This window comes from Phymastichus coffea, unplaced genomic scaffold, assembly GCF_024137745.1.
Source record: "Phymastichus coffea isolate CEN01 unplaced genomic scaffold, Cenicafe_Pcof_1.1 PCOF00124, whole genome shotgun sequence".
NCBI lineage: Eukaryota > Metazoa > Arthropoda > Insecta > Hymenoptera > Eulophidae > Phymastichus > Phymastichus coffea.
The window spans coordinates 8774-130674 of NW_026706935.1; the positions used below are offsets into that span (position 1 = coordinate 8774).

Here is a 121901-nt window from a genome sequence, read left to right on the forward strand (position 1 = left end):
TCAATCTGTTTTTGTTGAAATCTACCCTTGATGATGAGCTGACTGTTACCGTCTACGGAACCACTTGTACCCAACTCGGCCAGTAAGAAGTCAAGCAAATGTTTCGGTTGTCTGTGAAGCGTTTTGCAAATCTATAGGGAAAAGAAATAAGTGAAGATTTTGTAAAATGATATATCGACAAATGGTAAAAAGGGAAATATTACCTCGGTAAAGTTGGAGAAAGAAGTCTTTTTGGTTCCGATTCGAACGACTTGAGGAGGTCTCATCACAAACTTTTGTTTTTTGCCAGCAACCATATCAGGATTCTTCTCCTTCATGATATTAAATACTCTGTCAAGTAGTTCATCATATGTATAATCTCTATCAGAGCCAACCCACTGACTAGATTCCTCTGTGGAACAGTAATCATTCGTTAATGTATTATTCTGAGATAAACGTAAATAAAGAAAACATCAATCTAATCTAAACATATACCAATAATTTTTGTACACTAAGCTAATTTTTTATTTACTGATATTCTGTCCAAAGATGCAAATTACTACAAGTATTATTACAAAATTATATTTGATATCTACTTTTGAATTTTGTAACAAAGACAAAAAACTACGTGCATTATTAAGATAAGAAACTTAATAAATTGATAATACTCATAATGTACTAATTTTTCAATGTGCAAATGCATAATATATCTTTCTGTTCTTTGTTTTCTTACCATAAACTACACTTCTTTGAGACTCAGTGCAGCATGTTAACAGATGACGCGAATAGTCAGCATTTAGGCGCTCGCATTTTATGATTAAAAGTCCATATATAATTATATAGGTAGTTACCATTTTCATTCGCTTCAGTTTCCTTCCTTTCTTCTGACATCAGCTCATCAAGATCCTTTTTTTTTTTCTTTTTCTTTTTTAGTCCCATTGTAAAGTCAAGAGTTAAGTTTAAGTCTTCAACTTGTGGTTCTTCAGTCTGTGACTCTGTTACTTCCTAATGATTTAGATGGATTATTATTACGAATAATAATAATAATTATTATTATCTAATAATTATTAGAATAAATTATTTGTGTTTGTTTAAATTTAATAGATTTATCATGACAGTTTTTGAAGTTTTCGAAAAAGGAATCGTTCTTATTACGTACTAGAATTTTATCAGGAAGGACTGCATCAAGTTCTTCTAAAATGAACTTTTTCTTCTTTTTCTTCTTTTTTCCAAAATTTTCTAAATCTAAAGCTTCATCATCATCAGCAGGAGTTGCATCAACTTCTATGTTTTCCTTATCATTGTCTGCAGTTTCATTTGTAGTATGACTGCCTTCTGCAATAGCTGCATCTAAATCAAACCCACTCTTCTTTTTTTTCTTTTTTATCAATTTAGGATCAAACATCTGAAAATGGGACAATTCAATGTAACACTTTGTCAAAAGATTAATAAAATAGATTTCCCATATAAAAAAATGTAACTTGAATTATGTATTATTATGAAATTATAAATAACTATGTAATAAAAATTAAACAACTTCCACAATTTCAATATTATTTTAAGAATTATTTTTATAAGTTATTACTAAAAGTCAAATATTTTACTTCAAAATCATATAACATTGTTCCAGACTATCAGATTGAAGCATCAACTCAAAACTTGAGAAATCAAATAGAATAAATCAAGAACTGGCATACATTACAGAGAAAAATTAAGCATCCTGTCACGAACAAAATATAACTGTGTAATAGAAAGTTAGAAATGATTTGCAAGCATTGGCGCAGCGTGGGCGTGTTCGAAAGAGAAAATAATATAACCCGGTTGCTCGCTCCGTATGTGGAAGGTCGTAATGTTTAGAGGTTGGGTTTTCAAAACGCTCGAATTTTTGTTATTGCAGACGTGCGAGGCAAGTAGAAGATTGGGAAAGTTTGCGAAAGTACAGAGCTCATTCTTTTTTTTAGAAAGCAATCGTTGCAAGGGCGATTAAGCATACACGTGTATATGTACACATGGTGTCGTGCTTATCGTGTCCATGTTTACAAGCTGCCAAATAGGTGTTGTCTAAATTTGAGGCGGAAAATAAAACAATTACTACCACTCACCGACTCATCTTCCGTCATTTTGCTAATATTCATTCATCAATACGCGATCGAAATGATCTAAAACACTAATAACCACTGTTACTATCAGTATATTGTCATGCGGAGCCAGATCACGTCACTCGGTCAAATGTCAGCCAGGTGGTGGTAGGCTTCTTACGTTCCAGATGGCACCAATGTGGCCTTTATCATGAGTTGAGCTTTGGCGCGTGATTTGACTTGGCTCTGTTCAACATCGACATAGCCTTGGTTGATTCTTTGGCTTGTGTTTGGGTAATCGGATTGGTTCTGTTTTTGGAATTCTGTCTTGACAACCCTTCACATCCACTAAAAAGCAAACTCCAACTGAGGGAGTATTAGAAGGAGAGGGAAAGTAGTTTTATTATCATTGAGTTATATTCTACTGTTATTAAGTAGCTTGTCAGCGATTTGAGAGTTTTTGTGCATCAAGAAATGAAAAAAGAATGGGCGGGCGAGTCACTGTTCCGGTCAAGACTGGTGAGAGCGAATCCATAACGGCGGAGTGCTGCGCATAATAAAAGACATGTTCCAGCGAGTGCGTTTGGTTGTCATATGACGAAGCTTGTGGCTAGCCTCGTTGTTTTTCTTTAGGACATCGTTCGCGTGCATACCGGTGATCGATCGCAAATTTTGCGCGCCAATTTTTCTATCGTCTTTATTGACGAGCTTCAAGTCATCTTGAGCTGGAACTGATTAGGTTTATCATCGAGGCAAGCAACTTTAATTTTCGAGTTAGACGTACTTCGGTTAATGCGTGCTCTTATTTTTGGTTAAGCCTCGGCTTATTGCAATTATATGACGATGGGGCAGAGGAGGTGATTACTTTCATTTCGCGCATTTTAAAAGGTTCGGGATTACTTAATTTTTTCACGACAGAGATGGAACTTTTGTTAATTATTGGTCTCGTTTAATAGTTATATTCGATACTAGTGAAGAAAGTAATTTCAGCCTTGGGCGGACGTTTGCGCCCGAGCGAAGCGAGGATGAAGAGGCCACACGAGGCTGAAATTACTTTCTCGCACATGTGTCGAAACGTCTGCTCCTCTGATGAGAATGATGAATAGTATAGCTGTATATGTTATTGCTGACGACCTAATTCATTAACCAAATAAGAAGCGTGACCTCACAACCAGTGTCAGATGTAGATATACTGACTATGGAAATGTATAAATTAATAAATTTACTAGCTTTCAGGATATGCGAATACTTTTATATTTATCTATTATATCATATTGTACATTATGAGTTTGGGGACTTTCTACATAAAGAGACATCGGGTATCGGCCACATATCAGACGTGTATACCATCGTGGATAAAGATTGTCAAATGACATTATTTTACTAATAATGTTAATTTAGTAGATCTATATTTTTGTTATCAAAAAGTCGATCGAAAGCAACTTTCCATAATAGAAAATAATACCTATAAGGAATATTTTGCCGAGGAAAATAAAATTTGTTTTGTTAGAATTATATCATCGATAGTTTTGACATGCTTATTTTGTAATTTCCGCACATTAACACGAACGACTGAAAAATACAAACAAACAAAATTGAGTCAAAGTCAACGTTGCTAATTGAAAGAAACCGAAAGAATAGCCTAATGATACTTAAAATAAAAGTATTGTGAATTTGAAAGTAAGCGCAGGTATGATTGTTCACAAATTCGTCATAATTACGCAGCGAGCGCACAACGAGCCTACCTTCGGTTCGATTGTATTCACGAGTGCATTGTTCGCGAACGCTTTAGTCGAGAAGTGGGCAATGTGAGCGCCGTATGGTAATCCAAGAGCCGGCGGCGTGAAAAATCGATGTCAGCACTTGGTCAAACGATCGATCGACGTTGATGGTAATTCGCTTTCCCATAGCATGTCGATGTATTGATCGTTGTCGGATCCACAACCTGGTGCGCAATGCTGCCCGCACTCTTGCCGCCAGCGCGAAGGGGCTGGAAGATTTACCACCTGCTCGGCGTCGGGGCACCCGATGCCGCAAGTAGTCCGACGACAGCCGGTACCGTCAGACGTGAAATTTCGCGTGGCCTTGCTGACCTGGCGGATGTGGCACAAACTTGATGCACGTTTGTTCGCTGATGTGGGCCATCCCTTCCATCGTGTTTTCTTTTCCTAATTGTCTTTCCGTAACGACAATATTGAGAGCCACTTGTGACATAAGTTGATTGCATTGCCTTTTTTGAGTAACAGCTGTTTACAAAGATTAATTGTAAATAGTAAATATTCATGAACAATCTTGAAAACTATGTTCAAAATGCATGGGTTTGCCCGGGTTCGTCTTTGGGGGACGAAGCTTGGAAAATCAATTTCTCTAATCAGGCTCGTAAGAAACACGTCCGACAGGCCACAATGACGCTCGAGCCGTAACAATGTTCCCATTCGACTTATTTGCTGGAAGAATTATGTCGTCCTTGTGATAGTCAACCAGTTCCTTGGGATTGACACTTAAATTTTTATTCCACCCGGCTACTTTGGCACTAGTTTTGTGACTTGGGGATTCGGCGATGCGATCTCCGTCTTGGTCTCAGACAGTCAAATATACTTACATTTTCCTTGAATATTTTAGACACACAGTGACGTATCGCGAAGGATCAGCATTCAACGGAACCCAAATAACTAAAAAATTTTCAAATTCTCGTTCAAATCTAGATTCACTGATCTTACTTGCAAGCAATATTCTTTAGAATAATTTGAGGGAAAAATTTCAACGTTAGCTAAGGAAAAACTGCAGTCTTAAATTATCCGGCCAACTTGTCCTTGGCATTCGCGTCATAAAAAAAAACGACATCAGTCACGAATCTACTCAAAAAAAAGCATGCGCATTACTATATTTTCCAACATTGTTTGTCGGCGAGAAGTCTCTCCTGTGCCGCGAGAGTAAAAAGCCCGCAAAAGGACGCCGCGACGAAAACGCGAGGCCCGAGGTTGCTCGCCAGGAGATAAATAGAAGTGGCGTAGCCCGCGCGCGCGAAGAGAGAGAGAGAGAGAGAGAGCACGTAATCGCGAGGCACCTGTCTATATTGCGAGTCGCGAGAGAGAAAAAAAGGGGAGCTGCGCCGTTTCTCTCGGCGCTCTGCGGCTTATCGATTCGGCGGGCGTCGAATGCAGCACAGAGGCTACTCGCTCCCGATGGCGCGGCGCGCGCCACTACGCCGCACCGCCGCCGTCGGAGGAGGGGAGCTCGCCGGGGCCGAGCTCGCCTTCCTCCCCCGACTCTCGAAAGCTCGCGTGCGCGCGGTTAGTGACCGTTACGAGGGAGGTGTGCGCGAGGCGCGCGCCAAATTTCACTTGGACCGATTGCTCCGTTGCGCCGCGAAGGGGAAAAGAAAATTCAAAGATTTTGCACCCCGAACGAGGCACGTTGTTTTCTCCACGATCGCGGGAACTCGTTCGCTCGTCTTCGATGAAAAGCGTTCTGAACTTGTGGCAATCCGCAAGATAGCTACAAATACAGTGATCCGCGTTTCATAAGTACCGACAATATAGAAAGCTACAGTGATGATATATTTGTTAAGGAAGCAACGTTTCTCAGTTAAAAGTTAAAGAAAGGTTACAACGTCGGAGTCGACGAGATTCCAAAACATTAACGAAGAAAAAGCAGTACCAGAGACAAGTATTTAAGCAAAACTGTTGTTTCCAAAAACTTCAATTGATGTTTCAATACGAGTCACGTTCAGTTTACGCGCTAGAAAAAAATGAAAATTCGATATCGATTTTCTCAAAGTATCTTATTGCTGCGCGCGTGCATCGATGCTCGCAATAAGCTGGTGCGAAATTTCAAACCCCCGACGCAATTGCGAGATCTCGGTCACAAAGCCGGTCAGGTCACCGTTACCGTAAGAGTGACGACAGTGTCGCAGCTTCGCGAAAGCTCTTGCGGCAAGAGAGAGAGGGAGCTGCAGCAGAAGTGAGACGGTGATAATGCAGCAGCAGCAGCAGCAGAGCGAAGCTTGTAATCAGTGCACGAGAAGCGCGCGGGAAGAGCTTACCTCTGATGGGCACTCCGCTCTCGCAAACACATACTCGCGAGCCGACTGGAATGATAGGCGGCGTTGCAAGTCGTCGGTCGTGTCTCAACGAATTCATCGCGAGCTCATGGGACATTCGGGATGAGTCGCCGTGAAGAGAATCCGCGATAACGAGCGAAAAGGAAAACAAAAAAACGACGAAAATGCCAAAGCCGACGAGTCCGCGTTGGAAGTAACGGGAAACGGAAATCGAAGGGACTTAGTTGACAAAAGTAAAGTAGCATCGTAAAAATGTCAGGCGAAGATTGTAAGTCGAAGGGTTTGCTTGGCGCGGTGGCCTGTCGCTTGGCTTGAAAGCTTGCAAAGCATACCTGGCTGCGCTATAAGCACACATTGCAGCATCTGCACACGCAGCTGGGCGCTGCTGTGCGAGCTCGCGCGGGGAGAGAGACAGCGGAGCGGATCGCCGCCCACCGACGGCGCAACGAAGGGAGGCGAGCGGCCCCCGCGTCGTACGCGTAGTGCGCGAGCTGGTCTGCGTGCCGAGCAGTAGTGCCGCCGCCACGGGCCGGCGCGCGAGCCAAGCGTACGATCACGCCTGCAGCAGTGCGCGACAGTTGCCTCGTACGACCTCGCCTCGCTAGCTCTCTGCCGCGGTCGCCTCCGCTCGAAGCCGCTTCTCGCTAGGTCGCGTGCCCCATCTCGGCGGGAGCGGACGACGCAGCGACGAACAAAGGTGCGCGAGGAGAGGCAGCGAGGCCTGCGATATGGACTCTTCGCGCGCCAAGGTATACCGAGCCAGTGCGGGCGGAGGGGGGGGGGGGAGGTCAAAGAAAAACGCGTCGCTCGCGCGTCTCTTCATCTCGTCCTGCGTCGGTGCTCCTTGGTTCCCCTGCTCTTCGTCGTCTCTTTTCGCTGCACCGTCCCTTCGTCCCGATTCCGCTCGACGCGTGCGATCCGTAGCGCTCGCAGCTTTTCCTCTCGGATAATGGGCTGAGCCGGCGGCGGTCGTGCGCGAGGACAGCGCGCGGCCCGACGCGTCGATTGCGCTCCGTCGCCTCGGAGCGTGCCGCATAATTCGAAATCGATCGTCGGAGCCCGCGAAGACGTGGGAAGCGAGCTTAGCTCGTTGCGCGATCGCGTCCCTCGTCCGAGACGACTTGCCGTGACGATCGACCCCGCGATTGTCGATTTTATCGCCAAGCGAGCGTCCGGTTTCGGATCGGAACGCCGACCGCCGGCTAGCTGCGCGTAATCTCGTGGCGTTGATTGCATCGCGTAAATCCGATGAATTTTTCGAACGCGACGTCAACCGAGCGCGCTTGTCCGCGAAGAGCGGCGTACGCGAAGAACAAAGTTTTCAGGCGACGCGTCATTTAATCTATAATTTTTCCTTGTGAAAATTCGACGTAATATTTCGGATCCAACGATTTCGAAAGTTGTAATTTGTTGGTTAATCCGACACAAAACAAAATTGCATATCAACATTACTTTGTCACTGGACTTCGGGCTGTCATTGACAAAAACAAATTATTTAACGACGTAAAAAATAACGCAATAGGGTTCGAGTTCGTTTAGCAAATGTCAACGGGAAAATTCGTGTTTTCATTGCGATTATTTGAAAAAGAGTTTGCCTTTGAATATGATCCTCCGATTTCATTGACACGTAGCAACTGGTCTTATCTCATTGAGGTAAGCGAGAAAGCTTGAGCTTGCATCGTCTACTTGCAACGATGACGAGATAATCGACTTGCGATCGTCGTGCTGCTTTGAAATCGACGCGGCTGAAAATCTCTCATTGCTTCGACGTGCAACGCTTGCGTAATTTCGAACTGAGATTCGACTGCATTATAAACTGACGATCGACGAGCGCAGCGTGGCTGTATCGCCTCTTTTTGTTCTGCCATGTTCGACGAGTTCGCCTGCGTCGCAAAGCAAGCCGGTCATTTCGCGAAGAGGACGCGTGCTTCCGGTCGAGGGAGCGCGAGAAACCGCCGTGCACGAGTCTCACGCGAACGATCGCTGTTCCAGTCGTAACCAGCAAGCCGGACAACCTGAGCGGCGTCGACATGGCGGTCGACATCCTGGACGTGGACCACTTCGCGGTGAGCGCGATCGTGACGGTCGGCATGCAGCTGATATTCTTCACGATCGCCGCCACCTTCCAGTTCGACAAGGTCACCGACTTCGCCGGCGGCGTCAACTTCATCATCGTCGCCCTCCTTACCTTCTTCCTCGGACAGGTCGGTAAGGTGAGTCGGCTCGCGACCATTGCGGTGCGCCTATCTTCGCCCTTTCGAAACAAATAGCTCTGGTTATATACGTATCCGAACTGACAAGTGAGAGAACTCGTGCAAAGCATCTGTAATTAGTCACTTTCTCGGCCATTATCTCTTGTCTTGTTGATTTTTTCTTTTCGCCTGTTATCTCCCTTCTCTCTCTCTCTCTCTCGCTCGCTCTATCTCTTTCTCTACTGTACACACACGTAGACCTGCAGCGTGGGCTGCAGATGCGTATCTACTGCTAAATTTTATGCATTCCAATGATAGCGACCGTCACGAGTGTCGACGCTAAACCCAAATACATTTGCAGCTTCGTGGCTCGCGCACCACCTTACACGTTGTAGATTCGATCGACATGATTGATTGCCTTTCTCTCTCTCCCTGCGTATCGCGTTGCAAATTAGATATATTTCAATTTTCTAGAACAGCCGCATCGATCGAACAGAGTGCACGCGCCCCGAAAACGAGAACGAACTTTTTTGATTCGCGGAGACTATCGAAGTCAATGCCTATAGCACTCATAATCGTAAATATAAACCGTTTTCCGTTTCCAGAAAGTCGCAATACCCTCGGTACGGCAGATGAAAAAAAGAGAGAAAGAGAGTCGGTTTTTCATTCCGAAACTGTCACGGACAGTAAACTTGACCCGATCTTTGAAATATATTAATCGTCGGCTTTTTTCCTCCCTTTTATCGCGTTCCAATACTCGAGATAACGGGCTCTGATCCAAAGTCTAGTGCCAACCGGCAGACTTTTGCGAGTCGCTGTCTGTAAATACATAGAATTTACGTAGTTACGTAGTACATTTGCATAAACTAGCTAAAGTCGATATTAATTCGACGATTGAACCTGTACTTTCTTACATGACATAGTATGTAGATGAAGTTATGATTGTAGATAGAATGTTTATCATGACATTTTTTAACAAATATATGTTATTACTACACAGAGCTATTCAAGTAGAAATTAGTAATTGTCGGAATTCAAGCAGATGATTTTCCGTGCGTTGAATCGTTCAGTCGGAGTGCTTCGTACAACGTCAGGTTTTAACCAAAACTCGTACGTGTTATTCAGATTTTTCCTCTTACAACAGCTAATCCTATAATAAGATTGCTAATACATCGAAATATTTTGATTATATTTTAACGCGATACGATTTTAATTTAAATAATGAACTGTGAGAATTCAATTCGACTAAACAGTCAGTGAAAAGATGCAAACATTTCGCAACAACGAAAAACAACATTATCGCGCTTTCAGCGATCACTTTCGCTTTTTTTTTTCTATAGAACAATATAACATCAAAAAAATAGAATGGAGAATTTCATTCAAAGACGTTTGTTAATATTTCCATTTTCATTATACTTGCTTGGTTAGAACCTGAATCAGTAGACGATAATATAAATTAATAATAATCCGAATATCAGAAAATTATTTTGCTGATTTATCTACACTTTTTTTTAATCATTTCCACATAAAACATTTTTTAGTTATTACTATCCAGCTCATGCTATTGAATTTATTTTTCGACGTAATTATTAATTTCTATTTTACACATGATTGCATTGACTTTTGTCAATAATTACATCTGTAAAAGTTTGCATCCTTATTAATTGAATTGATTGTAATGTATTTAGATGAAATATTTTCTTCTTCTGAGTAATTATTTTTATCTAATAATATTTTTTTTATCCGTAAAGACACAATGTTTAAATTTATCTCACAAGTATCGCAGATTAGTTAAGTGTAGAAATGAACAACCTCATTTCATAGTTTTTTTCTTTAGTTATCACCATTGCACTTTTCTAGTTTTGTTGTACGGAAGTATTTGTACGAAATAGTAAGTACCGTAAAAATAAACAAGAATAACAGCTCGTGGTTTTAAGTCGATACATTCGCAGAGGAGTTTATAAGTACACGAGCATTTTGTTAAATTGCTACGAGACTAGTGCATCAAAACTATGGAATACCTTATAAAGCAATGTGGACGATGCTTACTTATCGCTTAATTATGTAAGAAGATGGTTGCTATATTGTAGTTTCGCTACACAGTCCAAATGTAATTTGAGCAAATGTAAATATGCAAATCCAAAAGCATCTATTTTTAGATTTCAATAAAAGTTCTACTTGGATCTCCGCGGCACGGCAACATTGTGCACGGAAACAATTTTCTCTGTTCAAGCGCAATAAAGATTTGCACGTTACATCGCTTCAAGTTCCACATACTGTGCAAATAAAAAAATAAGCAAGCATTGTCGGACTGAGCGAGGATCCTTGAGAAAAAAAACAAGCTCTGCTCGATTCCGATAATTGAAATAGGCGAATGCCCTTAGATGGAAGTGCGCCACTCAACCTATATTGTACGAAAGAAAAAAAAAAGAAAAAAGAAAATTGATTCCGAGAGTGGGAGTCAATTTCGATACGAAACGCTGCGTTCAATTAGCTAACCTTTTGCAGACCTACGACAGTCGCCAACTTATGGTGACGATATTCGTTTGTCTTTGGGGAGCCCGTCTCTCTGCTTATCTGCTCTACCGTATTATCAAAATCGGAAGGGACAAGCGCTTCGATGACCGACGGAGCAACGTCATACGCTTCGCTGTTTTTTGGACCTTCCAGGTGATCATTATTTTTTATCCCTCAAGCTCGGCGCTGCAACCCTGTTGAAGCTTCCGGCCGATTAAGACATTTTTATCGGTTCAATATTCATCTATTTGCAATCTCTTTCGCGTTTATCACCGTGCTACGTATTTTCGTTGATATTTATTAGTCAATAAATGTAAATTGCAATTTCATTTCGAATTCTGCGTTGATAAAATAGTTTGTCGTAAAGACACTTTTAGACGAAGCGGCATGAAAATTCCGTTTTCATTAGCAGTTCATCATAAAATTATTTTCGCCAATCTTTTCCTCGGCGCGATGTTATCGAAAAAATTTATAACCATGTCGTTACCGTATAACACTCACCTTCACGATTACATGCATACGCGATACAACGGAAACATAAAAAAGGCCGAAAATCGATCGGCGCACGCAAGCACATTTTCTGACAGCGCTCTTGCAACTTGGCGTGCGCAGGCACTGTGGGTGTACATCGTGAGCCTGCCGGTGATAATAATCAACTCGCCGAGGCACAAAATACCGCCGGCGCCAAAGACAATGACGACCCTCGACAGCGCTGGTACCGGCCTCTTCATCGGCGGACTCTTAGCCGAGACTTACGCTGACTTGCAGAAATTCGTCTTCAGGCAGGACCCAAGCAATAACGGCAAATGGTGCAACGACGGTGAGCGAAAGTATTTTGACTGCTCGCGGCAACGACGCGAGGCTAATGGCCGTGTAACCCTGTTTCTTTATCGATAACGAGGGCGCGAGTGTTAACGTTCAATTTTCGAAACGTCGGCAGGCAATTCAATCCTTGTGGATTTAAGGCCGAGCTTTTTCCCGTAAGCCCCCCCCCCCCCTCACCTTTCCCATGCAGTTTCTTAGCCAACTGAAATATATACAGCAAGGGCGGGAAGCCTGTCGCGTCTTCCCTCCAATGCTTAAGCTCAACATTGTTGGTACTTGAATAAACGTTATAGTCTAGATTACGTCGAACCAATTTTTGAGAGTTTTATCTAGCCGGCCTCCTCGTAAGAAATCAACGACTCACACAAGGAATAGATTTAAAATAAATTATTAAAATTATTTAAAAACGCAGTCTACAAAGGATTGTGATGCAAAAACCTAAAATAACCTTTCGTAGATTTGATTTATTGAGTCTTCTTCCGCGATAAGTACTTTATCGGTAAAGCTTTGCACGAAAATTGATCGAGGTTGGGAGTTACGCTTGTTCGGCTACAGCGTGCACTATTATTTACTTTCGACACCAGTGACAGCTCAAAATCGTCGTTGATACTTTTTTACGATTAAACCGCTGGACAGAATGCTCCATGTAATTGTTTAGCCGTTATCGGGGCTATGACAATTGTCAATATTAATTGTTTCAAGTAGCAAGTCTGTTTCGTTTGGAGGTAAAACGCGACATTTTTCCCGTCTACAATACACGTATAAATATATATACATTTTTTAGATAGCTGCAAGAATTGTATGGGAGGGGTCTTGAACAAAGAGAAAAAAAAACTTCCACGGAAAAAAAAAATAACGGCGGGAAAACGTGCAATTTATTATTATCGACTTTTATCGAGCAAACAACAAGCCCCGCAATCTTGTTAAAGAGGTAGCAAGACAAATTGCCGTCACGCGCGAGCAAAGAAAAAAAGTGACTTCCTCCGGCGGCCGACGTTGCATAAGCCCTCGCGGCCACACCTCGACGGAGCCATTTTTTTATCCAAAGCAGAGCTCGAAAGATCGCGAGCCGGGGCGTAGACGCCACTTCGATAAAGTGTCACCGGTGTAAAGCTGCGCATCGAGCGAACTCGGCGCCCGCACAACGCGCCCCGTTCCTCGATTGTTCTTTCCTCGATCGCCACTGCGCCCCGACGTTCTCGAGAGTGCTTGGCGCTCTGCCAGACACTGCGACACTCGCGCGCGGCGCGGATGCGTTCAAACTGTTGAATCGATGCTTCGCGCAGGTCTGTGGAGTATGTCGAGGCACCCCAATTACTTCGGCGAAATCGTCGTCTGGTGGGGTATCTTTACCATCTCGCTCAACGTCATCGAGGGTTTCGAGTGGATTGCCATTGCCTCGCCCATTTTCACCACTATCATCATACTTTTTCTCTCGGGGATGCCGCTGTTGGAGAAAGCCGCCGACGAGAGATACAGGGAGTGAGTAATTTTGCCAAACTTCAAACGAATTTTTTTCTTTTTTACTCGCGTTGCATTCTCAAGAGTGCGTTTTTTTTTTTTTTTTTTTTTTTTTTTTTTAATTAAGAAGTAGACACACGCGCATTGCTTCTTTTAAGTAAATGTTTGATTATGTTCTTGTTTGTGTCAATTAGAACAACAATATTCTTGAAAATAGAACAATTTTTATTGGAAATGAGATTTTATCGTTCTTGTACAATTAGTGGTCAATGATTCTAATTTAAGAAACAAACACAAAACGAAACTTCGTTATTTTTGAGAAATTTTTCTTATTAATGGAAGTATTTTTTAAAATAAATACCAATTACTTTATTATTTTGAGAAAAATATATCTCATAGGAAATGAAATGGGAAATATTTTTCATTTTATTTCCGCTATTGAAATTAGGTTATCATTTCGTAGAAATACGAAGAAATCCTTGTAACAAAAAATGTTTCTAGCTGAGAATTCATTTTTGAAATCTTGTTTCATTCTTTAGAAAAAATTCTTGACGCCCGTAATTTCGCAAATAACTTTGTTGAAAAAAAAATGCTCTCGATCGGAAGAAAGAAATATTTTTTTTTGAAGAAATGCAGCCATGAATTTTCCAAAATGCATGTATCTTTCAGCAACGCGGAGTATCGCTACTACAAGCAATCGACTTCGCCGCTGATTCCAATTCCGCCGGCGTTTTACGGAGAGGTGCCGTGGTTCCTGAAGTGCTTGATCTGCTGCGAGTTCCCGCTGTACGACTCGTTGGACGTAAAGCCACGCGCCGCCGTGACCGAGTCGACGTCGATAAGCCTCGCCGCGTCCACGTAGCTATAAGCGTGCGTCGGGCTCCATCGTCGTGGCCGACGCACGTAAAACTTGGAGTGCAGCTCTTTCGTCTCTTCCAATGCTACGCATTTTTCTCCTTTGTTTTCCTTCGCAGTCTTCCCTCGTCGATCAACCATTGGAGCAATGTCGTTGTGTGCGGTAAAGCATTCGACTATTTGCCGATACTTTATCTCTTGCATGCCTCTTTCTTTTCGCCACCGAACAGCCCTATAGAATAGTTAGATTAGTAATATTGAATGTGCCCTTCGCTGAAAGCGTATTTTTCCTATATCGAACGCGGAATATTGAAAAAAAGTGCCACACATTGTGCATCTTCTCGCGTGGATCGATATTCAAAGATGACAAAGGAGACAGTGCGTTCGTTTTTCCTCCGCTTTCAACCCAGAATAAAGGCGCAAAGAGAGAGAGAGAGAGAGAGAGAGAGAGAGAGAGAACTTGTCGCGAGAGTTCGATCGTCGAAAACGAGGGGAACGAAGATGAAACAAATCCACGCGACTCCCGCAGTCGCTCGCTCGATTTCGATGCGAAGACTCTACATCTATCAGACGATTCGACTACTATACATAGACGACATGAATACTTAGATGCCAAATTTAAAAACTGCCTGTTATACATTCACTTTTACTCTTCAACTGCGAACTGTACACGATATGAGTGGACGGTGCGAGTTCCCGCGAGAAGTGTCCTCTCTTTCGCGAGCACGAAGACGAGGGTGGGGAAAAGGAGAAACAATGTAACTATGTATGTGATTCGTACCGAGCCAGAGACTTTAGAGTATATTCATATATTAAGAAACGGTCCGCGTGAAATTCTCTTTATCCTCTGCTCTCGTGACCCCCTTTATTGGCACTAGCAGGGCAGTTCGCGAAAAATCGAACGCCACGATGTGTCCTTGCCACCGCTCTCGGTGATGCACACGTCTGTACCCGCTACCGTAGATCCAAGAAGCTAATGGGATCTCATTGGGAATCTTTGTTTTACCGGCGAGCATTTTGGCCGCGATCGTTTCGAGATTTACAAATTTCGTCCACACGATAATCCTAGAAATAACGGACAGACAAAGGATTCCTGCAACTTTTCACGGCGGCCACGGTCGTCGTGCTAAACTAATGTACTGCTGACTCTATCGTTTATCGCTTCCAAAGTACACGCGTAAAAATACGAATGTGCAATTAGCTCGAAGCTTCCTAGTGCCAACTGTGAACTATCTCCGCATAAAAGAAAAATGAGAAGAAGGAAAAAAAAAGCAACTTCACCGAACGCCCCCGTAGAGTGTACAAGCGAACGCGTTTGAGGAAGCGAGAGACTTGTTATTTTTTTTTTCGTTCTTTTTCTAAAAGTATGCGCGCGCGCGCGCGCTAAACACCGTCACGCACGCTCTCGGTGTCAAGGAAAGCAATTTCCTCTCGGCTGGAGTGCGAAGAGGAGAAGAGGTAGCGCGCGCGCGCGCGCGAGAACCATTGTACCTGCGCGCATCCAGTTTGGCACGAGCCCGGAGCCGCCCGCCGATCGCGCCCGACGCGCGACGACTCCTGTCTGTGATAGACGCTCGCAAGTACCTGCACGGCTCGCGCGCCCCGCGGCCAACGATCGGCGGGCAGCGTCCGTCGCGTGGCCGGACAGGAATAAAGCGAACCCCCGGCACCCGGTCCCGCGTAATCGATCGATATCCTCGCGCGAGAAAGAAAGTACATAGCGTTTAGTCGTGTACTTCATCCTCGTACATAGTCGAGAGAGAGAGAGAGAGAGAGAGAGAGAGAGAAGTACGCGCTGGGCGTGGACAAGGGACGAGGGGGGAAAAATAAAGTTTGATCAGTGGCCTTTTTGACGAACGTTGTTTCTAACGAGGAAATCATATACCTCGACCGAGATCGCACGGCTGGTAATCGAATTTAAGCTTCCTTTCCGCGACATCCGTCAAGTTTTACCGAATGCCTATCCGGCAAGCGTTGATTTAGCAGGCTGTAGGTAGAATTGAACTCAGCAGACAAACTTTTTAATACTTATACACGATATAAACAACTTCAGTAACGACTTGACAAAATTAGTTGAAGTTATCTCAGAATCAGTATTATAAACAAAAAAAAAAAGAAAAATAGCCGTAGAGAGTAATTTGGTTTATTGCCAAGCGTTGTATTATACGCATATTTCTGAACGAGAGTCGAATCAAATGCAAAACCGTTCTTTTGGTATTCCCAGCTTCGTTAGTGGTTACGAAAAGGCATCATCGCGAGGGAAATAAAAAAAAAATTTACATCGTCTTTAGGGCGTTAGACGGACAGCTAATACGATTTGATTTCAATCGAGCGAAATATATACTCAGCAGCTACTCTTTTTCTCGAGGTAGCGGCCGCTAAATAAAAGTACCTATGACACATATCTCTAGGGTAAGTAGCGACTTTTACCACTTTACGATTAGGCCGACCGGGGGAAGCGAACGTGAGACGCGAATTTTAATTACTCAAAGTTATGATAGCGAGTCACTGTTGAGCCCCCCGAAGTAGCGAGTGTACCGGGTGATTTTTGGATCGACGACCTTTCTAACTGTTCACGCGTAAATCAAAACCTATTGTTCATATAGCGACTCATTTTGAATTCCCTTCAGAAATTTCAATCGAAATGTTTATCCGAATAAAACAATTATAATTTCTCATTGACTATTCGTGATTGAATAGTCTTAATATTCTTAATGATTAACGGCAATTTCAGACTTTTCAATCACACTGATGATAATAATGATGGATTACAATGATTTTTCCATACGATACTATTGAACATTGACAAAGACCTTTCTTATAAAATAGATAAGGCAATTTTACTAAAGGCACTAATATTTAAAAGATTACAAAAAAGTAAAAACGGCAAAACTAGCTGCAGAGCAAACAACTATACGAGGAATGTATTAAAATCAAACCAATGATCAATGCAAAACAACATTTCAGTTGTAATTTAGTTATAAATTGCAGCAATTGTGTAGCGTTAAAAGTGTATTTTCTTCGCGGCAGTAAATTATAAGTAAGTATCGCTTTTTACGATGAACAAAAGATGTATTTTTTTAAGCAATCAACAAACTGTTTTCGAAAGATTTTAGCGGTAAGGAGCGTTGTATTTTATGTTGTACCTGCTAGTATGTAATTTATGCATCTAACGAATTGCAGTAAAAAAAAAAAAAAAAATAAGAAAAAAAAAAAAAATTCTTAGGTCTTAGCACTTCTAGATGCTCCGTCTTGTTGGGGCTACATTTTATAAAGAGAAAGAAAAGTAATTAAAACAAAATTTATGCACACGAATAATGATTATATTTATATACAACGATTAAAGAGCTGTTGTATATACCAGAATATTGGAAATAATTGTAAGATTAACATTTAGCGAAATAATCAAGAGAATTTGTACATAACAGCTACACTGTTAAATTTTCAAACAAAGAAAACATTTGGATTCTTGTAAAAGAGTAGATGAACATCTTAGATCTTTCATCGTTTTGAAATCTTCCCTCGATAATGTAAGAAATTAGACTTGCAGGATTTCGCATAATCTCCTAAGAAAAGAACTATGCAACCAACAGCGTCCGATCAAACGATTACTTTCTTTCGAAATAATACACTGATTTTATGCCAAAAAGTGAAAGACAAGCAAGTCCAGAGGTGCAAAAGCGCACTTGAAAGAGTGAAAAGTTCATTCCTCTGTAACTTGACCTGTAACTAATAATAAACGTACCTTAAAGTTCTGATTCATTGTCTATCGTTATTTGTATCAAATTTTTTCATTAGATAAATTCCTTAGGAAAAAATTATGGAGCACTCTGGATCATCTAGACATAAGCTAATCGGAAGATGCAAGAGAGCAGATCCAAATTAGACCCAATTGGACATCGCGTCGAAATAATCAACAAAAACGTTGCAGCTGGGGAATGTCATTTAAATTTGCAAGTCGTTGACGAAAATTTTCTGCAAGCTCTGAACCGTATAATAGCTTCTTTATCAAGTTTTTTAGCAGCGTTTCAAAAATAAACTAAATTTGGGGTCTTGTATTTTCTAAATTTCTACATCAGATCCGCTATGGCGAAAGTAGTCTAACTATAAGTTTCAAGATGGCTGCCAACTTCACTCCTGCACTTCCATATTTCGTAATTATTTTGCATTTGGGATGTCGCAGTTCAATAATTAAATAGTTTTTTGCTCTCCATATAAATTAGTTTATTCAAAAAAAGGAACAATAAAATAATATTAAACGCATGCAGACTTTTATTTCTTCGATTCAGATGTGCAACAACAATCTTAAGCCGTTTATAATACTGGCGCGCAGCTTGACATTTCCATGTTGACGACACTGAGGGCTAGTAGCCAATGCATCCCCACACCAAGTACAGACAACGCGATCTTTCTGATTTACACCGGAAAACATATCCACTTATTCCCGTTTAAACCATCACAGTCGTATGACGTCATATTGTTCTTGACGGCGCTGTGTACGTTGGCTGGAAAAATTCATCTGTGTGATATACTAGCAATCGTTCGCGTAGTGGGTTTTCGCAGTGAAATAGGTGACCGGTCCTTTAGATTCACGCCTGGAGCTACTATGTGATGGCATATATAATGGAAATTAGGTACGACCAACCGATATAGATGCTACAACTCAATCAATTCGCACGCCAATTGACTTTCAAGTCATTAAGTGCCGCGTAAGCAACTGATATTTCAACTGATATTCAGATATGTTTCTACGGGTCTTTAAAGGCGTATAGCTTCAGGAGCTAATAAAACGAGCGTGCGAGTCCGTTAAACGGAAGTGGGGGGTGCGCATACCTGGCACCGATGAGGGAAAATCGTCAAAGCGGACAGTTGTCCCGCGGAGCTCAACAACCTGCCAAAAGTAACAGACCGTCGCGGCCGATGTGAGAGCGTAACGGCGCGCCATCGGTGGCCAATAAAGAATGACTTCCGCACCGTGAGTCACGAATTTCCATTCGCTTGCTTTGGCAACGCTCTTGTCGCTCGTCGCGCGTTCCGTGGCGCAAGTCAGTAGAAGCCGTGGAAAGCGTCGACGTAACAGTTGCGCGGCGATTGGCATTCGTTGTAATTAGCAGCCTGAAATTGCTGTGATACATAAAGTTGCCCCCGTCGGTCTCAAAAAACACTCGAGCTCCGAGATGTCCTCCGACGCAGTCTTGAAAGTCGTTCAAAATTGTATCATCGTGAAATTTTCGTACACGGAATTTTCATTGCTAACGGCGTTCGATTCCTCGTGATCTTAGTCGTTCGGAATCGCGCGTCGCGCTAACTTTAAGCGTGCAGTGATTTCGTAGAGTGCAGAGCTATGATTTTCGGACTCTTGCACGATTGGAAATTGTACAGTGGCTCGACCCGTCAATACGCCGCGCACAAATCGATCCAGTTGCCAGAAAAATTGCAATTTTTTTAACGAATTACTTTGGGTTTCTGTGTAGTTATAAATAGGGAGAGAGTGAAAGCAGATGGTAGAAAGGCCAAGTGCTACAAGGTTGTGCGCTTACAGGGTGAATCGAATGAGGCAGACAGGAAATCGCCAAAACTAGAAGCTTCGTTGATCGTTAGGTTATAAATATGAGATAAAGTCCATCTTGTTGAATATAGACAAAACGATTTCAACTTAATTATTGCATAAATTGAATTCCTTTCAAACATCAAAGTGACAGAATAAATCTGACTTGTCGCGCTTCAAATCTATAGTGATTTGGACAATCCACGTCGTTGGCGAGCTGATTTTTCAACGTTGGAACCGTTAGTTGCAGGACACACTTGGCGCTGTATCTGCTACTGGCAACAGTCGTCGCGGAAAACACTACAACGCCGCTGGCAGATTCAAGGAACGTTTTCCAAGAACTCTTCAAGATACCCGTGTACCGCGATTACAAGACTCGAGATATATTGAGCGACGGCAATTTCATCGAGCTAAAGCACACTTACGACTTATCTTGGCTGGAACCAAGTGGCTTATGGATCAAACTCATAAGCCGGCAGACCAACAGAACGATAAGCGAATGCCACCTTCAGAATGCGCTTGTACAACGCTAGCCAACAGTCGGCTCCGTCGGATTGTCGAGAATTGCTCGGCCTGCCGAACTTTGTTGACAGCGTCGTCCCTGTCGTATTGCTGGAGAAGGAGGCAAAACAGCTACGAGGACGACGCTGCGATCCACTGCGCGGCGTTCCGAGAAGACGGCTCAGTGGCCTTCAATAGGACCCTAGGTTATCCGGGCGGCACCCAAATTTGCCACGTACAAACCATTGCCAATGGCTTGATTCTAATCACGTCCGGCTGCAGCTCGCTCGAGCACGACTGTTACACCGTCGACGTAGCAGTGATTAGGGGAGACTTTGAACGCGCCCGCGACAATGGCAGCTGCTCGGGTTCGCATTCCACCTTGTGCTCGCCGCGACATGAGCCGATAGCGATCAAGCGCCACCGATATAATTTGGAATGCGAGGTATTCAGCACCACGAATTTCCAAACTCGCGTCGACGTACCTAACGATTCGATCCAAGTAAACTACTTGTGCGTCCGTGGCACCTATTTACATTATTCCAATTTCTCGTTGATTGAATTTGAAACTGGTTATTTTTCATAAAGATAAATCTAAATCTTTTAGGCGGACTACCGTAAGTGTCATTATTAATAACATTTTTCCAAGATGTACATTTTACCATGACGCGGTTTGACCGCAAAAGTGTTCTTTTGATGAAATGTCCAATTCGTCGTCAAGATTTGCACGTATAACTAAAACTTATGACGGTCGGTCTAAAAATGAGATTTTTTTAGACAAACATTTTTACGACATCTGCGTCCTTTTTAACAATATTTCTCAAAGACCCTCTCGGCAACCATGAAAAGGGTCTAAAAACATAATGCATATATATTTTGGAATTGTTCGATTGTTGAGAACAAAGAAGAATTAAAAAAAAAAAAAAAAAAACTTCCATTTCGTAATTATTTTGCACTTGCGATGTCGCAGTTCAATAATTAAATAGTTTTTTGCGCTTCATACAGATTAGTTTATTCAAAAAAAAAAGGAAAAATAAAGTAATATTAAACGCATGCAAACTTTTACTTCTTCGATTTAGATGTGCGACAACAATCCCAAGCTGTTTATAATACTGGCGTGCAGCTTTATTTACGATACAGTCGACGATTCCCATCTCGACGACACTCGGGAGTAGTAGCCACTACATCCCCACACCAATTAGAGACAACATGATCCTGATTTATACTGGAAAACATCTATTTATTCTTGTTTAAATTAGGACAATCGTACGACGTCATTGTTCTTGACGTAGCTAGAAAAATACACCTCTGTATATTAATAATAAAATAATAATACCAATAATCGCCTGAACAGTGAGCTTTTGCAGCCAAGTAAATATAATTGGTACCTCAAATTCGCATCTTTCAGGTATACAAGTAACATGGGTTCGTCGAAGAACGCATCAGTCGAGTAAATTAACTTGTTTCGGTCATTGTACTTTCCGCAATCAATTCTGTTGTGATAGGCAGTATTATGGATTCAGCGAAAAGTCAAGCCAGCAGAAGCAAATTGTAAATTTCAATCGATACTTGGCAGTGATACTAGTGTTTCCAGCAGATCTCTTTAGAACGGCTCATCTTGAAATCTCCGAATGACAAAATCTTCGAATGCGTATGTTTAACCCAACCCGAACCCAATGAGATCAACGTTAAATACAAACTTGTTCTTAGTTGAAATTGATTGAAATCACGAGTTTCATGCAAAGAATAGCTGTACCAGCATCGATGAAAGGGGGCACGGGCCTTTCTCGTAAAAAAAATTAACGGCAATATCGATAGGCTTCGATGAACAGGTCCAAATGTCAGCTGGCGTAGTATTTTCTGCCGTCATCCTAACCTCATGACACGTGCAAATAAGCAGTCTCTCATATTCGACATATCAAGAGATATACAACAAAGATATACTCACAAATAGATTTCGTATTCATTCAGTCGTCTAAACGAACTAAAGTTTGTTGCAGCAATGTTGGACCGGTTTGCTACACCGAAGACACCGTCGATGTGGGTCCATGAATTCCATTGCATTTCCAACTTTAACGCAGTTACTGCTGCGAATTTAATTCTAAGTAAAGTAAGTTGGCGACGATGTCAAATTCAATCAAAAATTTTAAGTCCTGTCAGTCAACCATTCGCAATCCGATCCCGCGTGGAGTACTAGCCAGAGATACACGACGAGTTACGTATTGAAATCTTTCGGGATCGGGAAATGAGTATAGCACTGAACAAGTAGTAATTCAAATATTGATATTTGACTCACTCTAACATTCATACGAATACTTCACTGACAAATAATCAGTATGTTCTCTGACATCTCAATGCTTCGATTTTATAAAAAATTCATCTTCAGAATTCAAAACCTCTTGCCCTTTGCCCTCGCAAAAAAACAATTTTTAATAAGAATTAACTCTTTTTTTTTCTCTCTCAAACCTTACAAATACATTTTTTATGCAAAGTATGTTATGTTATCATACTCATCGCTATCATTATTCTATTAAAATTTTTTAAATCCTGGTAGATCTATAGCAGCTGAATAATACGTGTTACGTAGATACAATTATTTTTTATTGATTTTTGAACTGTAGGTCCAGTCTAATGTGTGTAAAACTTTTTCCTCCTGCACCATTTCAAAAAATGGTGGGGGAGGTGGGTCTACATATTTATGACTAAAGGAGGAATCAAACTAATGCGCACAGGTACTCGATGTACCTCTGCATCGTTCCACGTGGACGTAGTTCTTGAGGTCACAACAACAATAATAAGAATTATTTTATTTTCAAATTCGCTTGTTTTTTTCATTTTCCGAATTTATAAAATGAAGGTATAACCAAGAGATTATTACAAAAAATAACAAATGACAAGCGATATGGAAAAAGTTGATTACTGTAGAACTTTTTGAATACCGCCAGTATTATATTTCCAAACGTATGACTTGAAAATCCAAAAACATTCTATTTCTAACTTCTAAGAGCTTCCGAATTTGAAGAGTACACGATGTGAAATACCAGTTTCTATTAGCGTAAACCTAGAGACAGGTGTGATCTGCACAATAAACAAGCCTCTAAAGATTATTATTTATAAACACATTTTATTCGTCCGTATGTATATCATTAATAAATGCTGATATAATAATGACAATGAAATCATGTATAGCGTCGAGCATAAAACGAGCAGTCGTATCTTATAATTTTTTATATATATTTATATTATATATATACACATATATATATGTATATATATATATGTAAAATTGTCATTAATATTACTCTTATAAGATTCTTTTTGTTGCCTTACTGTAAATGGGTGGTGCCTAACTACTCTGTGCTTACTTATTTGTTTTTCTTTTGCAGTTTCGGCAGTTTCGTTTCAGCTCTCAAATAATGCCATCGTTGCGATGTTAAGCTATCAACAATCGTTCAAAAACTGCTCTCATCTCTCCCTACGCAATCCTCTACACAATGTACGATTTCTAATCATTTTTCCGCGCTCATATTTTTCATCGATCGTTTTAATAATAATCCTTTAAGATGCTTAGATACAATAAAGTATGTCCATTTGCGCAAGTTTTGCTCCATTGAAACAAAAATGCGACTTACACTTTCAATTCCCCTCGCGAGTTATCTCTTTTTCCGTTTTTTCGCGTCTTCCCTAATTTTTTTCCTATTACTGCTAGACAGAAAAATAATGAATTTGACGTAGAAACCGAAACGCGCCGCGAATAATATTATCAAACGTTCTTTCAGTAATTCGATGCGTGAAAGACACTTTGTATAATAATCGTCACCTAAAGGTTTGTTGATCGCGTTCAAGCGCCCGACTCTAATCATTTAACTCGTTTTTTTTCATCTTCGAAAGTGGCCGCGTTTTAAAAGCGCCGTTAAATGTTCGCCTATATTTTAAATAAATACCAGAGTATTTGTCTTTTTTAATTAAAATGACATATAGATTTTAACAGTTAAATCAGTACTTGCAGTTATTTAATTATAATAAATATGTGGATCGTGTTTTATTTTGGTGTGAATATATATATATTTATATATATATGTGATGACAGAGCTGGTTGACTTATACTTTATTTATTGTTCATTAATAATCGCGTTTCAAATTGGATACATTATACAAATGTGTGTAGCATTCATTTTTCATTCCGTAATAATCTTCTTAAATTCACAAGTTCATCGCGTGTATATTCCATATTTGTTTTTAAATCTGTTGTGGGCTGCATTCGCCTGTACATAATGCACATACAAACATACAATATGACGTATTTCTATAATATACAAATAAATGTAATAATTATAATTAATATTTCGCCGACGTCGCACGTTTTAAATGGCCGACGACGCTTTGTCAGATTTGTATAAAAAAAGACGTAAAAAAAGGACTATAAAGTTACAAAAAGACGGGAATGAATTTGTTCCATATATTTCTTTTTTTCTTTTTTTGTTAAATCTTTTGATCGGCTACGAGAATGAGAAAATGGCTTCGTGCCGCGTGTGAGAACATGTATGTGTAACGCGTGGCTGTGTGTGTGTGTGTGTGTGTGTGTGTGTGTGTGTGTGTGTGTGTGTATGTGTTGCACATTTATAATAATGAGTTCAAGCGCCAATGCAATATGAACAACGAGCGTCGTCGCTTTGACAATCAAAAATTTTTGAGCGCCGCGCCGAGCCGAGGTCGCCTGATATATCTCGTACTAGGCGTTGGTACCTGTGCAAAAAAGGAGATTGTTCTATGTCCATTTTTGCGCGGGTAGATGTACCTTGTGTTTCTTTTTATTTGTTTTATTTTTTTGTTAGCTAGACTGAGAAAGAGAGATTGCGCAATGCAAACAGAAAGACAATCGGGCGTCCATGTCTCGGCACTAAAAGGCGATATTATGGATGTTACAATGTTGCGTACGCGCGCTCTACTGTCGCCTTTGTAATGTACTTGTCGCGTTAATGTGACTTTGTCTAGAGAAAAATGCACTAATTCAAAGTATAAACAATCACACTTAAGAAATATACGAAGGTTGATTTTTTCTCGAAGGCTGACTATCTTCGACGAAAAAAAAGCATCGTTCTTTCGTCGCTGTTGTCGCACCACAATCAGTAGACACGCTTAAGAAATGATAAGCCAGCTATCAACTTCCGCACCGTTTTAAAGTTTCTTTCACACGTATACGCGAACAAAAGTACATTACAAATTTTTTTTCAATACCAGAAGCGCGCGCGCTTATTTATTTATTTTTTGTTCGCGACGCTCACAAAGACTCAGTCGCGAGCCGAGAGACTTTTTGTTTTCGTCGCATCTCGTGCTCTTATTCTACAAATACAATAGCATATCTCATCTTTCTTTCTTTCTTTTTGTCATAAAATTTCATAAACTTCTGCTCAATCCAATCAAATGTTTCTTCATTTTTTTCTTTTTTTATCCCTATAAACTAACGCGTCTGACAAAATCCTTCGATGCAATTGTCGACTCTTTAAATCATCACAGTCTAGCCCGCTACTCAATCCTCAAATTCTTTTTTTTTTCCATTTATTTTCTAATTAATAAAGCATATTTAGCGTGTACATGTGTAAAGGGTATACATGTGTAAATGCAAAAATGCGTGTTTGCGTGTCGTCGCTTCGTCGCAGACGTGCGTTCTTCCTTCTTCCTTTTCGCGTATTTTACGCACCTGCCTTATTTACGTTTGAGTTAGAGTTTTTTTTCATGGACTAGCGAGGCTAATCTGCGACGTTTTCTCAGTTCTTTCTCTAATAAATATACGCTGTTGTTCTTTTATTTCTTTTTTTTTACCATTTGCGACAAGATCGTGATATCGACGAGAGAGATTATATTCATTTGTAATAATTTGACGATTGAAAAAATAATTGTAGACGCACCGGAGGCTAAAAATCTTTGTTTTTATTTTTTTTTTTTGGAAGGGTGATTCGCTTCATTTTGTTAAAAAAGTCTATTACAATTGTTACTTTCGTAGAATTTGTTATTTTTCATACAAAAAAGCATTTCTTTTATTTTTATTTACCGAGTATAAAAAGATTCGTCGTCTGGTAACTTCGTTCAGCAAGAGACCGAGTTTATATATTTTATCGTCGTGTTGTTCTTGTTTTTAGAAAAAATGTTTCTTACGTACAAAGGTAATTATAATTATATAATAATGATATTTTTCGAGAAAAAGTTTTTTAACCTCGCATCACATATTGTAAAACAGCGAATTTCCCCCCACATTCCCCGTTTCGTCCTTATAGCGACACAGGCTATTGCATTCGTTTAATATTGCAGTTATACACACTATGGCTTTTTTACTATAATGACTCGAATTAAAGGATAATTAAAAACATGAACATTTAATCAAATATCCGCCAGAGGGAGAGAACGGAAATTGATGAGAAGGAATAAAAAAAATCTTTTAGAAGTCTCTACGCGCGACAAAAAGAAAAGAATACTGTGAGAGTTTTTTGTATTTCCGCCTCGTTTTGTATGTTATTACAATACGTATGTGTGTACATAAATATATACACACATGTATACACACACATATATATATACACATATATATATACATATACGTGGCGATATAAAAAAATTGCAATGCATAAAATTAAACAAATAGAAGAAAAAAACTTACAATAGTACAAAAAAATAAAAACACAAGTTTTTTTAGAGCGGCAGTGAGAGAGAGAGAGAGAGCAGGAAGAAAAATCAAATTCTCTTCCTACTCTCTCCTCGTTACAAAAACTCCTTAATTATATATCATTTTTTATCTTTTTTCCTCATTTGATCGTTATGAAATCATAAAAAAAAGGAGAAAAAAAAAATAAAACACACATACATGTTTTTATCGAGCCCCTCCTCTCGATCTTAAGATTAATTAGAGAGCATCGAGTATATAAAATAGTCCACAACATACACTAAATATAAATTTTCGCTCTCTCTCTCTCTTTCTCTCTCCTCATAATCTGTCTCATTAAAAATCTCTCTCTCCTCCGATACACAATAGTTGGGCCGAGTGAATCTCGGTCTAGCGTTGATCAACTTATTTTCCTTCCTTTTCTTTCTCCTTGTTCTCGTCGACTTCCTTGTCCTTCTCGACGTCTTTTTCTTCCTTGTCGGCTTTTTCCTTATCACCTTCTTTTTCTTCCTTGGACTCCTTGGTCTCTTTAGCATCTTCTTTGCCTTCCTTCTCTTCTGTCTTCTCGGGTTTCGGCAGATGCGTGTTCATGTCGAGGGTCGAGCAAATCTCTTCCCAGTCGGGGAAGCAACGTTCCTTCATCCTGGAGCAGTGGCCGACCAAGTTTGCGCAATTATCTTGCATATAATCGCGGAGAGCGAACGACACCTCCTTGTCGATGTACAAGATCTGCGCAAGGTTGGCGAACGCGACAACGTCCAGCTATAAATCACAAAAGTGAGAGCCAGCTCGTTAGTCATTCTACATATGTACTGTCTAAGTCATTATATTCGTATTAAGGTTTTGAGCTAAACCATTATCTCTGTGGCATACTTTAATTAAAGCAAAAAAGTTATGGTTTTTCATATCGGTAATCTTGTTCGCTTGGATTATAAGCGCAGAAACTTCTCCCGTTAATTCTTGAAGTGAGTTACACCGTGGAAAAGAAAAAGTGTGTGCGCGCGCGCGCGTACGTGTACGTGTGCATAGATACAAGACTATGGAAAATTTTTTTTGAGCACATCCACGGACCTTGGATAAAGTATCTCACTTAATTTACTCTTGATCTACTCTTGAATTTCAGAGTCGCGTTGTTAAATCCACTGAGGTCTGTCCGCGTACGCCAGGTGCCGCTCGCGACATTTGTTAATGAAAAGCGATACTGACCATAGTTGGCTCGTCGCCGAAGAAGAACGGCTTGTCGGCGAGCATGTCGCAGAGCACCTTGAGGTCGTCGCAGCCGAACTGAAGCACCTCCTCGGGCGTGTGCACGCCCATGCCCTGGGCCTTGACCTTCTTGGCACCCTGCAACCAATCCAACTAACTCTCACTTATGATGACCACCACGCTTCATTCTTAGCGAATTGTCGACACAATTTGTGCTCCGCTGACCAATACACTAAGCCCCCTTTCCCTCCGCACCACACGTCCCTTTCTTTTCTCATTCTACCTCACTGCTTCGTCCCTTTTCTTATCTTTCTCGTCGCTGCGTTTACGAGCCGTGCCGACGAATTCTTAAGTTTGCTGCGTTCTCAAAGAGACTTTCTCGACTTGAGAAAAGTCGATTCAACGAGAGTGCAGAAAACGTAGAAAGTTCCTTGTACTGTATAGGTCGACAGTAAGACACGCAGTGATACTACGTTAAAATGTGAGGTTTAGTATCATACAACAAAAATGTACTAGTAATAGTCTATTCTAGCCTCATGCTACAGCTAGCTAGCACGGTAACAATTCTTTGGTGCTAATTGTCAAAAATATCAAAAAAGTTATTCTGTTTTATCGACTCGTTTTACGTTATGCTATGAAAAAAACACTACACGGCAGATTTTGTAGATTGGAGCTGCTCGTTGTCACGCCTCTGCAAGTCGTTATCGAAATTTCACACTGGCGTGATACAAATCCAATTTACAATTCAGCGTGTGCCACAAGTCTACTGTTGTAATCAACAGTTCCACGCAAGGAGCAACCGAATCGTCGATAAAACAGAGCTCGTCTCTGTGAAAAGGAAAAAAAGAAAAGAAAAAGGAAAAGGCGCTCGAAAGAAGGAGCGAAAAAAAAAAATAAAAATAAAAATGAAGAAGTGGCAGTGGCACTCGGTATATGTCGGATAAAAGGTTCTCTTTGGTTTTGGTGCAACAAAAGTCTAAGGAAAACCATCGAAACAGAAAGCTCGCCAAGACTGCCGGTCGTCGGCCGATTCTCACCTTGCGTCCAAAAGTGAACTTGAAGAAGAAGTTTAGGATGCTGTTCGGGATGCGAGTGCCAAGGGTGTGCTGGAGATTGACCTTGTAGCCCTTGAGTATGAGGTCGAGGTTCTTGGTGCGCCAACACGCGACCACCCAGACCAGGTGGTTCTCGATCATCGATATCGTCGCGTGAGATATGGACTTCTGCTCGGTGCTCAGACATGCGTCGATGTCCTTGCCGAACTTCTGTCCCAGCTCGCGCAGTATGATCTTGCTGTCGGCGATCTCCTCGCCGTTCAGCTCGACGAACGGCAAGTTGCCCTTCTTCGAGCGGAACTTCATCTTGTGGTCTACGTTCTGCAACAAGAGGCAAGCGAGTTGACGCGCTGCCCCGTGGTCCGGGGCGAGCGCGTCGCGCGCGATATTCCCGGAAATCCCTCCTTTCACGCCGGATCGTCGGAATCCCAGACGTGCCACAACGCCGAACCACGGGTTATTTTGGAAAGCGCACGTTCGGCCGCCCCACGGCCACGAATATTTCTGCATAATGGCCATTCTTCCACCGCCTGTGGATATTTTTGGGAAACACGTGCGCGTAACCTAGCGGGGGGTGAGGGGAGGAGATCGTGAGACGCGGCTTGCTGCTGCTGCTGCAAGACGTTTGACGAATCGCGCACAACAGGGCCAAGATCGATGCGCGCACACGCCAGTCCTCGTGTGAAAAGCGAGAGTCGCAGCCGCGAAGCCAGCGCGACGTGGAGGGATGGCGTCACGCGTGCGTCTTGCCGATCGACGACGACGCCCTTCTGTCTCTCGCCTCGCTTCGTCCGCACTGGGAAATGGTTTTACTCGGAGTTCTCGTCGGCGCCCGCCCTCTCGGCGGCGAGCCAAGGGGACGCGGCGCGCCTCTCGCCGATCGCCAACGATTCGTCGGCGCTTCTCGCGACTCGAGCTGTTTGCCAGATATCATTGACAGATCGCAGTCCGTGACCGGCGGCAGAGAGGACGACGCTGAAAAGAAACGGGGCGGTGTTCCTCCCTGTTTCCATCTCTTTCTCACTATCTCTCTCTCTCTCTCTTGCGCGAGCATCGGAATGAAAAAATCGTTCGGCAGCAATAAAAGCCGGCGCGCATCAAGACATTTTGCGACAATGGAGAAAAGCACTGTACAACTGCACACAGCGCCGGCAGTAGGGATAAACATCGAGAGCGAGCGAGTTGAGGCCGATGAACTTCGATTCTCTCTCTCTCTCTCTCTCTCTCTCTCTCTCTCTCTCTCTCTCTCTCTCTCGCTCTCTCTCTCTCTCTCGAGCGCTCGCGGGCGCGCTCAGCTTCCGTCGCTTGGCAACACACGCATCCATCCCCTCCCCGCGCTTATTGATCGCGCGGGATGCTGCTCTGCTGCCGACGCGACGCGCCACGCCGACGCGATTTGTTCTTTTCGTTTCACGGGACGACCCCCCCCCCCTTTTTTTTCCGGTGGAACGACCGTTACTTCGGTTACACGAACGTCGGTAACGCGCGTTTTTTATTTATTTATTTCTTTACTCATAAAGCTGGAACGTCGTGTTCGAGCAATCGCGTTCACACTTTAATTAAGAATCCACTATCACTTTTTTCCTTTCGAATTTGACGAATGTGTCGCGGGCGGATGTATTCGAAAGATGCTCTCCCCCGACGGCATTCACGTTGGCGGCGACGGGGACGGTGCAATCGAAGGCTCGCGTTTGTTTATCGGTTTTTGCAGGCGGCTACCGATTTCCGGCGATAAGAGAGGCGAACGGGCGATGATTCGAACGAGATCTCCGCATCCGGCCGACGGCTGAATGGCTAGCGACGCGCGCTTTCAATTGGTTCGGGCGGCGGCCGCCATGGAATGCGCCCTCCCGTATATCCGCCGCGCCGCTGCAAATACTGGAAATAGGCAGGCGGCACGTCGGCACCGGTTCGCGATTTGGCGCGCGGTGATGCCACGGTGGCACCCGGCGACGAGGTCAAAGTATCCAGCCTCCCACCTCCCCACCCCCCCAGGAAACCGATGCGGACCGGCCGATGAATCGCCGACGACGCTCTGCTTCCCTCGCGCCGAACGGGTTGAGAGCGCAGGCAACTGTCTCCCGCGTTCTCGCCGAGCTGCACCTGCAACGCGCCAATCTTGTCTCCTCGAAATGGACGCGCAATGCAATTCCAGATACATTATTTTCCCGGCCCCTTAGATTTGTCTTTTCGCCGCGCGAGAGGGAGAGAGAGAGAGGGAGAGGCGCAATTGACGAGCGTTGCAGAAGTGAGAGGTTGTCGCCGGCGACGCCGAGTTTATTGCACCCGACATTCCTCGGCTATCCGCGAGAGCGCACGGAATTATTGCCGTTTAACCCTTCGCCGACTTTGTTTGTGCGCGCGCGAGGAAATCGGCGAGCCGCTCTCGTTCTTCGGTGATATCGACTCGAGTGGCTCGGCTCGCCGGCGCTGTTCCGGCGCGCGCGGAGTTGCGGACACCGGATCGGCGCAATCACTCTTCTCTATCTCTTTCTTTCTCTCTCTCTCTCTCTCTCTCTCTCTCTCTCTCTCTCTCTCTCTCTCTCTCTCTCTCTCTATCTCTCTCTATCTCTCTCTCTCTCCTCTCTCTCTCTCTCTCTCTCTCTCTCTCTCTCTCTCTCTCTCTCTCTCTCTCTCTCTCTCTCTCTCGTCGAATTTCAATCGGGGAATCCGGAACGCGTAAAAGAAATTAATTTCAAATCACCCGCATTCGTTTCCCGAAGGGAATCGTCGGCGGGGAAGGAGGAGAGCCACGCACTCGACCGAAAGCCACCACCCACACGTGACGGCGCGTGGGACTGACAGTCGGTCGATTTCATTGTGTAAATCGGCAGAGAGAGAGAGAGAGAGAGAGAGAGAGAGAGAGAGAGAGAGAAGAGAGAGAGGAGAGAGAGAGAGAGAGAGAGAGAGAGAGAGGAGAGAGAGAGAGAGAGAGAGAGAGAGAGAGAGAGGAGAGAGAGAGAGAGAGAGAAACGGATGTGTGCAATGGCAATTGGCTCCGGTCGGCCTGGAGAGCGCCCCGGACGACGCGGGACGTCAGCAGTTGGCCAATCATCGCGAGCAATTTGCGACGATTCCGCATGATTTCTGGAGAGAGGAGAGCCGACACTTCTGTTCTCGCGCGGGCGCGCGCTATTTGATATTTTTATCCGCTTACTTCGGCGGCGCCGAGAGGGAAGGGATAATAAGGCGCAATTGGGAGATTAATTAATCAAGAGAACTTGAATTGGACATAATGCAGCATGCCGAACCCCACCTCCTCGTACCCCACTGACGAAAGAATTCAAGTTCGGTGCGCGCGCGCGCGCAATTGGTTAATTACGAGCGACGAGTCATATTTTGATTCGACGAGCGGGGTGAACGAGGGTCGAGTCACGCAACTACCGAATGGCGTTGAAAACGAGCCGAAGCCGAGTAATCGACAAGTGCAGCGCGGCGATGGAAGCGGAGAAACGGCGCCTGCGTACCTATTGCAGGTCCGCCGAGGAAGGTGCGCACACGTTCGCCGACGCACAGGGGCAACGGATACCCGCCGCTCTTACGAGCGAGCAGGGCAGGGGCACTCGCCTGTGCCGTCCGCTTTGCATTCCAGCCGTACATCCGCGCGCGCTCGCAAGTCGGCAATCGCATCTTGCAGCGCGCGGCCCTCGGATTTGTCGCCTGGAGCCGAGATCGACGGTGGATCGCAAAGCGCTCGGAGGGTCCACGGTTCGCAGCCGAGCGCAACCGGCGAGGCCTACTTCGGCTTCTTCGGGCCGAGCTGCAGTTTAGGACTCGGCCGAGGCTGGGCCACGGCGCGCCGCTTGCAAAACTCGACGCCCACGGTAAACGCGCGCGCTTTCGGGGCGTACTGCGCAACGGCGGAGGAGCCAAGTGAGCGCATCTCTCTCTCTCCTCTTCTCGGATGGCGCAAACCGGACGGCGGCCGACGCAGCCCCGGCCGATTATTACGTGGCGCAATAGTTTTACGGGCGCGCGCGAGCTCGCCTCTCATTTTTTTCGGGGCGACGATTCGCGAACGGAATCGCCCCGGCGAAACAAACGAGCGAGCGCGCTGTCCCCGTTTCCTCTTTTCCTTTCCGCGCGGCGAAAGCGCGTCGGCGCAAAACGGAAAGAAAGCCATTAGCTGTTAACACGGTCGCTGACGGCGAGAGAGAGAGAGAGAGAGAGAGAGTTGTAACTCCCCTCCTCCGTCCTCCCAGCTGATTTTGCACGGCACTTCTTCCTGAATCGCGAAAACGACCGGCTTTGCCTTCGCCCGACGCGTTTATTTGCCATCAAGTTTGTCAATCGAAAGTGATGCCGTTTCGAGGAAGAAGACAGCCGTTCGGCGACCTTGGAGAGCGCCGAGTGTTTCTGCGCGTGAGCAACGCAAACAAGTGTGCGAGAGAGAGAGAGAGAGAGAGGAGAGAGAGAAGAGAGAGAGAGAGAGAGAGAGAGAGAGAGAGAGAGAGAGAGAGACGGACGATCGCGTTCACGTCAAATGCGCTGCAATGAGTTAAATAGTCAAATATCGAAGAAGAGTTCGACGGGCAAAAGGAAACGTACGACGGAACGTCGCTCGCTGCTGTTCGCGCGGAGACGCGCCGACAACGAGCAGTAAAGTTGCATCCGCAAGTCTATAGAAGGCAACACCGGAGGCGCGAGAGACTCGGCTTTATGAATGCCAATGCGCGTCGGCGACGAGCAGCTCGCGTGTGGAATGCAGCACGCACACTTGCGAAAGCCATGGCGCGTACCGTTCTTCGAAGGCCTTCGCACGAGAGCGACTGCTTGTTTACGTCTATTGTCACACTTCTCTCGTCGCGCCTATCCTACGACGACGCCAAAGAAAAAAAAAGTCGTCAATATCGAGGCGCGTGGCAACTCGTGCCTCGTCGCTTCTTTACCCCCGACGCAACGGTCGCGTGCGGGTCGCTTGGTCGTGGATCTCCGATCGCGTAGGTGACCCCCCCCCCCCCCCCCCCCCCAACTAGCTCTTCAAGAGGCCGCTCCAACGAGCGCGCATGATTTACGCGATAATTCCAGGGACGATTCGTCATCCGCCGATTTTTCGCGCGGCTTAATGGCTCTCGGAGAGCCAATTACGATCCGTCGAAAAATCCGGTGCATCTGGCTGGCTCTGACTCTCTCTCACTCGAGGAAATCTAAAGTAACTAATCGACATCGCGCACCCCCATAAATCATCCGTCAGCACGGAAGGCAGCGCGAGAGCTTGGCGCACCTGGGGCTCGCAACGCGAGCGACGCGAAGTCGGCGGCGCGAGAAGCAGCATCGGGGAGCCGTTTAATTGGACGGAGCGCGCGATAAGCGCTCCGTTCGCGCTTTCCTCCGTCGTGGCGCGATTATAATTGCGCGGCCACCTAACCCACATCGCCGCCGGCAGCTGCTGCCGAGAACGGGAGCGTACCGGCCTCTCCGGAGCGCTTCGTTGCGTTTCGCTCGTTCGGCATGCCCAATTGAACTCTTTTACCACCGCGACACGAAAAGAAAAGAAAAAAAATAGAAAAATAGAAAACGAAAAGCAAACCAAATACATAAATAAAAATAAAATGACGTCCCGGTCGCACATCGCCTCGCATTCGGAGAATGCATCGAACGTAGCGGCAGCGGCGTAGCGCATAGCTGCGCGCATAATTTGCCGTTACACGCGCGGAGAGAGTGAGCGAGCGTAAATACTTGCGGTCAGCTGTCAGACGCGGATGGACAGTCTCACGCGGAAAAGAGGTCTACTCGCCGATACACATGTATATATGCATGCGCACAAAATTGTGTTGCCGTACAGCACTAAAGGACTCCGCTGCTCGAGTCCCAAGGCTCTGCACTATATTTATACGGCGTCGTGAGAGAAGAAAGACATCCCTTTTCTCTCGACTTTGAGCTTCTCCTTTGTTTATTCCAACGTCTGGATTTTCTCTTGTCCCCCCCCCCCCCCCAGCTGTTGATTCTTTTTTCCATGAAAACGCACCGAGGGTTAGACTTTCTATTAAACACAGAAAATATGCATCGAGAAATCATTTGCGGGATAGATCGTATCGTAAATTTCTAATGCGCGGTTACATTCAGCCGATCCGCGCTTTTACAGCAACATAAACTTGCGCGCGCGGCGAAACTCGTTAGAACAGCCGCAGCGACGCGATACGCCGTTTTCCTCCGTGGATTTCCCTCGCACGGCTCCGACTCCGTCGCGCCTGCCCCGCCGAGAGCGCGCCGTTGCCCCGGCGAAACGTTTGCCGAGCGGCGCGATTTCGTTTTCTCGATCCGACGACCCGCCGGCGTTCCGCGAAAACAGTTGCTTGTGTGTACACGCGATACGCGTCGGAATGATCGCGAGCTGTTGCCGCGGCGTTGAATTACTCGTGGCTCGCTCGGGTTACGCTTACACGACGATGCAAAGAAAGAGAGAGAGAGAGAGAGAGAGAGAGAGAGAGAGAGAGAGAGAGAGAGAGAGAGAGAGAGAGAGAGAGGCAAATCGCGGCGCTCATCGGCGACGGTTTTTAATCAGCCTCGCGGATCAGCCGTCCGGAAGAGGAACGCAGCGAGGACGTGTTTTCGCTGTTGGCGCTCGCTTTCGCAATAGGAAATTTAGTCCCTGTGACGATCCGCAATGTGCGATCCCAACAGCGTGCGCCACGAATGACCGCGTCCTCGCGAAACGCCCCGACGACCGGCGCAAGAGAACGACGCTGGCGACGGGAGGGACGGCTATATATCGCCAAGCGGTTCGCATATCAATATTACTCCCGTGACACACGGGCAAGGAAAAAAAAGCCGCATAAACGGCGTTACTTGTTCGCCAAGGCCTCTCGAACATAAATAATCGTCGTGGTAGTCGTATGCACCTTCTCCCTCCCCCCTCTCCCCGCCGATATAAAGTGCCGTTCAAGGCTTCGCTTTAATATCTCTCTCTCTCTCTCTTTCGTAGCAGCAGCAGCGGCGGCACGAAGGTCGCGCCGTATCGCATCTCCCGATGGCGAGAAAGGGAAGAGAGAAGGAAAACCTGCTGGCGCGCCGCGAGAGAAAAATCCGAGCGATGCGCGTACTCGAGCGAGACGCGCCTTGGAACATTTTTGCAGCCAGCCCCCGTCGGCCGGACGGCCAATTCAAATTGCATCGCGGCCAAGTTCTCGCGAGCAATTCGATCGACGACTCCCCGTCCGATCTGTCAATTAGCCGGACTTCGTCTCGCTCCGGAGAGGGATAATCTGCGCATAGCTTGTCTAATAACGTGTTGATAGTGCTGGAGCGGCGTGCAAGAGCAGCATTACAAACAACTCGAAGAGATCTAATCCCGAAAGAAAAACCATGCATACCTCGATCTCCCATCTAAAGCGATCTTTATACGTACACACAACGCTCGTATATTTTCTCATTTTCTCCCTCGCGCATTAACGTAACAAAATCAGATCACGAATGCGCCTCATTTTTGTTTTATCTTTTTCTCGAAATCCCGTTGCAAAAGGTATGTGTACACCGCGAACTCTCGGCTTCGCGCGGCTCTTGCACGCGACGCCATTGTCTCTCGTGGATTTCACAATGATTTTCAACGTATGATTTACTGCAAACGAAAAAGATTTCTATAAAGCGTCTGACGTCCATCGGCGCGGGAAACATTAATGACATACAGAGTGCGCGGGAAGAAAGCGGAGGTGCCAGTATGCGCGCAAAGAAAACAGCTGCGACGAAGCTTCGTACCAACGACTTTACGAAGTCACAGATGTGTCGGGGAGAGAGCGAGAGTCGAGAGCACGTGTCTCGCCCGACGCGCGGAATAAAAAAAAAAAGCCTTCGGCGGAATTCTAATCAGCCGGACCGTTTTGACTCGATCGCTTTGGAAGAAAAGACGAGCGTCTTTCGGTACTCGCACACGCCTGTCCGTTCGCGAACGCGTTACTCCGAGAAAAGAAGGAAAAGAGAAATTAGATTGCCCATTGAGCGAAGCTCGCTTCCAACTTGAAAATAACAATGGAAACAATTAGAGCGCAGCCTCTACTCGTTGTGCAATCTACGCGAAACGCACTTAAAAAAAAAAAAAAACAAAAACAAAAAAATTCTTTACGCAATGAAAATTCATCTCCGCACCCATCACTCGATATGAAACTCGGTGTTTTTTTTTTGCGCGCGCGGGCGCGCGCTGGCATTCCTCCTGCGCTACGTCGCAATCATTCGAGCTACTGAGTCGTGAAGCTTTTGAAGCGAGCCCGTACTCTTGCTTTTTTTCTTCTCTCTCGTCGTCGCGTTTAACGAATGCCAACGGCTGTGCGTTTTATCTCCTGCGCGCGCCTCCGGAAATAATCTGATATTAATCTCGTGAACCCTCCCCCCCCCACCCTCGAAAATAAAGCAGAGATATGACCAGCAGCAGCGACAGCCGCTCGGTTCTCAGAAGCGGGCGTCGTCTTCTCGGCCGATCCGGCATTATCAATTAACGTCGTGGCCTGCCACAAAGTCGCGACTGTCGTCGTGGCCGACCCCACAGACACGGCGCGATCCATTCCGTTAGCGGTGCGGCGCGCTGAAAAATCGGAGCTGTCGATAAAGCGCCTCCCCGGCTCTCTTGGGAGAGAAAGAGAGACGTAACTGTGTTCGCGCGGCGAGAGAGCAACGGGACGGCCAGACGAAATTCCGCGAGAAACGTCGATCGAGGATGCAATTAAAAGTCGGGGCGAGCGCCTTGGCGCGGCCGTCTAACGCCGCCAATTTCCACAATTGGAGCGCTCTCGCGGCGTCGGGGCCCGGCGGCGCTGCGCCGCCTCGGCCGCATCGTTCGCGATGCCGATATAAATACCCTCTTTGTACACCGATAGCAATAACAAGGGCATGCGCGCGAGGGGGATCTCCCTAATGAGGATAAATAATCGGTTTTTCTGGGGAAGAGGGAGAGAGAGAGAGAGAGAGAGATAACAAGCGATCTTTTCTTTCTTCGCCACTGCTGCCTACGGCATATATGCGGGCTGTTTGTCTTCGCTCGCGCAACAGCTGCGTCAACGAGCGAAAGCCTCATTTGGATTTATCGAGTCACACGGATTATTAGTCAGAGAAGTGTACGTGGAAGCGAGGCGATTCATGAATGACACGATACGAGCGCGTCCGAGTTATCGCTTAGAAAATACGTGGCTATTGACTCGCACTCGTCCCATTGACTGAGTAACGATTTGTTGCGAACGTCCGGTGCTGTAGAACGGATAATGAAAAAGAAAAAGAAAGAAAAAAAAAAGAAAAAAAAAAAAAAGAATAAGAACATCAACTTAGAAAGCATGGAAATGAAAGTTGCGCACAACCACTGCTAATTTCACTTTGCACGAACAATGCGCGTATATATATATGCACAGAGAAGTTGTAGGCCAACAAGCTCGATTCCCATGACTAACCATCGGCGCGCGCAGCCCATCCCTGCAGTTCGGCGATCATTATCGTCTCCCCCGAAGCGCGAGCGAGGCGTTCCGCTTAGCCGCACTCTCGCCAAACAGAAAGAATCGGAGTTTCTGGGTCATCGGCTGCGGCTCGAGAGTTTCGCCGAACAGCGCGGGCATTATTTCGCACGCGTGCAACGCGATGAACTTGATTTGCCGAGAGGGAGAGATAAAGGACAAGAGCAGTTGCGCCGAACGAAAATCACGCGAAAAACTCGCGCTGTCGGCTGTCGCGGAATGGCCAAAACATCAAATAGTGTCGATGACACCGTCGGACGAAAAAAAAAAAAAAAGAAAGAAAGAAAAAACCACAACAACAACAACAACAACAACAACAATAATCGAAGCGTGCCGCGTAACTACGTTCGCCGAGAGCCAATCGATAGATCGTTTCATAAAAGTCGTCGGCGCGCAATGAACATTGTTTCACTAGCGCCCGAGTATCTTTCTGCGCGGCAATCGACTTGTTTATCGGCGCGGCGGCTCCCCGTCGCCGCCGATTTATTATTAGCCGCGCGAGGAATGTTCATTGGTAGAAATACGCGGGGCATCGACAGCGTTGAAAATGCCGCGACTCGCGCGCGCCTATTTCCGCGTTGCGCGAGCCCAAATGTTTTCTTTCCTCGTGGCAGGCGCCTATATCGACGGTTTTAGATAAACGCGCGCGCCGAGGACGCGGAAATGCCGAACGGAAATCTCGACCTCTCTCGAATTTTTCGTTTATGACCGTTTAATAGCAGACTCGGGCGAGAGCGATTATCCCGAATTTCGCGGAAACGATTCTGTGCGATGGCCAGTAAATCGCTCGCTGTCGTTAAAACGTTAAACGTCATCGTCCCGATTTTGTTTTTTCCCGAAAATTCCCCGAGGTATGCGCATTACCGCGTCATCAACACAAGTCAAGAATCTAATGACTCCGAGACGGCGTGTAACCCAGTGAACTCGACGACGATCAGCGGGTAAATTGGTCACGTAACGAGAGCCTCGCGTACCGCTACGAAAAAAAAGAAAGAAGGCAAGCGTCTGCTTCCGGTGTATGCGCCGAGTCGTTGGCCTAATCCGGCGTATCACCTTTGTCACGATTGTTTACATTCTATGTACAGCAGTCGGGGCTGATCACTTCACGCGCTTCAGATTCCTTTCCGAACTTAACGGACGTTTTGCAGTTCTATGAACTCGCGATCCCGGAAGAGACGATCAATTTAGAAACAGTGCCCTGAATTCGTTAGCAACAATATCGTACGCCGGGGATTTGCCGAAAGGAGGGCGAGGAACTTACCCTGGGGTGCTTTGAGCTTCGCGGGAATATGTATTACGAAATGGTACTGCTAATAAAGGTGACTTGGGACACTCGCGACGTGGATAAAAAGCTAAATTTATTACAGAGAAATGCTTGGAAAGGTAAGATGGCAGAGTCGTAAATGCCGCAAGGCATAAAAATAAAGTAGAAACTTTTTCTTCGGTAATCTGTTCAGCCGCGATGTTCACACCCTCTCAAGGCGATTCCGCCCTCGGAGAGAGAGCGGAGAAGGGGAGGGGAAGAGCGAGCGAGAGAGAGAGAGAAAAGTGCCCCCGCGTGCAATAATCGCCTTCTCCACTATCGAGCGAACTTCCGAGAACTCTGGAGGTGTGCCATCGCCCCGAACCTTGTTTTCTCTTCGTTATTATTGCTATTCAATGGCAGACGAATTTATTGAATTATCGTGCGCCGCTGAATCTCCACGTGGCTAATCAGACCAATAGACGCACGTGAAAGCGAGCCAGATTTTCTACCTGCAATTAAAGCTGCCTTTCGCGACGTCGAATGCGATTCAGCTCGCGAACTTGCCGCCGATTAATATTATTCATACGTGTGAAACCTCGTGAAAGCCGCGCGTTCGCGCTTTATCGACTTTTTGCCGTGGCTCCCCCTTGTTTTACGTTCTCGTTTTATCAAGTGTAAAACCCAGTAGCGACAATATATCCGATCTAATGGCGCTTATTACACGCAAAGATTGAAGTTACTCTCGAGTGCAACGTCGACAGAGAAAAGGTCGAGGAGAGCAAGAACAAAAAAGCGTTAATCTCCATATTCCCACGGATCATCAAGATTAGTCGAGAGCGATTAGCCTCCGCGGCGACGCACCGAAACTTTCGAGACCCGCTGTCAAACGTCGAACAACCCGTAATCTGTTCCCCACTGAAAAGGAGAGAAAAAAATATCACCCCTCGCGCGCAGGAGCAGTGGAAAATTTCCTCAAGCGCTTGAAAATAATAATCTTATCGGCTCTTCTCTTTTCTTTCTCTCTCGGTGTCCCACGTCGAAGAACAATGGGAACGTACATATCGGAAAAGCGATTTCTCGCCGGAGCTCGAAGGCAATCCTCGGGCAGTGCACTTTCGGCCTTCGACCCCCTTTTCTCTCCGGCAGTTTCTTCACTTATTAATACCCGTGCCAATTGAAAGTTAGCGCCGCGAGCGAGCGCCGGCGTGTTTCGTGCCGCGAGCGATCGATAGGCGTGAATATTCGACGACCCAGATGTTACGTACGCACGCGAAGCTTTTCCGCCCGCGAGTCTTAGATCCTCGGGTCGCGCGCGCACCGCGACTGACTCACCCACCCTCTCGCCTGCACACGTACGCGAACGGAAAACGAAATTAACCGCATGACTCATCCCCCTCTCGCGAGCTCACTTTTTTTTTTCATCAGTGACAAGTTGAACAATTCATAAGAGGAGCTGTCTGTCTATAGCCGTGCCGCTCCACAATCCACGGTCGATACAATGCTCTGTATCGACCGCCGAGATTGGTCATCGTTCGCCAAGAGAGCATCGCGCCTGTCAATAAAATATATACGCGAGCGGTCAACAGGTCTGCATTTGCAGCAGCAGCAGCGCCGACGCCTAAAAAGAGAGAGAACGAATGAAGAAGCTAGTACCTTTTTCCCCGAGCGACCTTCTCGCTCTCTTGTGGAAGAGAACGAGCGACGCCGTCGCCTCTTTCTCTCCCTTCGCACTCGCACACCTAAGCAACCATTCCACGCACACACGCTCCACACATACACATGTATCATGGCTACGAGAGAGAGAAAGAGACGGAGAGCGCGCGTCCTGCGCGCGCACTACGGCTGCGATCCGTGCGGGTACAGCCTGGCGAGCAAGTTTTCGACGGGGGGCGCGAAAGAGACAACCTTCGCTAAAGATTTTCTCTCTCGAATCTCCGTGTCTTATTTCGCTTCTGGAGCAAACAAGAAAAAACCGGATGCGCGCGTGCGACTGATAATTTTGGAACAGGAAAGTCGAATTTTCATTTCGAGAGTGAATAAAGGTTTTCGAGAGCAAGCGATGCAAGCAAGTGAATTCACGACTGTGAAAAGTTGAAAAACGTGAACGCACGCGGGGCGGGACGTTCTGCTCTCAAATGTCAACGCGAGAAATAAAAAAACTACTATCAGCTTAGGACAGGAGGGTTGGCTGTGCGTATAAAGACCGAATCTCGTTTCTTCCGACAAATTCGTCCGAGCAACAAGTTTTGTCTGCTCGAAATCCAGAATCGCGACGGAAATTGACAGTTGCAGGTGCGCCAGTCAGGAAGGAACACGTGAGGAGCGAGTCTCGCGTACGGGAACCCCCGCGAAGAAGCCGCCCTCGCGCCATTTTCACATGCATACGGCAGAGAGACAAAAGAGCGCTGATATACGATTCGCGGAGGGTACTAACCTCGAACTTGATGCCGTTGAGTCTGAGCCAGGTTTCGACCTTGAAGCAGAATGGCGAAAGGCTCGGTAAAAGTGGCGTCCTGGGGAACTGATAGAGATAGACGATATCCTTCTCGAAATTGGGCTTGTGGACTTGGGGCGCCTTGGCCGCTTGGGTGGCGTTGGCGTCGGCGGCGGCCGAAGTTACCGCTGCCTCAGCTTGAGCGTCCTCGGGCTTTTTCTTTTCAGAGTCTTCTTTTTTTTCATCCTTAGCCGCGTCCTTGGCTGCCTCGTCTTGCTTGTTATCGGGCGGCGTCTCGTCTTTAAGCGCATCCTTCATCTCTTTCATATCTTTTATGTCCTTATTAGTCTCAGCCTGTGGCCCGTTGTTCTCCGTTTCCGTGGCCATCGTCATCGTGTGCTGTTACGCGATTGATTTGCTAAATACAACAAAAGCTGCCGAAGCTCTATCTGATAGGAGGGAAACAACCACACGAACGTTCAGGAGTCGTTACTTGCTTGCCGCCGATCAATCAAAACGACTGAAGTCAAAGGGGGGCGAGATAAAGAGAACGAGGAATAAAAAGCGACGAAGCGGTCTGCTCGAATGGATTCCCAGACGACACTGACTGAGAGTATGTGCGCGGCAGAGTAGCGTGCGGTGCGGCGGTCGCGACGCCGCCGATCAGCGCCGGCCGGTTTCTCCCTCTCTTTTTCTCTCCGTCTCCGCGCCCATCTCTTTCTCTCTCGCTCGTGTTCTCTGGTCGCGAGTGCAACTCGCGTCGGGGATGCCGCGCATGCGTTCGCGACCCGCCACACCCCAGCAGTCAGGACGAGAGCAAGAGAGAGAGGCAAATCGAGAGCGAGTGAGAGAGAGAAAGGTAGCCATCTTTAATTGGCCGCCACCCCGTAGTTCTCTCGCTCTCGCTGCTGCACGTACGTGCGCGATTCTGCGTGTGTGCGCGCGCGCACAGCGACGCCAAGCCAAAGCCTTCATATGTTACATGCTGTCGCTTCTCTCTCTCTCTCTCTCTCTCTTTCATTCACTCTCACTCTTTCTGAATTTTCGCTTGATCTTCAATTATGTTGGAACTACTCTGAAATAATTGAAATTTCATGTTTTCATTGAGTAGATCTGATTAGAAAAGTAAACGTCGAGAAAACGTTTTGTGAGAATGTTCACGCCATTCGAATATTGATAAATGGCTTATCATTGTAGAGTTATTATTTATAAAAGCAAGCATAGTTCAATAGCCTATGGATTCCATTGTACTGTGAAGGCGTGTTGAAACATTCTCTTTGAAAGAGTTTTAGCAAACATCAACACGTAAATCATATTGTTCTGCAGGTTTTCCAAACAATAGGCATGGCAAGTACATCGCGAGGAGCAAGTATCGATTAAATAGTCGATAACATATCCATCTCCATGGGCGGATAACCAAACTAGTTATGTCAGTTTCCAAGCTCAAATAAATACTTCCCAACATGGAAAAGAACGATTTTGAAATCCGGCGATTTTCTCGCTTAGGCTGCTGTGCGCTGTATACCCCCTGTGGCGACGACCGACAGAAAGCATGAGAGAGAGAGAGAGAGAGAGAGAGAGAGAGAGAGAGAGAGAGAGAGAGAGAGAGAGAGAGAGAGAGAGAATGAACGGTATCAGCGATGCACTCGCTTAGCTTGCTTATACTTGCGTTGCGTGCATGTGTACCCACTTACTGCTTGTCGGCTGAAAAGAGAGCGGTGCGCTGGTACAGCGAACGAGTGTTTAATGAATGTCGCATGTCTGCGGGGAGTTTCGTCTCTCTGCTATCGCTGTCAATTGAATTTTCTCTTTTTTTAGAACAATTTTTAGTTGGATATAAAACGAATTTTATAAAATGCTGAACGAAACTTTTTCTTTGCTATGAAGCTTTTCAACTTTTCTTTCTTATTTAAAATCTGACCTCTTTCGCTCATAGCTTAAGCTAGCATTGCTTTCAAATAATGTTGTATACTGATATATGAATAGAGCATAGAAATTAAGTTTTCATTTTGTATCTTGCATAACCGCAAACAACGATTTTTCGCACGACTGTTGTTAATTAAAAAAGTTAGTTAAAACAGATAAAAAATGATATATTTAAAACATGCTTTTAACTGTCTAATTTTCGTAATAACGTTTGATCGATATTATCAGAGTTGAACATCATTCATTTTGGTCGTGCGATGTATGAAGTTTTAACTCTTGATTTCTATATTCTCCATATCACTTTCTAAAATTATTTTAGATAGATTGCAGCTTTACCTGTGAATAGAAGACAACCTTAACTTTTACTGACTTTTCACTCAAAATTAAGGCTAATTTCTTTGCTCATGGCTCAAGCTGCAATTTATTCACAGAAAAATTTCAGGAAATAGTTGTATATAGTTGATACCAGAAGCATTTACTTTGATACCTTGCATGGCCAAGATTGATAATTTTTGGCTGAGATAACATTAATCAAAGATCATACAAATCATTGTAATTATAATATTTTTCATTAATTTCGTTAACTGACCTACATCAACGGCAGCCGCCTCAAATTATTTTTGATAGCACAAAGTTTCAAATTTAAGTTCTTTGCTTCTACTATTCACATCACTATTCAAAATGGCTTTAAATAAATTCCAATTCATGGTATAAGCGAAAGATAAGTCTCAACTATAGTGATTTAATATTTGATAGTGCAAAAACGTCGAGAAGGAATAGTTCCCGCGTACTTTTTCATTTCACCAAGATTTGCCACTTCATTTTCCATCATTACTATATGCCTCCAATAAGAAGAGGGAAAAAGTTCGAAAGTTAAGAAGTTAATTTTTTATATAGGCATTTTCCTAAATGCGCGTGTGTCGAATTTATTTGTTCTTGTTTGACTAACGCCAAATTAAATTTAGCTTATTAAATTATTCAAACGCGTTCATTAACGCAAAATAATGTATAAGAATATTCAGCTGCATGATAATGAGACGCGCATCAAGTTCTTTTAAACGTTCTTTTAAACTAAACAAATGAATCCTCCATCGATCCCGATATTTCATAACATGCTCTGCTTGATAATTCGTACGAAAATACGGGGAAGCAAAATTCAAAAGCAGAATTACATTCCACATGGATGATGTAGTGCGTGCGTTTTGAGGGCAAAGCTTCTGCGGCGAAGGAAAATCCCAAAAGATCAGCCCGCTTGGATGCATAACAAAACGCGAGCTTGAAATTTACGATTTCAAACATCCGCCCGACGTTTTCCATAACTTCATTAACGCCGCGACGGCTGTAAATACTCGGAGGAATTCCAGCGCTGACGTATTTGTTATAATATCCATCCGCGTCACCACGCGTCGTTCGGAAACGTTGAGCGCGGGTAGGGATACTACGGGGAATATGGTCGTTATACCCCAGAGCCCATTAATACATCTATACGCAAATCCAATCAACGCACCGCAAAAAAGACTTCATTAAAATTAAATAAAAGAGTGAAATGCGCGGTGCTCATTATCTGCGGGTAGAGAGACAGAGAGAGAGAAATGATTCGCTCGACAATCGTCGACGCTAAGTTGAGTAGCATTTTTCCTTAATGAATCATCTATCTCTTCGCTCGGCTCGTTCTCGTTTACTTCTATATAGGATCGGATGCCAACATGCGCTACTGCGCGGCGCTTCGCTCATCGGCGCGTAATCAGCTCCGACGCGCTTCTTATTCACACTTGATGCTTTTCCGCCTTACGAGCGCGATGATCTGTTTCAATGCGTGGACGAGTGAATATTTTTTTTCATAAAATATTTGAATGTAATTAAATGGAAATAATTTCGCCATTTTTTCTTGGACGTTCAAGTTCTTTTCAAAATTCGACAAGTGCATCACAAACTTTTAATCTCGTTTATTTTTATGAAATAAACTATATATTGATAGTGAAAGTTATCAAGCCGACAAGAAAATAAATAATCGACAATCTTCAAGTTTAAATATTACAAAATTTTATTTTTCCTCATTTGTACGCACAATATTGAATTTTGATGACAATGTTTGCATTTTAAAAAATAATTTATAAAATATAGTAATATAACTAAAAGTAATATCCATTATATGATAGAAAAAGATATTTATATATATACTTAACTTCTGGTTGCAAAAATACCTTGAAACACTTGTTTCAATAGCTTTGTATTAAAATTGATCAATACATCAAAATCAGGTCTATCGATAATATCTTTTCCTTGAACCGCAATTAATTCAATAGCTTCTTTCTTTAAATTTTCAGCACTATGCAAATCAGCCAATTGTAATAATGCAATCACATTATTGACAGATATAGATCTACAAAGCTCTTCTTCACATATATTCTTAAGTTTCATTAATTCATATTTGTCAGCTGCTTTGAATAAGTCAATTACAATATCTTCACTCAATTTACATTCCCCAGTATATATAAAATGAAGTAATACATTTAATGTATTGTAACTAATATCATCTATTTTTACAATATTTTCTTCATTTTCAAGCATTTTATGCTGAAACATAGCAGCGAATACAGCACTATTAGCAGACAATACCAGTTTATGAGCAAAAATTTCTCTGTTTTGCACAGTAAGTCTTACATCACTGAATTGTTTATTATTAATCAAATTTTCAAATGCTTTAAAATGCTCTATTCTGTTTGAACTACATGTTAGCATTGTTTGGTAATCCTTTATCTCTTTAAGTACAATTTTACATGAAATTATAATTTTATCTGATAGTGTTCTGTTTATAAGTTTCTTCACTAGCGATTTATTCACAAAGAGATTTACACCCCAGCTTCTCATTTTTTCAATGTAGAATGCACGCTGACATTTTGCTCGATTCAGTTGCAATAACTTTACTTTTATTATCAATCATAGAGAATGTAAATTGGGTATGAATATCATGACCAATGAATATAAAATCCTTACTTGATAATAGAGAAACAAATAATGAAACATATCCTTCGGCACTTTTTGCTTTTCCACTTGGATAAATTGTTAGATTCCAGCAGTTACTATTCAAATTGAATGATGGTGAAGATACTGCTTGTCCAATTTTCATTTCATTGTATGAAGAGAAATTTTCAATGTACCATTTATAAGTAGATGAAAAAACTTCACCTCTACCTATTGCAACCATTTTTCTATAAATCTTAATCTTGCTAATATCTTCAAAGTAGTAAAAAAAATCGTATTTGTGAAAGAAATGAACTATACTTCTTGAAGATTAATTTTTATTATACTTATTTTATTGTACGTTATAATATTTGTTGATTTATAGACGTAAAAATTATATTTAAAACTATATATACTATTAACAACTACAAACTACAAATCAACTTACGCATTTATGTTACAAAAATGAAATTCAACTCGATAAATTGAATTATTTACGATATTCATCTATGATGAACGTAACCTATACATTTTCTAGAAGTCGTTTTACATTTGATGCATTAATTGATTCATAAATGCAAGTATATATCTGATAATAACGATGTTTAATGTACTTTGATCAACTGAATATATTATGTAATATGTTTTTGTTTATCTTTCGTATATATAATAATAGAAAAGAAAGATTTATTAATACCGATTCGCTAAGTGACACTATATAGAAAACTACTGAACTAAGATTACTAGAAAGTTATAAAATTCTTCGTAAAATCAAGTTAAATATGTGTGCACTGAAATGGATAGGTAAAGAAGTTTTTTGTGAGAGATAGTGACTATTGGCTTATAAAAGAAATAAGTTGCCAGATTATGATTATGTAGTTTTTTACGGAAGCCCGGTAGTGCTCTCGTGTGACTGAAAAAGTTAATAATCAAAAGTTGCTGCGTTAAGTGTTAATTAAGTCAGTAATTAAGTGATATGATAGGTGATCACTAGGTCACGTATAATATAACGTTGCCCTTTTTTTGTAATTTAGGAGCACAACTGTTTTTCGTGGCCGATTGATGTCCATTTCATTTTATAAATGTTTTCTATTATTTTGACCTCTTGATTCGAAATCGCAAAAATTGAATTTATTATTGATAACTTAATTGTTTAAGCTGTTGTAACTCTTTGTCTAATAAAGATACAGTTATTCATCACTATATCAAACGATTCTTTAATTTGTAACAAATAAGTCGGACTTAAAAAAATAAAATATGATATTGATTAGTTCCCAAGATATTGCGAATCAATTAAAAATATCACGTGAAATGACATTTTGCTAGGAATTACAATAATATATTAACATTAAATAAGTTGAGAACGATATTTATTTGGTTGAATGATGCAAGAAATTTTTTTAAATTGCTAGGCTTGTTTCCAATTTTTATTTAATATCTAATATAAAAATCATGTAAATATAATATTTTATTTAAAAGCAAACTACATACGATTTCGTTATTATACTCAGTATTAATAATCAAATAAAGCTTTTGTCATGATAAGAATTACAGCAAGTTGACACTAAATACAAGGCGAATGTATACATTACGAAGGGTTGGTGGGCATGGATGGGTCGCAGATTATATATGTTAGCATTGAATATAAATTCTTAAGTACACATACACGATATCAAATCAGTTCTTATCCAATTATATACTTGTTATATGTACTCGTATAACATTTTAACGTTTACTACCAATATAGTACGAATATTGAAAATGAATTTTCAAAAAAATGATGTTTAATGATTGATTTGGACAATAAAAAAAGAGTGTCAGAGTGATCTTAATGCAACTTATTACGCAATAAAAACAATATTTTAGTTGCAAGTTGGCAGACAAAATAATTACGACACTGTTTTGGATGATGGCATTTTTCCGTACTTCCTGGAAGAGTAATTGTCTTGGGATAACATTGTTGCTTTAAAATGTATCAAACTAAGCTTAACACAACAAATTTTAAACTTACCACACAAATACTCATATTTTAAAGTTTCAATTTATCACACAGTTTTCCATTTACCATAATGAGCAGAGTCATGTTAAAATATTATGGGATTCTTTACTTTACATACTTTATTGTGTTATATTATTTTCAATAAATTAACAATAATTGAATAGAATATATGAAAAATTTAGAACAAAAATTTATTCGCTGTTTGAAATAGTAAAAATTGTATTGATAATTTAAATTTTTTGTCATTTATAATATTTGTTTAAGAAACAAATACTAGATTGTTTTTTACTGAGAAATTTATAAATTAAATACAGATATTTAATATAATAAATTTTATTGTACTCATTACAATATTTTTTTACTCTATTTACTCTATTGTACTCATTACAATATTTTTTTAATCTATTTACTCTATTGTACTCATTACAATATTTTTTTACACAATAAACATCTACACTTTCACAACAATTTTTTTCGTTACGTAAGAAATACAAATCTATACATTAAATATAAAAATAGATAAAATTAGTTAAAAAAATTAAATTGTTTTATTTTAAATTATTTCAGTAATGTGTCAATTTTAAGTCATAATATTTATTGTACTATTAAGGAATCTAAACAGTCAATTTTAATTTACTAGATTGTGTTTAGTAAATCTTGGGTTGAGCCACAAAACATCGAAAAATATCTTTGAGAATGTCTGCATGTATAGTTCTCAACGAATCGAACTCGGGTTGGTCAGTCATATATTGCCTGTGAGAGACAATGAAATTAATTGCCTTTTTTTAAATAGTTATGTCACAATAGTTATCTTACAAACTTGTTTATTTGATTAAATTTGTATATATACATACCAATGCAATGGACACCAGAAAGTAAAGGATATGAAATTAACTATTATTTCATTTCTGCTATCTGACTGATTCTCGTGCTGCAAAAATCTAGTTAGTTCAAATTGAATCTTAAACATAAATAAACTTCCATGCTAGATATCTTGATATCATCTTTGCTAATCCAGTTTTATTGAAAATACTCAAACAAATTGCTAAATTAATAAAAGAATTATTTAAGTTTCCATAAATTAAAGCAGTCACAAATTGTATGAATTAATATAATGAACAATTAATACAATCAGTATGAAAATTAAAACAGAATAATTTGCAATTTTTCTATCATCTTTTATTTTGCCTTTTCATGTTTAGTTATTTGGATTTGTGGTGAATTCTTGTCTCATGGGAACTGGTCATAAGTCAATTTAAAAAAAAACGTTTCGATGTAATCTTAAATGATTATTATGCTACATGACACTAATTATTTACTAAACTTATAGAAATGTAATTAAAATAATTCACTGAATCAAATGTAGACCTACAATACATAATTATAAAATAACAATTGACTCACATTGTACTACTATATAACTAATAATAAACCTAACTTTATAGAATTATCAATAATATTGATCAATGCTTTATATATATTCCCATGTGATATAAAAAAGCTCTAAGCAACAAGTAATACAGTACTTAAGTATTTTAGTAACTGAAAATCAGGTACATGTGTTTGATGACATAACTACTTTTTTCATAAAAATAATTTATTCTACAGTACATAATTTATTCTTCAGTGTGCTATTCTAATAGCACCTCTATTTTTACACACTGCTGTCACAAATGGCTTTCCGTTCAATCATTCACATTAATCGAACCTTTTTAGCAAGTAAGATTCATAATATTTTATATTCATTATAACATCATATGAATAACCTTATAATATAACATAGAAATTTTCTCAAAAAAACTAGTATTTTCAATTTAATGCTATCATGATTATCTTTTATTCTTTGCTGTAAATTTCATGGTAATTACTTTATTCTAAGTAATTAGATTAAATTTTGAATAACATTTTCTCTTTGAAGCTACAAAATTATTATTGCTAATTTTGTTTAGTTATATAAAACAATTAAACATTTAAAAACAATTTGACTTACTTACTTTTATGAATAAAAAAAATACCAAAAAAATTACTTGCACAATAATTCTGTTACTTCTGTTTTTTCACAATTATTTCGATCATAGGAAATAAAAACAATAATGCTTATTATCAAATAATTGCGCATTTCTTCGATTAAATAAATTGACATATTACAATACAAAACATGCTAAAAAATCGTATTATTGAAAACTTTTTATTGCAAATTTTTGATAAGATATAACTTCATAGGTTAGGATGATGTTTATTACCTTCATTCGTTTCAGTTAATATTCTGTCAAAAATTTTTTTCGATGTACTGTTTTTATACTTTGAAAATAATTTGTGAAATAATCTAATTTTATAGCAATAAAATGAAAACAAAGTAATTAAAAGTCAAAAATGTGGATGCGATGGTGGCAAGTTAATGCAATGCTACACCAATTGTGACTACACTGATAGTCTTCATATGCAATCGCCCTTTTATTATAAGTACTATAATGCCTTCACATTGCCTCTGCCTTATTTACAGTCTGCATTTTCCTGATTAATATTAATTACGATTTCATTTTTCTATAAATACTATAATTTTTTTCAACATATTTTTTACATAAACTTATTTTGTATTTTCAATACGTCATACAAAAAATAAAAAAATCGTAGATAGAATAATCATTTAAGCTGGAATCGTTATGTGACCATTTTGATGATTTGAAAAATAAATATGAACAATTTTAATGGTTAAAAAAATTCTTCTTGTTGACCAAATTAAAAAATACTATGTAGGAATAGTAGATGTAGACTGTAGCAATTAAGTTATTCAATTTAAGCTATTACTTCATGAATTAATAAAATAATAGAAAATGATACGTTTAATAATAAATAATTACAAACTTAGATGGTTAAAAACAATCATGTCTATAACTTGTTCAAATTCTTTAATATGTATATCTATTAGCTTAAAGTTTCTGAGTTTCTAAGTTTTGGTATTTTTAACTTATCGATGTGTCCATGTAGAGCACTTCTGTGGATTGCGATGTAGCTTACACTGCTGTACAAATATATTGATTTCGAATAATAATTAAAAAGTTATAAATAAAATCTGATTAAATTTTATTCTAGTTATAAAATACAAATGGAAACAATTATAATTTTCGTATATAACATGTATTTATATTTTCATAACAATGTGTTTTGTTATACTAAAAGTGCGAATTTCATGAATAAATATGAAAAATAAATAAAACTAGTTTTCAGATTTGATTGAAATACTCATCTTTTTCAAATTTCAAATATGTGTCAAAACAGCGCCGTTGAAACGAACAATAACAAAGTAAGCAGTGAAATTTCATTTACATGATTAGACATTAACATATTTTGCGTTTCTTATTGAGTTGAGTAGAAATACTCTGAAAAACATCTTTTAAAAATTCTGCGTGAAAAGTTGGTAATGAATCAACCACGGGTTGATAAATCATTTCTTGCCCATGAGAGACAATGAAATCCATTGCTTTTTCCTTCAAATGTTTCGCTTCGTACATATCTGCCAAATTAAGGTATTCAATAATGTTATCCGTTGAAAAGTTTTTACTCATTTCAATTTCACAAATGTGTTTCAATTTCGTAAGTTTATATTTTTCGGATGCTTTTAGCATTTCTCTTGCTATTTTTTCTGACAATTCAGTTTCACCAGTGTACATGAAGCGTAACAATTTATAAAATACTCCATATTTAATGTCTTCAATAATTTCTATACGATCTCTGTTCTCTTGAATATCATTATTAAACATATCAGCAAAAACTGAACTATGAGCAGCTAATACAATTTTGTGGGCGAAAATTGTTCTATCTTCTACAAAGAATTTTACATCGCTAAATTGCGCGTTATCAAGGTAATCTTTGAATACCTTAGAATTTTGTACTTTATTGGAACTTTTAACAGGAATTGTTTCAGCTATTATTGTATCCTCTGTGAATATCTTACATAGAACTATAATGTTATCAGTTTTCATTATTATATCGCTTTTCAGTAAATTTGATTTTCCTCTTCCTCGATCGTTAAACATAGTCAATTTTGTATTATAGAAAGAAGCAACAACTTTTTGTTCGCTATTAAGAATTGTGTATGAAAATTTGGCTTTGAATAACTTATCATTATTTTTATTTGGGTAAAGAAAGAGAGATACATAATTTTCTGATGCTTTATCTTTTGAACCATTTGGAAACATCCTCAAATGCCAAGTCTGTTTTTGAATATGAAATGGAGGTGAACGTATATACATATCTTTACCACTTGTCAAACTATTGTATGATGTGTAATTTTGGATTTTCCATTCACAAACTGTTGACCAAGTATAGACGTCTCCAACGATCGATCTGGCCATACTGACTTTAGTATATTAATTTTCTTAAAAGTAAATGTCTAATATTTATTAAATGAGCTTTATTTAATCCAATTATTATATTATCTGTTGAGAAACTTTTAAATACAAAAATTAAATTTTAAAGATTCAAAATATTCGTGATCAAAAAAAGGAAAGAACTATTACTACAATCTACAAAAATTTGAAAGAGGTCAACTTTTTCTTCTGTAGATTATTTACCTTATATCATATATATGTGAAGACAAAATTATAAAATAATTTTATTCTTTCTTTTTGTAGGTAGTGAAATTAACAAGCAACTGTAATCAAAACAAAACAAAACTAAGAAATTAATGGAACATTTCATACTTGCCTATGCTATGCTATTTATTACGAACTGTATAGGATCATAGATTTTTAGGAAACTCAACTTAATGCTCAGATTGTAAATATAAAAATCATTAGTTAATATAACACAAAGAAAAACAATCATTTTCAAATTTACAATCTGAGCATTAGATTGAGCAAAAATATTTAACTAACATTTTTAATTGAAGAAATATTTGTCGATACATTTCTTTAAGTAAATTGTTAACTAAATATTTTTAAACCTCAAAATCAGATGTACATTGTTCTTTACAAGATTTAGCAATTTATTTTGAATGAATACTTGAAAAATCTCAAAGTGAAAAATATAGTTACATAAAGTTCATATGCTACTAAAGGCATTCTGTGAATATGCAATGTTCAATTTTTCCAAAGTATTCTGATTTACAGCAATATTTTCAGAGCTTATAAAACACAACAATTCAATTAAATATTCATAACTGTATTTTTTACACAAACTATATTATTATATTTTCATTTTATACTCAAATATATTTGGCAACAAAGATCAGACACTGAGTATTTTATTTCAATCTTTGAGCAATAATATTATAGTTTACAGTACCATTTTAACATTTTTAAATTCTTTTTAATTCATAAAACAATCAAGCATTTCAAAATTTTTAAACTTATTTATTGTACTAAAAAAAAGTGTATAAATCTGTATGCTGTAAAGATTATTTATTCTCATTTCTTTGTAACTAAAATAAATAGTTACATTACAATTAAGAATAGATTCTGCAAAACTTTTTATATATGTTAAAATTCATTTAGACGTGTAAAATATGTATGAACATTTTTTTATTACTTTCGCTATTCGCTTTGTACGTATACGAAGATATTTTTTAGGTTATAAGGAGAGATATTAAATATACCTTTATTCTTTTTAATCAATATCTTGACAGAAAATTGATACCCACAATGTATTGTATTTATCTTTACTAATAAAATTAAGAACTGTGTTAATTTAACAACAATATTTAAGAAAGTGTTGAAAATGTAATTGAAAACCGGAATGGCATGAATATACAACACTAGTGATCAGCTGTAAGTATAGCCAGTATAGGGTAACCTGAGTAGTTTAGTTTATATACATACATACATATATGTAAACTTAAAGTATCTAATTTTTTACGGACAAATTACAATGAAAAATTGTATTTGAAAAATACAATCAATATACGATTTAATATAAATGCAATGTTAAATATACACATAATGGGTAAATTTTCATTTTATTTACTTCGTAATAAAACAAATACATATTAGAATAAGTTTTCGTTTTAATAATTATAATTAATTGGTGAACAATACTCTAATAATTTCATAAGCAAATCATTAAGTATTTAAAGTAAACGTTTCGCTTTTTATTAAAAAAGGACAAGCAATTCTAGTGAAATTTAAGTGAATTTTCTAGAAGAGATTACAGTCATTTATAAATTGTCTTGTCACTAATAATTAAATTTTTTTTCAAGTCACCTTACTGAATAATTATAATACAAAGAATACACATATTCTCTATTCATAATACTTTATTGATGTATTATAACCTATGATGCCATTTACATTTAGTTCAATTGAATAATAGGATAAATGTTTACAATTAATTAAATAATCGAAGCATATATACTTAACAAACAATTTAATAGCACATGAAGGTTTTTAAGAATTTTCAAGATTGTTAATTTTAATAAAAATAGTCACAGTGAATCTGAACAATCTTAACTTTATTACAAAACATTGTAGTAACATTAACTCTTTGTTATATTGAAGAAAAATAAATTTAAGAACATCATTAAAAAGACATCTGTCCAAGTTCCTTAGAGTTGAAATTTCTGAACTACCGATCATTTCTTTTCCATAAGCAACAATAAAATTAATCTCTATATTTTTCAAAAATACTGCATTATGCCTGTCAACAAATGAAAGATATTCAATCACATTGTCATTAATTATCGTTTTGTTTAGATATTCATTGCTTGCATTTTTTAAATTTACCAATCGATACTTACCAGCAGTCTGGAATAAATCAATTGCTGGAGAATTTTAATAAGTCACATATACCTGTGTATAAGAACTGCAATAGAAGCAAAAAATATTGTAATTGATATCTTCGATTATCACGACATTTTCTTTTGTCTCTCATATTTTATGCTCAAACAGCCTTAAAAACTTGACTATGAGTACTCAGTATCCCTTTATGCAAATATTTGTTTACCTTTCACTATTAATTTAACGTTGTTTAAATATTGATTATTGATAGAACTATCAAACTGATTACGATTTAATAACATGGCGAAGCATTTTAATACACACCATGTTTGGTCATTAAAGATTTGGCACATAACAATTATTTTATCAATAGATGTTGAGCATATATATGCTGCTACAGTAATTCTAAATATTAGATTTACTGGGCCCTTAGATCTTAAATTTTCGATCAAACATATATTTTTGTGTGTAATCTGTACCAGTAATAACTTGCATTTCAGCGATACAAAGAAAAAGTCGGAAATATACATCCATGCCAATATAATTTTTCAATTCACAACCTAGGATTACAGATATATAGTCTTGATATTCTACACTTTTGCCATTCAGATAAATAGCTAGACATAAAGAATTATTGAATCCCTCAAATAATGGTGAAACTAACTTTGTACCATTTTTTAAATCCTGGTATGAAAACCAATTTTTAATTTCCCATTGATGCATGAGCACCATAGTTCGATTATATTTAATATTTACTATAGGTGCACTTATTTTAATATAGGTATTTTTCCACTTATTCAACTCCATTAGGTATATATACATTTTAAATAACTAAGCCATGATAGCCTGAGACCACGTGACCGCCATTCCCAATTGTTTTAATTCGCACTCAATAACAACTTCAACTGAAAATAAAGATATGTACATGCATAAACGACATTAGCAAGTGATCTCTTTTTATATTTTCCTAACTTTTTTATTACATGAATATAATACTTCTGATACGTTTTTCCTATTTCGTATTATTTAATATTCGAAAATATTGGATGGCACAAGAGTTGAATTGTTAGGTATAATTTTATTTAAATTAAGAAATACTTAACCTTACTTTTAAACCCAAGCATATATGCATATATGAAACAATTCAAACAACACTTATGCGAGTGATTCATTCGCGTACTTCACAACTGCGTACCAATTAAGCAAGAAATATTTACCTTGAGCATGAGCTAATTTAACAAAACTAAAAACAAAAGCTCAACGGCTAGAACGACCGGTTCTAACAAGTGGCTGGCAGGCGATTACCGGTTCACTTTACTCTCTGACGTGCGCTATCTCTTTCGAAACAGCTGATTGCGGCCAACCGGATTGCGAGTATAGTCTTTTAGGTTAAACAATCCAACTAAATAAAAGCATTTTTCAATGTTAAACGTATTGCTTGAGAATAATAATTACTTTTCTTTTCATTTTCATATCGTAGTTATTAAGCTTTACTTTCAGATCATTTCTTCTTGACTATCAATAGATTGTAGTTCAAATATGTAGTGCCAATATTTATATAATATTTGTACTAATGTTTGTGTGGTATTATGACAATACTTATTATTTCATTACTTAGCGTTATACTTTAATCAGAATAATGTGGGGCGTGGAGCGGAGTAAGAATAGTGTCTAAGTGCTTTCTAAAGATTGGAATATTTTAGTTGTCAGAGAAAGAAAAGAGCGACTCTGTACATACTTCATTGAAAGGCTAGATTATTAAAATGCCGAATGAGAATAACATTTAACGAAAGTTTAAATGATAATCATGTATATGTGTATATATGTTCTATGTTTGCAGTTAATTTAAGGGGGTCGGGTGGGTTAGACAGGGAAAATAAAATTGAGTATTATTTATTATCCTTTGTAAAAATAATCATAATGAAGAAATCGAATCAAAATTAAAATTCATTTTAAAATTTTCAGTAAAGCTTAGATTTCTTTGTCGTGCATCTCCAAATTCCAAGCCTATATTCCAGAAAACATCTAATCACATAACTATTTTATTTTTAGAAAAAATTAATTTTGCCACAATTCCCTGCAAGAGTGACGAATGAAAATAATTTTGGAAGGATTCATTTTCTCCGTCAGTATTTATTCCATCATCTTGACCGATTATGTTCATTGTGTTGATAAAATCCTATGAAAACAATTATAAACGCTATTGTCTGTTCTTTTTGCTTTTCTATCTTTGTCATTATTTTGAAGTAAGATTACAAACTTACACATTGTTTATGTGTAATAGTACATGTAATAAAAGTATTTTAATGCAAATATCGATAAAATCACGATTCCTGTATTTATTGACCAATTATTGACTTTTCATTTATATGTAAATTTGAAGAGCTGGTCATCTACAGTAATTTGCCCTACAGCAGTAAACCTCTGAATTTTTATTGAAATTAAAAATTAGTTATAAGTTTGTCATAAGTTCAATATCCACGTATAAAAAGATCTCGAAGCAAAGTCAAAAAAAAAATGTTCTGCTAAAAATACCAGTTGAAAATATTAATGTAACGTGAACACCTAGATTGTTGACTAACACAATACAAGCGTGATCTAGAATTTTTAATTGCAAAATTTTATTGTTACAAAAGATTTTTAATGATTTTATTATTGTTACAACTATGTCACTATAATTCTTTTCACCTATCGCTGTGAATTATAAAGTAAATTAGATACCTTATAAAGTACAGTTTGAAAATGCATTTGCACGTTGAAGTACGTTCGAGTAAAAATAAATTATTTGAAAAAAGTAAAACCGATCTTACCTGGTTTTACGTATAACGATTAACGACAGGGATCAAACGTAAATTTAATTATTCAAAGGGTATAAATTTAGAAAATATATATATGCGTCAAAAGGAATCATTTGACTATCGATGGGTCATATGCCATTCGAAACGGCAGCGATTCCTCCGTTAGCGCAAATGACTGTGACGCAACAGCATCCCGAGCGTTGTTCCATAATGGTGCTCATCGTGAAAACCGTGCATGCCTATACATTTTCTCGCAAATACGACGAGGCAACGCCAAGTGTCACTCTTGCAGATCGTTAGACGTGGTCGTTCTTTGGTCCGCGTCGCGCCAAGCATATCGGAGACGAGTCCATCGTTTCGTCGAGTCGTCTGGCCTCTCTCCCTTTGCGAAACGTGACCAATCGAGGCACTCGCTCGATCGCTGCGCGTTCACGCGGCGCGGTGAAAAGGAGCATTTTTGCATTTCGCGCTTTTGATCTGAAATTCAAATGAGATTTCACCGCGGCGGACGTTTGCTTCTCATTTCAATTAGCCAAAGTTTTCGTGATAGAAAGCCATTAACGACGGCTTCGTTTTTTTTTCCTTTATTTTCTCTTCTTTTACGCGTTTCCACGACGACTTCGTTCGCGCAGCAACTTTCAAAAGGAACGTTCTTCGCTGTCTTTCGTGCCGACACTCCGCCGCAGGATATCCTTCAATTTTCCCGAGAACACTCGAAGAGCCGTAAAAAAAGAAGGCCAGCCGAGGTTTGAAGTTTGATTCTCAAAGGCCTCACGGTCGATCTGATTTTACTGTACGCGCCCACCGACGAAATTGATTAATTGCGCTCTCGCTTTGTACTCTCAAGCGGGCTATTTTCGGGTGAGCGAGGCGCCGAGAATTTCCTCAGCGATGCGAGTGTAATCAAGTTTTGGGCGAGAAACTACGCATCGTCGGAAGCTCCCATCCAAAGACAGGAATAAAGAGCAGAAACGGAAAGAAGGCGGAACGGTCGGGCGCGCCGTGATTGGCTTGCCGATCGGTTGGAACTTCACTGGCTAGGGAGACGACGGACGCGCGTGCACAGGAAAATACGTTGGACCGACGGCGAATCCACGTCGATTGGCGTGGAGCTGGCGTCGCGCGTTTCCCGGCGCGCCCTCGGCGAGGCGGAAAGCAGAACTGCGGGCGAGAGTCTCCCCCGGCAAGGTCAATTTGAAAAGAATCTCTCGGTCCGTGGCGTGCGAGCGCGGCATCGTGGGACCAGGCGGTCGCTCGAATTGAAAGCCGGCCGCGGTGACTCAGCTCTGGTGCTTGCGTGCCGCCCGACTCGCTCCTCGCCCCGCACTTCGTGTGCATATGCGCGCATCTCTCGAGGCCGAGGCGTGCATTGTACCACTGGCATTTTTCACCGTGCTTCTCTCTCCTTTTTCCCTTTCGCTGTTGCCCCCTTTTTCTTTTGCTCCAAAGTGCCGCTTTTTCACCGAGGCTCCGCGGCGCGAAGGCCGCGCAATGGGCTCGACCACTGAATGCCTGAATTCACGCGCACGCCGACACTTTATATCGCTCTCCGCTCTGAATAGTTATGTATATATATATATATAGAAAGCATTGAGATTGGCTACGTTTGCCGACAAATTACGAATGGCAATTCCTTTGCACACCGAGCTTGGACGTATTGATTAGCTATACATAACGCCACGCTAACGGCTCTGTCTATAAGACTCCAACTCATTAGTTTGCACTGTCATCGAAAACGACCAAGTAGATTTATTGCCAGAGCTGCTTTCATCGCTACTAATGTACAATCATTTGGCACGCACGACACATCTTTACCGAGATGATTAACCTCGACGTACGCGAATTAATGAAATTTTGCCACGCACGCCAATTCATTGACAGAGCGTGATGACTGTTATCGATCGCTTCAAGCGCCGAATCTCCACGGCCAACGTCCATCCTTAACTCGCGCCACATTGCCTCGGCTTGCAATGGGAACCCGCGCACGGTAACGCGGAACAAGCGTCAATTCACGTGATCTCTCTCACGCGCATTAATTACTCTTCCGGTCGGATCGCTTGGAAAACGAGGGGATGAAGAAAAATCGGGAATCGCGGCGCCGACGAGACCGAAAGCTGCGCGGGCGACGATGAATTCCCCGGGCCCACGTGCGCGACGGGACGTCTATGAGACCGCGCGTGACGAATTTTTCCGCGCTCTCGCGGGCAAGTTGGCCGACGGCTCCCCCCTGGTGCAGCCAAAAAAAGTGCTCCGCACCGTAGCGGCGATCGGCACAGCGGCGCGCAAGAGTGCGCCGCCGTTATGCCGCTGACACGGCCGATTTCCGGCGAACGGTCTCGTATATGCAGGCGCGCGTCCCATTTCGAAAACTGCGCGCACGCGAGACGCGACGAGCGAGCGATTTCACGGGCGACATCGTTTGGATGCTCTCGGGGTGGTCCTCTTGGACTGTTCTCTCTCTCTCTCGGACGCTCGATATACCTTTCCTCGAGTGCCTCGAGAGAGAAATGTTGACAGGCAATGTGACTGTTCTCGTGTGAAGTTTACATTTTTCTTGACATACGTTAGTTTGGCTGTGTGTATCCTGGGATAAGTCTCGGATTGAATATCTTGAAAAATAACTAAGTTACCTTGTCGTTTTAAATGTGATACGACTTTTGACTAACGTGATCTTAAGGATTGTCAAATACTAACAAAGTTTCAGAGGTAAACTCGAAATGCTTATCCGTCATTGAAACATTGAGTGTATCGTTGATACCTTTAAAAAAACTCATCCTATTTACGGCCATCGAACTATATGTGCACGCTAAGCCTTTAAAAGCGCGTGGCTCAAAAGTGAAGCACTTTAAGAATCGTGACTCCCCCTCGTAGTTTAAGAGATCTTCTTTAACGAGATTCCAATGTGGATTCCTCTCTCTTTCCGCTTGTTTTTCACTCTTTTATTTCCATTTGGTACTGGGAAAGCGAATTTCGCAAATAAAATGAAATCAGAAAATTAATTTGCTGATTCATTGAAATGATAACATTTTTTTCAGCCAACTTTTCGCTAATAACAGTTAAAATAAAGTGAAGATGTAACAGATTGAAAATTGAACTGTAAAATTTGTAAGTAGTAAGCAACAGCATCAGCGGCATTAGTAAATAGCATTAGCTTTTTCTTCGTGAACTCGTAACCAGAAAATTCAATTTGCTCTCATACGTGCGTTGGAAAGAAAAGCCATAGAGAAGCTTCGTTCGATTTCATCGTTTAATACATCTTTTTTTACATAGAAAATACCTCGTATTTTATATCTCAAATACATCGTGTATATGTGTGTGTGTGTTTGCTCCACACGTATGAACGTACGGCAAACAAAGCATCTTATTTATAAGCCACATATCGATTCGATGGATTCGGCTAAGATTAATCAAGCAGCCACGCTCTTTGTATACATTGTTTCCAGGAAGTTACTATAATATAATATAGTTAGATATGAATTGACGGGCCAAAGTCTTGGAAAAGTATTTGCGATAAGATTTTTTGCGTCACTGCTCAATTATAAAATATTACATTTTCAGCTTGGATGATCGGGAAGAATTTCACGCAAATTGATTTGCGTAGAAAAATTACTCCGTCTCTCTGCTCGATGCAATAAAAAACTGCAGATATATAAACACTCTAAAACCTACAGTGATCGAGCTCTTAGATATACAATTGGCTTTGCAAACAAACAAATTCAGAAATGCTAGTTTGTTAAGAAAACAAATGATTGAGTTAACAGAAAAGATTTTTTTTAATGGAAAGGATGATCTCACGTGGTACATGATTGCTAAAAGTTTATGCTTACAGCGTTCACAAGTGCTACGGCTATTAATACAACTAGAAATCATTACCTTCTTCAATACTTGCCCTGAAATTTGCAGGCAGCAAAGTCAATTCTCACGAGAAGTATGTATTTTATCACAACTTTACGTACCTTATTCAGAGTTATGAAAGATCGCAATTGAATAAAAAGAGAAACAGCAGAAGAAAGATGCAAGAGACAGATGCACGTGAGAACATTGACTTTGCATTCGGAATATTCAGATGGCAAGAAACACGTTATCATCGGAAGAAATATTGAAGTGGTGCGCATGATATGTTCAACCACCGATTGTAAAATCTACCGAAAGAATGAATTAGACGAGACTAATACCGAGCAGTTATACAAATGCTACAACAGTGATTACATACACTTTTTTTTTATCTTCATTTCGTTTATGCCTATTGCTCGGACGAAATGCACTTTTTCTTTTTAAATATTCGTAGATCATATGTATGACAAAAACAAATTCACAAAATAAAATTTAACACGCGAAAAAAAATTGTCACAGCGATTGTCGGTACGTCACCTTAACATAGTACGAGGTAATTAAAATGTCATAATTTCTTCTGATCTGTATATATGGATAACGATAATAAAATATATATGTATTTATAAATTATAAATAATCATGATTTTCTTTTTGTTTGTTAAATAAGATACATAAGCATTATTGGCCATTGATTTGATAACTTAACGATCTACGTATTTTTTAAGTCTACTCTGGAAAAAACTACTAATCTACTAGTAAACACTGTGTCTTTTTTCTTTTTATTATTTTACTTTGTCAAAACTTTTAAGTCACTTATCACATTATTTAAAGATCTCCGAGGATCTGGTTAGGGCCCATAGAAAATGTGTTATTTGAAAATACTTGGAAAAAGTGAATTTTCATTAAATTCTTACACTATGTTTTCAAAGTAAAATATATCTTAATAAATTCATAATAGAAATACTTTTTTTCCAAATATAGTTTTTTTCATTTCGAATGAAAATACTGATACTCATAAAAGTCTTTTTTCTAAAAAAAATAACGCTAAATACTAAATGAAAAATTATTAATATGACAATTTTTTTATAGTTAGTACAATTGACCTTTCTTATTGTTTATAGAATAAATTGCTTTCAGATTTACGTAATATGAAAATTAGCTAAAAAATTCCCAGGTTTTAATACACTTTTATTACACAATCGCTTCATAGATTTTCACGTGTCATTGTAAAATCGCGCATGCTTTTTGCAATAAAACTTTATTACAAATCGAAATTAATAAATTACTTCACTAACGATAAAAAAATCACTAAAATATGATCATTTGATAAATAGATCTAGAGAATGTGTAAATAAAATCTAAAATGATATTCAATAACACACGAAATAAAAGAAATCAATACATCTCAATCAGATAAAATAATAATAATAACAATAATAAAGTACTCTAAAATATAATTTCATAAAATACATGATTATAGTACTGAGAAAACCTATGAAGTGATACTCGCCTTAGTAAAATGTAGATTCGAGTTCCATTCGAAACAAATAATCTCAATGGGACTTAACTTTCCCAAGACTACTACACATTTCATTCACTACTCAATGTGAAAAAATTCATACTCTACTTCGATATAGATACAATTATAGTGTGCACTCGAGAACGTGACTTTTTCGCCGACATATTAAAACCTCGCGACAACAGACAACGACAATTCTTTTTCTAAATACAACAAATTCTAACGTATGATACGAATAATATTGTGTAACTGATTTAATCGTGAACACCAACGAAGTTTTCTCGTTCTGCCTGCAAAATAGTCACTTTTACGAGTGTGGAATGAACAAGTAAAACATTTCTTCGCTCAATAAACGAGAGGAGTATTTCGTCGCTCGCTTAGTAAAAATTTGTAGCTGCCTGTATTGTCGAGAGCATTTTTTTGTAATCGCTCGAGCCGTAAAAAATGAGTCGTTCCATGCATTTTAAACTCAATTCAAAATCTCAAATAAGGACGGAGAGTGTAGATATGAAATGATCGAATCATTTCATATGTAATATTGCTGTAATACTTGTTTCGCCGATCTTTTCAGTGATATATTGTTTGTTAGAAAATAGTTTGGTATCGTTTAAATATGCGTTGTCTTATTACTTTCCATTCGAGTATATATTGCAAAAATAAAGTTAACATTCCTTTGGCAATCGATGGTATCTCTGAAAAGCTCCGACAAAATCTCATTCAAAGCACACTATTTAAAAAATGAATTTACGCATTCTAATTGCAAAGAAGAAAGAAAAGTTTTGGCACTTGTAGAGCGCAAGAGGCGCGCTACATACTAAAATGAGATAAAACTTTGAAAAAATGCACAGAACGAGAATGGTCGAGATATGAAAGGCTGATTACGAGTCGGTAGACAAGGAGCAGCTTTGATCGGGCAGTTGAATCTTGAGATCGTCGCGGTCGTCGAGTTCATTGTCGGTGTCGATGCTGCAACTACGTACTGCCGAGTTCTTCTTACCCGTCCAACGTTCCTTCCAACTCTCCAGCCTCAACACCTGTTTACAATTCAAAACTTTTTAGAATTTCATTTGGTGAAAGTTGTTGATTCTAGTGTAAAAATTGAGCTAAAAACTTTTAATTAATACACAAGTTTCACACTTCAAATAATTAGTTAAAAGAGCAAATATTAATCAAATTAATAAAATCAATACTCTATTTGTCTTTACGAAAAACTGTAATTGATATCGGAACTTGTCATAAAAGTGACTGTACTGTAACTTTTCATTTCACAAATATAAACGTTTCTCTCAACAATTTAAAAAATTACTTTAATTGGCAACCTAGTTACTTTTTAAACGCTCTTTGTTTTAAACAAAATATCTACGACTTTACGTTTACATATATAATATAATACAATAATATTTTAATTAATTAGTTTTCACTTTACAACATTCAATAAATTACATTCTGTGTATACCCAATGAAATTTACATAATTTGAGCAAGCATACTACAGTCAAATAGATTGCATGCGTTGAATAATGGAATTGTGAAGGGGATATATGTTAGGCAGTTTTGGTGTAGTGAGCATGAAGAAGTAGCGTGAAGCTAGTTCGTCCGGTAGATGTTATAAAAAACGATGCGCGTCAAACGATACAAATGGAACATTAAAAACGCACACACACGCGTACAAAACACATGATGCATATTTACAGGATACCAGTCATAATTTGAATCTTACATTTATTCAGATTTCACGGCCTTTTGTTACTTACTTTCAGCTTCAACGAGTGGACTGAAAGTAAGTATATAAAGGATCAATTTCAACTGTGCGTCTTTTTACTGGGTGTCAAAATTTAATTGAAATTCATATGTAACCGATGGAGACGAAATTGGTTCTTTAGTGATAAGAAAGTGTAACAACAAAAGCAAATCTACAAATGATGTTTTCGGGTGTAATAAAGGCCGACACACACGTGTGTTTGAAAACTTACTCGAGCCAGGTCAACAGCTCTATCTCCGGACTGGTGATTGGTGTGGGGCACTAATTGCGATAAAACACAGTAGAAAAATATATAGTGGGTTAGTTGAACATAAAAGCCGTGTGTAAAATGAGACTTCGTCATGGCACAAACTCGATTTCCTCGAAGCTTCACATGCGAAATTTTCAATTTCTAGGCAGGAAAGGCGAGGAAAGTCGTTTGAGCTGAGACAAAATCAATAATGTCGCAGTAAAGCTATTTTAGTACACCCAACGTTGTATGTTAGTTTAGTACCTTAAGATTTTATCTTTCCACTGATACCATTGTAATTTTAGCGAGTTGGTATGTATGCTAATTTTCATACGAAGCAATTCTCATTAAAAGCTTTTTGGGATGAATCGTTTTATCTCTAAACTAATAGAATTATTACGTTGCATTTTATAAATTCTCTAAGTTTCGTGTCGATCGCTACAAAATACATTTCTTTATAATGCAATCTCATATTTTACCTCGTTTTTCTGAAATCTCGACTTAATTGGCTTATGCACGAGTTCGAATCCAATTCGTGTGAATAAAACGCATTTTTACAAAGGGATTCTGGAAAATTCACAAAAAACGTAAAAAAACTATGAAAACTAGAAAAAATGCCAAACCTGACCTGTTAATTATTTATCGTGAGCTTGGCTTAGGCATGAGAAGCTGTATAAAAAATATTGTTATACCAAAATACTAAAATTTTAAATAAATAAAGCTATTTATAACATTGATATATATGTGAAAACATGTATATACGTTTGTACAAACTTTGATTCTTGTCGAAGTGGGTGAATATAAATAAGCAAAGCACGATTCATAATCAAGTTATAAAATTTTCTATGCATAAAAGCAAAGAAAGCATAGTTGAGATTCCTTCAATAATTCCTGTAGTAATATAATTATGGAGATAAATTTTTTAAATATGTTGATTGATTTCACTTGAGAAGCTGTGATTTTTTACAGTGCAATATTAAGCAGTTAGACTTGGTGATAAGCATATAGATTTCCCTTGATATTGAAATGAAAAATTATTATTTCCCAGTTAGTTGATTAAAAATGTTGTTCTATCTTTGCCGAGTATTTTTATCGTCGCAATTTTTAACGACAAACGGATACGTATTTTTTTAAATTGACTTACTTCAGCTTTGAGTTCTGCAACTTTATCTTGCAATTCTCTCACTCTTTCGCTATCGTCCATATTATTTCTCAGTTCCCCTTCTGCATGCATCTCCTCATTCTAATTAATAAATACGATACATTGAAGAGGCAAATAGTAAAATCACCACGTCGTCATTCTGTTCAAACGTTATTCTCACCTTAAGCTCAAGAACCGAGATCTTCTGTGTAAGCTCAGCGACCTGTTGTGCGTGTTCAGCATCGCGAATCTTTGCCATCATCGTGTCATCCTTCATCTTCGATTCGAGGTCTGTATACCTGTCGTGTGCCTCCCTCAGTTTCGTCTCGAGTTCTTTCTCTTTAGTGATAGCAATCTCGAGCTCGTCTTTAAGTACTTTACCGTTGTCGTCCTGTCGGCGCAGCTGATTCGTCGAGACTTGCACTTGTGTTTCCAATTCCATAACTTTCAACCTTAATTCCTTCACTTCCGTCAGTGCTTCCATTTCGCGTATACGTGTAGTCATGAGATCTTCCTCGAGTTTTTGCACCTCGTGGCCACGGTTTTCCCAGAACAGTAACTTCTTTGGAGTCGAGTCGGCGGCAGGGGCTGAGTGCGAAGCTCGGTGTTCTTGCAGGTGCTTTTGCCAAGCTGTGCTTAGTTCTGATACCCTTTGACGAAGATCCTAAAAGTAATCGGTTATTGAGTACGAGGTTCTTCATTTATCATCAATGAGATTGGTACCTTCAACGATAAATTCGCCTCAGCTTCCCTAAGTTTAACAGCGATGAGCTCCTCTTGCAGATGAGCCACGGAATTGTCCGGGGTACTTTCCCTCAACGTCTTTTTATCCTGTTCGAGCTCCTGTATTCTACCTCGCAAATCCCTAATCGTTGCGTCGTTCTCGGCTTCGTGCAGTCTCACTCTAACAAGTTCTTCTTGCAGGCACTGGATCATCTCCTCCTTTTGCGACAGAGCTTCTTGTTTTAAGCTGATTTCGTCGAGCGACGACTGCTTCGAATTGACATTTTCTTCAAGCAGAATCGACAGCGAGCGAATCTCTTCGTGAGCTTGTTCCAGTTGATGAGAAGTGTCGAGATGAGTGTGTCGGAGTGCCGTAAGTTCTCGTTGAATCGCGAACGCGGTTTCCTCTTCTTCGGCTCGTGAGACTTGTCCACGGACTAGCCTGTCGGCTGCGAAATTGAAAATAATTTCGTTAGTAATTTTGAATATAATACGATTTTGTCAAATATAGTCAACGAAAATACAAATTATCCATAACGTCTATGGTAAATAGGAAAGCACTTCTGTTTTTCACACTAATTTTCTAGCCTAAAGTTTCACTTATTTCGTTATTAAATTTTCTGCATTGCTTCTGTCTTAAGATTTGAATATTTTTACGCTTTACATTGAAAAGTATAACATTTTTAAAAATGTAGCAAACATTTGCGGAAATCAGCCTATAAAAGGCAACGACGATTTTCAGAAAGTTTGCTTTAACTTGTTTTGAAGGACGAAACCACAAAAGAAATTTGATTTTCTGGAGTTGGAACTCCACTTGAAACGCGTGGAGCTTGTCGCTGACTGCAAGCTCTTGAAAAAACGTTGAATGTCTCTTTTGATGACGTCGTATACATTAAAAATACACGATATATAGTAAAGTTTGGTGAACGTTTAAACGGCGAGCAATTCTGATGAATTTAGTGAAATGTACCTAGCTCGGCAGACTCAGCCTCGAGCAATTCGGTTCGTTGTCTGAGTAGCCTGTTTTCCGCTCTGAGCCGTCGCAGCTCGACCATCTCCTCCTGTTCCTTCATCTTCAGCACGGTGTAATCCTTCTCGAGTTTTTTCATTCGTTTGGGATTGATTTTCATGACGTAGGCGATGTTCATCAAACGATCCGGATCAGCCTCCGCTCTGCCTGGTAACTCTTTTTGGAAGAACTGAAGCCGAATAATAATGCTTCTTGAGATAAGTTTATTTCCAGAGTCGGGCTCATCTCTCGAGTGTGTCTCGAGTACGTATCGTATAATCCTAAATTAAGACACCGCAGACGTGTTGGTTCGTACCTTGAGCATACCCTCCATGTCAAGACTGAGCAGGTCCTCCTTGCCGAGCTGCAGCATGGCGAGGGCGACCTTGAAAATGATCTCCATGCTCTCGGACAAGAATACGTCGAAGATGCGACAAGCGAGCGGCAAACTGAGGGCAGTGGTGAAGAGAGTGAGGAACCACGAGGACGCGTACATGGACGTGTGGAAGCCCTGGGCCGTGAAGTGGGCGAACAATTCCGGATGCACTTCCGCTACCAGATGCTCCAGCTGATACATGCACACGCCCAATTCGGCCATGCTCGGCTTGAACATGTCGCGCAGACGATAGTCTTGCATCAGGGCCACCAGTACGGCGAACGCCTCTTCCTCGGGCATTTGCTGCGACAGAATTTCTTGTTTTCTTATTTTCATTTCGTTTCCGACGCAACGATCGATGTGCGGGGCAGAGCGAAAATCGCCGTCGCGACCGCGAGAACTGTAAATACTGCAACGATCGGCTCGTTATTCGCGAGCGATCGATAAAAGGCCGCTACGCCCGGTTTGTTTTAATCGCGCCGTACGATCCTCGCGAGTTGCAACGCGCGCCGAAGTTCCAGGATCTTCGAAGTGTCTCGCGCCGATTGCGTCGGCACAGTTACATCGGTGGTAAAAGCAAGCTACACGGACGCATCCTCAAGCCGTTTCAGTCGCCGCGGGCGCGATAAAAGAGAAGTTCAGCGCGAGGCTCGTCGCCGTCGTCATACCTGCATGAGTAAGAGTCCGACGATGAATCCGGAGCCTTGGCAGTATCCGACCTCGCGGTCGTAGAGGCTGTAGGCCTTCATCACGTTGAACAGACTCTCCTGGCCTAAGCCGTCCTTCTCCTTGAAGAAGTCGTGCTCGGGATACGTGCGCGCAATGTCCCGGCGGATTATGCGCTCGCACGCCGACGTGCATTTGATGTACTCGGCGAACTGCTTCTTCACCGCCGACTCGTGCGCGCCGCACAGCAGCTGCCACACTATGCCCCTGCTCGCGGTCAATGGTTCACACATTAATACGTTGACGTTCGTCGCGACGCGCTAACGTGCAATTCGATTGTCCCTTATTCTAGCTTAAGCTTTCTTAGGCTCGAGTCGCTCGAATTCACAGCTTTTCTTTGCGTTACTTTCAACAATTACAGCATTTTCACTCTCAAAAGGCCCATACTATTATTGATAATCGAGGATTTCAAAAATAAGAAACACGCCACTTTAGACATTGTAGTTTTTAGATGATTTTTGAAAATATAAAAAAAATTAATTTCTGAACGCAGATCAAATAGTATTTACGTATTATTTTAGCATTATCAATAAGATTCATAATTTGAACCGTTGTTCTATATAAGTCCACTGAATTTATACGAACTAATCATCTTTTTACAAACAAAATCATTATCTGTTGCAATGGATTCAAGTGTATACAAAGTGAAGATGCATTCGAGAAAAATAATAATTAAGAAAGAAAGAATTGAATAATTAAGAATTGTCTTAAAGTTAAAAGAAATAATGAGATAAGAAAGTTTGACACGTTTTCTATCTATCAAAAGAAAAAGTTGATTTTTTAGTTTGGAAATTGAAAATTTGGGTTTAAGACGAGTTAAATGAAAAGCTCAAAATTGACTTTACCTAAAATGATGTGGTATCCCCTGTCTAACAAGTTCCTTAACAAAGTCCTTCCTCTTCTTCCATTGATTGTCCCAGTCGGCGACAATGTGACCCCACAAAGTCCAGGTGTTCTCCTCGCCATCCTGCGGCGGTGTGGGCCGTCGAGCCGCAGTGTTGGTGCCATTATTGTCGCTGGCGCCGTTGTTGCTGCAGCCCGACGCCAGCGACACTTGCGAGGTGTCCGAGCCCTTTCTGCTGTGGGTGCTCTGCAGCGAGCTCAACGACTTGGCGTCCGACTCGATCAGCCTGTTTCGATTTTATCATTGCGCGTTGCGTTGAGTTTTAGGCGGGTCCCGCGGCTGCCGAGGTGCGTCTCGCCAGGCGTGCATCCTCCAATGCCAAATTAATTGGTATCGACGCGCACTTTCGAATCACGACCTGTCGGCCCGTGACACTCGAACGCGGTTACTTCAATTTCGTCTCAACGAGCGAACTGCATGGACGCGTTCACTTACAGTTCTATTTATTGATTATAATTGGTTTTTTTTTTTTTTTTTTTTTCATTGAATTAGTCGCGGAATTTGTAGGATTAATATTATTTTTCTTTTAACTTATAACAGCTGTTCGGGAAAGGTCAACTATAAAAGTCGCTTTGCGATGACTAATAAGAATGTTTGATTAGTACATCACGAAACTAATGTTCGTGAATTTGCTGCATGTTTGGATTTAGTTTTTCTACTAGAAAGACGTTTTTTACTAAACTGCAAGTTGCTTTTTTTTTTAGATGAGAAAAACTAGGTAACAGCGCAGCAAATTTAAACACTTTTTTTGCAGCGATGAACATTTCTCGCTTTACTACGATTTGACAAGAAATTTGGCATTGGAGAATTGCAGCAAAGTAGTTTTACGCATATGTGTATCGCGATAAAGCAGCGCCATTTATAATAGCTGCTGTAATATGAAAAGCACTGATTATGATGCTAGGTAGCCGAAAATCGAACGCAGGTCGGAAAAGGTAAATTCGCGAACGTCAGCTGGTGCGAGGCGTATAGAAATACGTCACGCGATTTGACGTGCATAGCAACTCAACGCGGATCGCTTTGATATGCTTAAAATTCCAAAGCCACATTACTCGTTATACAGTTGATTATGCAGTCATTTGTATGTGCAGCACGCGATAACTCATGTACACGAGGCTCTCGGTCTCTCTCCGGGTCAGCACACTTGCAAGAGAGATGGCCAAAAAACAAAAAAAATGCGATTTCCACGACGGACACAAGCGGCACGCGAGATCCTAGATTGCCTGCGCTTTGTCGCGCGCGCGCGTGCTGCATTGATATCGAGAATTGGAAGAATTGGTTTCCGTTTGCTCTGAATAAGACGTCGACGTCGACTCTTACAGGCGGATCCCCGAAGTTAAGGCAACGAACCTTTATTAGCAACCTCGTTCTGATTCGCGCAACGCTGCGATATACTAGATTAACACAGCTCAGACCGAACGCGATCGCGGCAATGACGTCGCGAGCAACGGGAGAAAGAGACTCCCTTATTAAAGCCGACGGACTTGCTTTGCTCGACGAACGCAAAATAAAGCGTGACGCGACGACGACGACAACGACCGAGCAGCGGCGCGCGGTAAGAAAAACACACTCGGTCGTGCTGCCGCATAGATTTCGCCTAAATCCGAGGTGGCGCGCTTGGGGATTTGGACGTTGCACCGCTCACCGTACGCTGCGGCGTAGCGCGATGTTAGGAACCGACGCTGCGGACGCTCGACGGCTAACCTAAATGACGCGCGGCCGATGGAGAGAGCGATGAAGCGACGGCAAAATAGAAGAAGCAAGAGAGAATACCAGTTGCGTACTTGAGCATGTGCGTGGCAATGTCTCTGCGCCACGAGCTACAGAAATCCACGCCGCCGGCGCTGAACAGCGACATATCGCGCGAGCGCACGTGGACTCGGGCGTTACGGGGTTAAGGCGCGGGGAAACCAAGGCGGGCGTGCGGGGCTTAATCGGGAGAGCGTTAATGGGAAGAGCGCGAGCGCACCTATTGGCCTCCTCCAGTTTGGCGAGGAGCGCCAGCTCGTCGGCCGCCGGTTTGCCCGCTGCCGCGATCTCTTGGTCTGTCGTCGTTGCTGGCGCCGTCGCCGCCGTGCGCTTGGCTAGGTCCTCGCCGCCCAGCCTCCGATCGTCCTCGTCGTTGATGTTGTTGTTGTTGTTGTGGTGGTGGTTGTTGTTGTTGTTGTTGTTGTTGTTGTTGTTGTTGTTGTTGTTGTTGTTGTTGCTGCTGCTGCTGCTGCTGCTCAAACACACCACGCTCATCACCTATCTGCCATGACCCGACTCGCGGGCTCCACTCGACTCTCTACTTTGGCTCGATGTGCCTGTCCCTCCTGTTGCTCCAAGCGTTCGGGCACACGCCGCACACCTGCGGACAAGAGTATCGCAAATTTTTAATGGCCGTCCGCACCGTCGACGCGATAATTGAAATAGGCTCAATTCGAATGCAACAGAGTGTGACAGCTGCGTCACTGACATTGGAAGGCCTATATAAAAGCCTGTTTTCAATAAGAGATAACGTGTACTGCCTCGTGTATTTTCTTACGTTCGGTCAATTTTCTCAAAGACTTACGAAATTTATCAGGTTTCACGATCCTTAAGGAGTATTTTCACTCGAAATGAGAAATTTTCTTAAAATAAGAGATGCAGCGCAGACAACCAACGAGATTCGTTTGAGATGAGATCGGAACGTCAAAACGTCGGAACGTCGGAACGTCGGAACGCTATTTTGATGAATATTTGCCAGTTTCTTATTTTCCCGATGGTGGAGGTCAAATATTGTCCAATTATACATTAATTTACACGTGCGCGAATCCATTGCTTCTTTTTCGCGAGAAACTTCATTTGAGAAACTCATTTGTAAAATGTGTTAAATCAAAACGTCAAATACGATCCTTCGCACTGCGCGTAATCCCAAAGAAGCCGATAAAATCGCACACTCGAGAGTATCGCTGTATAAATTAGATATTGCAAATGTTCGACATCGAAGGGTAAGAGTGTCTCACTGTAGGTGCGCCCGTTGCCCGAGTCGCCGGCACTCGAAGCCCGCGCTTTCCGTTCCGCGGCAAGCGACGCGATTTTCCCGACGAGTAGCAGGCGGCTGTTACCTTGCGCGCCGCGAGTATCACCTGCGACGATGCGTCGTATCGCCGTACACACGCGGACGCGCAGCGCGCTTATGCGTCGGTCGTCACTCCTCCCGACGATGACTCATACCACCCGCCTCGCCGCAAAACCTGTTTTTCTCTGTTCCTCTCTTGGAGCAGGCGCGTGCGACCATTTAATCGCCGTATCGGAGCTTACTTTCGTGGGCGCGATTCGCGAAACGATTCTTATTTTTTCTTTCCTCTCCTCCTCGCTGGCTGATGTTTGCCGACTGCCGGTCCGCTGCCGCGAAGTGACGATTGCGTTAGCGGGTCGGTGATAACGAGTCGCGCTTGTCAGCTGCGTTCTCAGCTCGGAACGCAGAGTATCGCGGAACGTTGCTGCGTTTGGCATCGATCGAATGAAATATTGCAGCGCCAGGCGTCGATCGATCGGTGCGGCAATCAAATGGCATCGCTCGCGAAAATTCGATAGGAGATAACGCTGAATGGAAGCCGATGTTGTTTTTGCTTGTTTTTTTTTTTTTTTTGTTTTTTTTTCTTCGACGGGCGAGCATCACCGCGTCGCCTACGCTATAGCTCCCGGTAAAAGCGCGTTGAAACGCCAAGAAAATGCCGAGTCGATAACTGGGCCGCTCGCGTTCTCCGACGCGACCTGTCGGATATATAGACGAAACGCGCGCGTATACGTGGCGTTCTCGCTGGCTCTATGATCGGCCGAGCCGTCAGTGCGAGCGAATCCGATACATTTTTCCGACTGCGTGACCCAATTCCCATGGCGACCGCCCCAAACTTTAGACGCATAAGCCGTGGCGAAGCTCGGGAAATGCTGCTCGCTTCGATGGCGATATCGACGCTCGAGCAACGATACCAAAAACGCTCGTCCTCGCGAAAAAGTCGAGGCTGTGCGCGTCGTACGCGACTGTTGCCTGACATACGCATATATATATATATATATATATATATACAGGTGTCCGGTGAACGCCGACAATGAGGATCCAGCCACGCGTTTCGCTCCCTTTATCCGAGCGTTTTCGAGCGTATACAAATCACATCAAATCCCGGTCTTGTGCGTACACATACAGTTCGCTCCTCGCTCTGTCCGCCAGCGCGAGATTTTTCTTTGAGCCTGCTATTATTATGTAAAGCTACGATTTCCCACGCGATTTTTCTCCCTTCCTTGCCGCGGCGTAACAATATAACGCCGATTATCCCCCCATCGCCCGGAAGTCAGATAAGAAAAGTCTGAGCTCGCTCGAGTTGTGTATGAATTTTCTATTCTGACGACTGGAAAATTGCTCGCGAAAAAATAAGAAATGAGAGTCGCGCGAAGCAGTTGTGTCGCTATAAAACTGAGAATTTTTTTGTTGTTGCACAATTGACAATGACAAAGAAGCAGAGAAACTTTATGCTGCGAGTTCAATATCGCAAAGTAGGAAAGTAGATCAGAGTATGTATGCAAATCCTAACATTTCCACAGATTAGAAACTACTTTATGTGACTGTGGCCACTTTTTTGTTCTTGGCTGTCAATAAAATTCTCAAGATTATATACACTTTTCAAGTATACTCTCAACAACAATAGATAGAGAAAAGGTACTCTCTCCAGATCTATCATTACAACTTGTTTTTGTACTTGTCAAGGCATACTTTCATTCTAGATTCTCACACTAAAAACCACCAAGTCGAAAGTAGTTTGTACAGTTAGCACACGCACTAAGTATCTTATCCTTTACGACGTATAATTTAATTACTCACAAAGTAATTCTATTAAATCATTCCAGTACACATCTACACTATACTTCATGAATTTTGATAATGTTTCAGACGTATGTGAATTTATCACAGGGTACCCAGGATATGAAAAATATACGGTAGCTGAATATTAATTTTTTACTTATATCTATCCCTCTTTCTCCACATTTTATCATAATTAATTTCCACTGCTAGTGAATCAACACAGTCCAGGTAAACAGCAGATTCAATTCAGTAGATTAAGGGGATCCAGTGTATACTAAAGGTAGCTACATATCTTAATTTACTGCACTTAACAATCAAACTTCAATTAAACCTGCTAATGTAGAGTTTTATTGATTTGGAGAAGACAGAAAAAATGAATCGTCCCACGCACTGTAAACTATAAATACGCCTACACTCACGATTCCATATTGTATACATCTCAACTCCAGAACTGGAATTCCGGATTGAGCTTACCTCGTACATTGACACAAAAAAAAATGAGAAACTCGCAATAATTAGGCGAAAACCCACGACGTATGCACACGCACACCGAGACACACAGTAGTAGATAATGTTACACATCCACACTGTCGAAGTGCAACGTACTTTCTAACGTCAAAGGATTGTACACATGTGGCACACAAACTTGCCTGAGCAGACGCCCAACAGCAACAGCAGCAGCAGCAGCAGCAGCAATAAAGGTCACTCACCTCTCGCTTGTCTCAGCGTCGATGATGACGACGACGTAGACAACAGCGTTGTACTTATATTTCGCCACTCCCGAAAAAAACGTAGGCTTATACGATGCACACGCGCGTCAGGACGAGCTGATACTCGGCATCGCAGACACGCAAACGCAACGAATGCTTCCCCCTGTCGCCGATCGACTGGTTCTCTCTCTCTCTCATACTTCGCGACCGCGACTCTCTTACCTAAGGTTCGTGCGTATTTTCAAAATGACTGTCATTAAACCACAATTTACTTCTGCTTGCGTTAAATTGATGAGGTTAATGAGGGACATTCGATTATTCTGTGCGTAACAAAATGCGCGACCACCGTATTTATAGTCATTTGGATGTTTAAGTTTACAGTTTAATAACAAATAAAGACATTTTGCAGTGTTTAAAAAAAAATTTATTACCCTGCAGAAAATATTTATTAACAACTTGTTTTCGAAGTGCTAAAAGTAACAGTATAAAATCGTCTACATATTGATTAAAAATTATATCGCACAATTGCTGACGCACTACCTTGTTAAAATTTAATTTAGAGTTACAGAATGGTGTAATAAATATAAATTGTAAAAATTTAAAATGTATAACTTCTTTGTCTCAGAAATAAAACTTGTATAAACCTAGTACATCGTGGAAGCACTGATTTTGGACTTATAATCTCATTTTGCGTATTACAAACTAGAATTGTACAAGCGACTTACAATGATAACTGGTGTAATTGAATCATTGTATTTTAATAGAAATTATTTAAACAGCTCATTGGAAGAATTCGGTTGCAAAATTTTAAATTTAGTGAAAATGTAATATAGGTTTAATTTAATAACTTTTTGTTTGTAATAATAAATAACAATAATTTCGTTCACAAAACTCATTTGAAAATATATGAGTATCCATCAACAACTTTCCTGCATTAAAATATATTATAGCTTGAACAGGAATAATTATATTCCTAAACATTTATTAATTTCTACATAAAACAAACTTTTTAATTCGTTATCTTACTTTGCTTTTCCAATGTTTTTTTGTGTATTAATTATTCTTACATTTAAAAACAAGACATTAAAATTTGGCTATCAATTGTAAATTGACGTTAATTTTCAATCACTATGAATAAATACAAAGTTTTAATGAAATTTTTTCATTGTTTGCTCGTTGATTTCTCAAAAAGAGAACTACTCAAAGTAAATAGTTTTCTAGAAAGAATAATTACAACTTAAACGTACGCAATTAATACATACTGATCTCCAAATGCACGCGAGTATATCTTCAAGTATACTTATGAGATGAATTATGCTAAAATGTTCTAGGCGTGCCTTTCCGTCACTCGTACATTTTTAAAGTCTTGTAGGATACCAGCACGGTTTTCGCTTTTCAGAGTATTATTTCGAAGTTGTTCCTGAAATTCCAAAATATAACATTAACCATAACTATCACTGGTATCATGAATAACATCTTGATTGAAAAACTCACGCTAGTGTTAATTATTTTAACATGGACTAACAGTGATGCTAATTCAAGATCTTCACTAAACCCGTTTTTTAACGGAACACTTCTATAACCAGTTCTCAAACACCGTATCTGAAAGTAAACTTAATTAGTTATACACAGCTGAGTTTATTCAAAGATTTATAATGCTTTAACAAGTTTTCAGCTTACAGGATAAGTTGCTTGACCTATAAAGTTGCTATCACCAAACATATCTTCGTCTTGAACGATAAATCGAAGCAAGGCTAGATGTGAATTTGCAACTAGGAACTCGCAGGATTCATTCCACATTGGATTGAAACCATTATCAGCTAGAGAATGAACTTTGATAATCACCACGCATCGCACGCACAATAAACCTATTTCTATTTATTACTTACTTATTGTTTTTGTAGTGAGTTTAATGCCGCTATCATAATCAGCACCAACCACTTCGATTTGCACAAAAGGACTAACTGTACCTCTGCCTTGTTTATTCAGATGTCTAGCCCCTATTATATGCAAAGTTATTTTTAGAGTATCAACTCCAACTAACGAGTTCTTATCATATGGACTGTAATCTTCATGAAACATAAAATCTGGTTTCAGTAAGTACCCGCAATTTCCATTTTCTCTGAATTTGGCATAATTTAATTGCATTGGTTTATCGCCAGTTTGGTAGTTTAGTGCTACCATCTGACAACCAGAATTCCACATTGGTACGGGATTATAATTGGACGAATCGATTCTTTGACCTTTAGGGTACACTCTGCTAAACTGAACTTGATGATAGCTTAGGAAAAATCTATTTTCCTGTTGGCACATGAGTTTCTCAGCTTTCGTTTCTGGAAAGCTGCTCATCTCGTTGTGAATGAAACCTTTTACTTTTAGTCGCTCTATATTGAAGGTTACTGATCTAAAATAGACTATCAAGTTGGACATTTCTTTTGCTATTCTCCATGCTCGTTCCATTTCTTTATGTTGACTTTCCTGTTAAAAAAAACCATGTTTATTATACTCTTCTAGAATAACGAGCAATTAAAAATTAGAATTTACTCACTCTGACACTAGCATTTTGGCCAGTTTCTTGAATCATCTGAACCCATTCCATAGCAGTTTCTTGAGATAAAGATGCTACCTCGAACACCGAGCACATACTTGGATTTTGTATTCGCAAAATCCATTCAGGTCCCGGTCTATCTGACATTGTCAACTCAACAACGGCACCTACTATATCCAAAGATCCTTTCTGTAGATTTCCCAAAAGCATTGAATCCGATGCCTAAAAATAACGTAAATAGTTAAATTCTCTCGAACTTTTCAATCAATGCAGATATCTTTCGCTCGACACATTTTTATAAAACATACATCAGCCTGACTATCTTGCTCGATTTCTTCAACGTAATTTGCCGGGAACCAATGTTGCTTTTTACCGCCGTAGTCGCCACGCCACCACCCGCCAGTTTGTTTATTTACATTAGCAATGATGGCATGTTTGACTAACGTCAATTCATCATCCCTTCTGGCTTTGTAATCGTATAGCGCCTTGACTGTAAGCTTCGAGACAAACGTTGTTGGATCCATGTAGCCGGGAATTCCATAGACTGATCCATCATCAACGTCCTACAATTATTTTAATTTATTATAAAACTTTTATAAATGTTTTTTTCGAAAGATAAGTTATGTTTTTACCAATCCTCGTTGCCTCAATATTTCTTGATTAACGGGAACGCTCAATTTAATCTTTTTATACAGAGGATGTCGTTCATAATAATTAACTAACTCCACTAAGCTTTCGAATTGAACAGTGCCAATTGTATACAGGCGTCCTTCGAGTTTTATCCGACAGTGCTTAATTTTGTTCTCTGCTCTGAAAATTGAAAATATTAATCTTGTAAAAGAGATGAACAACCATTATTGATCAGACTATTTTCTACCGTACCTGAATGAAATTGCATAAGTACTGCTTTCCTTATCGCTCGATCTTACTAAAAATGCTCCATCGGTGGGGACGCGTTTTAGCATTTCCTCAGCGAGAGTTCTCGAGCAGTCGGCATGCCACCATTCTTTTTCTTCGTGCTTATTTGGCTGTGGTACCGGCTCTTGTAGTGTTATCAAAAATTCCTTATCCATTTTAAAAAAATTAATATTTTTTTTTAATGAACAACAATGAATATGAGTTATAAAAAGAGTGATAAATTACATTCCTATACCATTTTTCCCATTTAATTTTATAATAAAAATAGTTCGAAATAATTTCAGATGCACTAATTATCAATAATACATGAAAATACATAGATTTTAATATATAAATAAGTTAATATTCATACAGAGATAAGCAAACTTAAATAAACAATTAAAGTATATGTGTATGTGGACGGAACTGTGAACGGTCAATCCAAAAGGAAAAATTTGGATTGCAAAATGCAACTAAATTATAAACTTGAAAGTACACTACGAGAGCGGAATTGTATTTACCTTATACCTGTCGAGTGTCGCAATTCGTCTGAATGTTATTTGAAAAAAAATTTATGTTGTTATTTTGAGTGTTATTGTATAAAACGGAACGTGCACGTACATTTTATATGTGTACATTAAAAGCCTGTGTTTAAACATTTGCTCTCGTGATATGTCGATAAAGAGCCAATATTAAGCCAATTTTGAGTTTATTAAAATATTAAACCAAACACGTCATGAAAACTACATAGATTCTCACCTGACTTCTCAAAGGGTGATTGCGATAGTACGTAATCAAACTGTATAGGCTATCAAAGCAGTGAGTTTCAATTAGATAAAACTGCGTTTGTCCCATTTCTTGTTTTAGCTTAATTCGACAGTGATTGACTTTTCCTTTTCTCCAAAATGATAAACAGTAATCACCGACAAATGTCACGCATTGTCTCACTAAAAACGTCCCGTCACCTAGGTGTGAATATCTCCGCAGCAGTTCTTCAGCTTCTTCTCGACCTCTTGCCAATTTACCGTGAAACCACATTTCTCCAAAATGTAGCTCATCGTTTGGAACTCCCTGAAAATAAAATATATCGTGGTTAAATTGAAGTAAAGTTTTCAATTAAAAATCTTAAGTAAAACTCACATCCTGAGGACTAAGCATTGTAGTCTCTTCGTCTTCATCAGGTTCCGTTTCTTGAGTTCGCGAAAATGTATCCGTATAATACAATTTCTGCTGCGTTAAAACAAAAAAATGTTGATTCCACTCCCTATCAACCGGATCCTCCAAATACAAAATTCCATTCTTGATTGTATTCCTTAAATCCATCTCCTGTCTACAATCGTCGTTACGAATAATAAAAGCACTTTCGTCAACTCCGTCTGGTAACTTTTTATGTTTTAGTAAAATTTTTCTACGAAGAGAGTACGGTGATGGAAGACATGACTCGTTCTTATCAATCGGCTGTACTAACAGCATATCCCCAAAAACGTCTTGCATAGCCATTGCCATTTTTCGTTGTTGTGGCAAAGTACAATTATCTTCTATCGACAGAATCACTGGATACCTGTAACGATGAATCATAAATGAGGAATGCCGTCGATCGTTAAATAGTAAAAAATGCGCAGGAACTCACTCTGAGGTGACGAATGCATGTTCCTTAATCGTCTTGATAACGTCAAGAAACTTAATTTTCGTCGTTAACGTGTGACCGTGAAATATGAAAGGCATGCCATCGGGTCCATCCCAACAGTCCAACTCGATGCATCTACATCCAGCACGCAAAGCTCGCACATACGCTTGACAACTGCTTTCACTGCTTATTTGATCACCCATTAAATATCTGTAATTGAATAAATGTTGATTAAAGCATTTGCTAAAGGAATTTATCTAAAAAGATATATTATTACGTATTGTGAGATGAAGAAACCCAGTAGTGAGATATTGGCCTAGTCATGTCGTGAGATACTTGATCGTATTTACTGTCCCAAATTTCGTTTGATTTTGAGAAAAGATACTCAATAAACTCTGCAAAATGAAAGTATGGTTCTTGAATGTCTCGTTGAGGATCTTGTAGATAATCGCGAATGAACGTAGATACGTCCGATTCGCTGTTTCCGAGAGAATCTTGTTGTTCAGCTAAGAGAAAGTTTTGAAATTCTTGTAGAGTTACGATCATCGAGGAATTTGAGTAGCTTATTAATTTAGTCCAGTCAGTCAAATTCTGAAAAATGAATAAAATGTTAAATATTTTTGAACAATTTAAAGGATACATATTTAATTCTTGTACTTACATTATTGTCGAACATAAGTTTTTGATACAGTTTTATAAAATCATCAAAACCAATTTCTGCTCTGTTACGAGTATCCACTTCTTGGAAGATTTCTCTAAGTTTATTGGTTGATATTTTAAAATTTACTCTTGGGAGAAATGCTTTGATATCTTTTAATGTTACCCTGAAATTTAAATAATATAAAAAATTTTTACTAATGCTCTAAATTCAAAATAAGTAACACTCAGAGAGTTAATATATTGTGTAAATTCAAAATTTTTAATTTTTATCAATAATAATTGTGACACAATACTTACATTTCTCTGGAGTTTTCCATTGCATAAAATTCTTTTCTGAGCCATTGTTCTACTTGTAAAGGATACGGAGAAGTTAATGCATCATGTATGAAATGCCTTAATCCCTTTACCCACAGTTCACATTCTTTTTCACTCAAGGCTAAAAAATGCATTGTATTAAAAGTTTAATCATTCCAGTTATTCAGTAAATATATTGGTATTTTCCAACCTGATATTGAAAGAGTTTTTAATCTGAACTCCTGTCCATAATATACAACAAAACCCCTCAAATGGTCTGTTTTCTTAGCATCTTCAGGCCACTTTTCAAAGTCTTTAGAATTTTTACCTATTCTAACTTCTTTAATTTCTCGGATGTCAACTACAATGTAATTAATGTTTATGAAAATGAAAATCAAATAGATTTTTAAACGATATTAATTCAAATCAATAATGTGAATACCTGAGCCATCAAATGGTCTTGATGTCGGAGTACGTGCCCAAACAATCTGTCTCGTTTCTCTACGTATCATCAATGTTTTTTTCTCTGGTCTTTTTCTTAAAAAAAATCTTGTAACCAAAGTTCCCCTTTCAAGCTGACTGATGATCTGCTCCATTTCAGGTATGATTCCATTCATTTTGATAGATTTACGGAATTTTCAATTTAAAGCTGAAATAAATAATAGGTAATGATTTTATACCAAAACATTAAAAGTATTCTAAAAAAACATAATTAAGAGACAATAGAAATATATAGAATTATGATTGATTAAAATAATACTAAGGACTAATTACTGATTAATTTTATGAACCAAATAATAACAATAAAGAATAATCAGGTCTGTAAAACTGTCTGTTTAAGCAAATCAGAGTGCACTAATTACAAAGAAAACTCTTCAAACAAAAATGTGTACAGTCAATTAAAAATTAATTATACAAATATCAACGAGTATCAATTATGGTAAACACGTATAACCTTCGATATATGATTTCTGTACTTTTTTAAGTGAAAATCTAACGGTGACCGGCAACAAGTAAAAATGAATGAACCGAGTCTCTCTCGAAAACAGATGGAACACATCTATATATATATATATATATATATATATATCCTACCATTATTCATGAGCTGCTTCCGTTCATCTGGCTCTCTCTCTCTCTCTCTCTCCGTCTCTCTAACCTACTCTCGTACCAGATAATATCTTCCTCTTATGCCGAGTATTGCCGACGTAGCAGCGAAAAAAAGGTTGTCCTTTTGCATTCTCCATCAGCTTTTGACTGAATGAACGAGCGAAGGAAAAAACAACAAAACTCAATATAGTCGTTACACTTACATCCTGCCTCCCTGCTGCACTACACACACATATGTGCCATCCCGGAAAAACACGTCACTTTTCAGTAACGTGTGGAGGCAACCAAACAGCCGCGTATTTTTCTTTCTTGTGTATATTTTTAGAGCCATAAAGGCTCGTATGGACTTTTCATTCAGGAAAATCGCCAGTGGCGCGAAAGTTTGAATCGGCTGACCTCTTTCGATAATTAAATATTAATCGTTGTCTGGTCAGCTTTTATGGCTGAAGGATAGATAATAATAATAGTTTACGTAAATTGTATTTTTTAAGATTTAATAATGGCAGTGTTGTTATAACAGTGTTTTTAAGTTTCTGAAAATGTTCCATATTTTGTCTGTCAAGGCAGTTATAAGCGCTATACATATTTAAGCGCACACCTCGTACGGTTGCACAAGCATGAATAGAAATGCTTGATTATTTTTAATAGTGCCAATGAACACATCACAAAAATCTTATATTTTGAAACTGCAGCAAAATAATGCAAAACACATCTTGATCGTCGTAAACCCCATTCTAATTGATGAAATTTTCTATTTAAGAGATGCTTACTATCAACAAAAAGTTGTCCATAAGCATTTATAAATTTTTTGTAAATTTTATCACATCCGCGTGTGAAATATTATTGCCGATGCTATGCTATCGAATTAAGTAATATTTAATGACACACAATAGATTTTATAACAAACATTTTATTTTATAAGAAAAATTAATCATTATTAATGTTCAATAAAAACTTTTTATTGAACTTTTTGTCAGCAGCACAATTTAAAATTATAAGTAAAGATGGAAATCTTTAGCAAACAATTTTTACAGAATCAATTTTGAGACTGACAACTATTTGACGATTACTGTAAGTTTTGTTTTGCATTATTTTGTTGTAGTTTCAAATGCTTTAGTGAAGTTTTAGTGCTTTTGCAATAAACATTGACACTATAGTAAAAATAATCAAGCATATCCGTCATACCTGTCAATTTCTACGAATCGTACGCGTTCAAACGCAACACAAGCATATGTATTTATGTATAGGGCTACCTTCGTATAGGTACTGCTGTTTGAAACAATTCCATTTGATTTTTCCTTCTCTTTCATTGAGATATTTCAGTTCAGATAGTTCAGATTCAGACTTTATATAGGTATCCCGTGAATTCCGTGGAATATGCGCGTTTGTGCATAAATAATCACTTTTCAGTCACTGGTGGGCTGGTATTGGTTACTTGTTGGCTAACTTCATACGGTTACATTTTGTGAGATTAAGTCTGTTCGTTCAGACAGTTAAATATGACAATTAAAAAATAATTTTTATTCATTATTCTCATATAATAACTTAATATGCAAAAATGCTATACAATTATAGTCGTATTTAGCGAGCAAAAATAAGAAACATTTTAATTATTTACTGCGGATAACTGGCCCAACAAACTGACCTATTCTTACAAAATGTAATCGTATGAAGTTAGTAGAGGAATAAGTTATTAGTGCCGTTCCTGGACCCCTCACAATCAGTCTCCTGATCTGTAGCATGGCGTCGGACCGGTCTGACGTATGTTGACGTTTTTTTATTGATAAAATCGTTGCGGAAGATTACATTAATTTTGACCGCAAACATTACCACCTGATAAGATAAAATGACTACAGGTAGTTTTTTTAAAGTTAAAGAAAAACGAGAAACATTTTCATAAATCTCCAATGGTAAATTTTTGAAGTGATATCAATTGTTTTTGTACACCAGAAGTATGCTGTGATTCTTATTTACGTAATTAAATAAAATCCTATATCTATCCTTCAGCCTGCATAACATTGATTTATCTATCAACATCCAGGTATATTTTATATACACTCTACCACCATTTTTCAATTGAAAATCATTGCTATACAGTTAGAATTGAGGAACTTCCTCTATTTCAATACCCGATGGCTACTAAAATAGAAGTATTATGGAAACAAGCATTGAAAATGTTTTCTGGACGCAACAATCCTAATTATAATCTATGTTTGAAGAATTTGGAGAAACTCAAGAGTCTCATTAATGATATTACAGCTGAAGATGTTCATGTTGATAAGAATGTGTTTGAATATATCCGTATTCAATCAGCACCAATGTGTGTTATAGATGTATTTGAAAATGAAGATATAACTATTGCCATATTTATTTTAAAAACTGGAGTAACATTACCGATGCATGACCATCCTGAAATGCATGGGCTGTTAAAGGTAAATGTTTCTTTACGAAGCAAAATAATTAGACTAATTATCAAATTATTTTTTCATGTTATAAAAACACATATATTATTCAGGTTATAAATGGAGTTGTTAAAATTGACAGTTATACAATAGAGTCACCAAACAGTACAATAGAAATAAATCAAAGAATACCAGCTACCAGACATCCATCAATGATCATAGGAACAACCGATCCAGCTTGTGTGCTGACTCCAGATAAAAGAAATCTACATGAAATCACATGTATAGAAGGGCCAGCAGCATTTTTAGATATTTTAAGTCCTCCGTACGATACTGATGAATATGGAGATGGTAAGAGGCCATGCAGATACTTTAAATGTATAAGCAATGAAATGACAGAACAGGTTCAACTAATGATTGCTGATGTTCCATCTAGTTTTTATTCAAGAACTATAAAGTACTTGGGTAAGCCTTTGAGATGATCTATAATGATTTATAATGATACTCTGCAGTGTTTAATAGTTTAAGTGTCAACCATTCAAAATTATAAATTATTGTTAGTTTGAAAGTGTTTTTAAATATAATCCTTTGGTATATACCTATATATAATTTATATTTTATTTTTAATTAAACAAGTAATTTATAATTTGACTAATCTTATTGAGTTTTATTTTGAATAGAAAATATTTGAAGTAGTGCCATTCTATTGATAGTTTGTTGAGATGTTGTATTATACAGAGAGTACAAGAAAGTATAAAATTGGTAAAAATTTAGATAAAAGTCTAACAAAAGTTATTGTTAACTTTATTTTCAATTAATGACAATGAATAAACATTACATATACTAAACCATTTCTCTATAATAAACTAATTTCCTTTATATGTTAAAAATTATGAGAAATAATGTGATTAAAAAATAAATTATTTTGTTTTGTAACAATTTACAGTAAAAACTTTTAATGTTGCGAATACTTTCATAAAATTGAAGGAAATCAAATATTTAACTGTAGAGATTAGTTTTTCAAGAAAGGATCAGAATAACATTGTTTCAATACCGAAAAAATTGAAAATAACGCGTGTACTACAGATAAATTATATTGTTCTCGTTATTTCCTTTTCAGACTTTTGATTTCAATAAAGAAAACATAAGTACTTACAATCATATTCAGTATAAATTACTATTTGCTAATGCATTTCATGTACTTAAAATAGAAAATCATAGTTATTCTGAAAGTTGTTTTATTTAATAATAATGCTATATTTTTTTGTTCAGCTATCATGTATCAAAACAATAAAATAATCTATTATACTATTTTGAAAATTAAATGTATTTTTTGAAAGGATAATGGGAAAATATGATACCTTAAGAAATCTAGATTGATAAGAACACAAACATTTTAAGTTTAATCATCTTATAAAATTGATCGTATTTTAATGTCTTGGTAAATTTTGTTTCAATATCAAATTGTGTAATATTTTTAATTGAAAAGCGACGTAAATTGACATGTTTTGTACATTTATGTGTGATTGAATAAATATATATGCTATTAACAGTTGAAAATATACTTGAATAGTTGTAATTTACATTATCCAAATGGTTTCAAATATTATCTAATAAAAAGAAAAAAATTGAGTAAAAGTACTATTACATATGTTATAGTATTTTTATTACTGAATTTTTTCTCATATAGATTCCATTTTTGCATGCTTTATTCCCACTCTTGGCTTCATCATATGAAAATATTTAACAATTCTCTTCTACTAGACACAATTTATTTTACATGTTTTATACACATAGCGGACAGTTTTTAACATAAATCAGATCGTTACTTTGACTAAGAACGGGGGTATTAGTCGTAATCAATAGAAAAAAAAATCTTTTCAAGATAAGTAAACATTTCTTTTCATCAAGAACTTATGATTAGTTTTAGAAAACTAATATTTCATTTCCATTGGTAAACATTGGAGGAAATTATGTTAAAACTTAATAACTTGCATTTCAAAAATTTTCGTAATAAATATACATAATTCTGAGAATTAAATAGTACTTTTAGTACTTTAAAAAATAACAAATATTTATCAAAGACAACTGATAGTTTGAAACTACAAACAACTAATTCTTTATCGTAGGTGTTTTCTGATACTTTTGCAATGGTTCATTTTTTGTATGTCCAAATTCGAATCTTATTCTTAACTCGCCGATTTTAGAAATCGGTAAAATATCTGGTATCCATTCTATCAAAAACGGCGTCGGGTGTATTTGATTAGGTGACATGTTTCCTGCAACATTAAATTTAGTACTGTTGTAATTTTGAAATTTATAATTTAAAAAATGTACTTTATTTATTACGAATTCAATTGAACTTACCAACTTTTAAATAAGTCTTCAGCTCCATTGGTTTGATAAGTGGATTGTTACTCGTTTTCTTAAATTTATCAATATCCGTCTCTTCTCTTTTGTAAACTTCGTAAGTACCATCAGCATTCTGTAAAAAGCTCCTTGTAATTTCCAACGGAATAAGTGGCGTCTCAAAGATAGTTTTCACGTGTAAAATATTAGTGATGTGCCAAGTATACTTCGTAAATGTACCTAGCGGTACACAGTCTTTTCTAACAAAAGCGGTAGTGGAGTTAGGTAGTCGTTTTTTTTTACCACCACAGGATATTCGTTCACGTAGACATTCAAAGAATGTATGGGGAACGTGAAAGACTAGAGGTTCGGGTTTGCCGTCAAACTGAAAATGCATCGTTTGATTTATACGCTCCGTTATCGATGAAAGCCTGAAAAAAATTATTGCAATATTTAAAAATTATAGATACTAACTGAGCAAACTAAAAAAAAACAATACAAAAACTTACCATCTAATGAATGACAAGTTTGTGTTAGATTCATCAATATTTTCACATGCTGTGGGATACTTAGTTTTCGTAGATTGCAATGATTTCGTCTTTACTTTTCTTATTTCAAATGCATTTGGATTTAGTACAACTGATGGATTCTTATTGCCTTCGCGTTTTCGTTTCATAGATTTTCTTATCGTTGACGCTGTATGACATGACGTATCACTCTTGTTATTTATCACAGGTACCGAATTAGATTCTAGAAACTTAATACTATTTGTATCTAATACTATGTTATGATCTAAGATTTTCACAGTGCCATTGAGTGGCTTAATAGTGTCTTGAATGAATTGTGGACAATGAAGGTTATTTCCAAAACTGGAATTAATCAACAAGGGATCTGGAATTATCTTAATGGTACTACCATCAAAAACTGCGTTCTGGTCTTTTACTTCTAAATTATGCACCTAAAAAATATTTTCATGAAATTTCATATTTAATTTCAAATTTTCCTATAACGCTCTCACCTCTGAAATTATATTTATATCATCTGACAAGTTTTGTTCTTGGTCTTTGATTATATCTATGTTCCCTGCTAATAATAGTGGATCTATATTTATACTATCAATATCTATTCTATTACTTTGTAAATTTTGAATTGTTAAAGAATCGTCTCGAAAAATTAATAAATGTGCATCGTCAGACAAATTATCCAAATCTGAAACATCTTTTTCAATTTTAACATTAATATTGTCAATAGATAATCAGAATTATTAACAATCATTTCTTAACAAACCTACCCATTTCTATAAATTTATCAGTTTCATTTGAATTAAGTTCAAAATCAAGAGACTCGCGATGAAAGTTGTTTGTTTGAGCTAAATTCATATAATATTGGAATTCCACTGCTAACTTTGGATCACTTGCAAAAGCACATATACAAGCATAAAAATGTATACAGCGATTGACAGTACAGGCATTAGTCTTATCATCTAATTTTGTGGAAAACTGAAATGATGATTAAATTATTTTGTGAGATAATTATTGATAAAAGTGAACGTTATATTTGAATAATTTACCTTGAATAATGAATTACTGCAGAAAAATTTGTGCTCAAGTTTCTCTTTGAATTTGGTTGTAAAAAAAGAAAAATGCAAGTAACCAACAGGATGCTTTGGAGAAGCTTTACATTTCACAGCCATTATATTCTTTGATACTCTTTGGACTAGTGGTCCTGGAGTTTCTGTAGCGAGTAGCCAAATCTCTTGCTTGGTTTCATTATTTACAATCAGTGAAGATAGTACTGAATTTCGTAGAGTCAGTGGCTGAGCTTCTGCATAACAACGTAGAGCTGCTTGAATATGTTGACAAGCTGACATTGAAGACTCTGATATATCTTTTTCCTAAAAAAATTGTTGCTAAAAATAAAATTCTTTAATTTACACTTAAGTAATATATATTTTTATAAACTCACATGACACTGTAGAACTCTATTATTAAAGCTTTTCTCACAGTTATCAACAAAACAAAGAGCTGTACTTTGGGGGACTGAAATATTTGAATCATTATTAGCACTTATATTGACTAAAGATAACTGAACAAATCCTCTATGATCTGGTCCTTTATCCCTCACTCTAACAGAAAACACTTGTGCTGTTGACCCAGTAATGAGCCTGCAAGCTTCTGTTGATAATTTACGTTTTTCTCCAGGTTCTTTGAATACCGCATCACAGAATTTATTTTTACAACAGGTACCTCTTGAACCATTGTATGTGCCGCACTTTGGACATTTTCTTACACCTCTCAAAGTAGCTTTTCCTAGATCAGCTAAGATAGATCGGAATTTTTCTTCACTTGTTATGGCCGACATTATTTTACGTATTCTTATCAAATGTCCACATCTGTAATGATTAATTCAAATTAATGATTTCTGAAAATAACGAGACAAAAATAGATTTTCATAATTGTACGATACTAACATTTTAATTTAGGCTTTCGATGAGTAAATTAGTATTAAAATAAAAAACTGACTTGTAATATAAAATGTCAATTTTCGATAACTAAAAAGACAATCGAAATAGAATACAAAATTGTAAACAATGAACCTAACCTTCATAAACGTTTTACTTTAATTTGAAAATTGTATAACGAACATGGAATCCAGTTATTTTTCACTCACTATTTGAATAATGTCACCTTATTTTGCTATTAATTAGTGTGGGCGCGACATGTTGAGTGAATAAGTGATATTCAAAATAAAAACGTCTCGTTCATATTTATAAATATTACGGATATATTCAGGGATCTGGTATCCGTAATCCGTAATTTATATCCAATGGCGCTTCAGAGATGGCAAGGTCGATATGGTTGAATTCGTGCGCGCTGTGATTTGAATATTTCAATAATATTCCGCATCCTATTTTTTACAACAATTATATGTATGATAAAAAATATCAAATTACAGATGATAATTTTTTTATAGCTATATTTGACGTAATAGAACGTTCTAGACAATATATGCTATACTGAATATCACTTTTAATAAATTTTCATAGTAACAAGCTCGTGCTTATTATGATTTTCTACGAAGCTGAAAAAAGGTAAGCAGCTATATTTTAATTTGGAAAATAAAAAGAAAATTTTTTAATGATTAGAAAATAAAAATATAATACAGAGAATAGTATGGGAATCATTTTGTAATTATAGTTTCAATTAAAAAAATTTATAGCTTTATTTTTTAAGAAGAATAAAATAAAAGTAATTTAATTTACTTTTTAATTTGTGCCTTGATTTGAAAACTCTCAATCAACTATAATTGATTAAAACAAATCATTCGAAAGAAATAAAAATTCATTATGAATTTTGAGTATGAATGAAATTTATTGATTGTTATTATTTTTAATGTTGTTTTTAAAATTGTTTTCACTATGCAGAATGTAAAAATATTTATATAAATATATTAGCTGAATATAGCTATTAGCTGAACATAAGCTTATTATGTATTCAGTAATTATATCATCATAATGCGATCCCACATGAAGACATTGAATAAATGATAAGTGAAAACTATTATTATATTAATCTATTGTAGCAAGAAATCTTAGGGATTTTGTACACAAGAACCCTCAGACATCGGATGTTGGACGATTACTGAGGTAAAAAACAAATCAATTATTTATCATTATTCAACCAAAGATTTATGCGTTATTTTTATCTTATTGCGTTATTTAATGTAAAGATGTTTTAGATAGATACTAATATTATATCTTTGATTTAGTCATCATATCGTCGTTGAAAATACATTTCCAAAAAAACTTTACTATAATATAAACTTACGTAAGCTTAATTGAAATTATTCTTTACAGACGTCATATAGAATATATTTCTCTACCGACAACTACATATTGCTATTTGAAAATAACTGTCCAAAATTATTTTTATATGAGCTATAGTGTACAAGATTATAGTTTAAAAAATTATTTTTTCCTCAACAATAGCAAATTAAATTATAGACTTCAAGATATTTAACTTGAAAAACAAATTAGTTGAAGTTGTATAATTTATAAAAATTGTATATTATAAATTACACATTATAATCAGAGAAAATATTCTTTTCTTTAAATTTTTCAACAAAATTATTAATTAAAAACAAAAGAAAAACAACTATTCAAACCTTCAATAATTTCGATCAAATATTCCAATATGAGCTTTAAAAGCTTTGTTTTTATGGCAATGACAAACAAGACAGAAAATTAAATAGAAATTATGTTGATCTTAAAATTAAATTAATTAAAAGTCATTGTACTACTGTATAACAACGATTTGTTGCACCATACGATAACTTTTTGTTTTTGAATATATATACAGTTTCATAATAAGTTAATCTTTTGATTGTAAATATTCTTAAACGTTTTTATTAAAGAAATAAAGGAGTCAAAATTAATATTCATTACAAGTAATGTTGAGAGTATTACAATTTATATGAAGCTATATACACACACGAGATATCTATTTACAGAAACTTGTATATTTTAGTAAGATAACGTATTTTATCCAATTTTTTCAGATTACACTTAACCTACTAAAATTGTCGTGTCACTGTCGTCAAACACAGCTGCAATCAAGTTTTCCAAATCAGAATTTGATAAAAATTGTAAGATAATACACCAGCAGTCATAAGAAATTTGAAATTTCAACAAAACTGGCAAGGATTTTAGAGACAAGTCAAATATTTGCTTTCTCTTCAATGCTTTTCTATACTGTAGTTGTAAGATACCATAAAGTTCTGTGTTTATTGTAAGAGAATGTTCCTCAATTTTATGGAAAAATTCATCTACATCTTTTTGTTTAAAGTGTGGCATTGTCGGATAATCAACAATAGCTCCAGTATCTGATAAAAAACTTCCAATAGTCAGAGAAAGAAACTTTATTTTTAAATTCCATAACTCTTTTGTAGTCGACAGAAATGTTTCTTGATTGTCTGTAACATTATCGAATATTTCAAGAGCTTCACTAAATAGGTCTTCATTCGACTCATTGACTTCGATATTTAAAAGTTTTAGTTTTTTAATATGATTAACAAAAAGTTTAAATATGTCGTTGTGGGTGAATCGGCTACGAACTTCGTAATTTATAGCAGAGGGGCACTCTTGATGCCAAGAACACATTTCAAAGAGATACGAAAATGCTGTTCTACCACTTTTATCAATTATATTGATGTCTGCACCTGCTGAGAACAATTTCTTAACGGCGGTATGATATCTGAAGAAAGTTGCAAAATGCAGAGGTGTTTTACCTATAAGATATAAAGAAAATTATAATATATGCGTGAAAATGTAGATTAGTGAACATATTTTTTAATGATAATAGTACCCGAAGCATCTTGGTCGTCCACGTCACATCCAAATATCTTCATATCATTAAGAAGACGTCCCAATTCATATGTGTCTTCATCATTTAACATTCCTGATGGTAATGAGACAATCTTATGAATCACAGTGCGACTTAAATCATCTTTATTCACAGATTTCGGAAAATTTATACACGTGCCGAATAACAAGCTTCGTATATTTTGAAGCAAGATTAGGTTGCATGCCGCCGCAATACAGCCTTTTTTCGTTATCAGATTAAACGTATTGAAGATACACCCGCAAGCGATGAAGTGTCGCCATTCTACAGTTACCAGCAAAATATTTTGATTTAACTACTTGATTGACTGGCACCCCCTACTCAAAAATAATTCAACAGCCTCAACATGATTCAATGCACAAGCAATATGAAAATGTGTTAATCCATTAGGATCTGAAGGATTTAAATAATTTCTGTGTTTAACACGTGCTGACAATACTGAATTAATAAATAAGTTTGCTAAGTTAATTGCATGTATTGAATGTTTATGATTAATATAATGTATAGAAGCATTCAGAAAAGATTTATGAATAACTGTATAACCATTGTTATCTTTTATGTTGAAGTCTGCACTATTGTTGATTAAAATGTTGATTAAAAGTTGATTGTGATATACTTTCAAAAACTTTGTACTTGGAATTTTCAAGTTTAGATCAAAAATTTGTATGGCTATTTCAAAGGCCCTCTCATCTGTACGAAGTTTATTAATAATAGTTCTGATTTGGGCTAGTTTAAGTATTGCCTCACTGTTATTGTCATGCAGCTGCACAATGTTCGGTTGCTTATTGTTTCTATAACTGTAATAGAAAAATATATAGTAACAAAATACATATAATTTATTATCAAATGCACATCTCTAAATACGTAATAAATTCTGAATAAACATTATGTACATGATGAAATAACACAGTACATGTGAGAATGCAATAAATAACAATATAAATCAGTATAAATTGCATTCATCATACGCACGTTTCAGATTCAATTATAAATAAAATTTTTTCTAATTAATAGGATTTCATTATTCATAATTACTATAATTATTTTTTATTGTAAATTAAAAATCATATAAAATCGTCGATTGTAAAGTTTGTTTGGGTTATAATAAATTTCAAGACGTACCGATTGTTAACAGCTGGTTTATAAAGCCGTGAGCCGCGACGATAAGAGTGGGCCGAATCTAATGGTGGGTAAGTATAATACCCACGTTATATTATGTGTATATATTTTCTTAAACCTGAATTGTCTACTTTTCAATGAACGACATCTCTAATTATAACAATTTGTTTAAAAAGATTAAATACTACTTTTTGAAATAGAATATTTACTGTTTCCGATGTTGTTTTTAGATTTGCAATAGAATAACAACTCGCGATGTGAGGAAAGTCCACAAACTGCAAAAAACAGTGTTTTTGGTACTTTTAGGTTAGAATAGTTGAAAAATCTAGGTGGATCGATCAATTCTAAGTTTAAATTCGAATTCAGCACACCGAATTTCTTCGTTTACACTTATCCAAATACAACATTGCTTGTTGAATTATAATAACTCTTTTTGGTTTTATAACGTAAGAAAAAGCTAAATTATTATGAAACAAATTTGCACTAATTGTTAAATAATAAACGACCTCTAAATAATAAATCTCTTATAGTTATTATCCCTAATAAGTTAATATATGGTCGAAGCTTGGGATTGTATGACGAGCATGAACGCACGAAGCCTCCTTATTCATCTGGAACCACTTTTAATTTTATGCGCGTAATCGGCACTGCAGTCCGCACCAAAGGTGATATATAAAGTCATAATAATCGTCGCTGTTCTCTCTGTATTTTCGTCGTGGTTTTTCGTCTCAAGCGAATCGCTAAAGTATATTCATCCACGGAAAGTCCTGCATAATGCACTAAAAAAAAGCGGAAAGCGTCAGTGTTTCTGGTTGACATTGCGATTGTGAAGGGTTTCAAGTGTATAATCGTGTGAAATTTTTTTATACGTGGTTAACGTCGAACTTTCCAGTGGCACGATTTTTTAACTGAGTATTAATGAAGGAAAGTTTCCGCCTGCTTTTTATCTCGATTAATTGTCGACTTTGCATATACATCATTCATGAGTTAATAATAATACATACTAAGGATTCTTTTAAATAAATTATCGTTAGTTTAACTCGACATGGCCCAAGTATCCAGTCGTGCTCGCTTTGCATAAGATTTGTCGTGAAAATTTATACAAATTTATTCGACAAATACACAGAGCTTCTAGACAGTCGAGTTTTTAACGAAGTTAAATTTGAACTTGATTACTCTTAATTTAAGCAAATGGTCAATGTTACATTTCTTAATTCTACATAGATAACCTTCGAAATAAGTAATTATTATTTTAGATTTATAACTATTTTATAATAGAAGCATGAAGCTATTACTTTAGAAAGATTGTCAAGTATGTATTATACGTGTACATATCTCGTGAACGAAAAAAAACTTAAATTAATCTAATTTTACGAACAAAACTGATTATTTTGACAAAAACCCTTGTCCATCTTTGCTAATTACACATTTTATTTAATTTTTTTATTTTTATGTAGCATACAAAAAACTTGATTATCGATAAAAAATGGTAATCTAACAGCTTTGCCCCACACTCTTCCGTGATACATTGACTTGGTTTTCCAATTGGATCAAGTGCGTTAAACGCCTGTATCTCTTCACCCACGACTTATGTAACTATGCGTATTTTGATAATCGGCGCGTTTCTCGTAGATGCACATATGATCCACGTCGACCGAGCCATCGGAGACCTTCACCCGGAAATACATTCGGGAAACGAAGAGCGGTCGACACTGGAAATGGTAATGAACGTTTCTGACGACCGTGATGGATTCGCTTGGCCGCGGCGCCGAAGCGCGACCCGAGTCGGCGCAGCTCTCGTTCGTAATGACGGTCGACTGCACGTCCGAGCACTGCGCTCTGTCGGCGCAGTTGCGCTTGCCGATCAGAATCAAGCCGTTCGGGATGCTCTGCACCTTGTAAAATTTGACGACGTCCGCGTAGACGATCGTTTGGTTGATCACCGCGGTGCCGTCCTCGCGAAACGCCGCACAGTGGACGACCTTGTCCTCGTCCGTGTCCCTGTTCGTCCTCCAGCAGTGCGACAGAGACGACGATATCAGCTCCATCTGGGACCAGCGGCCTCTGAAGGACACGTAGTTCGCCAAGTGGAGCAGCTCTTTGTAGTTGCGCGAGGTTGAGATGTCACTGACGTTGTACAGGCGTTTGATATAGGTGTTCTGAGTGGCGTCGTCGAGGAGGTCGACGACGAACAGATTCCCGTCGAAGGACGCCACGGGCTCGACGTTGTAGAAACCGCTCGAGGTAAAGTCAAAGTTGAGAGGCTCGAAGCCGCTGTAAAACGGGTTGAACAACAGCCGACACCAGTTAAGACCGCGACAGTATTTCTTGCCGTGCATGAGCAGGGCGAAGCTCTCGTTGGACGCATTGCTGCTCGGGAAAATCTTGTAGTCCAACGGCAGGGGACCGTCGTAGACGGGCACGTAGTTGCAGTTCTTGACGTTCAGCAAAACGAGCTTCCTTTCCAACTGCTTGCCTATGGGCCGGGTCTCGAGCAGTACAGTTTTGTAGCTCAGGCGCTTTGTGTCGTGGATGACTTCCGGGCTGAACGGCTCGAAGCACTCGCTCGTCGTGCTATTGGGCCCAGGAGTGACTAGTTTGATCCAGAAACCAGTCGACACCTCTCTCGTCGCTATAATACTCTGGTGGGCATACGTCAAGTCCGTGTGGAACTGGGCTCGATCGTTCGTCGGGCTCAGGTCGTATTCCGCGAACGGCTTCGCGTCGGCTATGTCTCCGCTGCTCTGCGCAAGAGCTGCTGCCGACAGTAGCAGCTGCACTGCTGCCAAACTCCTCAGCTTGTCTCCTTGCTTCCTGAAATAAGCACTTTCGCGTGAATTCGGACGCCAGCCTCGACTTTCATGTTCTTCGCGAGGGTCAAACAAATCGATTTAGCTTTTTACAAATCACAAAAATCATTCGAGTCTTGCGAGCGTTGTTTTTTAAATTAGAGGCACGAACCTATAATAATTCTTTTTTTCTTTTTTTTTCGTCGCGGAAAAACACATTAAGTGCAATTTTTAAAGCAATGAAAGTCAGAGATGATATTTAAAATGTGAAAAAAATCGACGCTTCCGTTCCAAACTTAAGCCAATGTCAGTAGGTTAGAGCAAGCAGAAGTAATGTAAGTACAAAGTCCGCAGTTGCATCGGTCTGAAATACGTAAGGCTGGCTCAGAAACGTTCGCGTCGCGGAACAAGATTGAAAGGACAGAAAATGAAAGCCGACTCCATTTATGTTTCGATCAAAGTTGCCAATGCAATGGAACTGTTTCGGGAACATATGCATTTTCGAAAGAATCCACCCCCGTTGAAATCACCTCGGAGCGCTTTCCAAAGACGTACACGGAAAAAAAAGTGTGGCGTGTATCTCGGAAGTTTCATATTCACTACGTCTGCTCGATACATGTTTTCGTATTTTGAATAGAGCACGTAGTAGTTGTAGCGCGCATCCTCGAAGTCTCACATTTACTGCGTCTGCTCGACATGTGTTTTTGTATTTTGAGTAGAGCACGTTGCAGTCGTTAAATCATAAAGGTCCCTTGAAAGGGTTCAGCACCTTATCGACGAGTTCGGCCTTTTCTTACCTGCCGACCGTAATAAACTTCAATGCCACCACGCGCTCACTTCCAAAATGCACGCTACATAATTCCAGCACATGCTACCCTACCCATCGGACTCCGCGGGTGAGTTTTTATTCCCTTTCCCTTGCAATTTTCCAACAGACGAGTCTTGATGTTTTTCGGCCAACTAAGAAAAACTAACTCTCGCTCGAGCTACCGACAAGTATACAACTGAGCCTTCCGCCAGCCTCACGATCCGTCAAACCGAGTCGCTACGTTACGTTACGTATGTTTCTGTGCGTTATCTGCGTTAAACATTATTCAGTTAATAAAGTCAACCTATACTCATATCCAAGAGTCTTATTTATTCATCCGCGCCACGGAAAAAAAAAAGAAATCAGGTCGAACACAGAAGCCTTTCCGAAGTCGGCAGAGAGCAAAGAAAATCTTTCGGTACGCCTTCTCAACAAAGATTTTACCTACATGCGTGGAGATCCCTTGAGAGAGCACCCGGCCGCGCGACTGCGGTTAAGCCGTCGAAGCCCGACGTCTGCGGGCTGCCGCGTTCTCTTTTACTTTTTCCCGGCCGCTCTCGTCTGACGATCGCTCGATCACCCGAAAAACACTCGGACGACCGCGAGGCTAACGAATGCGCTTTGATAATCGCGTCGCATCGGCAAATAAAAGAAACGCGGGCCTAAAATTGCACGAGCAAATACTTACGATTTCGGGATCATATTGAAGCCGAGCGCCTTGGCGGCGTGCGCAGCCTAGAGAGATTTGGCCTGGACTGAGCCAGCCTGAATTCGGCCCTTTGCACGTAATGCTGCAGGCGGCTCTAAAGAAAGTGTAACCAATTTTGGTGGCAGGTGGACGGCTTATTTGACGAGCCACCTATGGTTCACAGTGAGACCTCGCTTTTGGGTCGTTACGACGTGACTTTCTTATTGTACATACCGCGATAATATACTTTTCAAATGCAGATAGACTCAAGATAGACCACGACTAACTAATAAATTATATATCATGCCATAAATATGGAAATGGATACGGAACAACGAGAATATACTGCTGGAGATAAATGTAGTACAAAATATAATGAACCGTTAATATAAAAGAAGTATTTTGCTCTATTATTTGATTTTTTATATTATTTTATGTTATGCATAAGCCGTCTTGCGTACATGTACCTACACGTATACTCTTGCAAATATGCCGGATAGCAAAATTTGCTTGGTTAAATAAATAAATAATTAAAAATAAGTGAACGAAATTCGTATACGTGTCATTAAAAATGTTTGTTGTAGAGATATGCAGGAATATTTAATTGTTAATTAACCCTTATGTAATGACAAAGAAATGTTTCTGATTCTGTCAACCTCCTACAGATTACACCATGAAAAGAAAAAATATCTGCAACGCATGGAATACGATTACTCAGACATTACTTTGTACAAGATCGATAAAACTATTACGAATGTAATTTACGTGAAATATCCCTTTTTTACAATTGGATCTCACTCAATTTCGGTCGTTAACCAATCGAATCGTTTAAATAAACATATCGCGGGAGAAAGCCGCTCAACGAGATGTTCGTAATGAAAATAACTAGTTGGTCGCGTTGCGACGCTCCGATAAAGACAGGCTTTCCTGTCTTTACTTTGAAGACAATGTAAAATACAATCGATTCATAAGAGTTCACGAAGTACAATTAGAGTGTGCTTTCTATAAATGATGATCAATAATAACACACAATAGCGAATATTTGTGCACCGCCCACGTAGGCAGAAGCTAAATCTTCGATCTAAATCGAACTCGTATTAATCGATTGTATTCGATTGCAAAATAAAAATTGCCTGAAGAAGATAACGCCGCTTCCGAGACGAACTAGTTCTTGTCATTGTAAATGGGCATATCGATAAATTGTTACTACTACTTCAAACGTTCGTTTTAAACGTTGCTGAGATACACAAGTTCCCTATTCAGTTATATGAGAGGCATGAAATCAGTGAGGACGCTGTGGCATCATGACTAAAAATGCGAAAATGTCATCACTGAGAATATCCTGACGTGCCCGCCTCCTGTGGGAACACGCTGTGCGACCTATTGGTAAAACGGCATTGGCGCATAGTAGGACGTACTGGACGTCGCATCGCGCCGCACTGCCGCGGAGAGACATGGTTATAAACGTGACGATGATTTTTTATTATTTTCTTGTTTATTTTTAATTACAAATTGAGGAAACAAAAAGAAAGATATTCTTAATAACTTCTATCCTCCTATGACGAAAATCTGGCAACATTTATATCTAATATATATATTTATAATATAATTATCCGAAGGCATACTTTCTTCATAAGTAATAAAAAATGTATTTAGCAAATCTTCAAAATTTTTTTTCTTAAAAACGTCTGAAATATGAACATGTTTTAAATATAGTCAAAGAATACTTTCACATTTTTTTCAGAATTTTCCAGTACAATTATTGAATTTTCAATTGAAAATTGTAGACTATTCTGTGAATAATTATGAGACATTTTAGTTCCTACATAATTTTCACAAAAGTTAATAGTATTCGAGCAAAAAAATTAGTCAAATTTAAGAAATAATTTTCCACCTCGCCCGCCATTTTGTTCGTTGCGAGTAAAAATATCAGGCCATCGTCACTGTGAAAAACGAAGCGGACATCAGATTGGGATTCAATCACTCGAAATACTTATGAGTATCTTCATTTTCTCACTAGTCAACATTGATCAATTAGTAAATCAAGAAATAACTATTTTTTCCCGATTTGACCTTCAGATGACAATGCAAAATTTTTTTACCTCGAGTAAAATACTATATTCCTATGTAAGATTGAACGCTGAATTCATTTTTGGCATAAAAAAAAATACTTAGAATCACAATTGAATGAATTATAATCGATTTTTGAAAATTTTTTATCGAATCTCTAGGTTTGAGCTGCCATATTGGAGCCACCATTTTAGATTTTTCAAAATCGCCACATCACAACAGAAAGTAGAGTGTAAAACGAGAATTTTGTGTCCATCCTCGATTTTTTTAGTGATCTACAATTTTAGTTTAATGTGGATTGCCTATATATATATATAATACATGGGGGAACTCCTCGTGATTTCATAGTGAGAGAAGATGGCGATTCGAAAGCAACAGAAAATGGTTCAATGAATTTACTGCGTAAAATTGGATTTAATCAATTTCGAATGATTCCATCAAATGATTTTTGCAAAAAGAATTCATGATAATTGGTTCTTTGTTGAAAACACCGAGCTGTCATTCTTTCAACTACTTACTTCGAAAACAATAATGTAAACACTGCGTATCAAAGGTTGAAATGAAAAATAATAACTAAAAAGAATAACTATTTTTATATTTCATATTTCATATTATCCGATTGATCGACTACTTTTCAGAAAGAATTCCAAAACTGACGGGAGCGTCATCAAGTCTAAGCAGACACGTGCACGCTCTCGACAGGTTCGGACACAATAACATTGAATGAATGTTATACTTGCTGACTTACAATTGCCAGGATACTCGAAGAAAAAGTACGTTCAGCTGCTTGGGAAACTTCTGCCTATTGTTATTTCAAAAAACAAATGCGTCACACGAATTTTTCCCGCGACGATTGACACGAGGTCGATTATTTGACATATCCGTGTGTTTCGCACGCCGCGTCATTTGTTGCATTTTATGATACATTATGGATAAAAATAGAAGCAGATATATTTGCATTTGCGTGCAATAAAAAGCGAAATGCAATTATAAATTACACGAATACTAAGGTATACCAACAATAATAAAAATTTTTGGAATATATCGTTTAAATAGTTGCAAGCGAAGCAAAGTGAAAGCTCTTGTAAGCGCTCCGAATAGTCGAGTAAATCAATGGTACGCAGCACTGGATTATATTTTGAGTGATGTGCTTTATTTTCACAGTACACGTGCCTTCGGAACAGTGTCAGTTGGACCCGTCCAGCGTTAGAACGATCGTATCGTCGATAAGCGGCACGCAGATGCCATCGCGGCAAACGTGACCCGCGCTGCACTTGACGGTCATGCACTTGTAGTCGATAGGATGTAGGATCGGCCGGCAGCGCCCCATTTGATAAATCGTGTCTTGGGGGCAAACGCACAATCCGTCGATGCAAGCCTGGCGTCCGGGGCAGGGTCTAGCGGCGTTGCACTTGGTGGTGCAGCGCGTTGGATTGTCGAGGCACGCTTCCGCGCACTTGACCGTCGCGCAGCGCGGCAGCCTGTTGGCGCTGACTGCCGCCGCGAATACCAGCACCAGAGCGAGCGCGAACTTCATTTTCCGGCCAGTGTGACACTTCGTGGCTCTGCGCTCTTTCGATGTTTCGCCGCTGCCTTATATGGACTGATTCTCTTTCCTTGTTTGCGCAATTCGCCTTTACGCTCAACCTTTCCTCATTGCCGGGGACTTTTCCTCGCGCGTATCTGTTGGCGCACATCATTCGCAAACGAGATCATTTTTCCTTTCAGTTTGCATTTCAATAATAAAGTAATTCCGTGAAACCTTAGAGACATCTGAAGATAATGGATTTTGAAAACAGGCTGTCAAATGTTATTTATTTACCAAACAACAGCTGATCATATTTAACAGAGCATGGAAAATCTCGTTATTCGCAATAATTAATATTAAAATTGAAAAGTAACATTTATTACGAAAAATACTACGCTTCTGTATTCATGACCCTTTCGCTATTTACAGCATCTGCAATGATGTTGTATTTCAGGAATTCATTTTTGGGTTATACATTTCTGATTGATTTAGTATGCGCGATCAAAGTGGTTCCTTAAATTATTGAAGTGTATCAAAATGAGCGATAGCGAAACACGTACTGACCGATTCAGAGATCGAGAAGGATCACAGAAGTGTAAATGACCATCGCAAAGAAAAGTCAAGACTGATACACATGTCAACGATCAAAGTCAAAGGTAAATAAATAAGAAATAGATATTTTTTCTAACATGTTATATAACGGGGTAGGACATTTTTGGAAATTCAATATAAATAAGAGTAATAAATAGAGCAAAGCTATAACCTACTTGATACTGGGTTAAGAGTAAGAATATATTTTTGTTTAATTAAAAATGGTAATAGATATAGGATGACAAGTATGGCAAACAAGTCTCATCTTGAATCACTGGAATATCCGTCAATGCTATATTAAAGTGGTACATATACTGAGTTGAGGCAGAGGTGTGTAAATTAAAAATGATAAGAAAAAACTGTAAAAGACTACATTTAATGAAATTCGAAAAGAAAGATATTTATAACGGGTAACCGTTTAGATCGTTAGACACTGAAAGTCTCCCTAGTTGCACAAATATCCCATGTAAAACATAATACATCCGGGCGATTTCAGCGGAAACATGACTTGCGCGAGCAAACTTTTTTCGAGAGCGCGGCTGAATGAGAGAGTTAGCTAATGTATCGGGTTGCTGGATAGACAAAAATTCACCCCTCGCAGGGACATGTACCGTAATTCCGAGAGCAAGGCGAAACGTTGCCCGAGCAACTTAATGACGATTTTTGTTATGCGTCCCCAGGTCGCGAAGGAACGCACGATCTGGCCGCTCCTCTTAGAGACTCTCCACATGCTACTTCGTACCTTGTACGAGGTCTACCCCATGCAAATTTTCTGTAGGTTCGCAATTTTTACAATAAAAGTAACGCGGAAGTTACTGTTCCGTAGATTCCACATATAAATGCACTACTCGCATTGGTTACTAAACTATCCCATGACAACAAAAATGCTAAGATGGCGTACACATAGAAAATTTGGACGGGGTAGACCTCGAGATAAATATGGACAGTCCCTTGACGCATCGACCGATGACTTATAGATCCGCGGGAAGCTTCCTCGTCTTCGGGACGATGTAGTCAAATAACGCAAATGTCCAAAGCCAGAAGAAATAGTATTTACTGAACGAAAACCCTGTAGAGTTTAACAATAACTGAGGTAATATACGAAAAATAACCATATTTCAAATACCAAAAATAAAATTTTTATTCAAGTCAAACTATATACAATGAAAAAGATACATCACAATGCGTGGTCAAATATGCTATAATTATAAATAAAAAAAGGGTCAATTAATAAGAAAAAAAGTTGTTGATCGCAAATAAAAGCAAATTTCCCAAAAGAGCTTGGCTTTACATTTCTTCACCCGCATCTATTTACATTCGCCATTCATCGACTTCATCTCTCCGTATACAAACACTCATTCACGACATCAGCAGCAGACGGCCTCTGGGATGGATCGACGCTCGCCATGGCTCTTATCAACTGGTTGAATTTATCGTTGTAACGCGACAATATGCTAAGGTCACCGTCACGTATCGCTTGCCATTTGGGTCCGTTCTTCGGGAGTGGGCCACCGCCAGCAACTTCGTAAATGGTTAATCCAAGAGCGAACATGTCCGCCTTCGCCAGATCGGTGTAATCCTCGCGCATCACTTCTCTGCACAAGTATCTGAAATTATATAAAACATCCATTACAGAATCTGTGGAATAGCTGGAAGCTTCATATATAACTGGTGAGTTACAACTACGCACCTGCAGTCACCTTCGTCGTCAATTTCCGTAGTGTCGATAATCGAGGCAACGTGGCTAAAGTCGCCGATCTTGTAGACGACTTGTTCCTCGAAAAAGTAGTCCCTGATGAACGCGCCACTCCGCTCGCAGGTCAGTTGTCGTCTTGGCGTCCAGACTCGTTCTCTCGAAATGAAGATGTTCTCGGGTTTGATATCCATATGAGCTAGTTTGTTGCCGTGAACGTACCTGAAAGTCAGACCGCACATTACATTTATTTGTTCGTACAAATATGCGCAACCTGTTATCAATAATCGTCGCATGAACTCACTGCAAGCCCTTGGCAATATCCAGCAAAATCCGATAGACCTCTTCCTCCGTGAACCATCTCTCGTCGTCGCTCACAGTCTTGATCAAAGCTGCCAGATCACCGCCGGTGCAGTACTCCTGCAGAATATTCATCCTGTTGTCCTCGATCCAGGCCGAATAATACCTCACGACATTCGGATGATTGTTGAGCACGGCATTGGCGTGGACCTCGTTCTTCGCTCGTCTCTGGGCGTACTTGCTTCCGGCCAAAAGTCGGCTGCGTTTCACTGCGTAGACGCGACCGTCGAGACGATTGATGCAACGATAGACGGAACCGAACGTGCCGCTGCCGATCAAGCTCAGCTCGTGGAATTCACGCTTGTAGCGAGTCGTGCAAGACGACAGGTCCAGCGTGGTTGATAGCGATGTGGATGCCAGTGTGACTGTCGAACCCTTGTCCGCTTTTTTACACAACGCTGAGCAGAGAATTTTGCGAGCCATCGCTCTGAAACAACAAAAATGCAATTATTTTTTAGTCGAACGCCTACGTGTGAAAAATCGGTGTTCATTAATTCGATCGAGCTACGTCTACTTAAATCCAATCTGAAATTTGATCTTCCGGTACTTTCTACTTCAAAGTAATTCAAGGGTCCTATCGATAAATCAAAAGAAATCAGTTTCTTGTGTTTAAAGCGTCATCTCATACGCGAACGATTACAACTTCAATTTAGGTCTTCACTGAAAATATGAAAACAGCGTCCGTGCCGATTTCAAAAGATAATTAACTTTCCTGATAGCGAAATGCATTATTCTTTATTTGTTCTTCGAAAAAATAGCAATAACACAACAACAGCCTTCCCTAAACAATATCAAATATGTCAAATAGCAACAGCATGACTCACCCCTTGCGTTGACTTTTGACTTGATCATGTATGGTTGTATCATCCACGATCTTGATGAAATCAACCTCTTCGATCGGCGCGAAAGGATTCGCAGTAACAGTCAACTGTGCTCTCTTCTCGCGACTTTTATCTTCCTGTGGATTGTTCTGCGGTGCCGACGGCAATGTAGAAAACATTGCCTTCATACTACTATACAGCGAGTTCATCCAGGCCATATTCTTTTCTTTCTTCAATCGTCGTGGAGCACAACATCTACGGGTGCACTTCTCGCGATGAGCAAAATGAAAAAATTTGGATTCACTCATATTGTTTTAGGTATATCGCACAACGTCAATTCGATTTTGGAGACTTTCACGCACAAACACTCTAAGAAACGGTGTCGAACTGATCAGTTCTTTGCACGCCTATGCCTGAAGGAATACTGAGTAGTTAGCTTCTTCAACCATGACTTTTACACCCTTAACCTGAACCTCAGGTAGAGACCGCCGCAATTGTCTGCTCCCATTTATTACAGTCTTAGTGCTCCTTGTGGCTGAGTGACCCCAAGACAGGGATGCGGTATAAATACTATTCAGCGTCAGTAGAGGAGCACAGGTAGAAAAAGATCAGACGGATAGAACACCATATTTCCCCCTGGAAGACAATGGAGAACGGTTGGAAAACCTCATCAACACTTTTATTACCACCAACGAAAATAAATGTTTTTTTATTTGTTAAATCTCCTAGAAGTGGTCGTCATGGTCGTCCTTCCCAAACGTATTTATTTTCGTTTGTGGTAATAAAAGTGTTGATGAGGTTTTCCAACCGTTCTCCATTGTCTTCCAGGGGGAAATATGGTGTTCTATCCGTCTGATCTTTTTCTACCTGTGCTCCTCTACTGACGCTGAATAGTATTTATACCGCATCCCTGTCTTGGGGTCACTCAGCCACAAGGAGCACTAAGACTGTAATAAATGGGAGCAGACAATTGCGGCGGTCTCTACCTGAGGTTCAGGTTAAGGGTGTAAAAGTCATGGTTGAAGAAGCTAACTACTCAGTATTCCTTCAGGCATAGGCGTGCAAAGAACTGATCAGTTCGACACCGTTTCTTAGAGTGTTTGTGCGTGAAAGTCTCCAAAATCGAATTGACGTTGTGCGATATACCTAAAACAATATGAGTGAATCCAAATTTTTTCATTTTGCTCATCGCGAGAAGTGCACCCGTAGATGTTGTGCTCCACGACGATTGAAGAAAGAAAAGAATATGGCCTGGATGAACTCGCTGTATAGTAGTATGAAGGCAATGTTTTCTACATTGCCGTCGGCACCGCAGAACAATCCACAGGAAGATAAAAGTCGCGAGAAGAGAGCACAGTTGACTGTTACTGCGAATCCTTTCGCGCCGATCGAAGAGGTTGATTTCATCAAGATCGTGGATGATACAACCATACATGATCAAGTCAAAAGTCAACGCAAGGGGTGAGTCATGCTGTTGCTATTTGACATATTTGATATTGTTTAGGGAAGGCTGTTGTTGTGTTATTGCTATTTTTTCGAAGAACAAATAAAGAATAATGCATTTCGCTATCAGGAAAGTTAATTATCTTTTGAAATCGGCACGGACGCTGTTTTCATATTTTCAGTGAAGACCTAAATTGAAGTTGTAATCGTTCGCGTATGAGATGACGCTTTAAACACAAGAAACTGATTTCTTTTGATTTATCGATAGGACCCTTGAATTACTTTGAAGTAGAAAGTACCGGAAGATCAAATTTCAGATTGGATTTAAGTAGACGTAGCTCGATCGAATTAATGAACACCGATTTTTCACACGTAGGCGTTCGACTAAAAAATAATTGCATTTTTGTTGTTTCAGAGCGATGGCTCGCAAAATTCTCTGCTCAGCGTTGTGTAAAAAAGCGGACAAGGGTTCGACAGTCACACTGGCATCCACATCGCTATCAACCACGCTGGACCTGTCGTCTTGCACGACTCGCTACAAGCGTGAATTCCACGAGCTGAGCTTGATCGGCAGCGGCACGTTCGGTTCCGTCTATCGTTGCATCAATCGTCTCGACGGTCGCGTCTACGCAGTGAAACGCAGCCGACTTTTGGCCGGAAGCAAGTACGCCCAGAGACGAGCGAAGAACGAGGTCCACGCCAATGCCGTGCTCAACAATCATCCGAATGTCGTGAGGTATTATTCGGCCTGGATCGAGGACAACAGGATGAATATTCTGCAGGAGTACTGCACCGGCGGTGATCTGGCAGCTTTGATCAAGACTGTGAGCGACGACGAGAGATGGTTCACGGAGGAAGAGGTCTATCGGATTTTGCTGGATATTGCCAAGGGCTTGCAGTGAGTTCATGCGACGATTATTGATAACAGGTTGCGCATATTTGTACGAACAAATAAATGTAATGTGCGGTCTGACTTTCAGGTACGTTCACGGCAACAAACTAGCTCATATGGATATCAAACCCGAGAACATCTTCATTTCGAGAGAACGAGTCTGGACGCCAAGACGACAACTGACCTGCGAGCGGAGTGGCGCGTTCATCAGGGACTACTTTTTCGAGGAACAAGTCGTCTACAAGATCGGCGACTTTAGCCACGTTGCCTCGATTATCGACACTACGGAAATTGACGACGAAGGTGACTGCAGGTGCGTAGTTGTAACTCACCAGTTATATATGAAGCTTCCAGCTATTCCACAGATTCTGTAATGGATGTTTTATATAATTTCAGATACTTGTGCAGAGAAGTGATGCGCGAGGATTACACCGATCTGGCGAAGGCGGACATGTTCGCTCTTGGATTAACCATTTACGAAGTTGCTGGCGGTGGCCCACTCCCGAAGAACGGACCCAAATGGCAAGCGATACGTGACGGTGACCTTAGCATATTGTCGCGTTACAACGATAAATTCAACCAGTTGATAAGAGCCATGGCGAGCGTCGATCCATCCCAGAGGCCGTCTGCTGCTGATGTCGTGAATGAGTGTTTGTATACGGAGAGATGAAGTCGATGAATGGCGAATGTAAATAGATGCGGGTGAAGAAATGTAAAGCCAAGCTCTTTTGGGAAATTTGCTTTTATTTGCGATCAACAACTTTTTTTCTTATTAATTGACCCTTTTTTTATTTATAATTATAGCATATTTGACCACGCATTGTGATGTATCTTTTTCATTGTATATAGTTTGACTTGAATAAAAATTTTATTTTTGGTATTTGAAATATGGTTATTTTTCGTATATTACCTCAGTTATTGTTAAACTCTACAGGGTTTTCGTTCAGTAAATACTATTTCTTCTGGCTTTGGACATTTGCGTTATTTGACTACATCGTCCCGAAGACGAGGAAGCTTCCCGCGGATCTATAAGTCATCGGTCGATGCGTCAAGGGACTGTCCATATTTATCTCGAGGTCTACCCCGTCCAAATTTTCTATGTGTACGCCATCTTAGCATTTTTGTTGTCATGGGATAGTTTAGTAACCAATGCGAGTAGTGCATTTATATGTGGAATCTACGGAACAGTAACTTCCGCGTTACTTTCATTGTAAATTAAGTTGTCAGCAATTTGTTGCGTAAAACATAAATTTCAAAAATCCTGTTGTAATTTTTTGATATTTTAATTTGTGTAAAATTATAAAATTAATTTATATAAAATTGTAAAATTCAAGGAATATATAAATAATTAAAAATAATTTTAATTTTTTTACCACAAAAATTCATTTTGTGACAATCAAGTCACGAAAGTGACAAGAAAAATAAGAAAGGAGTGACCGAGTTGTATCTCGCCCATTTTAGTTTTCTTTTGATATGTTGTAGAACATTGAAAAATAAGACACACGTATTTTTTTTATCTGCGGAAAAAGCTTTTTAGGGGGTGAAATAGATCCTCAAATTTTAGTCGCCGAGGGGTGGTTTAAGAATTTTTAATAGAATCTTAATACTTTTTAACCAAACTCAGTGGAAAATTTGTTTTTAAAGGGAATGAAAAATATCGATTTTTTAACAAGATTTGATCTATTATTAAGTATAAATAAACAGTTTATTTATGAAAAATTTCATAAAGAATGACTAAGAAATTAATTTTAAGCGAAAAAATCTGAAAAAATATATGTTGCACACAAATACATATCTCAGTTGACGTATTTCTATATTTTTTCTATAATTTTTCAAGAGGGTAAGCACCCTTCGTATCTTTTATCACGTATCACTACAAAATTGGGATCTTTTTCCGAAATAATAGCATACTTTAATGTTTTTTTCAAATATGATACACACATGTTTTTTTATCTGTGGATTTACGATTTTAGGGGATGAAACCGCCCCTCAAAGTTACGGGTGTCAAGGATAGTTATTTTAAATGGAAAAACTTTATATTTTTCAACTAAACTAACTGGAAAATTCATATTACAAATAATGCCTAAATAAATAATAAATAATATTATTCATATTAAAATTGGAATGGAAAACTTGTATAATTCAGATCAAAGCAGGTTTCATTTCAAAATACATTCCAGTAGAACTCTAACAGTCGAAGGTCAAAAACAAGTAGTGTGTTGGTTACAGTCAGTTGCATCAACAACTCGTAATTACACGACTTAGCCATTAATATTGGGTGATGGAAGACTTCTTTCGCCTATTTTTTTAGTTTCGAAAGTAAAAACTAGAAAACTTGGACCGCAAGTGAGTATTAAATTATTCAGAACAGATAATATGTATACCGAAGCAACAAAATCTCGAAAACTTACTTCAGGTAATAACAGAATTACAATAAATTAATAATACATTTACTATAATAATCAAAAAAGATGAAATATGTAAAAGTACTTTTTATATTAATTTTTGATCACTTTGAAATTTGGTTGGATCTAAAATTTATAAAACTTTCTTCCCAAATATATTATAGGATCAAATAGTATATTATTACTTGATTCTTGGAATAGTCATTGTCCTAAAATAGTAGAAGAACGAACGACTCTAAATAAAATTGTAAATATAAAAAAAATTCCAACTGGAACGACAGGAAAGATGCAACCACTCGATAAATATGGTTTCAGAATTTGAAAAAATTATATTTGACATTTTTAGGATGCTTTTATTAGAACGAACTACAATATACAGAATTCTTGATTAAAAAGATTAATACGTCATGAATAATCATTATCATATAAAAAGCGTTTTTTATTTAAAGTTTTACATCAAAGAATCAGCTATTTGGACATAAATCTAATATAATATAACATATGGCCTGCATCGCAATAATAAACGAAAAAAAGAGTATTAAAAAATCACGTAATCAACTAAATTTCGTTTAAAAAATTACTTAACCGAAATTTGAAAATTGATTATTACTATTACTACTGTAGAAAAAAAAGGAGTATAGCATTCAATATAATACCGATGAAAGACATGCTGTCACAGATATAGTTTCACAAAAGAGCAACTTTAAATTATTGCTTTTCACATAAGATCCTCTTTAGACTGCAGTGTTTTGTAAATATTTTGCGTGAACTATTTGTTTATGCACGTGGGCCATACTTCAGTCATTTTTATCAGTCTTGCGCAGCGCTGAAAAGTAAAGTAAATGTGAAGTAAAACTTATGAGCATTAGCAGCGTATTATTGTTCAACAATGAGCGAGACAAAAGAACGCACTCACTTTTTTCATCATCAATCTTTACGAAAGCTGTCAGCATGAAGATCCAAGCATTCTATGGTGAGCTTTATGCAGAAATCTTACGAGATTTGTTTTTCATACTGGCCATCAAGGGTAATCCATCAACGTATCCCGTATGAACCTATATCTGTATATATAACAGTTCATAACTAATAATTGACTACGAATATAAATTATTCGGTAGTATCGGCATCTATTGGCGCTTGATAATGTTGGAATAAGGTCTTTCTCAATTTTTTCGAAATAAAGTGTACGATGCAGGTATTGAATTATGTGTACTGTAAAATAATAAATGCCACGGAAAAATAATAAAAAATAAAAACAGAAAAAATAATATCACTATCTCGACATAAGTTTGGCATGATAAGTAATACATTGACGTTTGCGTATTGCACTTGAGGAATCCTCGATCATGAACTAAGCTTGTACGTGCTTGGCACGATGTGTACGTACTTGGCAAAATAATTGTTATTCAGTAGTAATGTAACATTCGCAATTTTCCATAAGAGCAGAGTTAAGTTTGACTTTGTCACGAAAATATGTCAGAAAAATTTTCAGCGGTACATGGAAATGTAATCATAACAGATATAAGGTAAGTACATCAAAAATCCAGTTCTGATGAGACAGTCTGATATATATATATATATATATATATGCATACTCCAATTGTGTGTTTAAATTTTACTTTACATATGTCCATGTAAAATTTAATGCTCTAATATTAACGATTTCTTAACGCTAAAAAATGTAATAGACTCCCTTATTCAATTCATTGAATTTGTTATTATTAACGTATAGCGTTCACATTTACTTGAGACATAAGAAACGACTGAATTAATCTTAAAAGATTGTATTACTTCGCTTATTTTACTCTACGATTTTTTATGCTCAATGTTCATAGCAATCAATACTCTCATTTGTGCTCAATAAATTTGCAGTGATTGATTATTGGAAGATTATTGGAATTTCTTCATTTAGTGTGCATTTAATGTCAACAATTGAATTCAAAGTAGTATAACTATTGTATTATGCTAATATTCTAAGATAAATCAAGTATATCTGATAATTGTTTATTCATTGCCAGAATTCGATTTAAATTAAAATTTTATTAATTTGCTCGACTATAATATTTTTGAAATAGAATTAATGTTTTTATTATTATGTTTATTTAACGCTTAACATATCGTCTTGGTATAAAAACAATATACGTTACTTAATTTTAAAAATTACATTTTTACTTAATCGTTGGTAATGTCTATTAATCTTTGTAATTCTTACCAGTCGCAATTGGTAATACTATCTCGCAATGAGAACATGATTTATTAATAATAACCTGATCAGATGAGAATTTGCCAGTATCTGGTTTACACCACGATTCAGCCATGTATATATCACCCTCTATCTCTAAATGTGGATTAGCTTTTAAATATTCACTTATCGCGTATAGCAGCTTTTGTCCTGCACAGCTTTTACTATATTCAAAATTTGTTTCCTGCTTGTTGTAAACATCATATACCTTGCCTCTAGGTTTTCCAGGATCTACAAATTCAAAATCCTCGTTACTCCATGTAAAGTCAATAGGCTCTGTAGTACAATTTAGATTCTCATGTTCAGATATAGACTGTCTGACGGAAAATGGCTTATCTCCGGATACGGTGACAAGTTTTAATTTACTGCCATCGCTAAATTTTACATATACTGATCCCATCATCATTTCATCTTTATCGGGAGTATTACCAAACTGGGGAATTGATTTGTTATGTTTTCTATAACGGAATTTCTGACTCTCAGTCTTACTGTTGAACTCATCACATTCTTTTTTATGCTTATTAAGGCTATTACGTAAGTTAGCGAGCACTTTACTATGCCCAAAGGCTACTTTTATTTTACATTTGTGTGATGGGTAATGATCTTCTAAAATAGGCTGATTAGTTCTGCCTCCTTCTAATAGTATGTCAGTTCCCATTACGTCACGAACATGAAGTGCTATGTATTGCGTCGGATCGGCTTCTATTTTTTCCTGAGTTTTCTGTCTTAATTCATCTGCATCTGCTCCAATTTTGAATCCGACGGCATCAAAAAGACAATTATTTTTGTTATCACCAGAAGACCAATTTTTATTTTTACCAAAAGGTACGTAATGGCCAGTAGAATTATTTTTATCTGGAGGAAAATAATGAATATCTATTGGGTCTCCTGGATAATGCTCTCCTATGTCTACTATGTTGCCGTTTTCTTCATGAATACGAATGGGCCTTCTTATGCAATCGCTTAATGCTATAATTTGTTCTTGTCCTGATAGACCGTCCATCTTGAAATTCTCACATAGTTCAATACATTTTTTTCTTATTTTAGCTTTACGTCTGTAATTTGCTCGTGCTGATTTCCCCACCGCGTAAACATCTTCACATGTTTTTATTGTATTACTCACAATGTAGCTGAATATTTCCTCCGATAACAGTTTAATCAACTTATCTATGATTTCATCGACGTTTTTGTTCACTGATTCACCGCTGGATTTTAATTCGCGGTCAATTTGCCTACATATATTTTTAGCACAATTATAAATTTCATACCACGATGAAAACTGATCGAATGCTAGAGCTCCTATCTGAACCTTCCAATTATTGCAATGCTTGCAAATTCCTAAGATTGTATTTTTAAGTATATCTATTATAGTTTTGTAATCAATAGAATTCTTTATCTTTTGAATTATAGTTGTGATTTCCTCAAAACTTGTATACTTCAATTTCTCTCTATCAATGTTCTCTTTAACTGCTTTTTCAACGTGTTGTTTAACTATAGGTCGCAAATCTGACATTACTGATGCCAATACTGGAAAAACGATTTTAGTGATAAGTATATGTTTTCCAATATTAAAGACTACATTAATAGAAATATTCATTGACACTTGACCCAATTTGTGTAAACGTGTCAATTCCTGTAATCTGCCTGTTTCTCGCAATTCTTTTAATAAATGTTGATATTGTGATATATTAGATCCCAAAAGTTTTAAGTGTTTTAAATCGTTACTTTTTCTCGCGTTTTCAATAAACTTTAGCTGTTCCATTTTAGTCATACTATTGAATTTAGCTATTGCCTCCATTTTTTCAAACCAATCAGCAAGCTTATCAAAATATCTTGCTACAGATTCGAACGCGCACTTCCAAACTGGACATTTACGCAAAGTGTCGGAAATCCACCGACAAGCATTTTTCGCTTTCTCTAATATTTTTGGACATTGCAGTATGGCTTTAATACCCATCGTGAGGAGTGATATGCCATAGCTAATAATTTTACCCTTGATGTAAGCCTCTTTATGAAACTTGCCATCGCTATTGGTATTGAGCAAATCGATAGCGATGTCGCATATTCCTTCGGTAATCATTGTTCCACCTATTGATGACGTTATAGGACATGCTGGTGGAAAACAGATTCCAGTACCAATTAATGCGATTCCCCCGCCTATTTGTATTTTTGCTGCTTTGGCAATCTGGGGACAAACGTCGTGCACAGCTCGGAGAGCATAAGTTATATTTGAGCCATTAGCTGCTATTTCCGCCAATTCAGAGTTTGTGATAATTTTTTTCATTGTCTGTTCAGTTTCATTGTTTGGTTTTAAATTACAAAGGTAATCAGGAATCCGACAACCTATTGAAAAGCCAGCAGTGGATGTATCGATTTCACGAATCAATTTATCCGCATGGTTCATTTCAAGATTAAGAGCTTGTTGCTTCGAGATTATATGTTTTATGAATAAATTTTCTTGTTGTATTTCATTAGGCACTGTTTCAGTAGCTTCATCGTTAACATCATTTCTCAAAATGTTTAAAAATTCTTCATCATTACAAAGATATTCAATATAGTCGAACTCTTTCTTAAATGCTTTTTTAGCTAGCTCTAGATAATCCTTAGCTTTTCTTTTGTATTCTCGATCGGGTTGAACCATTGGAATATAAAAAACATCTTTTAAAGCTTGTCTACATTTGTCTGTGAATACTCTTCCTCTCTCGATAGCGATTTCAAATAATTTTAAATAAGCACTATACAATATTTCTGGATTTTTACTTATGCGAAGTGCATGATTCAAAGATTGTTCTGCTTCACTCAATTTACCATTTGACGAAATAAAATATTCGGCTTGCTGTATACTATAGTACGGATTAAACTGAATTTTTCCCTTGATTACCTCAACGGCTTCTGACTCAAACTTTCTAAATTCCTCTTTAACAATTTTGTCAGCAATTTTAAGTCCTTTAAAATTTTGCTTATTTAGCCAGAAAGCCCAAAACTCTTTCAAATCATCTAAAACAAATTTATATTCTCTTTTATATTCAAAATTTATTTCTAGTTTTCTGTATAAAATTGAAAATTGTTCAAATAATTCATCTTGAAACTTTAGTTCTGGTATTTTTATTTCTCTAATTAACTGAATCCTATCCTTTTCTTTTTGATCTCGACAGTATTTTATAACTTTGAAACAGTTTGAAATAATGTTTAATTTATTGACTTCGCTTCTTTTTATAACTAATTGAGCACTTCCTTGATTACCTTGACGAGCTGTTCTACCGAAAGCTTGATCTTCTACTCGCTTGTTACAGGGTAAAAAAGCAATACATACGTGTAGACCCTTATTATTTTCGAGTTTTTCAGAAGTCTTAAAATCTGTTCCTCTACCAGCTATGTTCGTTGCTATAACCACATCACCAGAATCAACTTCCTTTTCAGTAATGTAAGCATTTTCTTCGCTAAGGAACATTCTGATGGCAATATTTGATTTCCTTAGTTCTTTTTGAATAGCCTTTGCGTCTTTTATTGTTTCACATATAATTAAAACTGCTCGGCCACTTTTTATTTTAGATATAACGTCATTCGCTATTGTGGCAATAAATATTTCATCGTCTACGATATCACCGGGAATTTCTTCAAATTTCTTTTCTTTGTAAGTTGGAATTTTTGCATATCCTACATTATAAATAGAAGATAATAACCTCTGCTCTGCTTCAGAACCCAGAGTACCTGTAAGACCGAATATTTGATTACCATATTTATTTATATAACTAAGATTAGATATACAAGAACTGGTTAAATTTTCGGAAGTCAAGTGTAAATTATGTTTTAATTGAAGAAATTGATGGAGCCCATGTTGCCATATGGTGTTTTTTAAAGTCATTCCTGTATTTGCATAATCCACTGGCTGAATTATTTTTTCTTCATTTTTAATACCAATAACATATTGTTCATCTTCTCGATAAACGAATTTAGCATCAAGAGCACTACTAATCCATCTGTCAAGTGCATTGTCCGCATATTCTTGTATATGGGAAGGAATAATGTCATTTTTTGTTGGTTTAGCTTGTTTAATAGAATCTTTGATTTTTTGAATTATTGACTCTTCTAATTCATCTAGGAATTCTTCGTATAATGACTGAGATTCATCTTCCGATAGTGATAACTTTTGTATTTCCTCAGCTCTTACTTTCAATTGCTCTTTCAGTTCATGTATAATTCTTTTTTCAGCTTTATGGAGTTCTTGCCATATCTTTATATAGATGTATTTCAAATTTTCCATGCCAGGGAACGGTTCTGATAATTTGGCTATATGACTTGCATTATCAATAATCATGCTATCGACTTCGTCGAGAATAATACTCTGAAAAGGTCTTTCAGCACGTGTCTTAAGATTAAAAAATGAATCTTTTAGATAATCAAATTGGAAATTACTTATGCTTCCGTATATAATGTCAGCTACATAACATTTTCTTGGACCACTTTTGTAATCTTCATCTAAATTATTTGTTGTAACGCTCAAATTCAATAAATTATAAAATAGCTGTTTATCTTTAACGCCATCAACTGCTAAAACGGGATTACTAGTAATGACATCTACTTTCTCACCTTTTAAAGCCTTAATGGCAGCAAGTATTGACACGATAGTAGTTTTCCCTTCTCCTGTTTGAATTTGTGTTAACTGACCTTTATCTTTCTGTTGTAAAAACGTGAGTACAGATAAAATTTGAGTATCGCGAAGTCTATGCCCTCCCGTTATGAGTTGATTAGCTCTGTCCAATACAGCTACGGCTTCAAAAATTTCCGAATCGGCAAGTTTTCCCTGCTTTGACTTTGCCCATTGATTAATCTTCAAGGCATCTTTATTGCTCCATAGTTTATAAAAATTTTTAATTTTAATGTAGCCTTCTTTCAGTGATTCAACACTCAGTTTTTCTGACTTTTCTACTATTGTTTGTGCTAATAATGTTTCAAATGTCTTATATGTCTCTAAATCACTGCTTTCAGATTTTAACTTTGGTAAAGCATTAATAACATCTTCTATATTTTTTATGTCAGGAGTAGCATGTTCATTAATTTCTTGTTTCATTTTATCTGCAATATCAAAGAAACTTTTTAACTTTTCATAATCAAGATCTAATTTTAAGCTAATATCTTTAAGTCTTTCATCGAGCTCCTTATCTGTTTCACATCTTACTAATGGTTCAAAAATTTGCGTGAATTTCTTCATTTGATTCGGAAATTTTTTTTCGATATTCAACAGGTACGAACCGTTTTCATTCTCAGCTATATCAAAACTTATTTTTTTCAATTTATTAAAAGCGTTTGCTCTTGCATGTTCGAGCCTGGTGTATAACTGTTTTATTTTATCAGATTCAAAATCAAGATTATTTTCGTCTAATTCTGTGAACTCTTTTAATAGATTTTGATAGTTTTTGAAATTATTTACTTCTTCTATTAACGGAATACTATCAATAAATTCCTTAATTCCTTTTTTAAATTCTGTATCTTTGGATAATTTATCAATATCAGAAGCAATAGTTGCATAGTAACCATCCTTCACTAAAGTAAATAATTCATTTTTTAAAGATTTTGTTCCTTCTTTTAACCATTGAAAAAATGTTTGTTCAGAATTAGCAAAGCTTTTAATAAAATTTTCTTTTTCATCTGACATAAAGTATATCATCATAGTTTCTAAAGTTTTCAAACATATAATATCAAGATCTTTCTGATTTATATTGTTCTCAGTATTACTTATCTTGAATTGGGTAATTTGATTAAAGTGTTTTTCTAAAATATTTTTCACTACTGTTTCTACTTTGTCATTCCTTGAAAAATTTTTAAATAAACAAACAATGGTGCTACATTGTTTTATGATGCAGAATGTAACTTTAGTGCTGTTATCATCATGACAAATGAAGAACATTGGCTTTTTGTCAATATCATTATTATAAGAGTCTAATTTAATACTCAATTCAGTCAAACTACAAACAATTAGTTGCTGCTTATCATATTTATGTTTTTTAGCAATAAGCCGTCCCAATTCTTCAACATTTTGCAGAGATAAATCGTGATGAGTTAAAAGCTTGTTACCAATATCTCCTACCACTTCGTCGTTTATTAGCTCTTTACGAGTTTTATTAGCTTGTTCATTAATTTCTTTGTTACGTTTCTGGATATCGGCAGCTTTGAATCTCTTCATTTTAAATGATATTATTCAATCTTTTGATTATTAGAGCAAGCACTTAACTCGTAAAAAGTTCGTACAAATCTTCGTAGAACGCATAACACAGGCGAGATCCGATGATGTATTCCCCTTCGTTGGTATCGCCCAACTCACACAATCACATGTACTGTGTTCGCAGATATGCTCACCGCGCTTATATCATGTTGAAATATGGTATACAAAAGAATGCATAGGTTTTAAAAATTGTGATAACACCTTTTCTTTCTTGTAATTACACACTACCATGAATTATCTCATGCTTTTAACAGTGGCATAAATTTTCGTTGATTATAATTAATGCTTGTTCGAAAGTCTAGCTTCTTTATTATTAGCCGTAATATTTTTGCTAATTATAATACAGATAGTAGTTGCTATGCCTCTTCGATCTACTAGCTTCGCAAGACGTATCATCCAAAAAGTATTTACCTTCGACTTTGTTTACATCCAAATTCTGCAATCCTGCAGCTATCATGTATTACTCGGTTAATTCTATCGAATCTGTCGCTTCGTTTATGCACTCCTGAACAACTTGATGCCAGATATAAATCTTTTGTCTGTTTTGCTTCCTTTTTCAAATTTTTATTGAAAAATTTGGAGTTTTTTACTACTGTATATACTCTTCACTTTTTTAATTCGAGGTCTGTCATGAGCCCCCTGGTATTTAATTTTGGCCTCGTCGTATTTATCTTCCCGGAGTAGGCGGTCTGATTGCAAACACAAATTGTATGCAATATCAGCTTGAGCTTTTTCCCGATTGGCTTTGTACGTGCTATAGATGCTGTTTGCTTACTGTGGATATCGCATAAGTCTCTTTATATTTATCACTGGCCTTGTTTTATCTGCCCTCTTCAAACAGGCGATCCCCTTCAGAATTCAAACTTTTAACCTTGGGTACGGCTTCTACTTTTTTTTTGCATTTGCTTAGAATAATAACTCAACGGAATCCATCAGAGTACGCGCGATAGGCATTGTTGTGATAGTCGGCAGCTTCGGAGTATTGGCCTTAACTCAAGTACTCATCTGTTTTTCTATCGAAATACAGTGAACTCCACTCCAACTCGCCTTAAACAAATTCTACGATTCCAGTGATGCTAAAGGCAAGTGTATATAATAACACGTATTTATAGATTAATGTATTTTCTCGCTCCCCACCGAAACTTGATTTCTTGTTTTTCGTGAAATGCAGGTAACGAATCGCTATCGCCACTACCATTATTATACATACGGGATGGGCCTCTGTAACCTTGCAACACGTTTTCCCAGTCTATTACGATGCAGAAAGTGAGCCTTCAGATGACGCAGCGAATTGTAGAAATTTCGTATGTTAGTTTTATCTCAATATTTTTCGTAAAAATAGTCCAAGTTGGAGGGCATTACGTAATTTTCTTAAACAATGCACCGAACAAGATAAATACAGCACTGTTAAGAACGTCGCTGAGCACACAACTCAATCCACTTAGATTGCCTATCTTAATAACGGTATACTTCATTGTCCACAGTACTGCGCTACGCGCAAAAGAAAGACTCGCCTGTTTTCTTATTTCACAAAGTACACACACTTCACTTCACTTTCACGCCCATCGCGCTATTATTTGCGCTGCGTCGGGTAATTTTCTCATTCGTGATTGATAATCGCTTCGAGAAGATTCCGTGACTCATGTACTGACGCCGAAATTTTTCGCTCGCTATTGGCCGGCGAATAAAATGTTCTCGCACATGCCTCAAACGACAGCGAATCGAACGCAGCTCGGCAATTTTCGCACGGTATATCAGATTTCTATATAGTCGACTGAAAGTGGAAAGTACCGCGAGTGTATTACCGCAACAGAGATAGACGCTTAGCTTAGTTGGGTCAATGTGTAAGGGCTTGTAGTTCCTCGTTCACCGTAGGATAGCACGCGTATGATCTAGAAAGACGTTTTTGTACCGATAGAAGCAAAAAACGAAAGCACTTGACGAAAGCTAAAAGAAACGAAGTTGAGGAAGGAGCACCTAGCTGCAGCGAAAAAGACATCTCAGCTCAATTTTGAGTATTCTTATCGTGCTCATAGACATACTCTGATAAACTTTGATTAAAGTAGGTCGATTTACAATTCAAAAACGAAAATGATTCTTTTGCCATACCGAAGCGATTGGCTTTAATTAAATCCAGAAACATTTTTAATTGCAAAAGTTATTTTTTAATATACGATTAATTAATTGACCTTTTTGAAATACACACATGTAAAAGAAGGCCGACAGCAGAGATCCCAGCGCTCGAGCGGCAGCTATCACTTTAAATCTTCTTACCTATCATCAAAAAGGTCAGGCTACTAGAATGTTAATAAATAATTTTTGTTAAATAGTTGTTTAACAAAACTTATTTTCAACAAAATAGCGAATTAGAACTTCACTTAAACAATCATTTTGAATCATAAAAGTACAAGTACAAGGACATAGAACTTCTTTGGCCCAGCGCCACGCCGTCTGAATGAATCACATTCATTTTTCTGACAAGTATATTTTACCTGATCGTTTTGAAATAGATATTGAGTACGGAGTTAAAATTATGCAATGGAAAAGTTTAAACAAGCTTGCTTTTCCATGTACGCGCAAAGTATAATAAAGTTAAAATAGTTCAATTTTTTTTATTCAAAAGTCAGAAGTGACTATTTTTTCATGTAGAAACGATTGCTCAATGTTCCGTTTAAGAAAAATTGTTTGTCAAAATATTTATTTATCTGCATGTTGAGTAAATGACTTCTTGCAGTGT

At 38.6% G+C, this 121901-nt stretch overlaps 13 protein-coding genes and 1 long non-coding RNA gene across 25 annotated transcripts in view; 3 read left to right on the plus strand and 11 right to left on the minus strand.

Annotated features, from left to right (window-relative positions):
- Positions 1 to 2521, minus strand: part of LOC131671329 (eukaryotic translation initiation factor 2 subunit 2-like) — a 3440-nt gene extending 919 nt beyond the window's left edge. The window contains exons 1-6 of one of the 2 annotated variants that reach the window (XM_058947681.1): positions 2082 to 2521; positions 1139 to 1384; positions 830 to 984; positions 713 to 744; positions 204 to 391; positions 1 to 131 (exon numbers count right to left, since the gene is read on the minus strand). The exon at positions 1 to 131 is cut by the window's left edge and continues 154 nt beyond it. In XM_058947681.1, the coding sequence (XP_058803664.1) occupies positions 1 to 131; positions 204 to 391; positions 713 to 744; positions 830 to 984; positions 1139 to 1384; positions 2082 to 2114 (785 nt within the window). In that variant the 5' untranslated portion in view covers positions 2115 to 2521. The remainder of the gene's footprint in view (positions 132 to 203; positions 392 to 712; positions 745 to 829; positions 985 to 1138; positions 1385 to 2081) is intronic. The other variant, XM_058947682.1, reaches the window with a different exon arrangement.
- A 2857-nt stretch (positions 2522 to 5378) lies between these two features.
- Positions 5379 to 17722, plus strand: LOC131671328 (uncharacterized). Of its 2 annotated transcripts, none has more exons than XM_058947679.1 (6): positions 5379 to 6388; positions 8113 to 8333; positions 10821 to 10982; positions 11442 to 11649; positions 12941 to 13136; positions 13785 to 17722. In XM_058947679.1, exons 1-6 carry the CDS (start codon positions 6373 to 6375, stop codon positions 13975 to 13977), a joined length of 996 nt encoding a protein of 331 aa, XP_058803662.1. In that variant the 5' UTR covers positions 5379 to 6372; the 3' UTR covers positions 13978 to 17722. The 2 variants fall into 2 exon arrangements, with proteins under 2 accessions (XP_058803662.1, XP_058803663.1); XM_058947680.1 differs by having other exon boundaries at positions 8113 to 8324.
- Positions 17723 to 23157: 5435 nt separating this feature from the next.
- On the minus strand, positions 23158 to 42733 carry LOC131671350 (failed axon connections-like). 2 transcript variants are annotated; one of them, XM_058947714.1, is made up of 4 exons: positions 42050 to 42733; positions 28921 to 29259; positions 27884 to 28021; positions 23158 to 27439 (listed from the first exon to the last, which is right to left on the minus strand). In XM_058947714.1, exons 1-4 carry the CDS (start codon positions 42440 to 42442, stop codon positions 27083 to 27085), a joined length of 1227 nt encoding a protein of 408 aa, XP_058803697.1. In that variant the 5' UTR covers positions 42443 to 42733; the 3' UTR covers positions 23158 to 27082. The 2 variants fall into 2 exon arrangements, with proteins under 2 accessions (XP_058803697.1, XP_058803695.1); XM_058947712.1 differs by having other exon boundaries at positions 27884 to 28036.
- Positions 42734 to 46156: 3423 nt separating this feature from the next.
- Positions 46157 to 46794, minus strand: LOC131671353 (speckle-type POZ protein-like). The gene has a single exon (XM_058947715.1). It carries the CDS (start codon positions 46715 to 46717, stop codon positions 46157 to 46159), a length of 561 nt encoding a protein of 186 aa, XP_058803698.1. The 5' UTR covers positions 46718 to 46794.
- Positions 46795 to 49395: 2601 nt separating this feature from the next.
- LOC131671348 (uncharacterized) lies at positions 49396 to 51948 on the minus strand. Of its 2 annotated transcripts, none has more exons than XR_009302530.1 (3): positions 51182 to 51948; positions 49793 to 49879; positions 49396 to 49691 (listed from the first exon to the last, which is right to left on the minus strand). It is a non-coding gene; the product is annotated as an uncharacterized LOC131671348 (long non-coding RNA). The 2 variants fall into 2 exon arrangements; XR_009302529.1 differs by having other exon boundaries at positions 49793 to 49983.
- A 79-nt stretch (positions 51949 to 52027) lies between these two features.
- LOC131671338 (protein roadkill-like) lies at positions 52028 to 54682 on the minus strand. Its single transcript, XM_058947700.1, has 2 exons — positions 54535 to 54682; positions 52028 to 53592 (listed from the first exon to the last, which is right to left on the minus strand). The coding sequence occupies exon 2, from the start codon at positions 53291 to 53293 to the stop codon at positions 52277 to 52279; it is 1017 nt and encodes a 338-aa protein (XP_058803683.1). The 5' UTR covers positions 53294 to 53592; positions 54535 to 54682; the 3' UTR covers positions 52028 to 52276.
- Positions 54683 to 61687: 7005 nt separating this feature from the next.
- On the minus strand, positions 61688 to 76391 carry LOC131671336 (ecotropic viral integration site 5 ortholog). Of its 3 annotated transcripts, XM_058947693.1 has the most exons (11): positions 76147 to 76391; positions 72641 to 73021; positions 70613 to 70897; positions 69710 to 69974; positions 68982 to 69344; positions 68627 to 68855; positions 67657 to 68105; positions 67115 to 67597; positions 66937 to 67035; positions 65775 to 65824; positions 64696 to 64836 (listed from the first exon to the last, which is right to left on the minus strand). In XM_058947693.1, exons 2-11 carry the CDS (start codon positions 72913 to 72915, stop codon positions 64830 to 64832), a joined length of 2505 nt encoding a protein of 834 aa, XP_058803676.1. In that variant the 5' UTR covers positions 72916 to 73021; positions 76147 to 76391; the 3' UTR covers positions 64696 to 64829. The 3 variants fall into 3 exon arrangements, with proteins under 3 accessions (XP_058803675.1, XP_058803677.1, XP_058803676.1); XM_058947692.1 differs by lacking the exon at positions 65775 to 65824 and having other exon boundaries at positions 61688 to 64836; XM_058947694.1 differs by lacking the exons at positions 65775 to 65824; positions 72641 to 73021; positions 76147 to 76391 and adding an exon at positions 72456 to 72603 and having other exon boundaries at positions 61688 to 64836.
- Positions 76392 to 76618: 227 nt separating this feature from the next.
- On the minus strand, positions 76619 to 83594 carry LOC131671316 (1-phosphatidylinositol 4,5-bisphosphate phosphodiesterase gamma-1). Its single transcript, XM_058947666.1, has 17 exons — positions 83328 to 83594; positions 82675 to 82881; positions 82444 to 82593; positions 82236 to 82374; positions 81940 to 82102; positions 81556 to 81869; positions 81282 to 81488; positions 80792 to 81212; positions 80411 to 80722; positions 79637 to 79818; positions 79387 to 79564; positions 79063 to 79317; positions 78755 to 78976; positions 78096 to 78684; positions 77887 to 78026; positions 77701 to 77808; positions 76619 to 77626 (listed from the first exon to the last, which is right to left on the minus strand). The coding sequence occupies exons 2-17, from the start codon at positions 82847 to 82849 to the stop codon at positions 77534 to 77536; spliced, it is 3648 nt and encodes a 1215-aa protein (XP_058803649.1). The 5' UTR covers positions 82850 to 82881; positions 83328 to 83594; the 3' UTR covers positions 76619 to 77533.
- Positions 83595 to 84894: 1300 nt separating this feature from the next.
- LOC131671315 (2-aminoethanethiol dioxygenase) lies at positions 84895 to 87128 on the plus strand. Of its 3 annotated transcripts, none has more exons than XM_058947663.1 (3): positions 84895 to 85316; positions 85384 to 85774; positions 85858 to 87128. In XM_058947663.1, the coding sequence occupies exons 2-3, from the start codon at positions 85475 to 85477 to the stop codon at positions 86224 to 86226; spliced, it is 669 nt and encodes a 222-aa protein (XP_058803646.1). In that variant the 5' UTR covers positions 84895 to 85316; positions 85384 to 85474; the 3' UTR covers positions 86227 to 87128. The 3 variants fall into 3 exon arrangements, with proteins under 3 accessions (XP_058803646.1, XP_058803647.1, XP_058803648.1); XM_058947664.1 differs by having other exon boundaries at positions 84895 to 85294; XM_058947665.1 differs by having other exon boundaries at positions 84896 to 85252; positions 85350 to 85774.
- Positions 87129 to 87451: 323 nt separating this feature from the next.
- LOC131671314 (uncharacterized protein C2orf42) lies at positions 87452 to 90860 on the minus strand. 4 transcript variants are annotated; one of them, XM_058947662.1, is made up of 9 exons: positions 90564 to 90802; positions 90340 to 90485; positions 90059 to 90267; positions 89664 to 89987; positions 89385 to 89592; positions 89112 to 89311; positions 88603 to 89051; positions 88112 to 88524; positions 87452 to 88023 (listed from the first exon to the last, which is right to left on the minus strand). In XM_058947662.1, the coding sequence occupies exons 2-9, from the start codon at positions 90452 to 90454 to the stop codon at positions 87857 to 87859; spliced, it is 2085 nt and encodes a 694-aa protein (XP_058803645.1). In that variant the 5' UTR covers positions 90455 to 90485; positions 90564 to 90802; the 3' UTR covers positions 87452 to 87856. The 4 variants fall into 4 exon arrangements, with proteins under 4 accessions (XP_058803645.1, XP_058803643.1, XP_058803644.1 ...); XM_058947660.1 differs by having other exon boundaries at positions 87453 to 88023; positions 90059 to 90485; positions 90564 to 90644; positions 90764 to 90860; XM_058947661.1 differs by having other exon boundaries at positions 87453 to 88023; positions 90059 to 90485; positions 90695 to 90810.
- A 1664-nt stretch (positions 90861 to 92524) lies between these two features.
- Positions 92525 to 95359, minus strand: LOC131671343 (uncharacterized). Its single transcript, XM_058947706.1, has 3 exons — positions 94615 to 95359; positions 93457 to 94289; positions 92525 to 93379 (listed from the first exon to the last, which is right to left on the minus strand). The coding sequence occupies exons 2-3, from the start codon at positions 93545 to 93547 to the stop codon at positions 92658 to 92660; spliced, it is 813 nt and encodes a 270-aa protein (XP_058803689.1). The 5' UTR covers positions 93548 to 94289; positions 94615 to 95359; the 3' UTR covers positions 92525 to 92657.
- A 9059-nt stretch (positions 95360 to 104418) lies between these two features.
- Positions 104419 to 106177, minus strand: LOC131671354 (wee1-like protein kinase). The gene is made up of 4 exons (XM_058947716.1): positions 105963 to 106177; positions 105083 to 105565; positions 104776 to 105000; positions 104419 to 104692 (listed from the first exon to the last, which is right to left on the minus strand). The coding sequence occupies exons 1-4, from the start codon at positions 106175 to 106177 to the stop codon at positions 104419 to 104421; spliced, it is 1197 nt and encodes a 398-aa protein (XP_058803699.1).
- Positions 106178 to 107205: 1028 nt separating this feature from the next.
- Positions 107206 to 108964, plus strand: LOC131671355 (wee1-like protein kinase). The gene is made up of 4 exons (XM_058947717.1): positions 107206 to 107420; positions 107818 to 108300; positions 108383 to 108607; positions 108691 to 108964. The coding sequence occupies exons 1-4, from the start codon at positions 107206 to 107208 to the stop codon at positions 108962 to 108964; spliced, it is 1197 nt and encodes a 398-aa protein (XP_058803700.1).
- A 2081-nt stretch (positions 108965 to 111045) lies between these two features.
- LOC131671332 (uncharacterized) lies at positions 111046 to 121024 on the minus strand. The gene is made up of 2 exons (XM_058947688.1): positions 111616 to 121024; positions 111046 to 111525 (listed from the first exon to the last, which is right to left on the minus strand). Exon 1 carries the CDS (start codon positions 119123 to 119125, stop codon positions 112892 to 112894), a length of 6234 nt encoding a protein of 2077 aa, XP_058803671.1. The 5' UTR covers positions 119126 to 121024; the 3' UTR covers positions 111046 to 111525; positions 111616 to 112891.
- Positions 121025 to 121901: the final 877 nt, after the last annotated feature.

Excerpts from the sequence above, each read along its gene's own strand:
- LOC131671328 (XM_058947679.1), top strand. Across the intron at positions 11,650-12,940 it reads CGGCAAATGGTGCAACGACG|GTCTGTGGAGTATGTCGAGG; the intron begins GTGAGCGAAAGT and ends TGCTTCGCGCAG. Across the intron at positions 13,137-13,784 it reads GCCGACGAGAGATACAGGGA|CAACGCGGAGTATCGCTACT; the intron begins GTGAGTAATTTT and ends TGTATCTTTCAG.
- LOC131671350 (XM_058947712.1), bottom strand. The coding sequence starts at position 42,442 with ATGACGATGGCCACGGAAACGGAGAACAACGGGCCACAGGCTGAGACT. Across the intron at positions 29,260-42,049 it reads TCAACGGCATCAAGTTCGAG|AACGTAGACCACAAGATGAA; the intron begins GTTAGTACCCTC and ends CTCTTGTTGCAG. Across the intron at positions 28,037-28,920 it reads AGTTCACTTTTGGACGCAAG|TTGGATTGGTTGCAGGGTGC; the intron begins GTGAGAATCGGC and ends AGTGAGAGTTAG.
- LOC131671353 (XM_058947715.1), bottom strand. The coding sequence starts at position 46,717 with ATGCTAACATGTAGTTCAAACAGAATAGAGCATTTTAAAGCATTTGAA.
- LOC131671338 (XM_058947700.1), bottom strand. The coding sequence starts at position 53,293 with ATGGCCAGATCGATCGTTGGAGACGTCTATACTTGGTCAACAGTTTGT.
- LOC131671336 (XM_058947692.1), bottom strand. The coding sequence starts at position 72,915 with ATGAGCGTGGTGTGTTTGAGCAGCAGCAGCAGCAGCAGCAACAACAAC. Across the intron at positions 69,975-70,612 it reads GGGATACCACATCATTTTAG|GGGCATAGTGTGGCAGCTGC; the intron begins GTAAAGTCAATT and ends GACCGCGAGCAG. Across the intron at positions 67,598-67,656 it reads AGGCGAATTTATCGTTGAAG|GATCTTCGTCAAAGGGTATC; the intron begins GTACCAATCTCA and ends GATTACTTTTAG.
- LOC131671316 (XM_058947666.1), bottom strand. The coding sequence starts at position 82,849 with ATGAATGGAATCATACCTGAAATGGAGCAGATCATCAGTCAGCTTGAA. Across the intron at positions 80,723-80,791 it reads CAATGCTTAGTCCTCAGGAT|GGAGTTCCAAACGATGAGCT; the intron begins GTGAGTTTTACT and ends TTTTATTTTCAG. Across the intron at positions 78,027-78,095 it reads ACTCACTACAAAAACAATAA|CTGATAATGGTTTCAATCCA; the intron begins GTAAGTAATAAA and ends TTCATTCTCTAG.
- LOC131671315 (XM_058947663.1), top strand. The coding sequence starts at position 85,475 with ATGGCTACTAAAATAGAAGTATTATGGAAACAAGCATTGAAAATGTTT. Across the intron at positions 85,775-85,857 it reads AAATGCATGGGCTGTTAAAG|GTTATAAATGGAGTTGTTAA; the intron begins GTAAATGTTTCT and ends TATATTATTCAG.
- LOC131671314 (XM_058947660.1), bottom strand. The coding sequence starts at position 90,454 with ATGTCGGCCATAACAAGTGAAGAAAAATTCCGATCTATCTTAGCTGAT. Across the intron at positions 89,052-89,111 it reads ATATAAATATAATTTCAGAG|GTGCATAATTTAGAAGTAAA; the intron begins GTGAGAGCGTTA and ends AATATTTTTTAG. Across the intron at positions 88,525-88,602 it reads AACTTGTCATTCATTAGATG|GCTTTCATCGATAACGGAGC; the intron begins GTAAGTTTTTGT and ends AATTTTTTTCAG.
- LOC131671343 (XM_058947706.1), bottom strand. The coding sequence starts at position 93,547 with ATGTTAAATGATGAAGACACATATGAATTGGGACGTCTTCTTAATGAT. Across the intron at positions 93,380-93,456 it reads GGACGACCAAGATGCTTCGG|GTAAAACACCTCTGCATTTT; the intron begins GTACTATTATCA and ends TATATCTTATAG.
- LOC131671354 (XM_058947716.1), bottom strand. The coding sequence starts at position 106,177 with ATGGCCTGGATGAACTCGCTGTATAGTAGTATGAAGGCAATGTTTTCT. Across the intron at positions 105,001-105,082 it reads GATATTGCCAAGGGCTTGCA|GTACGTTCACGGCAACAAAC; the intron begins GTGAGTTCATGC and ends TCTGACTTTCAG. Across the intron at positions 104,693-104,775 it reads GACGACGAAGGTGACTGCAG|ATACTTGTGCAGAGAAGTGA; the intron begins GTGCGTAGTTGT and ends ATATAATTTCAG.
- LOC131671355 (XM_058947717.1), top strand. The coding sequence starts at position 107,206 with ATGGCCTGGATGAACTCGCTGTATAGTAGTATGAAGGCAATGTTTTCT. Across the intron at positions 107,421-107,817 it reads GTCAAAAGTCAACGCAAGGG|AGCGATGGCTCGCAAAATTC; the intron begins GTGAGTCATGCT and ends TTGTTGTTTCAG. Across the intron at positions 108,608-108,690 it reads GACGACGAAGGTGACTGCAG|ATACTTGTGCAGAGAAGTGA; the intron begins GTGCGTAGTTGT and ends ATATAATTTCAG.
- LOC131671332 (XM_058947688.1), bottom strand. The coding sequence starts at position 119,125 with ATGAAGAGATTCAAAGCTGCCGATATCCAGAAACGTAACAAAGAAATT.